Source organism: Battus philenor, unplaced genomic scaffold, assembly GCF_028537555.1.
Source record: "Battus philenor isolate CCGP_79_NKW_IND1 unplaced genomic scaffold, ilBatPhil1.0.hap1 SCAF_9, whole genome shotgun sequence".
Taxonomy (NCBI): Eukaryota; Metazoa; Arthropoda; class Insecta; order Lepidoptera; family Papilionidae; genus Battus; species Battus philenor.
The window spans coordinates 6,470,478-6,591,835 of record NW_027181759.1 but is presented as its reverse complement, the minus strand read 5'-3'; the positions used below and the strand labels follow the sequence as shown (position 1 = coordinate 6,591,835).

General features: G+C 32.0%; 4 protein-coding genes and 1 non-coding gene across 10 annotated transcripts; 2 read left to right on the top strand and 3 right to left on the bottom strand.

Moving 5' to 3' along the window:
• Nucleotides 1-5,220: 5,220 nt before the first annotated feature.
• Nucleotides 5,221-5,292, bottom strand: TRNAE-UUC (transfer RNA glutamic acid (anticodon UUC)). The gene has a single exon. It is a non-coding gene; the product is annotated as a tRNA-Glu (tRNA).
• Nucleotides 5,293-12,803: 7,511 nt separating this feature from the next.
• On the top strand, nt 12,804-14,914 carry LOC137932496 (dopaminechrome tautomerase-like). Its single transcript, XM_068776130.1, has one exon. It carries the CDS (start codon nt 12,819-12,821, stop codon nt 14,295-14,297), a length of 1,479 nt encoding a protein of 492 aa, XP_068632231.1. The 5' UTR covers nt 12,804-12,818; the 3' UTR covers nt 14,298-14,914.
• Nucleotides 14,915-43,619: 28,705 nt separating this feature from the next.
• step (cytohesin steppke) lies at nt 43,620-99,404 on the bottom strand. 5 transcript variants are annotated; one of them, XM_068775737.1, is made up of 9 exons: nt 99,253-99,404; nt 99,075-99,148; nt 63,432-63,564; nt 53,857-54,055; nt 49,577-49,838; nt 47,630-47,748; nt 47,220-47,331; nt 46,873-47,003; nt 43,620-45,978 (listed from the first exon to the last, which is right to left on the bottom strand). In XM_068775737.1, the coding sequence occupies exons 1-9, from the start codon at nt 99,329-99,331 to the stop codon at nt 45,840-45,842; spliced, it is 1,248 nt and encodes a 415-aa protein (XP_068631838.1). In that variant the 5' UTR covers nt 99,332-99,404; the 3' UTR covers nt 43,620-45,839. The 5 variants fall into 5 exon arrangements, with proteins under 5 accessions (XP_068631838.1, XP_068631836.1, XP_068631837.1 ...); XM_068775735.1 differs by lacking the exons at nt 99,075-99,148; nt 99,253-99,404 and adding exons at nt 94,944-95,247; nt 96,742-96,974; XM_068775736.1 differs by lacking the exons at nt 99,075-99,148; nt 99,253-99,404 and adding exons at nt 94,944-95,274; nt 96,804-96,974.
• Nucleotides 99,405-99,946: 542 nt separating this feature from the next.
• On the top strand, nt 99,947-108,922 carry not (non-stop). Its single transcript, XM_068775601.1, has 8 exons — nt 99,947-100,336; nt 100,464-100,644; nt 101,144-101,379; nt 101,986-102,151; nt 103,636-103,746; nt 104,372-104,511; nt 105,124-105,762; nt 106,909-108,922. The coding sequence occupies exons 2-8, from the start codon at nt 100,525-100,527 to the stop codon at nt 106,961-106,963; spliced, it is 1,467 nt and encodes a 488-aa protein (XP_068631702.1). The 5' UTR covers nt 99,947-100,336; nt 100,464-100,524; the 3' UTR covers nt 106,964-108,922.
• A 2,452-nt stretch (nt 108,923-111,374) lies between these two features.
• Nucleotides 111,375-121,145, bottom strand: LOC137931985 (spermatogenesis-associated protein 20). 2 transcript variants are annotated; one of them, XM_068775516.1, is made up of 6 exons: nt 120,930-121,145; nt 117,856-119,481; nt 116,237-116,445; nt 114,208-114,428; nt 113,091-113,226; nt 111,375-111,610 (listed from the first exon to the last, which is right to left on the bottom strand). In XM_068775516.1, the coding sequence occupies exons 1-6, from the start codon at nt 121,073-121,075 to the stop codon at nt 111,462-111,464; spliced, it is 2,487 nt and encodes an 828-aa protein (XP_068631617.1). In that variant the 5' UTR covers nt 121,076-121,145; the 3' UTR covers nt 111,375-111,461. The 2 variants fall into 2 exon arrangements, with proteins under 2 accessions (XP_068631617.1, XP_068631618.1); XM_068775517.1 differs by having other exon boundaries at nt 113,106-113,226.
• Between the last annotated feature and the right edge of the window lie 213 nt (nt 121,146-121,358).

The window sequence follows — 121,358 nt, the reverse complement described above, 5'->3', positions numbered from 1 at the left end:
TTTGATCCACACAGTACTAACAAACCGTGGCAAAAGCATCGCGTTAGCAAACCTCGAGATCCAGTGTAAATATTATGACACAAAATGTCGTTAATCAGTGCTTGAATTAACAGATTTATTCAAATCAATACAATGTGCTTCTAATGATTTTCAAAAGGAGTGACTTAATTAGTAAACTTTTCTAGAACGTTTGTAGACGCATTATATCTCAAAATTATTCATCGATGAAAACTATGTAGTATATGTAGTCTACGTGTTTATATAGTCAGTTTAAACAGGTATGTTTGCAACTGGTTTTAAAAGTATCTAAAAACAGAAAATACAAAAGAGATTGAATGTCAATTTTAGAAAGACCGGCCATCTATAATATCTACATCTGCTGTTATGACTGCATAAAAAAACTACGCTTCTAAAATATACGAAGTAAATGTTTGCACGATAAGAAAAGGAATAGACTTTTATACATTTTTTTAAACTTATACAATATTATTGAAGTTGTGACTAAAATTTAAGTTTAAAAAGAAATATTACAATAAAATATATTATTATTCAATATATAAATAAAATATATTAATATACAGAAATATTATAATATAATATAAAATATATTTATGGAACGGTTCGTTCTAACTCCCGGAAAGTTTCGCTTTGTGTGTTAGTGAAGTCTAAAATAATGTTGAATAATAAATATATATTATAATTGTGGTTAATATTTTGATAATCATAATTGTTGCAGATCTTTTTCGATCTAATAACGGTTCTGTACATTTTCATCTGCGAGGTTTAAACAAATCTTAATCCTTTATTTTGTTTACTTATAACACGCGGTGAACATCTAAAAATACTTTTTAATGCTAAAGTTGTAAAACTTTACGCATTTACTCCGATTTGTGTTGTGCATTGATGAATCAATGTATGTAAATAAACCATAGCGACACATGTACTTGGCCTCATTATTTTATTTAAGACGATCTCCCACTTGGAAACAGGCGTTACACTTTTTATATAGTAAAAAGTTCAAAGTTTTCCATTAACGGATTATAAAATTACTTACAATTGCTTTTTCCTCTATAAGATTACATTAAACTGTTTTAATTATTGTAAAAACTTTAAAGGGGTAATGTACTATATTTCGTACTGATCACTTTATACGGGGTGAAAGGAAATAGGTGTAAAAGCTTAAAAGCTTTTTGCTGACTAATGTGCTATACATTCACCAATTTAAAGCTTATACCATAAGCGATTTCTTATGTACACAAGAGTTATGATTTATGCAGAGTGATTACTCTGTATAAATCATAACTCTCGGGTTTCCTAAAGCAAACAGTCTTTACGATAATTTATAACAAAAAGTCATAAATGCCTCGTTGGCCTTTTTATGGCTGAATAAAAATGATGAGCAACATTTGTTGTTGTGACTAGAAGTGTTCGGGAATTTTGAACTTCTTGAAAGTCGAAGAATTATCAAATTATAAATAGAGGCATAAAGAATGGTGCATGTTTTTTTCCAGAAAGAGAACGATTAAAAAATTATGTAATACTGAAAAAGTCTATATATTTACAAAAAGTAATTTGTTTCTATTTTTCATAAACTTCAAAACAACGAGCTGAACAAAATCTTGTAAATTAAATTGAGTATATTCTGTGTTAATAATATTATTATTATGACTTTCATTGCTACTATTTCTGAAATAAAGATATAATTCTTATTCTTTTACAGGGAAAACCTCTAAAGATTTTATTTAATTGAATTATTCAATTGAAATCTTCTCAAAAATGTTAAAGACGACATCTAGAGGCGAGTGGCGACATTTGAATGTACGTTATATTTATGTCAAAAAGAATGTAAATTTATAATGAAATTATTAATTTAGTAATTAATTAGAGCAGTATAAAATATCCCTAAACCCTGAAAAGGTAATCAAATTTATCTGAATGCTAATAAACTTACTCTATTATATTGTCAGTGTTATATCCCATACTCATGTTTCGTTTTAAATTTTTATTGATTAGCATTGCCAAATTCTATAAAGGTAAAGTTCGACCCTTGTTACGTTTCAGCTACCGTGTTCATATTAACGATAATAACTGTAAAAGAACAAAATTGGCAGTAGGTATATAAGTAAATCAAATAATTTTTTTTAACCAGGCCCATTTACGCATACAACAGAAGTATTAATGTCATTCTTTAAACTCCTCAATCTAAAATTAATTATATTATTTTATAATTATAATTAGAATGAAAATTTAAACTAAAAATTTTCCAACGACTAATTAAAACGTAGTAGTTAAGCATAAATAATTAATAAGTTCGAAAATACCAGCCATCGAAATTACGCAATCACTCCTTTGTAAAATTTAGAAGAAATTCATTATTACATGCAGTTTTCTTTACAATATTCTTTTAACATTGTTAAAGTATTCTTCGATTACGAAAAAATTGCTCATATTTATTTAGATCCACTAATGATAGTTACAAAAAACTGTGCTGAAACAAAATATAACATTAACCAAGAACTGCACGTAATATATTGTAAATATGTTGACCCATACAATAATTTCGTCATAAATCAATAACAACATTAATCGAATTATAATAGAGAGAAATGTTATTAAATCAAAATTTCATATGCAATGCAAATACAATTTAAATTAATAATGTCACAATGTCTGAAACTAAGAATTTATTAATTCTTAATTACGTAAGTTTAAATTTTTAATTATGCAATTTAATATTAACGAATTATTTCGACATAAAAAATAAAGTTATATTCTCAGTTGCGTGTTCGTCCAGATCTCAAAATATTTCCTATGTTTGCAATTTTGCTCTATTCGTAAATATAATTCGCTTTGTGATAAGTTTTACAGAAAAACGACTCCGTATAATCAAACTAATAAATATATATCGATTTATTCTTGATCGTTCTTAGTACCGTACAGTTCCTTGTAATCGGAGCCTTACGCATTGTTTAACGATCACGAAGGTTTCTAGAACACATTATATATAAATTGTCTGTGAAGACCTGAGAAATAAAGGACGCAAGTTTTATAAAATTATTTTATTAATTAAACTTTACTGTAACCTGAAAATCAGAACAACTTAATCCATGTGTATGACAGATTTACAGCCAAGTAATGACTCATCATGATATCTGTGAAATCATAAAGTTTAGAGATTTGAAATTCCGTAGGGATATACCCTTCGTCCGGTAGACGTTAGTTAAGATTTTGCGAAATTCTTTATCTTCTTTAGTAAAACTAGATCTCTTATTAGTACTTAGCGAGAATATTTAAACTAAATTATTTTGCAAAAACTTTACATAATTACACCCACAGAAGGCAGTGTGGGCCAATTATTCTTTTTAATACAAAGGTAATTATTCAAGAATTAGTTGAAGAACTTTTTTATCTTCTTTCTTATATTTCTTATAAAACGACACTAGGTTTTTATATTATTATACACTACACTTTGTGCAATTCAACAACACTACAATTTGTACACTTTGTGGTAATATTATATTAATCAAAATATCTTTTAAAGTTATAAACGACAGTGAAACAAATATTTATTCTTTCCAATACGTTTTGTTATGTACATTTGAAAAGTCACGTTATTGATAATTAATGTACATTCCAATATGTATTTATTCATAGTATCATTTCCAATTTCACCCACGTACTACGGTCAAATTCAAAATGTCGATTCTTTTAAAAAAAACCTGTAATATCTAATTTTTTAAGGCCAATTTTTTTCTGGTTTCACGTTCCATTTGTTACGTGAAAATTAGTTTAATGTAAAAATTTTAATTAATCAATATTGATTATGTTGAACAAATTAATTGATAACAAATTAATTGATTATACTCAACATAAATGAATTACGAACCGTGATAAAAATGTATAAAACCTTGATACTGAATATACATATATTTCTACATGCAGTGTGTGCACAGCTTTACATTTAGGATTTATCAGTCTACTCCATTGCTGTAATTATAAGAAGGCATGTTTATTGTTAGCTGGAGCACTGCAGAATGCACGCAGCGTTTCGTCCACCTGACCGTCCCACACTTGTCACCGCAGTTCCAATAATCTTTCACCTTACAAGCATACCAATGAGGCTTTGTCTTATGCCTTTAAAATCTAACACTTAATACTTTATGATTGTTTAATTTAAATTTTCATGACATGTTTTTTTTAGCCGGAGGAATGCTCCTAAGATTTTAAGGACCTTTACTTTCAAACATGTAGATAAAAGTAATCTCTTGTTAATTTGTTTTCATTTAAAACTAGCTCTTCTCTAGGTTAAATTATGATAGGTGTTGTTTACTTATATCAACATCAATTAATGGCACTACAAACCGATGGAGTGTCCTTGAATTTTTATTTATTTATTACTCATTTGTTTAGACACACCGGCATTACACGTATGTTTAAAACAGTAGTAAAATCCTTAATGGTGTAAATGTATATAGATAGCTCTTTGATAAACAATCAATCTAAAAGTCAATGGTTTAAGAGATAATAAATAACGTAATATTCATCTAGTAAGAAAAAGTGCCTTCGAAATTAGGATTACTCCCTCTGAATATTTATTTATTATTCGTTATAATATTTAGTTCAGTGCACCAGCAGTACACGTAAGTTTAAAATACCGTACAAGTCACTGCATTACACAGAGTTATAGGAGTAAAATCTTTAATGGTTAAAATATATTGCTCTTTTCCTTTCAATCAATTAAGGTATGGTGCACCCTATCCAAAAATCGCTGATTTAAGCAATAAAAAATAACGTAGTGATCTGTACATCAGTAAGAAAAAGTGTTTTCGAAATACGGATTACTCCTATTGCATATTACAGATCGTTATTGTCTAATATTTGTTCCTGTAGACTTTCAGACTGCCAGAAGTTATTGACCGGCCGCATTCCAATAGAAAAATAAATTAATGTAATTTATTTCAGAATAATCGTGTAACGGATTTTTACAATTCATTTACCGCTTCAAAGCTTTTACAGATATAACCACAAGGCGACATAAATCTATTATTCACGTAATAATCTACTCAACAAAACAATATTAGTTTATTTACCTTTAAATAAAAAAACTACTAAAACTACTTTTATTCGAAAAAATATAATTGCCTGTGAATAGTAGTAAAATAAAAGTATAATGAAATATTAAATAATAAGTAAAACAAAGAAAGCATATTAAAAAAGTTATTCCCGTACCGGGAATCGAACCCGAGCCTCCTGGGTGAAAGCCAGGTATCCTAGCCACTAGACCATACGGGATATAGGCAAAGAATTAAATTTTTTTTAGTTCTTACAAAATAAACTTGACATAGATTTAATTATATAAAATATTTTATATAAAAACCAATGACTTAACAACAACAGTTATTTTTTTAATATTTATTATTCTGGTTGTTTTAATTTTGCTATATGTAACAAATGTAATATTAGCTGATTATAACAGATAAACGATAGATGTCACTTTAAACATTTATACATTAATGACATTAGTAATCTGTAACAGCGACATCTGTAATTGACCTACCAAAACTTATGAATCGTGCTGTTTTATTAATGATTTTATGTCACGAGAGATGGCAAAAATGGCCATGAGGCCCGACTGAAGAAATTTAATTAAAGTTTCGAAAGGTAACATCGATTTTTTAGCTTATGTAGCTGTCACACTTGGAGTTGCATAGATATGTTAACATGCGCACCTCAATCGACGGTCCAAGAATCGCCTACTTCTTAAAACTGGCATCGATTCATTACTTTGATTCTACCACTCAATACACAAACTCGTTGATTGTAGATGCCAACGCTTAAAAACAGTTACACCTGGCACATACAGAGACCGAGACATGTGCTTGAGTTTCCAAAATATAGGATGACCTTAGACATTGTACAAAACATTTCACGTTCAAAAACCAATTGACCTTGGCAGTGTCGAGGTCGGTTCCAGTATCACAGCGGTTGACAACCTTCGATCGTTCTAAATAGAAGAGTTGCTGGATTTCTTCTTTCTGAGATTCTTCCACCTCTTATTCACTAAGCGCTAACGCTCTTAGTGGGGGTAATATTAGCAGAGTAGTAACAACAGACCAAGTGAGGTTCGGTTTTCTCGAGTGCCCTTGTTGATGCTAAACAGATATTATTCAAATATCATATTATACAAGCCAAGTTCTTGATACTTCCACGGAGCATCCGCCTAAGCGATCTAAGAGGCGAGGTTTCCCAGGGAGCAATCGATCTTCGCTACCTTAAAAGCCCTCTGACCTGTCCCTTAGCACTGGCGTATTCTGAAAATGCCATTGGACAGCCGTTTAATCCAGGTAAAAAAAAAACAACTGATCGACGTAATAAGCGCAGAGAAAACAGACTTGTTAGTCATGCGACTCGCCTTTATGAACGACGACGCAACGAACGACGCATTTAACCGTCACAACAGGACACTTGACAGGAGTCCTTTGTAATATTATTCCCGCAAGTGTATAAATTGCCATGCAATTATGTCAATATAAGAATTGCGTAATATCAATCCTTATGGAACAGTCTAAGGTTCTCGACATTTAAGCTTTATCTTTACATGTAGAAATAAGGAGTTTATTAAATAAAATGAACTTCTTGTGCTATTTCGTTTTTAATGTTATTGTTTTCAATTTAACTTGTATGTCAATTTATAAATAACAGTAAGCTAATGACCGTCCACTAAAAATTATGAAATATATTAATTAAACTATATAAATGAATGTAATAATTGAATTTTGGCTTGGAATTAATGAAAAATGAAACTATTTTTTTATCTTACAAAGTTCCAGCAGACATGTTTCCTTTCGACAAAGAAAGCTAAGAAAACAAAATGTCACACTGTAATGAATGGCATAGTTTTTTCGACGAATAACAATAACATAATATTCGTTTTATTAACTTTCGGAATCCAACGCAACACTTGGGGTATGCGTGTTAACATGATGTTATAAATTGTTAAGAGCAAAAAAGAAACACTTCCGATTACCGTCATTGCCGCTACATTAAATTTATATACGAGCACAATTCGCTTACCTTTCGACTGGAGTGCTATGCTATGTTACGGCACCGCATACAGGTTTTTTATAATTATTAAGATATCAATGGTTAAATCAAAATCTTGCTTCAAGAAAAAAATCTTATTAAAAACGATCAAATGTGATGATCTTTTGTAGAAAGAATGTTTTTAAGCGAGTACAACAATAAGTGAGCAGTAGTAGCCCAGTGGTAAGGACTAAGAATTTCGATCGCAGGTCACGGGTTCGATTCCCGAGATGCAATATTATGTAATTTACGTTTTTTGCATTAATTATAAAGATTTGCCATTGCTCATAAACAAGTTTCCAGAGGATGGACAGCAGCGTCTTTTGCATACTATAATACCACAGCGCAATCGCCAAGTCAAGCCAGCCAGTCAAGTCTGCCAGACGTGGCGATTATAGTATATCCCCCAAGAGATAGCTCTGTGGGAGGCCGACGCCTTGCAGGGAGAGTCTATGGGCTATAACGAAATAATACTAATAGTCACGAAACAGACTTTATTTTACGAATTTCGCATGTATTACGACCGAAACCACTGTACCGCGCCTTGGGAAAGCGCGACGTGGTGGATGTGCGACTTAAGAAGATTATCCATGTAAGATTATTTACAGAAATCACTTCAGAACACCATAAGAAAAGAACTGGAACAGACAAAATTGATTGAAAGTGGAATCAGGTGGAAGCCCCCTTATAAAGTAATCCTCTTACTTAAACAATACCTACAGAAATTACTAGATCCAATAGATATATAAGATGCTATGGTAAAGAAGCGTCAGCGTTTTGTTTTCTTGTCAAACAAATGTTTATCCATTAGTTTACAGCTTTACGAGATTTGTAACAATGTACTTTTAAAGAGTCAAACGTAACTAACTTCGATAGTATAGATAGTAATTGTATGTATTTTAACTTATATTCTTGATATATACCACCGATTTTTATACATAAACGCCACGCGACGAACGTGTAAATTGTGTAATATATCGTATGTGGCTATTACACATTATATATAATTTACATAAATTATAATCTACTCTGTACCATTTATATAACTAAACTATTGAAAACTCAGTTTGTGATTGCATTGTATAGATAATAGTTACATATTTATATATTTTGTAATACAGATATAAAGAGGTATAAAAAATGTGGCCTGTGGTCCTTTAGCTCAAGAGAGAGCTACCTATAACAAAGTGTAGTGTTCACACAAGAACGTTCTGTGTTATATTGTTATCCACTATGACAACAACACATTATAAAGTTAAATTATATTACAAATTCGAATTTAAATTTGAAACGCCGGTTAGAGTTTGAACGCCAGCAATGAGATAGTTGCTGCCATTGTGTTTAGGTCAAACCTTTTTTTTTTGTTAATAATCACTGTTTGCATTTGTCTTTTATTTTCCTTGCCATGAAGAAGGAACAAATATGTGGCCACCCGCGGAAATAACAAAATCCATATGTGCAGCAGTGATATTTCAGTGAAGCTAAAAGTATTTTACCTTTAGAGCCTAATGGCGATTGTTAAGCCTTACATAACGTGCATTATTTGCCTATATAATCTTCACAGTCCTTCGCCATTTGTGTTGCTTATGCAAATTGCAATATTTTTCCCATTACCTCTAATATTATATGATACAAATTATTTATATATTCTTTTACATCTACAAGGCTATAGGAATCAAAGGGAAAACGTTATTTAAATCTAAATGCAGTCAGAACAAGCTTGCATGTCATGTCTACGGAAGATCCTCTTGTTTGGAGGTCACGATTTGCTTTTGAATTTATTAAGCCGATTGTTTGTCGTAATGTAGCTTTTATTACCGTGTATTAGAGATCAAATTATATATTTGCGGAATTTGTTTTGTAATGTTGTTGTATATTTTAGGTGTATGAGGGTCGTGGAACGAAATCTATTTCAAAAGTAATATAATGTGAAATCCGTGACTGTTCGTCTGTTGATTTAACATTCCTACAAAAAAGTCCTTTGAAAAGTACTTCTCTTAAATACTCATTAATCAAATCTTTATTATATAAAAAAAATAAAATTAAAGAAGGTATTGTATTTAATGTGATATCTTAGATTGATTACAATGTACACATCAATATCGACGTCCACAGTTGGACAAAGGGTTTCCCATAGATTTTCAGTAGAACCGCTTGAAGACGACCAGCGTCCAGCGTCTAGCGCAGGACGTCCATCTTCTACGGACGGAGGACATCCTACGCAGAGCTTGCCAAGCCGGCGTCTACACTCCAGAACCTTAAGGGATTAACTGCCATCTATTCCACTCGCTATGACTGCTGCTGATTCTTCCAACTGCCTAAATCTAATTTTGATTTGAGATATTGTCAAATTCCGTGTACAAATAATTAGATACATTGTCCGCAATCAATACGATTAGATATGATTACTAATATATATGACTAATATATATCGTATTTAGTATTCAGTTCATAATGTACAACAATGCTATGGCATCAATATGTATATCAATGTGTTTGCTGGCTACGAAGGTTTTACTGACACATACCTAGTGCTACAGTAACTCTGTTATTTATTGCTAACACAAACAAATTAAAACATTGCAATAATGTTTTATTTTATATTTAATAATATCGTTTCACAACAATATGTTACAAAAGGTAACTTATTATAATAGCATGTTATTCATGTTCTAAGCATTTGTAATTGTGCAAATAGAACGATAAAAAATATTATTGCGGTTGTCTTTGGAAGTGGACAGAGAGGGAAAAGAGGGAGAGAGAAATACAGATTGTTTAATAACTGGTGTTATTAGCCTTTTTTTAATTACTTTACTACATATTATTAAGTTATTTGTATACTCGTATTAACTATTATTTTGTCAGAAAAAAGATCACTTCTTTCCGGTCGTAATGGAAATTATTGGGTGTAATATTCACTATGTCTTGGCCACTTCAACCTGAGTCTTGCAAAGGTGATAATATATCCAGTGATCTGAGCAAGCAGTACCCAAAAAACTACTTAAAAGTGGTCAAAAGGAAAGAATTAAAAGATATGCAGTTACGCGTATTGTACTTGCTCTCTGTTGTTTTGATTCCTCTGCCACAGTTTGCAATAACGTTGTTAAAGGCTATAACATATTGAAGGTGGGAGAGGAAAGGTAAATATGTTAGAACATTTCAGAAAGGCGTCTAGAAGATCTTTCGAAGACGCCGTACATCACCCGGAATCTGGTGGCCAATGCGGCCGAGTACATACCAGACTACACAACGTACCAAAATAAAGCGTAAGCCACGTCACGCAGTACCCGATAAAGAGGCACCAATCCCGCCAGGGATCAGAAGACGTTCACAAGATTAAGGAGGTAGGCCACCAAAACCTAGTCGTAACAAAGACGCGGATTAGACACACCCAAGCATGACTGTTAACTAAAAAAAATTCTCAAGAAAAAATACGAAGAAGAATCCTTCAAGAACTCCAAAAGAAGTGATGACGGGGATAGTAGAAGCGATGAACCAAGGTTCCCTCAACAACACAAGAGGGAACAATGTACCACTCACAGACGTCACATAACACCCAAATGGCACAAGAGAGGTAAAAAACGTCATAACACACTGGTAGTAGAAACGCTCTTTTTCAGGACGTAGGTTTTCGTCTCGCAAACTCTGAGGTGATAAAGCTGTCATAGCCTCACAAGGCTAACAGCGTCAATATTATCCTAAAAACTGATGATCTATAGGCCCCCGTACATTAAATGAGGTATGCATGTGGATTAAAGATAAAATTATTTTTACCTTTTAATTGCTTATTACTTATAACTTTATAAACGTACCTTATTTATTTGACAAACCCTCATGTACATGCGCAAAGGAACGCAATAGCCACACTAACAATTTTACAGTACTTAAATCACATTTATCTTTTTATTAATTATTATTATTTATTCACAGAAGACACTCTTATGATTGTCGGAAGACGCTGGGATACAGACCGCTTCCAACTTGTCCTTTTAGAAGTCTACGCAATTGTCCTACAGTGGAGGTCCTATTAAAATGATAATGATATAATTAAAAATTCGATAGTTTTATTTTAGTTGCAATGCTTTTTTTATGAATATTTAGTCACTTAAAAAAATATTTTAAAAAATCCTCGACTGCATTAAAAGTTGTTTAAGGAAGTAAAATTAAAATTCCCAAAGTTCATTACGCAGTCACTGATCTTCTATGACAGACGTCAGCAAAATTATCACTCGGAAGAGCCGAAAAATTTAATTTCATTAAAACAACAAAATTTTATTAAAAAGCATTTTTTTAAAAGATTGTACTCATTTTATTAATTTTTTGATGTAAAGAATTGGTCCGCATGGCGATTTTTGGGGAAGGCCTATGCCTTGCAGCGGGATTCAGCTGAAAAAGAAGAAGTATTGGGATTATATGTATTTATTAAATATGTTTGATCTCATATCTAATATTAATATGAACTTATATCACATTCATATAACATGAAGACTATTTTTGAACGGCGCACTTTAGTAAATAAAATACCCGGGTTAATAGGTAGAGAATGCATATAAAGCCTGCATTCCATGTGTAAAAAGAAAATATATTATTAATGTGAATGGTGTCCTCCCAACTCTTTGGAAAATAGAGGTAGTATCAAAACTGTGTACATTTTACTAATTAATTAATAATTATCTTTTAAATTATATACCTACGAGTTTTCAAAAATAACATGTTGCTCGCTAGCCACGGTTATATCTGATTTAATGTAATTTATCGCGAATACATTGAGTTACAAAAAATCGTATGCTTTTGTTTCAAATTAATGGCTAAACACCAGAGTCGGACTTAATAATTATATTTGTCAAGATATCATTAATGAAAAAAAAGGTTAGAAAGATTTAACTTAGTTATTTATAATCTGATTTATCAATAATTATTCGTAAAATGTATTTTTGGAATGGCTTCACATACAATGACATGTTCGGACTTTAGTATCAGACCGTTATCGAATACAAATGTGTACTCGTGACTCAAGGGTCCAAAAACCAGTTTCCATAATGACTAACTGTGCAGTGAATACATTATTTTAATTGTTGTTATAATACCAACACAGATAATATGTTAAGTAAACAGTAATCAGGTAGTTTGAACTATAAAACAAATCCGTGACATGTCTATTGTAGGGCTGATGAGGATAATACAAGTTAGAGTAAATAATGAACCGACAGCAATGTAAGAAATGTAAAATTTTCTTTCAATTATCTAAACAAATATCTAATATCTTCATATGAAATAGTGTTATTAATTATTTACATTCCAATGGCTGTAATGAAAAATAAAATGATAAATAAATTAAAGCCGTTTTTATGTTATGAAGATATTATTTAACTTTTAGAAAATAATGATCAGACAAATTACATCAAAAGAGGAAGCAGTTAGCATATAGTTTTTGGAATTATATAAAGCGAGAAGTTAACCACGTTGCGTGTGGTAGTTTGCGTGTATGTGTAACATTAGTACTTATATGTTCTTACGTTCACACGCGGAACTTTGCAACTTAGACCTGATCGATTCAATGCACCCCTTACGAAGCGAGCAGACTGCCGGTCCCTCTGTCTGGGCGGGGTGAGGTGTGACCTTGATTCACCCTTGCCGCGTACGGGATTGGATTGTATGTATCTCAATAAAGATACACTATAAATATGTTAAAAGTGTGATAATTTTAACGCATAACATTGCTGTTCTTTTTATTGATGTATAAACATGTGATAAGCGGGGCGTCGGGCGCGTATCGACGGCGGGCTGGTAGTGGTGGCGAAGTGCACGGCATGCTCCGGCGTCAGTCGCATCGCAAGCGCCGCTCGCGCCGCACGCTGTCTCGAACCATGCTCCCGCTGGTGTTACTCGCCGTCGTCGCCGCCGCGGCCGCACAAGACGCAACCCAACCCGCTCGCGCCCCTGCCGCGCGTCGCGAACAGTTTCGAGTGATATACGAATGGACCGCTATCGACTTCCAATGGGCCTCCCCGGCAGACCGCGAAGCTTACCTAAATACGAGCCGATACATACCCCGCAACGTTCTTATTTCTGGAATAAATTTCTACGGAGAAAATCTGTTCCTGACGTTGCCGAGGATGCTGGACGGCGTGCCGGCGACGCTGGCTACAATACCGGTGCAACAAGTAGACACGGCGCCGAAGCTTAAGCCGTTCCCCAGCTGGAGTGCCAACGCTCTTGGCGATTGTGCCGCTTTGCAATTCGTGCAAAATGTCGAAATCGATCGTAATGGGATTATGTGGATATTGGACAATGGACGAATTGGTACGCTCACTCAAAAACCCGATACGAAGTGCCCACCCTCGATTGTTTTGATAGATTTGAAAACTGGTAAAAATGAACTGGAGCGTATACCGCTGCCACCGGAAACAGTTAACGCAACGACGTCATACCTAAATGATCTCGTCGTGGACAATCGTGATGGTGATTATGCCTATATTACAGATAACAGTGCTGTTGACCCGGGTGTCATCGTTTTCCGTAGAAGCGACAAAAAATCTTGGAAGATTCGGGACAGCAAAACAATGTTGTCAGTGCCTGAGGCAGCGATTTTCCGCATTAATGGCACAACAATTAACCTTCCAGTAAACATCGACGGCATTGCTCTCGGTCCTCAATTTTTAACTGAAGAAGGCTATGTAGATAGAACCGTGTATTACACACCCTTATCGAGTTACCATTTATATGCAATCAATGCTTCTATTTTACGAAATGAATCGCTCTCGGCAAAAAGCGATGGAGCGATACGACCGTACATCAGAGATCTTGGTACAAAGCCGTCACAAACAGACGGCATGAAGATGGATTCGGCAGGTACATTATTTTTCGGCCTCATTGGAAATTCGACTATTGCGGAATGGAACACTACAACTGACTTCCGCGTCGGTCAACGTACAATTGCCAGAGATCCTAATTATATCCAATGGGTCGACCGTTTCACATTCGACGACAGCGGTAATATATACGTTGTGATTAACAGGCTGTACAATTTTATTAAAAACCAAGTGTCTCCTGATGAAGTTAACTACAGGATCTTAAAGTCGCACACCGGTACTAAGAGCTACATATTCAGCCCTGATGTGACGCCACTGACGCCGCCGCAGAACAGGGCGGCCACCGCGCCTGCTGTGGGCGCTTCGCTGATGTTGCTGGCCTTCGCGCATCTACTAGCCTAGTCCTCACTACAGTTATCGTAGCCTCGTCACGGACGAACAGACTTCGCTACGACAGGACTGATGACTAACATTACCAAATATTCAAGTTACCTTGACCTCGAGGTCTTCCCAGTGAACACGCGCAATGTAGATAGCTTTATACATTTTTAGTTTATGTTTAAGAGTATTTGAATGATGTAGTGATTACGCGAGCTTTTTGCAACACGACGAGCCATAGGCGTGCCGGAGAAGCACCGCGTCGCCGAGTACCGCACGACGAAAGGTCGAGGACTGGTTGCTAAACACCGCATCCGCTGCACAATGTTAACATTCCAATCTATTGTTTAAGTTAACTACCATATAAACATCCAAAAATATTTATTTTAGTTTTTTTCCCACTGGACAAGAACAATCGCGGCAAAACTTAAACAAACGATGGATCTGTCCAATGATATTTAAATAAGTCCGAAAATTTTGTTTAGTGGAGCCAAATACTAATTGTTACACTGTAAGAATATATTTAAAGGTAATGATACAATATTATGTTAGATTAGACTTTATATATAAAAATGAAATGTACGCATGTTGAATGAACGTGACTGAAACTTTGATTGAAATAAACGAGTAATTCCGCGTAATGTGTTTGTTTTTTTTTTCCAATTTGTGCCATCTGTATTGCAAATTCAATAAAAAGTTAAACTATGAAATCATCCACAAATTAAGTTTATTGGTATGCAAATAAACATATAATATGATATGTGCAATCTAGGTTAATTAAAATATATTCGCTTTGTTACAAAGATATAAAAAGGGTTTACAAATACATTTAAGAATAATTTTATGTATCATTCGTAATTTGAAAATCATTTCTTCTCTCTTTCATGCACACTTTAGAAAGTTCGTTTTAAATCATTTAACAAGTAGTTTAAATTAATCGTAATGGTAGCCTATTTGAATGTAGGCTTGGAATTAACTGATTTAGTAAAACAGTTATAATTCTTATAGTATCTATTATTCAATAAGGGTTTTTAATAACAACTTATTATCAATGCTATAATTATTTTTAATTACATATTTAATAACCCTTTGAGAACATTGTGACAGCCGCCGTTAAGACATTAATAAATTGGAAAAATTATAAATGGTAACAACTTAATGTGAACCAATTATAACAAAAAAGTAACAGATAAAAAACGAAGTGATATGAATTAATTTCTCTGTAAATTGATTTCACTTTGTGATAGTTTGATATTTGAAAAAATGTCATGTGTCGAAGTCGGAACCAGTTTTATAATCATCAATCGTACATAACGTGTTAGGCTATTTTCACCTAATACTTTTTGCACTAACTTAGAGGGGACATTATAATTAGAAAGTGAACGAATGGCTTTAATGAAAGTAATGTAAGCATTTGCTTTTGTTTTTTACATGACTTAATATCAGTGTACCTATATCCTCCGGATATAGCATGTTACGTATATTACCCTTTTTATACAAATTAAATCTAACGAAGTATTGTTGAAATTAAACATTTATTCATGAATTTAAAAAGTTCTTTACAAGTGTTATTGTTGTAAAACTGAAAAGAACGAATATTTTAAGTTTTATGATTGTAAAAGCATACATTACGAATTCTCTTTTGTGTCTTATATAAATAAAATGGAAATAGTATAACAAATTTATTCGCTATAGAAAGGTAATAGGGTACTAAAGTACTTCATGATGTACATGTATGTTTGTTGTTCTTTTTAACCGGTCTATCGGCGTATACACAAAATTTTCATTTATTACCTCTGTTTTAAGAGAGTTAAATGGCTTAAAAATAAATCCATCATAATAAATCACTAACCTTTCCACACGATTTCTGCATAAATCAAAACTACTAGCAATACTTAGTATATACCACATAATAAATATAACTAAGACAGATGACTTTATTAAGGTCGATGGAATACTGTTCTAAGAGAAAATCTGTGATGGAGGCCTATGTTCAGCATCGGTGAACGTCAAGCAGCCGAAATGATAAAAAATAATTTGCGTGTAATGTTCATTAAATTTTAACTACCGTTAAGTCCATGTATTCGAAGCTAATAAATACACAAAAGTGGTTTATCGTTGAGGCTTTTTCATATTAGATGCCGTTTGGATGTTCTACAGCTTTGTGAAAGAAGATACTTATGAAAAATAAAAAAGGAAAAATTGTGATAAAAACATTGTTTTTCTTTTTCTTTTAAAATTTCATAGTAAATTAAAACACTTGACCCTGGCTGCCAAACATTCGACGACAATGAAACCCAAAAAAAAAGGCGCGTAATGATGTTATCAAACAAAAAAATAGCGTGTACCATAAAGGAACACAATGATAATATAATCACATTATTATTAAAGTCTTTCTGTGTGATAAAGAAAACTTATTTTAGTGAGTAATCGTTGTTTTTGTATTACGACATTAAACTTATATATAATGTGATCACTGTGAAATATGTAAGTCATACTTTTTCATATTTGTCTGTTAAACTTCAAAAGGCCAATGACTAGTACGAAGTCTATTGGAGAAACAAATAATTTATATAATTTTGATGGTAAACTGGTGGGAACCGAAAAGACTCCGTAATGAGTAACAAAAAATAAATTAAAAACATATGCTATTAACAACATATGCGTAACGAATATTCCGTCTGTATTTGTCGTAGTTCTTAATACAAGGAGAACAAAGGCATGATCGAACCCCGAGTGGACTACCAGACAGATCATCGCTGCTGTCGGGTAACATGTATACATTTCAATAGCGAATGAGTCGATGATGCCGTTTATTAATCAGCTAGGAAATCATGACATCAACGTTATTTTAAACTACTGTTCGCGTCATGGCGGTAATGCTGGTACTTATTTTTTATGTATCATCTGTGCTCACTGAGTGGTAAGTTCCCGGAGAGTCTTTCGACGTCAGTTTTTGATTCGATTCTCATTTTTTCCTCATCATAAAATAGTGTGTTAAATATATAAATATATATATATGTGTATATATAAATGTATATACTATGAATGAAGAGATTCATAGACGATTGAAAATAATCGATCAATTATTACTCTACGACTTGGCCAGTTGAAATGGATAGGCCATCGCTGTGACTTTAAGGTTCTGGAGTGGAAACCGGTCCAGCGAGGGCAGTGTTAGACGCCAACCTACAAAGTATTATTGGAGGGCGGAGCTTTGTCCAGCAGAGGAGGTATTACACCTGAAATATTGATATTGATTAATCATAGTTATTTGGCTTTGTTTCTGTGGTCTCTGTTACCTTAACTTTACGTTTATGAACGCCACAGCTGTGATACAAATTGACTGCGCAAGAAGTTGTACTGTTAGACAGTAAATAATAAGTAGTGTTATTTGATTCCATAACTTATTTAAATTATTACATTTATCTCAATAAAAATTCTATCAACGATTACATATAATTAAATCAAAAGTATTATTTATTAGGTTTGTCTTATATACATACACACGCACATTTTCATTTACGTTTAACACAAAGGCATAATGATAGAGGTTTGTTCTGTTTGTCGCCATGGATTATCCTTGTAAAAATATTACTTAAGACAGTAAATTCTAACTAAATATTGTTTTCAATTTTTTTTTTAATTACTTTTCTCGACTGTGTCAGTAATCGTCTATGATAAAGCATCACAAAGATAACTAATCCTTGCTGAAGTCGAAGCATTGTGTTCATACAAATAGATTTACTCCGAGAAAAAAAGTTAATGACTTGTTAAAACTTGTGTAAAAAATATTTTTGTTAGCCACCTAAACCAGTTGAAATTGCGTAGATAAACTGTAATTGAACGTACATTCTCCACACAATCGAGATTCGAGAAAGCTTTGTTGTTTTTGGTTGCGTCGCCAGGTGAAATCGTTATGTGACTCAGTTTAAGGGCGCAGTTTCTTTCAAACTGCAGCCATTGTTAATGTTTAAATAATGTTATTAATAGATTTAATATATAAAAATATTACTAATCGTGTGTTAGAACAAATAAAACATTCATTTGACTCTTCTAGTGTATAAATAAAACTCTCGTAAATTCGCACAAACGTCTGGAAAATTTTGAACTGAGATCTACAACTACAATAGGAAAATCATTTCTCATTGTTCTTTGTTATCCTCAATTTTTCTTTTTATATTTATATATTTCAAGGATATATAAGTTTTCTGATGATGTTTTTCCTCTGAACTCTATATATATATATTTGGCGTTGTCTATATATCGCTCAGGGCGCTGGCGTTATAATACGAAACGTAACACTGACTCATCAACACAAATGTAGAAATCTTTTTATGTATTCTGTATATTATCATTTTTATGATTACACTCTGTCATTTATTACTTTACATTGTTTTAAACAACCTTGTTTTGTCTATAAGAGAAATTAACTTCGTCGTTATAACACTTCGTACTAAAACTAAACACGTTACATTGTTGTAATATGTGACTCTCAAGTACAAATGCACATTTTTGTAATATAACTTGTATAAATTAAACCAGTTTAGCTATGTATCGCTGTCCAGGAAAACACATTAACCTTCTAAGAAAAGGTAACAAGATACGAATACGTAGATGCCAGTATATTAAATGCTATTGTAAGTAAAGAAGATGAACGCTTGTGTGCTTAATAATTTTGTTTGTCCATGATATTGATGAGATTATTACATGATTTAGGAGTAATTTTACATTTGTTATCGTTTATTTTCTAATGAGTGAATTTATTTTTGCAGCATTCCAGAACCACTGAAAAGTAGACAATTGAAAAAATGATGCACAAGATTTTGTAATTAAACATGATTTTTAATACAAGTTAATTAATTGGTTTTAAATGTATGCATATTATATTAAAATAAATTAATATATATTATATGTAGTAAAGAAGGTTCAAATATTATCGTAATGAAGCAACTATATAAAGATTTAAGTCGCACTATTTCCGAATGAAAGGCTTAAAAATTATAAATATATAGGCAATAGAAACTGGTTACGAATTCTTCGTAATTAATAATATTATTAATAATAATTAGAGTTTGTGATGGTTTTATAATCAAATGCAAAGAAACCTACGACTTAGTTTCGACTTCGTATTGACCGCAATTTCACTAGTTATCTTTCTTTCTATTTCAAATAAGCCATTTGCCAATCGTTGATTTAACTCACGTAAAAAGGTATTTGGCTATCTTAGTCCCCTTTATCAATGAAAGTTTAAAAAGGTCAAATTCTAGAGGTTTAGATGCTAAAATATCCTATTTCAGTGATACAGATATAAAATTATTTGATATTGATAACTTTATCCAAGAACTTTCATATGGAGAGCAACCTAAAGCCAAAATATGTGTACAAACATTAACCTCGCGGTAATATAGCCCGCGTACTTGAAATAATTGACTTGGAGGCCAAACTGCATTCTCATCATGATCTTAGTTACCCCGGATTAACATATATCAGTTCAAAAAAACCAACGTAGCTTTCATTACATAAAAAGCATTACAAAAATGCATATTTCCTATAGTTTTTTTTTCAAAAAACTTAAATGTTTTTAATTATAACTGTATTTATTGTTAAATAAAATGTTCAAGTCGTTTATATAAGCAAGAAAAGGATGCAAACGATTTTATAAAGTTCTGCGTTTATATGTAAAAACCGGTTACATTAATGATTTGTTTAAATTATTTATAAATACATTGTATTTATTGTGTGTAATTATTGTCAACAATCTTGAAAATTCCGTTGTATAGTCTATATGACTGAAATGGATAAATATGGAAATTAAATAAAGCACAATTGCTATATATTTGCTCAAATAATATGTACTAACGGTAGCAAGATCTAAATATTTAATAAAGTATAAATGTGTTGCATATTTCATTTCAATATATCATAAGTAATTTATAAATAGGTAAATATTTACGTCCTTCATGAAGACGTAAATTACTAATGTACTGACTAGCCCTTAAAAAACTCGTAAGCAAGCATTGCGGATATTTTTAAATAACTAGCTGCCTAGATGGATGTCGTATCGCGACATATTTCTAGTCTATTTCAGTCCAAAAGAAAATTGGAATAAAACTTAAAAGTGATCTTTTTATTTCTTAACTTAATACCTTAATAATGAACGAGAAGTTACAATTTTTTTTCTATTTCATAAACTGGAAGATGTTACAAGTAACCATTCTCATGATTATCGAGTCATATGTTTGACAGATATTTGTGTATTAATTTAGTCTGTGGTTTATACAAGAAAAAAGAAATTTGCCTCTTGCCCTTTTCCTTACAGTTTTTCCATTTTTTCTCCTTATAATTTTCGCGTACGAAAATATGGGAATAATAATTGTCGGTATGGTTCGATCCGTTATTTTATTTGTGCGTAGAATAAGTATATTTTATATAGTATTCGTTGCCTGTATGCTTAAGCAGTTTATATACTTATATATTTACCTAAACAAATAGTTGAAACTTCTATTGCTTCTAGAAGAAATCGTGAGATGATAATTGTTACATTATGAATGCTAATTTATTGAATTATCGTCATAACGTCAGTAAAACGCGTTACACGAGTTTGTGCCGCTTGTATTTACTTAGCTTACCATAAGGCCATTTAATGACACTGTACACGTTGTCCATGGAGAATACATTATCTACGTGGCATAAATAATGCAATATATTTAATGAGATTCCACTAACAACGGAACAACTCAATTGAATTATTTTTAGAAATTTTTAACTACAGCAACTTAAGCTGTTTGGGAAGAACTGGCTAACAAAGTTATCAATGTGACGATTTCACTGCTCTACTTCGAGAAATATATCAATGCACAGAACTTACGATAAATGGGGAAAATAAGTAATGAAATGGCTCGAGACCACAGAAGACCCTGAAGTGGCCATCTCAAATTAGTTATTATAAAGAGAATCTATATCTTGTAAAGAGATATCTATATGTCTATATATATGCCATTTTAAGATAACTACAAAATATTAAAACTAGGCGCTTGTTTTTAAGTTATAATTTCGACCTATTTATTCATTTTTATACTCACATTATTTTCGTGTTTGAATTCACGTACGTCAATAAAAGAATGTCAGAGCCCAACTTAATAAAAACTTATAATATAATACGAGTACCCCTGTAGTCACATCGTTCAACTTAACATACGACTACGAGGGTTCCAAACGTGTTCTAATCTAAAGAGAACTTAATACAAACCCAGACGGTTATTTTTATAACTTAATGGAATTGTTTGAGGAATTTATTTGCATGCTGTATTATTACAAAAATCTTTTACGCTGTAGTTGCTTTTTACTAGTTTATGTTTTTTGACCTTTAAAATGTATTGCCTATTAATTTAATAGCTCTGTATGCATCATTATAACTATTTTATTATCTATATCACTATTTTATTATGTATATCACTATTTTTATATATATTCTAATACATTTTGCTCTAAGACAGTCTTTTGGCATTAAACAACTCTCTTCTGAAACAAAAATCTTATTGATATAAGCAGCATTGCCCCTTAGATGTATCTCGTAGTATATAATGATGTCAAAATAAACTAATCTCGCTATGATTAAAATTATAAATTGACATATTTTTCGACTGAGTATGTTTCGTAACTAAGCTTGGTCGTCAAACCACGAACAGAACATCAGGTTTTGATATTATATAAGGAAATTTATCTACGTCGATAGTAAAACGGTATAATATTGGTATAATCGGATTTAACTGAAAAGTAGGTATGACTTCTCCAGAAGCCAATTGTTATTTCAATGTCGTTTAATTGCATAATTTGTTTGAGGTATGAGTTGCGGTCAGATTTTTATTTTTTAATATATTCCCTCTGTTTTTCCTCATTACAAAATTTACGCAGTTCATCACGTAACAGTTTTGTACGATCAAGTACTAAGTAATTTGATAATATAACAGCCATGGCTTAAAAGGAAAAAAATGTATATTAAATGTGGTGTACTCATTTCGTTTAATTAATAAAAAAATTGCAAAGTAACTCATTTTAAGTCCCATGTATAATGATATGACTAAGGAAACATGTAATGTAAAATAAATGGAACGTATAAGAAAACACCAAAAAATTACAAGTTGAGCAACATTTAATAGTTTTTGTGACAAGCAGTTGATGAACCGTGGTAACCTTCACGCGAAGCGACTCGCAGTCTCATTGCAGTAGACGTTTGTCGTAAGCAATTGTGTAATTTATTTGGAGAACCATCATTTCAATTTGTACACCGACTCGACAAGAGTTAGATAATATTATAAAAACACATAACAGACACTAGAAATTTTGTAAATTAATATTCACACGAAATTACTTTTTATCAAAATGGTATAGTTTTTTTATGCTGATATTTTATTTACGTGATTGACATATATTTTGCTGTAGATATTAAACATTCGAACGAAGAGCGTCTATAAAAACGTTCCCTACGCGCATTTTAAAATAATTGCGTCTTTTTTATGGAAATGTTCAGCACATGGTAAAATAGTATAATGCATGCATGAAGAAGTAGCATTCCAGAAAAAAAAAAGAGCCGGATATTCGATAAAAAAATATAAAGTGTACTGTAGTCAAATCATAAACATTAAAACATTGATATTAGCATCCAAATTATGTGATATTTGTGTTTTTAATAAAACATTGTATAGTTTAGTAATCCGATATTTATAAGAGATCATACCATATTCTCAATTTAATTTAGTTTCGTAGATTTCTTTGTAAATATCTACTTTTAAAAAATTATTTAGTTTCATTTAGTTTAAATGTAATTTAAAGATACATATCATAACCCTTTATGAATCACTAAAAAAAATAATGACACCTTACAGTAAATTTTAGCAGCTTGTTTCATTAAATAATAAAAAAATAAAACTTGGCTTTATTAAACGATTAGTACTTTATTTAGTTTGGGTATATATAAATATATTAACATTTTTTTTGTGGAGCTTCTGCTTTCTGCTCCAAGGTTGTACATTTCAAACCGGATTAACACGCAACCTGATTGTGGTGCATTCGTTTAGACGTTTTTGTGATGTTTTATGATTTAAAATAATTGTTGATTGGTGGAAAATTTCTGTATTATTTGTAAATACTTTACAATTCTTTAATGTCCACAAAAGTATATCATGTCAAAAACATTTATTATTTTAATTTTTCACAGAATAAAGTAACCCAAAAAGTAGAAATCTCTTAGTTATACATAGAATTCAAAGTGGTCGCTTCAGATCCAATTTAAATCGTCCTGATGACATCAACCACTGTCATAAACAACTATGGCGAACCTTCTCGAAGGACTGAAAATTTGTAGACAACTGTATACATAACATAGACAATCACCGAGAGTAATAAAATAATAAATAAATGACACAAGAGCATTGTTTCGTTATAACAATGAGAGCGTGAAATAAACAGCTGATTATATGTGCGCTGTTAATGTTGCTATCATAACATATTAACAGATAAGCTTAACAACCAAAAAAATAATAATTGGTTAAAATATTATATCGAAGACTATTTTAAATACACGATTTGTGTATACACCATCATTTCAGCCATATGTCATCCACTGATGGACCAGAATCCTCCATCAATTCAGTTGATGTCACTTCTCAGTGATCTTACGCCTGTATATAAGGTAACAACTGAATTGTTCATATTGTATAAGAAAATGATTTGTTTATTATTAATTTACGGTTACCATTCCACTATCATCTCCAATAGTCACAAGCGTAACAACATCACATTGTGCTGGGAGGAAAAAAACCGGACAGATCACATCCGAATGCCTAAAAATGGTTAAGGCGGTCTTATGGCTACGGGAATTTCTTCCGGATAACCACTATCGACCGATATCAAGACATAGATGTTGAAATTGGATTACTTATAATACATTTATCATTAAAAAAAACTACATACTATTATAATAAGTAAACTATATTCAAATACGTTATACAAAGTCATTGGTTCTGTGTTAAAGTGCTGATATATGTATAAAGTGGTCATTCTGCCAAATTTCTTGTATCTATTGGAATAAAACTAATAACTTCAGACAAGATTTGCAGGTACTGATAGTAAACAATATTTAATTTTAAAATATATTAGGTCGTCTGTCTAAGGTAGTGCAGCGTACGATGTCCCCATACAAAGCTGTGGATGTCCTACACTGAAGTTTCGTGGTCTCCACACTAGAACCTTAAGGCTCCAACGGCTATCTGTTCTAAGACGGCTTCCACCACATTTTCGTCACGCCTGTTCGCTAGGTTATGTCGTTTAATTTCATTAGTCTACGGGAATTCCATGACTCGTGGAGCGACTATGAAGTAGGTCTCCGTATGCCATAAAAAAACTAAAAAATTCCATTACATATTTATTTAATTAATTAAAAACAATCTATCCAAAGTTAGTAAGTAGTTTCTAAATGCATCCAATAAGATAATGAAAGTTAAAAACTAAACCGATTTCTTTAATTTAGCAACGTCTGCTCCGAGCAAAATTTAAAAATAAAATTAAACAACAAGTTTGCGTCACCATCTTTTTATGTTTAAATGGTGATAAATTGAATGTTACCTTAGTGCAGTTTATTGTTTTTGTTGAATTGACGAACGACTAGGAGAAATCTTCTCCCTCAAAAAAGAAGGTAAAACAACATAACTAACATTTTGAAAAACATAATCTTTTACTTTCCTTAATGATCGTACTGCAAAGTAAATTATACAGTGGTTTATTTTAAGTGTAAAAGCTTTAAAGGAGTGACTGTTTAGCTCATTTACCGTAGGTTAATGTATGTACACCCTTTTCATAAAATTAATAGTTTCAGAAATAATAAATAGCCTAATGACTAGTAAGGGACGCGTTTTTAAATCGGAATACTACGTCTTAAAATTATTTATTGGTGATTGCCGGATTTCTGATTGGGGGAACTATGGCGGACATTAATGATGAAATCCGTCTCTACAGACTTTGTACTGCCAGAAGTTATTAGCTTGTCGCATTCCAATAGACAAAATAAATTAATATTACATACTTCATAGTTATCATTTTATCGGTGATTGGAAATAAGTTTAAATGTTTTCGCTAACAAATGAGCTTTATGTTCACCATATTAAAGCTATATACCCTATATAGGAGGGTTATACTGTGATGCCTTTCTATTGTATATTAGTAACAAATGGCACAAGGCAGCCTCGCTCCGCCATAACAGTTTTTTTGCAACGGATGGTCACTATTGCCCATGGCGCATTATAAACAATACTTCTAAAGTTTACTGTGTTATATATATATTCTTACTTCGGGCCTTGTTGCTGAGCTCATAGTACAACAAGCGAATGAGAGAGTTATGCTCGAGATTTGTCTACGAAAACGAAGTGATTAGGGCAAACGTAGACGAACGAAAGTAAACGATAAAGTCCAGCCGATGGCAAATTGAATTGAAGCGTCGTCATATTTTAACGCACGTAGACTCGTGTTTGTAACACTAAATGCTTGTTAATTTGAGTAAGATAAAATTATTTGATTTCTGTCTCCTGCACCTCCTTTACTAATCATAACCGTCTAGTTGAATACAAACTTTTAGATAATTCAATATAAAATATAAAACTGTCAAAAAGTAAAAGTTTGTAGATCAATCGTGTCATTAACTGGGGATCTATAATAAAGGAAAATAATTTATATGTAATATTATTTTTTGTAAAAGTGTTGGTGTTGCATACGTTAATCATTCTTCATAAATTATTAATTAATTACAAACAAATACAGTGTTTTACATTATTATTGTAATGGTTTTTTAGTTGATCATGGAACCCCAAATTTTGGAAGATTAGCACGACTAAAATAATATTAGCCTCAGCATATTATAATTATGTGTATATAAATATAATTATGTGTATAGTGCATATTATAAAATAGAAGCCACCAATTACTCCACGTTCTTGAGAACATAACGGGTTCCAAAAAAAGGTCTATAATATCAAGGAATATTTTTAATGTGGTTAAAAAACAACCTTACGTAAGCATTTACATTGTTTTATTGCTTTTCCTGAAGAAACGGTTAATTGTTCCAAAGACAATGTCAGTCATCAAACCTTTGGTTTCAATTGTAATTATAGATAATAAAAACCAATTACATTCTTTAAGTCTTAGAGGATGCATAATTAATTCTTTTAATGACTTCACGGAATTAAGTAAGTCGTAGTAAGAGTAGCAGGTATTAACACAAAACGATCGTTAAGCTGCGTCCTTTATAATACTGTAAAACTTCATTCATCATCATCTTCACCATCAAGTCAGCTCATAGACGCCTTTTGCAATTAAATGAGAAGTTGACTCAAAGGCTATAAAAGCTTATACTGAAATTATTTTAACGCTGTGTTGTGTCGCTGAAAAAGAAATGAGCAAATTCTAGCAAACCTATTATTGTTAATATATTATTTTTTTTATGTATTTGCCGAAAATAAATCACAAATATATAAGTCAAATTAAACTTTGACATTAAAGCGAAAATACTAGAAGTATCTGACTTTTATAAAAAAATAAGTATAAAGGTTCTGTTTTTATGTATTTGTAAATATGACGTGAATAATAAAAATAAATGAAAGAATTAAATTACCTTCATGATTGAATCAACTAATACAACGTGGAATCAAACAAAAAATGGGCATTTCTGTAAAACTAGCTGACAGACATCATGTCTTAGCAATGCATGATTTAAATCTTTAAAAATAAACATCAAAGCCAGTGAGAAAAGCACGGTACGATTATTGGTACACAATATTATTAATTCTTTTTTCTGGTGTGTAAATAAATAAAGTTGATGGTTTTTTTTTTAACTTGACAATATCACCATCATTAATACATCATTGGGTTCACCGAAACATTGCCACACTGATTGCTCTTGCGCGGTCCGCATCAAGGAGACATACAATTGTCCCTGTGAATAAAACAGTTTTTCAAGATTGAAGCCACAAGCACTTAACAACTGACCTTTCCATTTATTTTTAAGGATTTTTTAAAGAAATGTGAATGAAATCGATAGCGTCGTTCTCTAATTATGGAGTGTCCAAGGCCAATAAGGATTAATTTTCATATACAAGGTGATGGATGGTTGCATGGTTACAGATGTATAAGTTATAAATGGGGTGAATATACATACATGTTATATATTTCAGAGTGATCGCTTTATACAGGTTGATTGGAAATATACTTAAAAGCTTTAAAGATTTTTGCTGACAAATGAGCTTACACCTTTTTAAAGCCTTTATAAGAAAAAAATATTTTTCAAAAATAAATTTATTCCGATTATTTTTTTATGGTAACACTAAACAGAGGCTTTAAAATGTGGTTCAGACGTCAACAAAGTCATTTCAAAGTTGGTTATTGACACTATTACGTGAAGTTAAAGAGAAAACACACGGAGTTTATTGTTCAGTCGACAAGCGCCAGAGCATGCAATCCAAGCGCGGTTGCAACCTATGCAGCAATAGTTATTATAATTTGCACAACTTTGCCATCGACCCGGTCCGTTTCAGTAAAAATTAAATAACGCTGCAATGTATTTTCATAATGTTATTTAAACGAAAAGAAATAAACATTTCTTAAATAGTATAAATATGTAATATTAACACTTGAATAAAATTTGTGTATATTTGTTATATTATGACTTTTGTATGGTTTGTTTGTTTTTTTACTAGATATATTTACAACAAATTCGTTACACATAATATTCAATAAATAACATAAGTTAGTTTCAATATCATGTATAAATAAATAAACATAACTAATAGAAATAGCTTTATTTGGAAATGAGTTTTTAAACATTATTGAACATTAAAAACGAATTATACTTACACTTGAATAAAATAAACAAACGAAGTATATTACATTATAAGGAGGGATATTTTGTTACTATTGTGTCTTGGTGTCTTATTGGTAAATATTGGTATATATCTTATTGGTATATACTTCTATTAACAACGAACTTTTAAATTAGGAATACGGAGCAAACAAATACCTAGTCTAGTCATAAATTCTGTTACTGGTTGTTTAGACATTTATAAATATATTAATTTGAATTTCGAAATTTAGCGTCTACGATAAAAAAATAGACTTCTTTCTAGTTTATTCTTTAAATTTTTGGTTTTGAAATTATTTGTTTTGTAAATGGAGTGAGGCACTAAAGAGAATAGGATTGTTGTAACTGAACTGTATGTAACAAAATAGGTAAGGAGCCAGCCGACATTTTTGAATAATGAAAAAATTTGAGGATTAGCCGAATGTTTGTGTATTGTATCAATCAAGGGTACACTGAAACCATGTTGATAACCGTGAGAGATCCGGTCGACCGCGATCTACTCGAACAAACCAGGCTGTTAATGCAGTCAAGGCTAGAATTCGTCAAAATCCTATAAGGAAGCAAAAAATCCTTTCCGGAGAAATGAAAATCCCATCGAGGACACTCTCTCGGATTATCAAACAAGACTTAGGTACACTGGACATATCTTAACTCAGGCACTAAAACAAAAGAGAGTTGAAAGAAAAAAACGAGTGTTACTTTGCAAAACAACAGAAAAAAATGTTTTTACTGATAAAAAAATAATACAACCGAGGAGCACTACAACAAACAAAATAATCAAGTGTATACACACAGCTCTAAAGAAGCTTCCGAGGTAGTGGCCAAAGTTCAGCGACGCCATCATCCAGAATATGTCAAGGTTTGGTGGGGTATCTCTTACCGTGGGGTTACAAAACTTCATTTTTGCGAAAAAGGAGTGAACTTCAGCCCAAGTATATTAGAATACCGCGTTAGAAGCGATAGTTAAACCTCTCAATACCTTATTCAAAAACTAAGAGTAAACATTCTAACAGGATTCAGTCCCGGGTCATAAGGCGCGGACTTAAACCCATTGGATGTGGACAGTACTAGAGGACATAGCCTGCCCTAAGCGTTACTTAAATATTGAGTAGCTCAATTAATCTTTGAAGGCAGCAGTAACCAAGTTTCCAATGGAAACCGTTCGTAAATCCATCGATGAATGGCCTGACCGTTTAAAAGCATGCGTTAAAGCTAAGGGTAGACAATTTGAATTACTAGTTTAGTTCTTTAACATATCTTTTTCACTCTACATAATCACATGTAAAATTTGAAAATAAAATTATTTTTTAAGAAATTATTGGATATTTTCTTTGTAACAGAACTTATGACTAGACTAGGTATACTGTAAAAGTTAGCACCGGTGTCTAAACTAGACCTGGCTTGTGTTTTTAACACCAGTTCTTCCCATGGCGCATTGTTTCATAATGTCAAACAATAGTCATTCTTGTTACTTCATTTAAAAAAAATAACGTTGTTCTATATGTAATTTATGGATCACTGACATTATATACCTATGAGCATAGATTAACTAACATTTCTTTTAATGTAAAAAACAGAAAGTGTAAGTGTAGACGACTTTGTTAAGGTTGACAGACGCCGAGTGCAGGCCGCTTCCGAAAGAAATCAATTCATTACAATACAGGTCATGGGATAAATAGTAACATTCGAGATTATTCTTACCCGCACCGTGGAAATGAAAGAATTGTAAACCAATCCCTGGCTCGTTATGTATAGACAATGAAATAAATAGTGAATTTTCTAGTATTATCTCTCTGTCGGATTTAGTATAGACTAGATGACACTATAATATTAACACAAATTTTTCGTTATTCGTCATCATCATCTTCATAACTGAGACATACACTATTGGTCATATTCCACCCGATAATTTTTCAATACGATCGGTTAGAAGCAGTTTGATTTCGGAGTTTTCTGACGACCTTAGCAACGAGAACCGTAAAAAAATGTTATTGTTGTAAATATTATAAAAAATTTCCCTCTAAGTTTTTCTGTTGGAACTATCCTTGAAAAATGATATCGTGTTGTCTAAAGAGGATGAGGAAAGTAAGTAACTGCGACGGAACAATTCTATGACGATGTCATATTATGACGAGGTCAGATTGCGTCCTCATCCGGGGCCGACAACCTACTTACTAGGATACTCACTATATAAAAACATAGCTATAAATTAATTTGCAATTGAATAATAATCAATAAAAACTCTTGAAGTCGATAAACATAAGTTATTAATCAATTGTTTGAGATCGTAACAGAAAATGAACCATTTATTACAACATATTTCACCGCGTCGTCTATTTCAACAATCGAACACGAGTATTTAAATACTTTTTGTATTTCAAGATGGCAAGGGATTGAAAAACGATAAAATATACTCAAGTATTTCTGCGGTGGATAGGGACCACATAAAAGGAAACGCATTTAAAAAGCAAAAAAAAAAATGCACCTAAAACGACTGAACAAAAACCGTGCAATATTAATCTACCTATATTTAAAAAATTTCAGCCTTTTGAAAACAGAATAATTTTATATTTATTTGTTTTTAATAAAGTCCGCATTATTTGGTCCTTACTATACCCTGTTATTACGCAAAGAAACTAACATCGATCGAGTTTACCGGTGCTAAACCGACATAACCTGTCCTTGCTTTTGTAAGGAAGGATGCGCGAACACTTCAAAGGAAAAAAACTTTTATTACGAGATGTTTTCGAGGCATTTTATCAAATAATAATACAATATGTACAATTACAGTCACACCGGTTATATGTAGTAAAACAAACAAAATTAACAAAACTATGAACTACGGAATCCATGTATTTTTGCAGATACAAATATAATGAACTGTTTAATATTTATAGATTAATCAATAAACTAAAATTTTCATTAAGACCTTTAAAACTTGTATTAACCTTTAGGCTCACGTCGAGTTAACATTTTTTGAATAAATTTACAATTATTCACATGCCTAGGTAAAGAAAAAGTTGTGGTAAAACTAAATTGATTTTGTCACCATATAAATTACGATTAGTCTTGTGAATGTTTCTTTGATTTCTACGTTTTACTGAAAATGAATTACTTTTGGGACAGAATAAAGAGAGTATGGAAGCGATCTTTATCAGCTCTTGACGTTATAAATCTAGATTGAAAAAACGGGATTTAGTATAAATAAAATAAGTTGAATTTCCATCATAATCATACTAGCACATAGGCACCAACTGCAAGGTACATACTACTCCAAACATCGCCACAATGACCGGAGTTGTACAGCCCGCATTTAGCGATTTCTCGCGACTTCAACTAAGTCGTCGGTCCTGCTAGCCGAATTTTAATGCTACCTACCAAGATAAGTAAATGATTTTTCTTTTATAGGACTTAAATAGATGTCTGTTCTTTATGTTAAACGCTCGTCTTTATATTTTCGATCTATTACTACGTTTATCTATGCAGTTATTCTTGGCAGCGGTTCTGCTATGAGCCAATTTGACTTTTGTACAACTCGAGACGTCACTTGAGAAAATCGATGTCATTTTTATATTTATTTTCACTGTTTCGGCCTTTAACCTAATTAATTTTTTAATTACGTTCTAACTAATCTTCCACATTTTAAAGGATTTTGCATAGTATTTTCACTTAAAAAAAGTAAGGACATAGGAATATTATTGTTTTGCTTTCAAGGCATATCTAATGGCATTATTATATTAGAGAGACATGTTATCTTTTAACTCAAAAAAGCGATTGAAAATTCTTTAAATACTTTAACTAAGTGCTTAAATATATGTTGGTTAGTCTTTAAATGTATTAATTTTTGTGTAGTGATAATTTTTATGAAATTAAATTTGTATATTCTTTTCAATAAATTATCATTTTACATTATTACATAAAATTTCTTTTATTGTTTCTAGTAAGGTTTAGTGACTACATTAATGCAGGACAGACTGACGTCATGTGACAAACGTCCTAGTAGTATTTATTTAAAGGTTCACTGAATAATTTCAAGAACGTTTAGACCATTGCCGATTCTTTTTTTAATTAGCATTTACCGGTTGTCGAGGCGGCGTTTTCATGCTTCACGGTCGATGATGTCCAATGTTATATGCGGGGTAATTGGACGAAACGATCTGTCACCGCCTTTGTTCGGTATTTTACGATGGAACTATTTTCGTCTCGTATTACTTGTATCTTATTCTCAAGTCACGTGTTTAAGATATTTTAATGTACTTTATTTATGTTAGTTTTCCTCAAATAGCATATACTATTATGCTTTCGATGCCGAATATACTAAAAAAATACAAGAAAATTTCGGCATTTCTTGTGCATTTGTTTACTACCAATTTCTACCCAAAATTTTCCTAGCTAAGATAAATTATTTCCACAGAAGACGAATTGAAGGTTATTTGTTTAAAGAAAACTTTCGCCGTTGAAATAAAGGATGAATTTCTTGTTTTGTACAACATACATATAAGAAAAAATGGTATTACACGTTTGACAAGTTTTTTTTATTAACTCTAACTTGTATCGCTAGTGTTTTGTTTACAATATTTATTTTTTTCGCTTTTACTAAGCACAGGCAGTTGGGAGAGGGTTGCCGCTATTTGATAGGGATCTTTCTTCTCCCAGCTGCGAGTTACAACTGCGTTTTATGTTTATTTACAATTTTTCTTATTGTAAATGTAGATAAAATTTATATATACATAAACAATACAATTTGGAAGTTTTAATCAATTATACATTAGTTGGTACATTATTTCATTTAAAGTCGCTGACCAGACCGTTAAATGCCTTGAGGTTTAGGACAATGTGCAGGGTCAACTCATTAAAAGATTCTGCCGTAGATTTTATCCTGAGAAGGTCCGGTAAGTTGAACAGAGGTATATTAAGGTTTTCACATAAGGTCACGTGGTCACGTTTTTTGGATTCGAATCAGGAGCGGTGTCTGAGTAAGTGATGAAAAGTCTGTACTGCGGAGCCGTCACTTGGGCAAGTATCATTGTCGTTTATTTTAAAACAGTGCAGGTATTGCTTGCAGTACCCGTGCCCGTTAGGTAGTAGTTGTGTGAGACGGAAAGATGTCTTGATGAGTTTTCCGCAGTTTGTTTATGTCTGAGAGTTTCGGAAGGTGTCGTATAGTGTGTCGACTCTAAGTCAAGCTCAGGTATCTAGCCTACATTTGACGAGTTACAGTGAGACACCATCCGGGCACGAACATATTTGCTAATTCTTCGATGGTGCGGAAAATGAAAGCCAAATATGATTTATAAGGAGTATAATATTTTTTACTAATATCTTGGATCCAATGGCTGCGATTATCTTACTATCGAATTTATTTTCCAAAGCGTAATAATATTTTAGGGCTAAAAAGTATCGTGATCGCAGTGGCCAGTAAAGCGGAGAGATTAGATTAGATAGATTTTGTATATGTATTTGAAGGCACTCAAACATAAGATACACATGTGTATATATATATTTGTCGCTAGAACCATCAATGGGACAGCGAGGTTTGTTCATTTTTAAACGAAGAACTCCAAAATTTTTAGAACAATGAAAAGTTAATATTAGTTCTACTGAAGCGACTGATTCTACAGATAACTGTCATGTACAAGCGTAGTTTCGTTCCGACTAGATCCCTAAAGGCAATGAAATTATTAATTTACACGTAAACACTCACTGGTAGTAAGTAGCAGTCTTTTAAAAGAATTATGACTACGTTTATCAAAACAATATTACTAATATTTTAATACTTAGTAACACATTTTTATGGGAATGGTTTATAATTTATCACCAGAAAATTTTTTTTTTAAATTTGTCATTCGATAATGCACTAACGGTATTTGAATTTAAAAAGTGGCAATTCTTAAAGTGGTTGAGAATTTTTTTCAAAACTTCAAAAAAGCCGAAGGATTTTTGCCGGTTGGAAGGGGCTTATATCCAGTCTTCTAAAGACCTTGAAGTTTAAAATTCTACGCTATGATTGCCGATTCGTGGTCTCAATAGGTTCTTATTCGCATCATATGAAATATCCTAATCGGCTCTCGATTCAGCCTACGTGTGTGACCAATTAATTTCAGATTTTTTATTATCTTTTTCATCTAATGTGTTTGTGTTTCATTCCTTTTTCTTGAGGAAAGTAACTACCACATCAAGAACGCTACATGAAATATCAATTAGATTTTAAACTAATGCAAGGGTTGTTAAGATCCTTTACCGGTTCACATCCGTCTGATGAACGTACGGTAAATAAGTTTTAACCCAGAAAGAATTATTTTTCTTAGATCTAGCCTACGTGCATTGATTTTATAATATATTTGCAACAACGCATTTCAAATAGAAGCAAATATTATTTTTGTTAAGTTACTTTTAAAAACGGAAGTAGCCTTTGTATATCATAACCACTTAGTTAATTGTAATTGGCTCTTTGTTATCTTCAAACACTTCTCATGTATGACATGTTTTCTCATAATGATTATTAAACGCATAGCACACAGTAAACATGCTAATGCTAGTATATATTACCATAGTTTAAATACTTTCCTATACAATAATTTCCGCTATACGATTGCATTTCCAGGTGGTGTTTATATATTAGCATAATAATCTTTACGAATGCCATACACGTAACGATCAATTTGTCAATTTAATTTACTAAGGCTGCCATCATTTGCGTAGATCCAAAATACAGATTAATATCAACCCTAAAATTAAAATTATTTGGAACACTTGTGAAAATTATAAATCTCTAATAGTTGCGTGAATGGCTTTCATTATTGAGTCTTAAAATAGTGTTACATAGGGCGCCTCTTATGGCTAATGAGCAAAAAGATAATTGTTTAGAATGAGTTATCTTACCACGTGAAGTAATTAGTTATTTACCCTTCTGTAAACGACTGACGTCTGTCATGCAATTCTAACGAGCAGGCACTGTCATCACGATGTTATGTTGTAGACGATCGCGCAATCAAGCCCGGAGCGCTTATATGTCATGACACTGGGTATACTTTGGATTCTAGCCGTGGATAATAGAGATTCAGTTACATTTTTCGTTTCTTTTGTTTGTTCGATCGTTCACAATATAAAATTTAAGTGATTTTTTATATGCGTGATCGATTTCGATGTGTGCGTTAAGGTTTTAAAAATTATGTACACAAAAGTAAATGCTGCTGAGCATCATCTGGAAATTTATTTATGATTAGTGGCAACCCCATACATTAATTAAAATTACTGTATCCCGAGAATCGGTCCCGCGACCTACGATAAGTCAGAGTCCTCAACCTCTGGATACCACTGCTATGTGGCCTTAAAGTTATGGAATGGAAGACGTCAACTGCTGGATATAACTCTCCGGAAAGGCCGGTTGGGAGCGGTCAGCATTCAGCATGTACCCTCAAAAATAACCAGAAAAGTATACTTTTATTAATAATCGGACTCGCAATCAATAATTTAAAGATGGTCTTAAATAACAAAGTTACTACTGATCTAAAACAACCACTGTCAGCCTAACTCTTTTTAAATAAAAAGATTCTAATACATATGGTATGAAATGTACATTAAAAACTTTTCATTATATGATTATATGACATGGTATTTAGAATTACTCTAATTAGATATTTAAAAAAAAAACTAAAAACACTTTTGCTTCGACAGGGTAGCGGCTTAAACCGCAAAAGCGTTTATTTTTTTCAACTTTCAAAAAACCTTTGAAACAATCACCTTTATTAACCAATCACCGGTAAATCTCATCTCATTCACAATAATTTATATTAATGTTTATGTTATCAATAAAAGTAATTAATTTAAAAAGATCTTATAATATAGCATTCTGAATATTGCTTTTTCTGTTAAATATTATAAATGGAATTTTTCCATGAGTCATATACATTTCATATGAAAATTTTTGTTCGTTAGTACAGTTGTTTCATTCGCCTCATTATGTTTAAATGTATGACGTAAACTAGCGTGAAATTATTCTTGTCTGTTAATTAACGTAAAAACTTTTTGTTACATTTTAAAAATATTCTTTCTCGTTTAAATACCACCATATTAGGTAACAATGTATAATATATTGCCGAATTAAAAAAGTTATTATTAATATAATTCTTGATCCTACAACACTCATCACTTATCGTTGAAGCAAACACTTTATCCACATTACCTTATTTCGTATTTAACAATAGAATTGTAACGATGGAAGTAAAAAGTATAACAGCGAAATCTCTATAACCCTTTGAAGGATTTAGGCCTGTCTAGAAAGAACATCGGCTTATTTCTGAGACATATCTTCTACAGCATGTCTTTAAAGCAGCATTTATAGGATTATTTAAAATTTGCTTAGGTACGGAGAGGAATCTGGTCAGTTAAGGTGAACGCCAAATCATTGTAAGGAATCTTTTTAAACCTGATACCCAGGTCGTCAGCACTGAGCAACGTACCCTCTCTCTCATGCGCACGGTGAATCAATGGAATGCTGAAAAGTATAAAAAAAACAAATCAACACAACGAATGCCCCTGTGCTATATATTTTAATTTGCATTAATTGCAAGCAGAAAAACATAGTATAAAATACATATATATAAATTTGTGATAACGAAAGGAAGCTTAAAAGTAACTATGCATTAAGGTCGTATAAATATTTCTTGAACAATTTGCATTCTGTCCTTGAGTTTAAAACCAGCTAAGGCTTAGGCGACCTCAACGTTTGTGACGAAAGTAGCTGGACTATTATATTTTCAGTATTTTATGTATTACCCTTAACCTTGTTTTCTTTTATTCAACGGTCTAACTATGGTATTAAGAAAAATACCATATTTATTACAAAGGGTTTCGTTTCCCATATACAAGGACAACTTATTGCACAGTTGAAGAATATGGTATATTAAATTTGCATAAGATATTCTTTAAGTTATTTCAAGTTAGTCGTCTTTATGCGCTTACCAATTAACATATAATACATGTAACTTTGTTTTTACAAATGTAAAAATAACTGCTCAATTTGAATTATATTCGTTGTTTCGAAGTTATAAATATTTAGGCGCATTATTAAAAAAATGATGTGAGTGAAATTTTAAGTAACAGGTCACGTGTTTTAATTTTATACAAGTGCGAATTATGTATATGCTAATAAATTAATACTCACTAGGGATTTAAATTGTATAATTTGATTAATATTATTCATTATTCATTATAATTCATGAAAAAAATTGTACTTATACTTTTTAAAATACTCCAATATAATTACCTATCCGTGTGTATTATTTATTGACATAAATTAAAAAAAAATGTTAGTCAAAATAATTCAAACAAAATATTATCAAATTATTAATATAAAGTTTTTATTATTAGTAATTTTATATTTACGAAATTAATAAAACGTGCAATTTATTTTATATATTTAAAAAGATAATTGAGAGGGAAATTAAAATCAAACATCACATTAAAATATTGTTTTTAGTATTTATTTCATTATAAATAACTATTTGCATGCAATTAAAAACAACTTACATGATGCCAAATAAGAATAACTTCTCACGCGCGTATATAAGTACACGCAACAATTTTGTTATTTGTTAAAAGTGTCAAACTTAAAAAAGGACGTTATTAGATGCTTATTTATAAAATTGTACATTCTAAACACTGGTAACTATGAACTCATCTTATCATTGGCTTTGAATTCGAAATTCAAATTTATTTCAGAATAAAGCTATTAGAGTTCAGTTCAAAAGACGCTTTACATTGCTTCATGAGACGCTCTATTCTTCATTATTTCTAGCTCTTCTCCTTACTTAAGACTAAAATATCAAAGCGTGATTAACATAATAATATCCATTGTTCCAATTGCCACCAACATGTCAGTTGTTCATTTACAGGACCATGTTAGAAAATGTTGCCAACATTCACACATATTACATGTCGCACTAACGCCTTGATCTGAAAAAACTGGCCAGGCGTGAATTATTCTTATACCTATGAGGAAGCGTGGGAACTACTTTATTGGGTTGAACGTTTATTTATTTATTTTATATTCTTTATTATACTCGTTAGGATATATTTAAATAGATTCACAAAAATATAAAAAAGTACAAAAGGCGGTCTTACAGCACAAGGCAATCTCTTAAAAACAACCTTACTATTGTGTATTATTATACAAATATTTGTCTTTGTAACAATAAACAATATAGTATATAATAATTGTATTCATTTAAATGCCTTTTCTTTGACCTTGGATTGAAATTTTTGACATTGACAGTCGTGGTATGTTAATTATAGATTAAGCATGTCATGTGTAAACATTATTTTTCTAAACAGATGGCAAACATTAAATAAATTTAAATACATATATCTACATCATACATATATGTATATACATCTCTGTTGTCTCTTTATTTCTGGACGTCGTATTCATTTTGAAACGGCTGGACAGAATCCACGACGAGCTCTTACCATATTATATTATTCTCTGCTATCCTCAGGGTAATAGCATTGAGCAGTTCAATTATTGATTCGACTTGACCAGACCAACGATTAGGCGAAAACTTACGAGTCCTTTTCCGTTAATATGCATACATATATTAATAAAAACATTATCAAATTTGTAGTTATAAAATTAATTTTAGATTTCGTAACCATACTTGCTTTTACCTTCATTTAACGTCAAGCATTATTTATACACGTGTGTTTCATATTCACATAAATATAGAAATAGCAATACCACTTTAATCATTACGGGCATAGAAATGTAACTTTAATAAATACGTTTTTATAATTAAGATCGCAATTTGAATCTTTGGAAAGGGGTTAGTCATCTTTTTGATTTTAAATCAAGATTTCAACTCGCGTAGTTGATAATACTGTTGTTTCCATTGTTTCGTGGCAGCGTTGGCAGATGTCTAAAAACTTTCAAATTACTCTTTAAAGGCTTGTCGGTAAAAATTCCAAATTTTTATTCAATATTAACTGTAAACAACTTATTTCGCGAAACTACACCCTCTTAGTTTCTACATCACTTTATTTATTTATTAAGATACATTTATCTACTGGAATCTTTAGTTACACTCGTTTAAAAGGCAACGGTGCGTTGATCCGTAGTTAACTGCTCTGATAGTTATAATTGACTTATTGTTTTCAAACCTATAAACACATTGTGGAATAATGATATTCACATAAATAATAAAAATACGATTAAATCATGCCATATTATAAAAGTTATAACCAATATAAATTGTATTTAATTATGCAATAAAGCCACCCCCTATAAAATTACAATGTATGCAATAATATCATTTAAATTACAGTACTATATGCATATTGATTTTAATTAAATAATGCAATTTAAAAGACGTTTCATTTTTTTTTCTTTAAGTTGTGTTAACACGTCTGATAACGAGGTTTATTTACAAACAATATATTATATCGATTTATTAATTCATATTGCCCGCCTGATTATAAGCTACCTCTCTTTGGATGGTTCGAAGTGGTCTCTTAAATTTAGAACAAGCAATGTTTAAACTGAAACAGTTATAAAAACAGTCTGTCTAATAACACGTACAAAACTTAGTTTTAAAAAATTTGACAAAACGAACTTCTAAGAACTAAAAGAATTTTAAAATATTAATAAGATATACTTTACATGTTATTAAAAGATTTATTTTTGTTTTGATAAGAAAGTCCTAAAACTCTTTGCTTGTCGGTCCCATTTAGCTTACTATGTTCTACAATGCAATAACTGTTTACAATGAAAAGATGATAGCGAAATTTGTAGGCCAAACTTGTGCCAAAAATTTTTTTTTTTCACTTTTTGTAAAACACTTCGTAGCCTTTTCTAAATTTATGTGGTGTGAGTTTTTACTTGGAACAGGCTACACTAACTCGTCTGTTATAACAGTTATACATCATTCAATAAAGATTTGTTTTATTTTTAAAAAATATATACAGTCGCTTTCGAAATGTAATTCTTCTCAGCACTGTTTTAATGATTCTTAAATTGAAACAGAATGACAAATGATTTTACTAATTACTGTGCCTCTGAATCGGCTCACAAAAATGCAAGAGTATTTATTTAATGAAATAATTTGGCACCGCAGCGGTTTACATCTAAACGATCTTTCCAAGTTAATTTAACACCAACCGACTGTTCTTTTGAAGATCATTACAATAAATAACACTTCTTATACGTGTAATTTAATTTTATCATTAGTCTATTTCTGACGGTAAAGCAATCCAGCCGCTGTGACTTCCAATTGTGACAGATTGGTTTGTGGAAAGTGTCCCTGCAATTAATTTGACCTTCGTCCACTGGACCTTGTCAACTGTCAGTACGATAAAATAACTAATTTTATGGTTTTAGTTTAGGTATATATATAGCCATGTTTAGACCGTACATTATATAGTTTATTCGCATGATTATAATTAATCGTTAGGAAGATCAACATGTTCTACAAAACTTAAAGAATATAGAAAAATTTGGGACACAAAATAATTAATTATTTTAGTTAAATAAATAAGTTTTTGGTTTCACACAAAAGTATAACACAAAAGCAGATTATTATATTATAAAATAAAAATTACCCGCGGATCTTTATCGGGTATTCTTTCATTATAGATTACTAGCTGATCCCGCAAACGTTGTTTTGCAAAAAAAAATGATATTTTAATTTACGATTAAAAATTAGGGGTAATCGTAGAGGGGTGAAAATTTATGGTTGTATGTATTCTTGTATGCTGTATCATAAAAAAATAAAAACAAAAAATTTCATTAAAAAAATAAAAAAAATTTATAAGTGTGAACAACCTTTATCACTTAGGGGTATAGAAAATAGATAGTAGCCGATTCTCAGACCTACTGAATACGCATATTAAATTTGGTAAAAATCAGTCAAGCCGTTTCAGAGGAGTTCAAGTTCGAACACCGTGACACGAGAATTTTATATATTAGATAAAACAACATCAGATGTTCTGTTTTCTCAACAGATAGAGACATTATTTCTTCTTATCAATGTAAACCTATCTTTACGTCGTTAGTAGTCACCAATGGGAAAATTCGAATGTTTTCTGGTTTTAACTCTGTCCAACGAATACGGTGTCTTTCTTTTATAGAATAAATCTTTTATAGTTTCATATAAAACTTATCAATATTGTAAATATATTTTTAGCTCGCGGACCTCCCAATTCCGTCAGATCGATATCGATGAAGCTGCTCAAAGCTCAAGCCGGTTAGCAGCTTAACATCCATTACATAACCTAGATATGGTTCTATTAGGGGGACCGGAAATTAATGTCGCTTTCTTAAGTTAAATCCACACGACTACACTTTTAACATGTTTTTATATCTGATCAACAATATATTCACCTTCGTTATCAAGAACCTTTTGCCATATAATATAGAAATTTTCAATGGCGGAGAGGTAAAAATCAATCGGTTTTTCTGTAAAATAAGTCGACAGAAACGACATTACTTTCCGGTCCCCCTAACATATAAACCCTGAAAGAAAATCAAATGAGTAAGTATTGGTTTTTTAAAAGTTGACGTGTGTTTTAAACTGTTTACGTAAGTATGTAGTTAATAAGGTACTCATTTTTCTAGTACCATGAGTATATAATTTAGTATGTGTAAACTGTAAACAATTGGCGTTCGAAGTGAATATTTACGCAATAAAAACGTTTCACCGACGTCGGAAAAGGAAGCCAGCGCGGCCGCGTCACGCTCGGGCGGATTAACTAAAAGTTCTAGAAAATATACGTAACTGCCTATTTAGAATATGGATCATCAATTGTTATTGTAACACCATATATATATTTTAGCTAAAATTTTAAACCAATGGTGACTTACACAAATATACATACTCAAGTCAGGAAATTTCCAATATTTTAGGGATATACTTTATATATGTGGTTCATGAAAATATAGGTTTTTTGGGTAATAAACTACGAAATTTGAAGAGAAATTTATTATTTTAATTGAAAATATTGGCCTTCAGCTTCTATAAATTTCGCTAATCTTTCAGTTAAATGAACCTAAATAACATGCCATAAAAACTGCTTTACTTTTGCGGGAAACTATTAATTAAACCGTTTTGTAACTTCCTCGCAATAGTTGAAGTGCTGCTTTATTGATTGTGACTCATTAATGCGAAGATGTGGCACTTAGATGTAGCCAGGTCTGGAGAATACAAACATTTAGCACAAGTTCATTAGAATATAGTTAAGATATCTACTGGAAGACGTAAAAGTAAACTTAAAGGAGCGTCGGGTTCGCAGACGCTAGGAGTAGAAGCCTTCATCGTCGACTCAAAGCGGACTCGAGGGGGCAGCAACGATTTTCCTACTTCCCTTATGCACCTGCGAGTTCCGTAAAAGATCCAGCGGTCACTTCAAAATTACGGCGGAGTAATCTATTCCTTCTCCCTGGTATCAGGGTATCTTGTGCCCACCCAAATTTCTCAACTGATACACAAGAAAAAAAAACAAGTCTAGGGACTACAGCGGTTACAATAGGATGACCCATCCAAGCAATTTCAAGATGTCATTGGTAAGTTTTCTTTGTAAGACAGAGAATTGTCGAGTAAATAAATAAATTTGCCATGTCTTTTGACCCAATCCGGTCGACTTTCAAACACTGTGTAGTTTAAATTAATGATTTATTGAAGACAGCGTTGTGTATTAATGGTTTCGACATAAACGTGTTCACCACCAGTGCAAAAACGAGACAATGTGCGCAAATGTAAAGTTCGTAAGCGTTTACGGCCTATTACTTTTGATTTGCAACAGAAAACCGATATTTGACTCAAATTTGGATTTTTGCAGCTTAGTTATCTTTAGGAATTCATGTCCTGGCTAGCAGTGGAATTGCTAGAGAACGAAATGAAACTAGAAAACCTTTCAGGGTTTGTAATACTTTCTTACGGGGTCGGTACTTCTATTGCTGTTATACCGTGCTTAGCATAAAGCTCTACAGTATCTAATCCTGATGACTCTATCGGTAACCTCAACTACCAAGAATATTAGTCTCTTTTTAATTTTAATTATCATATAAATCTTCCGATGTACACATATTTCATAGGTCAGCGGATCTACGTTTTTTTAACATTTATAACGAAACAAAATTAATAATTAATCATGAGAATGGACTTAAAAATTTAACAGCCATTTTTCAGTCAAATCATTCAATTTAGTCGTAAGACATCTATAGCTAAACGAAAAAGGTTTCTCCTATCTATTTCAACTGGATTAGTCCATTGGAAGTGTTCTGCATCCAGCGTCTTGTTAAGGTCATCTGCCCTTGTTGGTGGATGTGGGTGTCACTGACACTTCAACTTGACAATTACCTGGGATATCTTATTTAAATTTAAAAACTATATTCAAAATACAAAACACAAGGCGATAAATAAAGATATTAATGTATTTCTTTTCCTTACAAAATTATTTACAACTCCATCATTATGCACATATCATATAAATCAATTAAATTATTATAATATGGTGCAAATTTACATAAACACGCCAGTCGCAATAAACTAAACTTAATTATAATAACAGATCGTTATTTTTCACCGCCTATTCAAATTTTTGTTTTACACCAGAGAAAAAAAATAGAAAGAAAGCTGAACTTCATTTATCATATTATAAAGATGATACCACTAATTATAGTTACGAATTAAATTAAATTTTATTGTTTATTGTCTCATCTTTATACCAATTGAAGACATGAATATGTGACGAACTAAATAATATACGTATTTTTAATTAACAAAATTTTCAGCATGCATCAGTAATTGATGAACTTAGGTCCCTAAATTCCATTCAATAATTATTAAATATCGTAATATTTATTGATTTAATCCATTTTTATAATTTATACTTAATCACTTACATATTCGTACCGTTACTTCTATTGCTCTGACATACGTTTGAAAATAAAAAGAAATATTAAAATTATAAACTAATTTTCCTGCAATTATGCAACAAATCACAAGAAATTCAATTATTAATCTTTATATTAACAAAACTCATTCTTGCTTCTAATATTTCGTTGATAATAAAATTAATATGGCGAAAGCATTAACTCGGTTCAGTGCGGTATATAAATTACAAAACGATACATGGGTCTCATCATGCCTATATATATTGCATAGTTTATATAAAAACGTATTTTAGCGAACATTTATCATATTAATTATAATTTTTATATTTTAAATGAAAATTTTGAAAATAGAGGCCCTACAATACAGGTTATGGTCCATTTGTCTAAAAAACTGAGAGGATGGTATAAATGATATTTGTTTAAAAGACTTTTATTTTAAATTTTCCTAAAGTAAATTTTACACCAAAAGTAAATTAATATCTATATAATTAAAGACAGACCATGTGACATGTTGAAATAAAAGGTATAGAGAAACAAAAAAAACTTATCATAGAAAATAATTATATGATCTACACTCAAAATTTATATAATAGAAATAAATATATGAAATTATATGGCTGCATTCGTCAAATTTTAAATTCTCAACCCAACTACTATTTAGGCGTATTTACATTAACCGAATATGTAAAAAGCCTATATTACACTATATAATTATTACTATTCTATTTATGTTACATTAAAAAGTAATACTTTTGAGTAATACATATTTTAGGCTAAATTTACTGTACATTATTTAACTCATACGACAAAGGTTAGGCCAACAAAGCCGGCAAACCATATAAATAAATTATTGTCAATGAGATGCAATCATTAACTTTAACATTTTCACTTAAAAACATCTCCAAAAAAAGGCAATCTAAAACATTAATCACTGAATACAGCAAAAATCATTAATTTGTAAACGGTACACGCAAATTTACATTCTTATTCACATGGGATCCTCATCGCAGAGACTTTTAAGGAATTCTCGAAAATATTTAAAAATTATTTTAACCTTTAAAAAGAAACGTTAATGTTTAAAATAATAAATGACATCAAAGTCATATTAATCCTTTCAAGCTTAACAATGAGGACTGCATGTACAAATACTATACAATATAATGTGTTTAAATGATGATATAAAAACATACTTCTACAACATTATTTTGCTATTAATTTTAAATTGAATTTATAATTATGGTATAATCAGGCACTTTTTTACAAGTCAAGGTAGTAATTATTTCTTGTGGTTCTGTTTTTACATTTGCTGCATTCTTTTTAATACAAACATTCAATACCAAAACATGATTTTAATTTTAATACATTAAAATAATTTTCATAACGATATTATTAATGTAATCATTTTGGAATGAACACAGTCCTTTATAAATTGTTAATTTTTTTTAATAAGATCAAAGTTTTGAGAAAGTAATATTAGTTTTTGTGCACTTTATTGTTGGACCTTCATTTGCCCTTATTTTCGATAAGAGCTCGATATTACCGTTCACCGATTACATATCTAAATTCACTGTACAAAATATTTATAAGGACGAATGCCATTTTGGAGTATTTATCACAAACCATCTCCGATGAAGGTGGAAATTGACTCACATTTCACTCGCACCTACTAAACTATGTCTGTCTTTATTATGTCGGACGTATTCGGTGATGTTCAGGCGTACCAAACGCGAACAAACACATCCGTATTATCAAGATAGTTCTGTAACATCACGTATTAGTGTGAGTTCGAGTGTACATTGTGCTGTGCTTTCTTCTTGCGTTGCGCCAACATGTCGTAGAACGGGTTGTGACTGATTGAGCGACGGAGACATTCGATCCATTCGTCTCGCTCTTCCGCCGTTGCCGCTGACATTCTATGAAATGTAAATAATTGTATACATTCAATATGATAAAGCATTAATATAGCCCATAGAACCCCAGAGCTTAGCTACTGCAAAGAGATTAAGGTTTAGTGCCTACATCGCTTTGTCACTTCAAATCCCACGAAGTTATTAATATCTTATGAAGATGTGTAATTTGCAATTCACAAATATTTCTTATACAATAGTATATATATATGTATATGTAATTCTACGCTAGTTTAACCATGTTTAGTTTTTCGAAACCGCTGTACCGCGCCATAAGCAGGCGCGCAGGGAGACTGGGGCGTATCAGCCGCTCCCTTTTGTCAGTCCGCAATCAACGTCCACCACTGCGGCGCACATTCTCGTTTTCTCTTAATCCCTATCTCTTGGCGCTTTCTGAAGGCGCAGTACAGCGGTTTCAGTAGTACTTTAGTAAAATGCAAGCAATCCACACAAATTCACTTTTTTGTTTAGTGTAAAAAACACGGAATCCATATTGGTTGATTCAAACTTCTATGACTGTTTTTTATGTCACCTACATTCGTAAATAATGTACTAAATATTATCATTGTATCAGCTGATAGACGCCCACTGCATGGCCATAGGCCTAATCCGTCTAGCGCTGACCTTATGTAGCAACTCCTCGCAATTTTGATTTAAATTAAAACCAATTATAAATTGCTTGTTACTGCAAAAGCACAATATCGGCCGCTCCATTTCATTAGTTCTTTGATAACGTTTGCGGCGGCGATGGTCATGTTATTCTTTTCTCGGCCCCCTCCTGGCCGGCAGGTACAGGGGTTTACATCATAACTAAGCGCGAGAGTGTCGTTCAGTCGCGCCAGATTTAAAACGTTTTTTTAGGTTTTTAAAAGTTAAAGTCATAGTGTAAACAATAGGTACCTGTAAACAGTATGTTTTCCCTCGACCACTTTGCCTTCAGAGTCCGTTTTACACGCTTTGATGAGGTCCGCTCCGCCGCTGGCGTACAGTTCTAAGCAGTGTGGCCGTTGCCGGTCGCTCGCTGGACGGACCTGCAAACAATTATTCCAGCTTTTAAGTATTTTTCTTGAAAACACTTTTACGAGCGAAGAACTAAGAAGACATCCTTTATTCCTAATTTTGTTTTCCTCTTATTTGCAAAAGGTGATAAATTAAATTAACTATGAAATCTGTGGGGGAATATGGGATAATATCAAAACATATATATGTAATAAATTGTGGTTATACTTCAAGGATGGTTTACTCACTGATATATTTTCTAGTGGAATGATGCCTCTAGGCTCTTTATCCGTAGTATATTCGAAGTAGTATAGGCAGTTATCGTTCAATATGAACCAGCGTCTTTTCCATGACTTGTATCTGTGAATTAAAACAAATGATGTTTTGAGAATACATAGCTACACCGCACCTTTGTAAAGCGCGGCTAGTTGGAGGCCAAGGAATGAGAAGCATGGACCAAGTTTAGTTGCAGGTGGCCTAACGGTACGGCACGGAGCGGCTAATATTCCCCCGTCTCGCCACGCGCTTACCTAAAGCGCGGTATAGCGGTTTCGGTAGAAATTCAATGTGTATATTTAGAATAACTTATCGTTTATGTGTTATTCTCGGCAAATATTTATTGTATACTTTCTTATAATGTAAAAGTATTGATACATACCTTCCTCCTTGCTTCCACAACCAACCCTCTTTATCCGGATTGAAGAAAGTATGCATGAGATCATTACCGTCGTCCTCAGGGATCTTGAACGGCTCCGTTTTTATAGACTCGTATAATGACTGCAATGCAATTAAATAAACATTTGTACACCACGAGACGACTTGACACGCACCGCCAGGCCCGCTATATGTCACACTTGCTCCTTATCAACAGCAGTTAGTGCAGATAAGGCGCCACTCACCGAAGCAACGACTGTTTGCTTTATTTAAATTGTACGATTGACGTCAAACCAGTTGAAAAGTTCAAAACGGAAGGGGTCAATGTTATGGATTCAAAACTATTTAACAATAACATAATAGATTACAACTACACACTACATTACAGATTAAATTTATTACAACTAATTAGCATAACAAATTAGAAGATATGTAGACAACTTATTTCAAGTCGTATTTACAACTTTTGTGAGGAATAGTAGCGATAAATTTTGCTATTTATATATTGTACTATTAAAAGTTGATTTTTCTAGTTTAAATGTATAAACAAACACCATAGTTATTTCAGAGTAATAATTTTACATTGTATATTAATTGAATGGTTTAAAATCATAATATACAATGATAACACATAAAAAAATTCTATTCCGTAATATAAAACACTAATAAAAATTAAAGACGAAATTTTTAGTTTAATTACATCTTAAATCGCCCCTTGTGTTCATTTACGTGAAATGTGTTATAGTTGAATACCTACGAGTATTTGTACAATTTACTGTAGGCGTGTGGTACGCCTAAACGTAGAATAGAGAAAGTGATGGTTTTTCTCTCTCCACATGAACTTTCCTAATGTCAAAATTGACATGAAAAATCATCCGTATTCCGTATTAATTGGCGAGTTTTGAACTAAGCAATATTTTAAACGATTAATTGTTATCTATATTGATTGGTTTTAATCTCACTTTATAACAATTTAAGAATTTTCTTTTCATGAAATAACAGTCTACAAATCTGACGGTTCGTTTTTTTTTATTTCACACAAGTAATTAGGAATATAGCAGTGATACAATAAAACAGAGCAAATGTTGCTGATAAATTCGCACACAAATGCATTTCTTCATACGCACATTCATTGTCTACTGTGCCACAAATACATTATTTGTCATTTATTCTTGTCGACACGAATCTATTTTATAAGAGCATTTTAATTGACTATTAAAATTCAATTTGCGATTGGTGCCGGAAGATGTGTTTAAGTTATGTGATAAGTTCAGAGTTCATTCCCTAAATGATAACAGAATATCCTTGGAATATGATATCAGTTTGTCTATTCTGAATAAGAATATTAAATCCTGATATTTTATAACTTTTTGACGAAATGTAGCTATTAAAGTGTATTTTAAAACGATATCCTTTGTATGTGTATTTTTTTTAAACATTTTTAAAATACATCTTTATACATTGTTAATTTGTAAAATAAAATTTTCTAAAGACATGTTGCTCTGCACCAAACCTCATTTTTTATGCAAATATTTTAATTTTTTATTGGTTACACATAAATTTAATTTAAAATACCATGTTATTTTTGGTGTCTATATCACATTAGTTGCGGCCATCTTACAAGGAATTATTTAAGACGTTCACCACTAAGGTTCACACTGAGTGATATTGGTATTATAAATATATAAAGATCATCATCATCAGCCTAATTTCATCTACTTCTGGACAAAAGGCTTCTACAATTACCTCCGTCTTATGCGGACTTATACTCTGTCCGCAGATATCTAGTCGCTATTCTATGTTCTTACTTCATTTCGTGTCATATGCGACTTCCACCCTAGGACTCTCTGTCGGCACTTACTACGAACGTAGCTGGCTCATTGACACTTCCAGTTTACGCGTTGTAAAATCTATATCGATAAAGATAAACAATTTTTAGAAAAGTACGTACCAAGAGCAATTCCTGAGGCAGATCCCCCCCGTTGTTGATGCCGCGATTCATAGCGACAAACTGCTCGGGCGACGGCTTGTCCTTCACGCTGGGGTTGTGCAGCGACGTGTTGAGCATTATAATCGCGAAGCTCAACACGTAGCAAGTGTCCGCGTTCGTGAATATGTCGGGGTTGAGCTGGCAGTAGCGCTGCGCGAAGCATTCCATCATGCGGTCGATTTTCTGTGCTTCGCCCGGTAACCGAAAACTCCAGAGGAATTGTCTGCAATTCGAGAACAGATAATCTTAGTTTGAAAGAATAAAATTCTTTTTTTTAAAAAAAATTACAGCCAAAAAAATTGTGGACAGGTATTTTACTACTACAAATAATGATATTGACGATTGACTTTCGATTGCTTTTTTACTTTTAACCATAATATATTCTTCAACTAATATTAATGTCCGATAAAATAATTTACTTCAGTTAGTCACAATGACCTAAGGATGGGTTGTCATGCATATCTTGCGGGGTATGCGGGGTGTGAACGTGTTCTGTTGCTTATGTTTTCATTGTTGCTTTTTATTCTACGTCTCAGAATGTAACGGAACTGACTTCTTTTAACCCGTTATTTAGCGTGTTCTCGTTAACACTAGTTTAATCTGTGTGTTGCGTTTACCAAGTATTTCTGGGACAACGAAGGCAAGTGCATGAGTAAAATAAAAAAAATATAAATTGTCATTGGCAACTTTTATTTATAATGTAATAGCATGGAACGTATTTAATAACAACGCTTTTGATTACCGACAAACTGCGTAAGAATTATATATATATATATATATATATATATATATATATATACACACGTAAATTCACCAAATCGTACACGCAGTTTGTTATACAGCAGCTGTTAGTTATGTATGTAAATTAAAAATAATAAAGATATTAATTATTATTTTTAATTTCTTTACAACTGTAATTAATTATCTCAACTCTCTCTTTCACTTGTTTACAGAAGTGTGTTCGAAAAAGCACTACATTAAATCAATGCGGCGAATAAAATTTCGTAGAATGTTGCTAAACGCTATATGCTATCGATATAGGATATTTGCGTAAAGATCAAAATTTTTAGTGACAATATTCATTCACACATGTGTTATCAATTCGTCACTCTGCAACCGTGGGAGAAGCGTTTCCGAACATGACTCAGCTTCATGACGTGCGCCTCTTTTAAACCGCAATTATTATTTGTTACTGATAACTACATTATGCGTTGTACACAGCAAAGCTTCACAATCACATTGACCCTTAGAATTTGTAAGTCATTAGTAAATTAGTTAATGAATAATTAACAAAGTGACATGATAAAGTTTGACTCACAAAAATTAATGACTTATTTTTTAAAAGTTATTTAGAGTAATAAGTGGAAATTGTATCCAAAGTCATTAAAAAGTATAAGTAGTAACGTAAGAGAAGAATTACTATAACTTGAGGGTGAAAATAGAAGTTACAGTATGTATGTTATGTAATTAAATTTTCATACAATTTTCCTAGAAATTTAATGTATAAAATATAAAAATAAAACATTATTAAAACTTAAACATTTATGCAAATAAAGTAAGAATTTATATCAATACATATTAAAATTTGTGCACCTTTTAAATTTGATATTACGTAAGTAGAAAATATAAACAAAGAATCTAGGGTGTACTCCAAAAATTATGGAAAATTAATTTTTTTAACCCAAAAATATAATGGTGTGCATTGTTATTGTTAAAAGAATTAACGTCATCAAAAAAGGAAACGTCAACTTAGGTTGATATTAATCAACAATAATTGAATGTAATTATACGCTAATCAGGACTGCTCATAGATCATCTATTATTTGATTGATATTGTTGAGGGTTTTAATAATAAGTCAGAAACGTGCTTTAAAAACTCTGTACAACCAATAAACATACTGGTGTTTAATCGAGTAAATTCGTTTTAATTAAATTTTCTACACTTTTGAACGTATGTATATTTAATCATAAATGTACAACGTTCAAAAACACAGTCGTTCATTTTTGTGACTAAAGCGGGAAAAACCCATAAACAAAGCGATTGTATATATTATCATCTGTTAGTGTATTCAATACAGGATATGTCCATACATTTTAAAATATTTTAAATAATTTCTGCTGCATTAAAAAAAATTGTTACGCAACTATATAAATCAACTATTCTTTGATTAACGACAATTTTAAATTACTTATTGATGTTAAAAAAGCAAGTTATGCATATCAACAATAAAAAGGTATAACTTGCTCGTCTAACGTTCCATTGTTTAAAATCTTGATATTACTCAATACTATTATAATCCGTCGTTACTATATATACCCAGGTCCAAAATATATATTTATATCAACGTGCTGTACTATAAAAAGAAAATTACAAGTTTTCCTATAAGGAAAAAAATCATCTCAAAGCTTTGCTTGCCAATGAAGCTCAAAGTCACTCTAACTCTGGGCTTCATTAGCAAGCAAAGCTCAGAGTTATGTGTCAACGTGCCATGGAGAGGGATATGCTCGGGTTTTACCTACGAGATCTAATGGATGATAATATCCGTAGACAAAAAAAATAATCGAAATATCATAACAGTCGGCCGGACACATAGGAAGCAGAACAGAAGGCAGCTGGTGGCTTAAGGGTCTAGTGGACACCACGGACCGGCAAATACACCCTAGAAGCTTCATCCACAAAGTGGAGAGATACCTGGTTTACGTCGTTGGATAACGCTGGATACATGCAGCTTACCACCGGTTTTATCAAAAATCTTTCAGGCAGACTTATATCCAGCAGTGGGCTACGATTAATATTATGATGATATTAAAATACTATTAAGTCGGAAAAAAGTTTTTTTTTCTTGCATCTATCAGAAATGACCCTAAAATGGCATCTTAGATTTGTAACTGTCATTGACCCAGAATAATGTTGTAATTAAAAAATACGGCTGGATCGATTTTCGGTATCATTACGGTCATATAGTTGTATGAAGGTAATGTAATATATTACAGCATTATAATGTTTACATTCCCAGGACACAATCCTGTTAGGGAGTGAGTATAGATCACGGGTGCCTGGTGAAGATGGGTAAATGTCATAAAACCTACAGGTTTTTGGTCTTAGGAAATGCCTGTTAAGTCAAATCTTTTTCATTCAGCGCTTGTAAATAGTGTTGCTTTATACAATTCACGGAAAGTCTACCGTGTCTGAGAAACGAACATGTCTCCTATGACAGTAAGTCGAAGCGCTTAAGCATTTTGCAACCACTTCATTATTAAATTTACGTAACAAACTTGAAATTTTGGAATACCTTCATAATTGATATCTTGCATCGCAAATATAGCGGACTTATGCTCGTCCTATTCCATTTTCCTTATTAATGATCAACAAATAATAACACGTGTTTAAAGATTTAATTATCAAGCTTATTCTTCACAGTGTAAACTGACAATTTATATTTTGATAAATAGAAAAACGTGTTGTAATCTAAAACATATTTATTCAAATAATCTCATTCTCGGAAAAGCAATACCACTCCGCAAAAAATAAACAGTGGCCAGCGAGCGGGAACAACGGCAGATAAGTAGTTATATACTGACACAAAAAATAACACCATTAACTATGGCAAACATTAGCAACAAACAAGATTTAGATAAAGCCAATATTTGCTACGATTACATGCTTAAAAAACGGTTTTGATAGAGTTACAAAAACGTGTTACTGTTATATAAACTAAGGTTATATATATTCATAAAATAACGTTAATTTAGACTGTAAAGTACCTAAAAATAAATTATAAATGGGATTTTTTTATATAGCTTATGAACACGGAGCCGACAAGCACAGCATAGGACGTCAATTCACAAGGTAAATATATGACCTTGTTAGGATCGTCGGTAAAATCTAGAAGCAGAGCGCAATTTTAACTGATCTCATTGAAAATCTATGGAAAAGGCCTATAAGTAGCAGTATTGCACGTCTAACGCTGCAATGATGATCAACTAATGAAATAACGATATCTAGGACATTTACCCACGACTGTGAAAGAAAGTATTCAAAAGGCCTTCGTCATATCAAAGTATTGTAGTAACCGTGTACCTAATTAATTTGAAGAGAATCAAAATCACGATGATGTACTTTTACTGATAAGATATAAAAACGTATATTTTTAATACTTTTAGAAACCCCGAAATAAATTTGTTAAATTGTAAATATATAATGTGGTTTTAATGTCATTATAGATTTAATTTTAACGCACCTTAACGCTTGTACTAATATCAAGTCCGTGAAATCGTGCAATTCAACAAAAGCCCGCAGGACGGCTTCATTAAACTCCGACCGCTCGCCCAAGTAGTCGCCTATCGCGGTTTTGCTTAACCCTTCGCCCTTGTGAAGAAACTGCGCGACGTCCTCCGGTGTCCTTTGCAGCAATCCATTTTCATACAGGTATTCTATACCTAAAAAAGGAAAAAATACCTTTAAAGATTGTATGTCTAAAAATATGCAGAATAATAAACTCTTAATGCCTGTCTTGCGTTCGTGAACAAAAGACCAACCACACATGTATCAATGAAATCAAACGTTTTAATATCAAATTGTATATTCATCGATACCTTAAATTGTGATTGAAGCTTTTCCGATCATACTTACAGGTGTGAATATATAGCTCATTTGCTGTCAATTAATGTATGCTTTTACAAACATCAATATTTTCAAAAATACTAAATAACGTGATAATATTATAGAAAAAAATCGTTTTAAAAGTTCGAATTCTTACATATTAAAACTAATTATTACTTATTATTTTTCTTTGCAAATTTTTCTTTGTACTGCCAGAAGTTAGTAGCCTGTCGCATTCCATGAGAAAAAATAAATTAACATAACATATTTCAGAGTGATTACTTGATTCAAGATAATTTAAAATAAGTGAATAAATTAAAAGTGTTTACTGACAACTGAGCTATTAATTCATCCAAACTTCATATACTTAAGCAGTGCGTAACCAATATCACCGATCAATTTGGCTACAACGTACATATGTTTAGTGCGGTATTGTCAAAGCATACTGATTCTGATTACATTATCAACGAAAACCGCAAACGCTGTTGTGCAGTACTTGTATATTTCATGTGACACATAGGTGAATTATAACAAGAAAAAATTGTAAAATAGGCGTAAAAAAGTAACTATCGACTTTTTGGCCACATTCTTTTTCCTAATATAATTATAATTCAAATTACGAACTTAGCAATAGTAGTATTTGAAGACAATAGGGACCAATATTTATTTTATAATTTATTGTACACCATAGACAATAACTACAAAAAAAAAGAAAAAAAAATATATACAGATACAAGAGACGGTGTTATTACTCAAGGCGATTTCACAACCTTTGGATGGAGATGAGAGACATGAAGGTGAAGGCAATAACACTGGGCATAAATACATATTTAAATGTCGTCGTTTCCACTAACACCCACTGGAAAGCATAAGTCGCCTCCCGAAGATATCTTTGGGGGGGATATACCATAATCGCCACGCTTGAAAGCGAATTGGCGACTCGTGTGGTGTTATGGTGCTAAGAGGACGCTGCTGCACATTTTCCAGAAATGTGTTTGCAGAGACAATCCTAAATAATGAATGCACAAAGTTTCAATTATATAAGACTGTGTCCCGGGAATCGAAATCGCTACGATTGCGAGTGTCCTTGACCTTTAGCTTTTAAATGTACATTATGTCAGTATATAGATCATTCGAAAGTGCCAAGCAAAGCCTATTTGAAAAAATATTTATTTGTTTCATAATATTGATAAAAGCCATAGCGTACTCATATCAAAAAATAACATCACAATTTTGCACAAGTTGCTTTTACTAAGAGGTATTACATTACAAGAAGGGATAAAAGGCTTCTTTACTGTGTAGGATGGTCGTAAAATACGCTTCCCAGTGACGTCAACGAATTCGGAACATTTTCCGAGCTCGAACGGAGCCAAAAAAGCGTAGGCCGTTAAGCGATACGAGATTATATCTATAAAATTTCCTTTTTAATACCTAACTACAACTTTATCTTTACATTAGGATATGTACAGAATGATTAATGTTCAGTAAAAAATAAATCATTGTAAGATAATCTTCTCAAGTCGACATGTAGTATAATAGTTGCAAGAAACGTCATTTAGCGCCGGCAACTAATGTACGGAAGGTAAGAAAGCGTCGTCGCATTAGCCTTCTTGTACGTCTGCGATCTCTGAGCGTGCCGAATTGTAGATAGCGTAATGACAAATTGCCGTGAACAGGGAAAAAGAATGGAACGGGTACATGCGGGCGTGCGGCGACGTGTACCGCAATAACAATAACAAGCTGGCTTGTTAGACGTCCTTTTCTGCAAACTTGAACTACTCATCTAGAAATAGGAAGTAACACCTCAATGAAAGCCTCGTTTAAACATTTAATATGTACCATCATACTACGCTAATAGCAAATAATTGCAAGTTATTTGCTTATTGCGAAGTTGTTTAACATATAAAGCTTGGATAAATTTATGTCGTTATAGGAATCTCATTTCAAATTGCAAGTAAAATTTGAATTATGCATGACTGCATGTGTGAGGCTCAAGTTTGATTATGCAATATATTCCAGCACGTTGGTAGGCGCTCTATTACCGATATATTACGAATGCCTATGAAACTACGAATGGAGAAATGCATTAATAATCACATACAAATATATGTGACGATACGTGTCTACGATATATCTATTAAGTAATATTTCTTTTTCATAATTTTTTTCCTTGCTCAGGGCTTTTTATCACACGTGTGTTTTGAACTCAATTTTTCAAAGCTATTACACAGGCCTATTTGTAAACTATTGTGTAAGTTATTCAATCGTAAATTATGACGTGCGTATATATTTTAAATTATTATTATAAAATTTTAATTAAGACTTAATTTATAAGGAACATGTTCAATTATTATCATCCTCATCTTAAAACGTCCTCTGCTGGATATAGGCCTTCCCCTTAGATATACAATACGGCCGGTTAGAAGAGGCCCGTGTTCGAATCAGTTTCTACGACCGTACCGAGATTTTAAGGTCATCCGTCCTTGAAACCCTTAAATATCCTATGTGGCCTACCGAAGATTTTTACAGTTTAATAAACCATTTGATTACCTTTTAGATTATTTAATAAAATGTTGTAAAAAGTATAACGAACCAATAAAAAAATGGATAGTTCAAAACAAAGACAAACGGAAAGTTTTTTTTTTTTTAAAGTTGGAGATAAAGACGAATATTTATAACAAATGTCACTAAAACAGCTAAAAATATACCGCGTGTCATCTATTAGTAGCAGGTAAACAATGCAGGTGCTAAAGTATTGACAGACTGTTTATATTATAAACTTATTATATCATGACATGAACATCCGCATCAAGATGCAAATAATATCACGTCATAACGCTTAAGGTACTTTGATTCGAGATAATGTCAATACATTTGAAATAAAGAAAACCTGATCGTAATTTTTACAATTTTAAGAATTTTCATCCACCTGTTATGATGGTAAATATATTTCATATGTATAAAACAGCAGGGAGGTAGTCGGCGATCAGCTTTCGTTTCTTGTTCGGTAAATTTTAATAAGGACAAACACATGATTATATACATAAATTCCTTGACTGCAAAAAATCGTAATCATAATATATATGATACTACCGAAACTGCTGTACTGCTGCACATTGAAGGAGCGCAGCGAGGTGAGGGAGGAAAAAACCGCAGACTGAGGGATCGGAACGACCGATATTCTCCTCCGTATCGTTGCGTTCATATCTAAGGCACGGTGTAGCCGTTTCGGTAGCACTATAACTAGAATTTACGAAAATAATTGACATAGATTTGCTGTTAGTAAAAAAATCACCGTTACTTTACATTCAGGTCAACACTATAACATGAAGTTAAGTTGTAAACTAAATTTCTAATAATTATTACAAAGAAAAAAGTTTTGTTAAATGAATATAATAGTTAATACGAACATTTCAAAGTAAAAAAGGATAGAGATATGTTAACAATTAATCGTCTCGCATGTCACGCAAAGTACATTGTCCGCCAAAAACCAGGACGCCGGTATTGTCTACCCACGCGTTGTTACAAACGGGAGCAGAGCTTGCGAAGGGAATTCACAAGTTTTCAAAAGTGACACACCTTGGATCCACTTGTTCTCTGCTAATTGACTTCCGCGTGTCAAACACGACCTAATTAAACGGGATCTACTTTTGATTGCGATGTCAACTTCATCTTCGAGTGAGGCTAGACAGATTCTATCTAAAACTTGTAGCTATACACAAACAAAAATTGCTATTAACTCAAACTAAAGTGAATATGGAATAATAAAAAGAATATAAAAAGTAAGCCAGTGATATTTTGAAATTTTGCGTGTCTTTGCATCGTTGCAAAAGATACTAAAGTAAATGGATAAAATATAAAATACGCGACTTTAAAAGCCATGTTACCAAAATATCAATGTCATCGGTAAAATACTTTCTGTATTTTCTAAAACGAACGCAATTTAAAAATGTTTATTGTAGTTAACCTTGTAATATTGCCACCGATGAACCACTAGACTCTTCTCAAAGAGTAATCTGCGCATGGTCCGATAAGTAAGTAATCCAATCGTAGTCCACCACGCAAACCCAATGCAGATTGGTGAATGTCATATTACTTTTAGTTCTAGGATATTCTTATTTCTTTACGATATTTATATTTACTCTTTGTGACGTCTACCGTCGTACATTATAAAATATATAAATCGTGTAAAATGGAGGTACGTCGCTAGGTACGCCATCACCTTATCATGCTAGATAGAACCGTTGCTGGAGTTTCTTCCGCTACATCTTCACTCAGCGCTAAGCTAACGCTTTTTGAAGTAGTAGTAGTGTTTATTGGCCAGGCAATATCAACCGACACGACACGACGAAGTCGAGGTACGGACTTTTCAGGTCACCTTGTGACGCAATGCCAAGTGAGTGTTAAGAGTAACATGCAGTGACCCGAACTAAGGCACCCCGGGTGCCCTCGAACCTTACCTTAAAAGGAGTCTTAAGTTAGGCGCCTTCAGCGCCCTGCACCCTTGAACCCTCGAAATGCCATTTGGGCAGCAGTGAGAATCCGTTAAAAAAATTATTCTTATTGTGTGTCCTCACAGTAACTGTTCACTGGAGTCTTTCTTTAAGCATTAGTAATGCTTTAAGCTAACGCAGTCTCCAAAAAGCGTATTAGGAAATTCTTTTCTCAATCTCAATTCTATTTTAACGTTTTAAACAATTTTGACGGTTTTATATTATATATCTTTAATATTTGTTACAATGTAACTATGCCATGTTTATTGACTAATGCTTATGTGTTTAGGTGTGTAATGTTTGTAACATTAGATGACAAAACCTGTATACTACAGGACATAAATTTGTGTTTTTAGTAAAAAGTTTAACTTTGTAGCGGCAACATTGTAATGTCAGTTTCCGTTTGATGTTTATTATCATACATCCTCTCTTTCATTTTCTCTTTGTTGTAAGGTGCATTTTTTGAATTCAATAAATCCATTACTTTAAATATTTAATTTGCTTTTAACGTGCTGTTGAAACCATCACCACTGTTACCAACTATAATATAACGTTACATAAGTTGTATTAAATCGCGTAACAATATACAGAATTAAATATAGTAAGCAGTTAAGTGTCATTAAATTTCTACTCTTGTGGGGTAATAAATCATAGCTGCTATGCCATTTTTCTTAAGAACATCTCTTTTATAACTGCCATTGACGTTAATAGATGTATGGAAAAGCGGTCCATGTTGTTGAAAAATTGTTTTTGCATTTTTCTCCGTTCGTGACCTAATGTTTCGGTGCATCGCATTTGTTAATTGTAATTATTGATTTATTTGACTATGATTAAACCCTTAGAACTGGATGGTGAAAACATTACTTATGTATACATCAACTGCCCTTTTACCGATGTATCCTATTTCAAACATAAATATGAATAACTAGAAGTTGTTTATTTTCCTGCTTTAGAAAAATCGTGATGCGGTACTGTCTACTGTTCGTTGTTTATTATTCTTTGCTTATTTATACACATTCTTTACCCAGTGCATTATAAATACCTCCACAACCGGTCTGTATGACATCGGCGTTCAATGCGTAATTAGTTACGGAGCAGTGATTGCAGACGCGGCGTAGATCGCATCTAGTGTATTATATTAATGTTGCACAATGTTAGATGCAGTAGATTGCTTGTACAAATAAGTCACAATTAATGTGATCTTAACAATAATTTAAGATAACACGTAAAATACAAATTCATGTATGGTACATTCAAAATATAACATATTTCGGCTTGTTATGCTATTTCGTATAAAAATGTGTCAAAATAATAATCAATATGTGGAAAAAACCTACAAATAAATGTTTTCAATGAGAAAATCTAACCCAAAGTAAGCCTTTTTTCATACCGAAAGTAGATCTTTATTCTAAAAAAGTCTAGTCCCAGAAATTTATCAAGCTTTAATTAATAGAAAAATGGTTTTGTAAATGTTTAGGCCAATATAAAAAACTTTAATAGTTTTCAGGAAAAAGTTATCAAAAGGACTTTAGATATCGCTAATCGTTTAAACGAGAATATTTAATTATTGTTTAATAGTCAGGATAAGTTTCTAAATAAAGAAGTAACTTTAAAACAAGTTCAAGCATATATCTGCAATTACGTTTACAGTATATTTTTTTAAATAACTGATAAGGTAAAATTATTTTTAAGCTTCTTTACAAGTTACTGACGTCAACGACTTGCAGCGACTAAAAGATTAAACCTTTAAAAATGCGTCTAGGCCGAACCTACATTTTCAGTGCAAGGGCGGCATTTTGTAAGAAACATTCTGCGTACCTGACCCACTTTCGTCTTTTAAGAATCGTATATTAGCTGCGTAGAAGTCTTTAATGATTGTCGCAAATAGCTCGGAAAATCTAAACTTTTGCACATTCATTTAAATTTCTGTAAATCCACGTAATAAATTGTGTCTTGTTGAACAGTAGAGCGATTAATAATTATAGGATTGTCAATGCTCACAAACAAATTTTTAGAGAATGAGCAGCAGCGTCCTAAGCGTTTCATAATACCACACTGCAATTGCCAACCCACCTTTATCTGCCAAGCGTGGTGAAAATGGTATATCATCCTATAAATATTTTTATGGGAGGACGATGCCTTGCATGCCGTGTGCCTCTATGGGCTTAAACGAATACGTCGACGAAATTATGTCTGAGATAAAATAAAAACAAATTACAAAATACAGAAATTGAGTGCGGACGATGGCAAATGAAAATAAAAATAAAAGCGAAGAGAAAGTTTTAAGCGTGAAGTACCTTCGGATATAAGCGCAATGACAAAATGAAAAACTGAAATGAACTGCTTTATATTAAAAGCCTTTAACTTAGGTAATATTTACTTGCACATGATGTACAGAACATTTTTTTTGGTCAAAAACGTATAATCGTCTCTTATTTTACTAACTACAGCATTATGCAAAACGTCAAGGTCTATAAACTTTAATGTTTTTCCACTTTTAACAATCACCTACTTCAACAACCCATCGCAAAGGAGACCTTTTATTTTTTAATAATATCTATTGTTTACTTGAAATACATATCTGTGAACAAAAGCATATTGTGCTTACCTGTTTAATGTTCCAGGAATAAGGAGGTTTGTGAAACCCAAAGAATTAACAAAGGAGGCCGTTGTTAAGTTAAAAGAATGACAAATGCTTATATACTTTTAATTGTTTCATTTGAAAAAACGTTATACACTTTATTTTCTTCAGTTATTATATAATATGGCTTTAAAGTGACTTTAATATCAGCTTTAATTCAATTATAGTGGTTTTTTATCTGTTCTTAATTAAAGAAAACCTTATCAAATAGAAACTCCTTTCCTTCACTGCTTTTATGTTACTATGTTGCGGTTGGTAACGGCCTTAACTACTGAAATTAACGGAGTAATGACACGTGCCAACAATAATAAGGTGCTGAGCAAAGATGATTGAATTATAAAATTCTGGGTAAAATTACATTGTCGTGTCGATATTTTCGATTTTAAATATTTTTTTCTCTGTATGTAATTACAAATGATTTAAAAATATACCCCTATTTTTAGTGGGGAAAAAAAAAATGCTTTTTTACATATGGTGTATACAAGGGGGGGGGGGGGGAAGTAGTGTCGCTTTTTTTGTTAAATTCACACAACTACATTTTTAATAACTTTTATTTCTAATCAACAATATATTCACCTTCGCTACAACTCAATAACCATTTGCCATCTAGTATACAAAATTTTCAATGCCGGAGCGGTAAAAAAATCAATCGGTTTTTCTGTAAAATATGTCAACAGAAACGACATTACTTTCCGGTCCCCCTAATATATATATATATATATATATATATATATATATATATATATATATATATATATTTACAGGCCCCTTATGCCACTGGTTCATCACGATATGTCTGGAACCATAAGACTTAGAGATTTGAAATTTGGTTTGCAATATTGCTTTTGTTGAGTAGAAGTATGCCAAGAATGGTTTTTGAAAACTCCACGTGCAATTAGGGCGAAGCGAGCGGCCAGCATTACATAAAAATAAACCTTCCGTCTAATAGTTTTCTTTAAAAAAAATAAAAAAATAAACAGAAACAAACGATATCAAAAATAATTAACTATTTAGCCCTTAATTTAAATATAAATAGATGGTGTGATTCGTATCTCTGAATGCTCTTAATCAAATTCATATTTATTACCGTACAAATTACACCTAATTGAATTTCCTCATCAATTAATCTCTACCGGAATTCAAAATATTTTTTATATTATAAATTATAACTTTATATGCTTTAGATTAAATATTTAGTTAAAATAATTTTCTAATTTAAATTCAAAAGACATAAAATACATAAATATAGAATTAGATGAAGTTAATTTAGAAGCACCTGGCTACAGTCGACACAGGCGTGGGAATGCAACACCTGTCATAGAGGAGCGATAGCACACCAACAAGTTAGCTCAGTATGGGATCAACGACGTCTGCGAGTTTTTAATTGATGAAACACAACTGTTATTTCCCAGTACAGACTTGGAAAGTAGAGTATTGCAGCTCCCGACGTGTCATTTGAAAGTCGTACGTTACTTGTGTGGTGGCCATCGATCACGAAAGGTGAAATTAGAAAAGCAACTACTCTAACTTGAAAACTGCACGGTAATTAATTTTATATTACTGATGAAACATAAATAATCGAGATCGAAGAATACTATACCATGGTAGTTTAACTAAATCGTATGAAATATACAAAGTGATTGGTCGTGAAAGCTTCAAAGGGGTTAAGACTTTTCGTCAGCAAAAGGCTTTAAAGTTTTTGATCAGCCAGTATAAGGGGATCACTTTAAAATATATACACATATAACAACTTTTTTTTTATTAAAACAAACCAATAACTTCTAACAGTACAAAGTGTACAGAACATAGCAAGCAATAATTGAAACGCTTTTTCTTACTTGATCTTTACTATTTCTGAAACCATTTGTTTTTGGATAAGGTATGCCATACATTAATTGACAGTAAGTAAGCTGTACATTCACCCCTTAAAAAGCATTTATTACATCGCGAACCTTCCGCCAGTTGTTTAATGGGTGTTGTTGAATACCATTGTTTTTTTATATTTTTCATTAAATTTTCACCCAAATGAATACCATATAACATCGATTAATAATTTATAGTGTGCAAAATTATTCTTACCCTTTTTTGGGTCCATGTTGAATTTTTTCCTGCCTATGCTCATCTGTTTGGCTTTACTGTTCTGTTTGCACTCCTCCTGTCCATCCAGAGCTTCGAGCTCCGCAACCACCTCGCCCAGTTCATCTTTGAGTTGCTGTAAAAGAAAAGAAAAATAAATGTTTATAGATCTGTATCAAAGTGAAGCCGATGGAGCCAAAAGGTCCTAGAGTGACAAGTATAAGCCGGAAGAGGCGGCATAGGCAAGCACCACATTAGGTAGACTGACAGCATAGTCAAGGACACGAGGAGTCACTGGATGCGAGCAGCGCAAAACCGGTCACCGCGATCTTTGGGAGGAGGCTTATGCTTCGTAGTGGTCGTCTATCGCTTGACATGATGACGATGGTGATGATTTTGATAATGATAATAATATTGATGGGCAAAGTGAATTTAAACTAAATATCTAAATCGATAGTAAATCTTCTAATAGTTGTCTTGATACCTTTTTTCGGCTCTCTAGGTAAATTAAATGAGAAAACCATCAGCATGTTATATCAGACAAAGGTAACATATTATGATGCAGAAATAATACTCAGAACCTAGAGTTGAATCATTTTATTGTTTTAAAGTTGTTGCAGGTGACAATGATAATATTTGCATATGTTTGTTTATTATTTTGAAAGTTGTTAGCAACAACATTACAGACTACATACTTATATTAGACTTGTCTTCTGGAAACTGTAATCATGTTTTAAACAACAATGTATACACTAACAACTGACTTATTAATTACAAACATGTTTTTGTGCGTTCTTTTTTAAGCAATTTCTTTTCGTGTTTTATTTAAAGTGATTTTTTATGCGGTTTATAAAAATTTAATTAAATTGAAACATAATTGACTTTACTTCTCTATAAAAAGGGGGAGTGTTTGTTAGGCCATTTAGATTTTTGATATGTACATATATGTGATCACATTACAGACGTGTGTCCCGTTAGGTCGATATATTGAGTTATTGAGCAAAAAGTTATTATTTTTATTTGTCTCTGATTTCTTTATAAGCTGATACAGTTTTGAGCTATTTTCTACGAGACTTTTTTACATGGTCACTTTTTATCGCATTCATTTTTTTTCATTCGATTGCAAAAACTATTTTTTTTAGCAACTCGTGATATTTTTTTTCGATTTATGCGTGTACATTACAGTACATTTTCGGTAAAAAAACTTATTTACAGATAAAACCGATATGACAATTATTAAAGGACCGGTCTACGGGGCCAAATCCTGTGCAGGTACAAATTGCAGTAAACATTCCTTCGCCGCACTATGCGACAGGACCGCAGTAGCGGCAAGGTAAACCGCAAAGGCCGGCCATGTTCACGATTAGAATATTTCGAATCGTATTTACTTTCCCATCGACGTGGCAAACCAAAGCGCATTCGAATCGAATTAAAATAATCCACATTTTAATAATTACGTTCGGTAGTGGAATGCGTTACCGGTTAATATAAGAAGTACGAAATCGCAATTAGTTTTTAAAAAAATTATTGAGAATTATTTTATTGACAATGTATTATAAATTAAGTATTTTTTTCACATTTTCTTTAAGACAAGTGCGATCTTATCCAAGTTAATGTAATATTTTTAATTGGTGTAATATTTATAGTTATGTATTGCATAAATTAAAGTATGTATTATATAAATTAAAATAAATATGGTATGTACGACGTGTTCGTCGACTACCTGCCGCTTGTCCTTGGATTTCCATCCGTCTGTAGAGAAGAAAATAGCCTCGAGTATTCTTTTTTTTACCGCTGTTGTACTTTTTTTTAAGTTATGCATCTATGTTTTTTGATGTGTATTTAAATAAATACATAAGTCATGAAAAAATTGTAAGTTTTTTAAGATATTATCTTTGTCGCATTAAAACTTAAGCTATAGGATATGTACTATAAGAATAAAACACGCTCTATTAGTCATGTTTGACCGCTGATTCATTTAACATTCCCCTTCATTTTAATTAAGATTCTTATAAATTGTCTGTACTTTAAGTTTATTTAACAAGGAAGAATAAAACGAAAAACTTTTAAGAAAGAGTCATCTTTTGAAACTCATTCGGAAATACGTTTTTAAACTTATGTAAATGTACATGAAAACTTCCTTAACTTTAATTATCTCTTGCAAAAAGATAAATCATATTGTTCTGCAATTTTCCGTCGATAAGACCTTCAGGAGTTTACCAGATTTGTTAATGACTTTACAAATGATTATACCAAGTGAACTATTATTATATGCAAATTTCTTTCATCGTTTCACTTTATCACAAAAATTTAAATAGATATATGTTATAATTAAACTTAATTTCCCTCAGTACGATAAGTAATTTTAATGTTTCCAGTACCAATCTAAGTTGATTAATAATTTAAGTTTTAATTTGAATCAGAAACAATAAACGCACATACACGAGGAGTAATATAACTGAATTAACCAACAACCTTCATACGAACAGGTCGCAGCTAAAGAACATGTGCATTTTAATATCGATTATGATAATTATATTTACCTAGAACTAAGCTTCGGTTTGAATAAAAATATAATTAACTAATGCTGTGAACCAAGAAGATTAATAAGTAGCGTATAAAATTTACTTTACATTACCTAGTTCTGTTTCTAATGTATTCGTTAAAAATTATTTCTATCTTGTGTCATCGACTAATTTAGTGGTCCCTATTATAAAAATTACTAGTTTGACACAAACAAGTAATTTAACCAACAACTTTTAATCTTGAAAACATATTACAAATAAATAAACAGTTCTTAAATGTACATATCTAATATGCTAAACCCTATAAATCTTTATTAATTCATATAAATAATTTTCATTGTTTGGTCGGCGGAAGACGCTGGATAGAAATCGATTCCAACTGGTCTTTTTGGTAAACTATGGGAAAGACCTATGTTCACAGCAGTGGACGTTATGCGGAAACAAGGATGATGATAGTTAAAAAAAAATTGAAGAGTAGCAAGGAAGAATTGAAGAATAAAAATTTTAGAAGGTGACACATGAAATAAATAATAACAATTTCAAACAAACAATACACTTTCGTTCCCACCACAAAGCGCTACGCTCCGACTAGGACGCGCTAACATAATTTGCGGTCGGCAACCCATTCCTCTAAGAGACACACGGCCCTTGCTAGTCTAGACGATGAAGTAACAATGAAAATGCTAACGCTATGCTATATCAATACTACTTCTAAATAGGTAATCAGTAAAAAGGAAAATATCTATTAATCTATCAAAACCGTAACAAAGTATCCGACAATTTGAAACGCAGCTTTAGTTACGAACACAATTCGTTTTAATTACTGAAATTATGTTACTGGTTTAACTATTTTTTATGCTCCGAGTCGATTAATTATTATTACATATATACCATGATTTTTTGATAGTTTGAAGTAGATATGTGCAGTAAAATTATTGAGGACCTCTTCTTTCTTAGGGATCGAAGGAAGACAATCAGACACTTCGTAGTTAATCACATACTGATTAAATGGTTTTTATAATAATTAAAAAAAATTAGATGTTGGTTATAATTATATCTATTCTTTAAGTCTAAAATAATTCAAAAATTATTTAAAATTTTTAAGGAGATATTATTATTATAGTTATATAGGAGCAACTTCCTAAAAGAGGATTAAATTAAAAATTAACAGACGCATTAGAAAATTATCAAATATTTATTGAATGAGTAGTTACTAAGCAAACCATCCGATAATATAATATTAATATGATATTGGCTTTTAAAATAATATTGATTGGTACACTAATTTGCCTCTCAAGGACATTTAAGAAAATATTTAAAAAGCATCGATTCACGAGGCTATTTAATAGCGAGCTACTTGCACAGTTGACAATAACTTGGATATTGCACTACCATCGACTACGTGCATTTGTGCAGGCCTATTAGAGCTGTGTTTATTATCCCTGTCTAGACGGGTTTTTGCCAGAGCAGCATCAGGTGCATGGATGAAAAGTGGTTTAGAAATCACTTCTTGTTACAAAGAGGGACGACAAGTATAATTAGGTTTACTTAGAAATTCAAAGGCAATGGAACCGATGCTATTATATTATCCATACTACCACCTGATAATGGAAAGCAAAATAAAAATGAGTATTTTATTTATTCAGGGGTCCTTTAGGAAAGCCTATGCCATGTATTGGGTCATGTCTTTTCTATCCACCGGATAAATGATTCTGGGGTCTTTCACAGCTGATAGTTCATACATAACAGAATTTAAACATTAATATTTAAACTACGGCAATTAGAAACGCACACATCATTATTATTAATCAAACAATTTAAGATAGTTGATTTAAAAGAAATAAAAAAGACAGAACAAAAGAGAGGATAGTGTATTATGAGAGTGTGTACAAAATGTGTACGTCGAGTGTGTTGTGTAAAGGTTTTATTAAAGATTTCATCACAGTCTAAATTATACAGTACATATTACAAAGAATATATCGTATATAATTTATAGGCGGTATATAAATATATTATACTTTTATTGAGCGGTGGTAGCCTACTAGTGTAGAGGACTGAGACCTGTGATCGAAGTTCGCAGGTTCGATTTCCGGAATAGAATCTTATGTAATTCACACTGTGCATTAATTGCATGGGATTGTCACTGCTCACAAACAAGTTTCTAGAGGATAGGCAGCAGCGTCCTTTGCGTACTATAACACCACACCGCGATCGCTAGCCTGCCCGCCAAGAGGCGATTATGGTATATTCCCCTTAAAATGGTGACAAAGCTTACAATTATACAAATTATTGCGCAATTGCGTTCTAATAATTATAGATTTATAGATTATATATTGATTTATATATTATTTATAGTTTTAATACCTTGTAGTGGGCGACAATGGGATAAAACGATGTTCCTTTTATTTATTTTTAATTTTGCTTTTAAATTTACTAATTGTCAAAAAAATAAAAAAATCAAAAAGATTCATTTGCTTAACAAATCCAATAGCTCTTAAATAAAAACAGTGATTTTATTTTATTTATGGGCAATAAAACCTTTCACCGATAAAAGTGAACGTGTGTAATCGGCATCACAGAGAGTCGTATCGTGTCTCGTGGATCTCAAATGTGAACGTTTTACATTTATTCCAATTAATTAATGACTGTCTATCTATTTATCTATTTATTTTTTTGAGTTTGCTTATTCCCCCTCTTCATATTAGATTTAAGTATAATAACTTTTTATAGCATTTTAATACTTATGTTAAAATTATTTTATTGTTAACATTGTTTCCTAAAAAATTTAAAATGTTATACTTCATCGAATGTAAAGAATGAATGAAAAGTTTTGGCATATTGAAGAATAGATAGCTAATACTTCATGCCAAGAAATGTTGGATGTGAAATTGGATTCAGCCTTTATTCGAAACATTTTATTTTATTACCTTGCAAATTTATATCACATTGCAAATCAACATTCTGTATGTTTTAATAGTTGTATAATGTTGTGGTGAATAGTTTTCATATTTTATCGCGTGTTAACATTATTAGTCTTAATATTATTTTTCGATATTTTCATGTTAAGGTGATTTTATAACAAAACTAGATCTCCCCACGCTTCGCATATTTAATGAACGTTCTCTCAATTCCTGTTGTGGGTGGAATTTTTCAACTTCTATTTGGCAAAAGTAATATACTTACTAAATTTTTACTCTCCAAGCCTCAAGGTTCCAGAGATAACGTAATGAGTTAGTACATGGGTGGAAATCTCATATATATTTGAGATGAGAGAGATTGAGTAGGTATTATTCCAACATATAACAAAAAACAAAACATGTAATATATAGACCAACGCGTATTAATGTTAGTGTACATGGTCGGTCGTCGTATCCTTTTTTCGTTTTAAAACAGAGCCGCACATTGTATTGCGGGGTGAGTAATTTTACTGTACAGCTTACATCCGGTCGGCGGCGCCTCCATCTGACTTTCAATTAAGAGTGAAATTACTAAGTTCGCACACGTCTCGCACTTGATGTGCGCTATCGGAGAAGTGCGATGAGAGTGTAGCGTCAACAACGGGGACATTAATCATAAGCCGCGTTCGATGAAAGGCTTTATCTTGTCTAGACGAGTGGAGGGGACTTACTTATTGTCTAGTTCGGTAATTGCATTGGTCAGAAATAACATTTTGTTTTCGTTTCTCTTTAATTTTTAGCAAATATTACTCATGAAATGAAGTAATTTTTACAGATTATCTCATTTTATTTGTTTTATATTAAAAAAAATAAACGTATCTCGGTATAACTGTGACAAATTGACTTTCAACATCTTAGTCACACCAGTTAAAAAGCATTCGAAACATCGAAAACCATAAAATAAACAGCAATATTATTGGTCAAAATGTTATTTTATTACCATATAAGATTTTAGAGAAAACTATGTAATGAAGCATTCACAAAATTACATTATCAAAAACTTAAGTTAGATATATTTTCAGTTTTAAAGTTGTCAAGTTATAAAAAATATACGTGCATACAATTATACTGTAATTCGTTAAAAGAACCTATCAAAATTGATTTTATTAATGATTTACTGAACACACAAAGATATATTGTGTGTTCGATTTAATTTATCGGGTATGTTGTATGAAATTAGAGAAAGAAAAGTTCGTAAATATGTAGCTGTTATATAAGTACTTATCGGATTCATCTAAAGTACTGGTAAGAAGATCAATGGTAAAAATTACCATAGATCTTGGCAACACCGCAGTCTAATAGTCAGAAATTATGACACTTCACGAAAACTCTAGATGTCTACACTTTAAGATTTATAAATCGTAGGTGAACTTTATAATCTCATAATTGACTCATATATTTCTACCATTAGACAAAAGTATAGTATTGGAAATCAAATAGATTGAACGAAACTAAGTTTAACCTATGTTCAAATAAGTAAAATAATATTTTTTTTATATGACGATTTTTGATTTTGAAAGTGCTAATATGTACAATTCTCTCTCGTCGCTGTTGACCCTTCTGGACGGCGAGGCTTGTCTTATATTAGCGCATAAAATAATGTGAAAATAATAGCGGTCCTGTGACGACGGACGCCGCCGCATCCGTTATTAAGAACAATTGAATTGCAGTAAAAGTGTGACCCGAGAATTAGGGTATTGTTATGTAATAATTTAGCAACACTTTCGTTGTTGTGTTTTTGCCACGGAAATTATCAAAATAAGCTTGAAAACTTTTACCGTTTTCGTTACATTGGTAATTACGACTCTTATATAAAAGTCATCGTTGTAAATTCCAGTACTAGAAAGACGATTCGTACAAATCTTTTAACAAAAAAAAATCGTAATTTAAAAATATACAGAATTTTTTAAAATTATTCATTATTTTCAAAAGAAAAACACTTATTTGTCTATTGTACACAAAACATAATAACACTTAATTCATTCACTAATTTAACACAAAAAATGTTGAAAGGTACTTCTGTGCTCATTTAACATGCACAATTAATTTTAAACTTATAAATTAAGACCCATCAATGATACCACAGATTGTGTAGCCGAAGGTCCGTAGAAACTGTTACCATATTTAAATAACAAATATGCCCGACAAGGTTTTAGAAATATTAGATAATACTACCACATAAACATAAAGAACATTGTTTTTATAGGAAGTAAAATTTGAAATATTTTGTAGTTACAGCTGGAGAGTATTCAATAAAAACATGTATTTTTGTTTTATCAATTCATCTTGAAGCCCATGACCATATTAATGAATGTTTATGACATTATAGTTAAGACCATTTAAAAATATTTGAGTAACTGCTATTAGAAAACATCAATAAGAATCGTTGCAGTTCTGAAACGAATTGAAACAACCCGCAAGAAATTGATTTTGTAACGATGAAATCAAAAATAGACGGAAATCGCAAGCTGTCGTTTCATGATAATCAACTAGCAGAGGTGATTGTTACCTATATGAGGTGGAACAGATTTTTATTGATATGATAATAAAATTTTGATACTAACATATCACACAACCATTCCATTTATTTTCTATTAATGATTTTCATTTTTTTTAGAGTTATGTAACTCTTCCAGCAGTGCTTTCTCCCGATAGTAATACAGACATAACAGTGCTATTCTGCCCAAGCCTTTTGGATATAAAATATTACACATTACGGACGTTTTAGTGTTTTTTTTTTTAAATTACATCGTGAAGTATGTTGTAATATCATGGGTTTTAAGCACATTTAAGTCGGAATAGCAAATTTTATTATTATATTCCCGTATAGGCAGCAAAAATAACCACTTCAATTCTAACAGTAAAGATGAGATGAGTAAACAAGACAAATCATTACTGATATATACATATATATATATATATATATATATATATATATATATATATATATATATATATATATATATATATATATATAATTGCTTACTATATATGTAACTATAACAAAAACCCTCGACCATTACAATTGTTACATTTTTTTACATTTCTAGTATATAAATAAACTACTGTAAAACTTCTAAAAAACAGAGGTTTCTTAACTCATCGGATTAAAAATAATCTTACTCCTTAAAGTAGAAAACATTTTAGCCTAACACGATTTGCAAGATGAAAAGCCAAACCACAATTGCAAAGGTCCATAAAGAAAAATATCTGCCGGTGAATAATAGCGCGCCATCAATCTATATCAAGTGTCATGATGCAACGACGGCAAGTTGGGTCGTTTGCAATATTATATGGCACTGTAAGTTTATTGGTTAACAACTTTAAACTTGTTATGTAGTTAAGATATGATTTGTAAGTGTAGGAATGCTTCGATCATGACTTTGTTATCGAATCTGACTAGGAATACATAACACCAATAAACACGTAAAAGCATTCCTCTCGTTATTAATTAAAGGATTTATTAAGCTATTACTAAAGCGTTGACAAAATAAAATAAATGTAAATACGCCGAGACATCGCTTTCAACGAGCAAGCATTCGCATCCTTACACTTTCCCCTATTAATTCACTTTCCCTATGTTTAGCGATTTCCAAAGCCGGATACACACGGAGCATCGATGGGGTTGTATACATTATAAAAACCTGGTCAACGTGATAACGAAAATATATTTTTAAACCAGTGACTAGACCTGTTACTCCATAAAAATTAGATAAAAAGAAAAACATTAGACGCTAAGAAGTATGCAATATAATATTTCGACTGATATGACATCTTTCATCACATTAATCCATAAGATACTCATCATTACAATAGTCAAAGGTCGCCACGATGACCGGTATCGTGCTGCCAGCATCCAGCGACTTCCCGCGACCTTGACTATATCCTCGGTCCACCTAGTACTACGTCTGAATAGGTCTCTAGCTATGAAGTCTGCTCTTCACGGAAAAAAATTATAATGGCTTACAACTGTTAAGCGTAGGATAAACGAGTCACGGTATTATCTAAATGAAGTAAATTACATATAAGAATAAAAATATTTTTATTACTTTTCATAATCATCGTCATCGCTGCCTTGATAGAGACCTTCCCGAAGATCGCTACGATGGCCGGCCTTCGCTGCCCGCATTCTTTAATTCCCCATAACCTTGAATATGCCATATGTCTACCAGTGTGGGCCTGTCCAAGCCGCGTCTACCGGCTCGTGCTTGCCACTCAAAAACATTTCGACCTCAGTGGTCGACGGATGCAGGAAATTACACTAATATTAAAAAATATATATTCACTGAAAATACTGGAATTAATCCTACGTCTCAAAGTGACTTTAGTATTAACGCCTTTTTGTATTTCAATATCCTCGATAGCTCCGTATCGTTACAGTAACGGCGTAACACTTTACGATCGAGTGAGCGCTCGGGATGTCTTGTCTGGTTATGAAAAACTAATTCAGGTCACTGAACATTGTAATCGTTTCAAAAACTAAAGGGTATGCAAAACGATTTCGTTGAGTAATAAGATTAATTTTAGTCTGATGGTAAAAATACGTCTTACATATGGTATGCAGTGATACCAAAAACCTTCGTTTGTTTAATGTATTTCAAAATAACATTATGTATAATCATCATTATTACAGGTTTAAGACATTTACCACCTTGGGAGTGGACGACTTACGTAACGCTAGTCGGTCCGTGGTTTACACTCCAAAACCTTAAGGCCCCAGCGGCCCTCTGTAACGCTATTTATAGAAGTTATTAGACCTAGAAGTACGGAAAACATAACTAATTTAAGAGACCAATATGACACCTTGATATAATAAGGCGATATAAAAATTAAATGTTCAAACATAATAAAGGATATTCGACATAATACAGCCACAACGGTTTACTTTCCAAGATAATTAATCGAGTAAAAAGTCCAAGAATAACTAGCCGTATGTGTTAAGTAATTAATTTTATATGGCCGCGCGGCGGCGGGGGTCGACCGACCGCCTCTGAAGTTTAGCTGCCTATAGATAACGAGGGGAAGTCTTAATGAGCGCGCATTAGATTCAGTTACAAAGGTACATCGTCCACGTGAGCAAACAGAAGCGGCGGTTAACCATTAACGAAACGTAATCTATTATCCTCAACACTGGCAATCGTTTCCTATGGAATTAAAGTAGAGGAAGGGTTCCGCTTTCTGCTCCTAATTAAAGTTAATTATCCCTATGATAATCAATTTATCTCTTTAGTTTTTTAAATTTTTTTAACAAAACGCCACATTAAAATTACTTGATTTAAAGTAAAATGGTCAACCGACTTCTTGTAAATATATACAGGTTATCGGTTATAGGTATACAAGTTTTAAAGGAGTAAATATATAGCTTATTAGTCAGTAAACATATTTCCACTAATCCTGTATACGGTGATAACTCTGAAATATGTGACATTAATTTATTTTTTCTATTAGAATGATTATTTTTAATACGTAGTAAATAGAATTTTGGAAACGCTTTTTGCGCATTACTTTAATGATCATTTTTATTTTTTTTATTTTAGGGTGAACGGTACATTATCACAATGGCGAGCACATAACTGTTACAAAATAAAGTACAACAATAGCACATATTTATAGCTATTAGTCAACGTTTAACGACAATCGCCGGGGCTAATGGGCTGGCTAATGTATGCCAGTCTATTAATATTGTAACCTATTTCTTTACGGTCATTTTCCGATAATTGGTATTATTAACATCGGTCCCTTATAACCAACTGATAAAATATTTAGTTGTTAATTATGGATGAAAAGTTATATATTGTCTAAAGTAATAGAAATTTCGACTGCACTGATATATTTATTATTTTTATTATGCAAAAGATGCCTACAATGTAAAAGTTTAGTTTAATGTTAGAAGTTTTGGAATAACCTTTAGATACGCGTCTCCATAAATAATATAAATTGCCTATAACTGAATATAATAGCGGTGTTGTAAAAGGAATTTAATATTTATCATATGGTTAACATTTTTATCATGTACACATGTTATGTTAATTAAAACTGGCGTCATAAGCTATGACGTCATTTTGAGATCATCGCGGAAGATGCCATAAAACCTTATAGAGATAAAATCATCAGAAAAATGTTATTAATGCTCGTGTTTTTAAGTTTCAGCTACTCGAAAAATTATTTTGAGCTTTCCCCGCTTAAAGCCGGTTACGTGAGTGCGATATTTGCTTCCGGCATGTACACTAAGATGTGCAATAGACAAATATCGGTACCTAAATCAATTCAATAACTAATTATTTTAATTATAATATGATCCTCACATTTCTTTTATACTTGCCTGATCTAAAATTGTTTTACGCAGAAACTCTAAACCATCCTCGTTGTTATGGGACATTATTTTTCCTTTAGTGACTTGTTTGGGCAGCATTTGTAATAAATCACTTTCGGACAAAATGCTTCGTAATTCAAGTGTACCAGGGCTTATGTATTACTCCAATATTGTATAACTACGATATAAATTCATGGAATGTGAAGTAATAAATATGGGAAAATTTACACATATATTTTGAACATTGTGTACAAGAGAAAATATAGCGAATTTAATTTATTCGATATACATTTGTATCTAAAGAACAAAATTAAGTTCTTCGTTGTCGTTTCAGTCTTAGATGCCCTCTGCAAGGCATAGATCTTCCCGAAATATATCTACAGGGGAATATACCATAATCGCCTCGTTTGGCAGGCGTGTTAGCGATCGCGGTATGGTATTATGGTGCGCAGAGGACGCTGGTGCCTATCCTCTGTTAACATGTTTGTATTTAGTGGCAATTCAATGTAATTAATGCACAAAATGTGAAGTATATAAGATTTATGTCCGGAATCGAACCTGCGATATAGCAATTGATTTAGTATCGATACATTGAACATTTTAACTGTCGATTAAGATTTTAGTATTTAAACACTTTGTAATTTATGTGTTAAAAGAGTACTAACTTCAGGTTTCATTATTATACTTATATGTAATAGACATTGGACAAAAGTTTCAATCTCCCAAGGTCCATATTTTCGGTAGACACTTTCGATTGGCCCACTGATATTTCGAACGCGACGCCGGTATTTGCACCTTACTGCCAACTCTAATATTATCCCATCGACCATTTTAGGCTGAACTGTGATATTAACAGGAAAATTATTGTAAGGTACACTCTTTCTTCGTTCTCTAGCATTATATGACCCCATACGTTATATATTTTATTGCAATAACCAAAATACAAATCAACAAATTAGTTTATCCAGAAATGTGTTATAAACTAGAACAAGTTTTTCTGTACATCACCAATCATTGTCGATCATCCATTGTTGGTACATAACAAAATTATTACTAGTATACAAATTTCAAATTTGAGAAATTTACGTTAATATATACACACCTAAAGCACATTTCCAAATTAATAAATTAAATGCAAAATGTATAGATAAAATTCGCAATTATCCTCCGAGAAGGAGGTCAAGAACAATTGATATAGAATATTATGCAAGCCGCATAGTGAAAGGAAGAACGTGAATGCCGCAATCTACTTCCCTGAATATAACTAGAATGTAACGAGTCTAACTAATGAATACCATGGTTTTGACTGCCTTTTGTTGGAATTTCAGCATTATTATCATTACAGCGACAGGATGTTCGCTGCTGGACATAGGCCATAGATCCAATAGATCTGCTTGCAAACATCAACTTCTAGCGACGTTAAAAAAGTCGTCTGTCCATTGTGTTGTGGGAAAACGTCCATCCTACTCTGCGCTTGCGAGTTTGTGGTCTCAACTCCAGAACCTTAAGGCCTCTGCGACTATCTTTTAAGCGCGCTGTTTCTGCCCGCTGCGATATAAACTTGCCAATCCTTTTAACAACCTGGTTGTTACTTTCGTTCATCTACGAATCTCTTCACATCCGAATAATTCTCGTAGAAAAAATCCGAGAATAGCCCTCTCCATGGTCCGTTGAGCGTTCTAAACAATTCTAATTTATTACGCAATAATAATATGTAACACGTAGTCAATTCATTGCACTCTTTTTACTGTCATCAAGAGCTTCGAGCGAACGTTCTAATGAGAACAGCAACGATAGATAAACAACCTACTGCATAACGGTGCTCATCAAGTCTACACAACAATGAAGGCCTTTTCAATAACATCCGAGTTACATGATACAACAACACAGTATAAATTGCCTAGCCATAAACACCCATTGCATCTACTAAGTACACGTTCATTGGTTATAGTTGTAAAAGATTCAAAACTTTTTGCTGGCACATACGTACTCATACACAACTTTAAGCTATTTATTTAATTCATCTATATTCAACCACCCGGTATTTTATTTGCTATCGAAAAGGATAGACAGCTATAACGTCAATAATTACAAAGATAATATTCATTTAATAATAAATACTATGTTAATTAATACATGTCCTTCACACATCACAATAAACCTTTTGCGTGCTTAGTGACCGGAATGTATGGTGGACCGACAGAGAAACTTAATCAGGAAGTTGACTCGTAAGAACAGCTTCGATTGTATCTTTTGTATAATAACTTTGACGATATTAACTAGCAACTGTCGAACTTTAATTAAATACACAGACCATGTCAGTGCGAAACAAAGACTTATTGAGAACTATTCGACACGTGAAAGTTTGAATACTTAACTCAGCTGTTAGCTTAACTTTCATATCTTCGAAGACATCTGCATAATGCATGATTTACACGGAGTAGAGAATGTTAAGAACAATATTATAATCACTTTTAAACAATATTGGCTGCAGATACACTAATTGCCTCTTATTATTTAAAAATAATAACGAAATTAATTATTAAACAAAACGTTTAACAACGCCTACACGCAAAAAGTTGACCGGACGGACGATTAACAACAAGTATTTATACTGTATTGATTTCTGACCAAATTCTTTAATAACAAAAATTGCCTCGTAAAGAATTAGGATCTACTAAATAAAAATAATAATTATACTATTATAGAAACGACAAAAACATTATTGGTAAAGTTGGAGTACATATAAGGAGGACCGTAAAGTAAGGCCGCTCTTTTAAATTAAATTCACAGAACTGTATTTTTAACTAGTATTTATTTCTAATTAACAATATATTCACCTTCGTCATCAACAACCTTTAGCCATCTAGTATACAAATTTTTAACGCCGGAGTGGTAAAAATCAATCGGTTTTTCTGTAAAATATGTCGACAGAAACGACGTTACTTTCCAGCACTCCTAATATTTAAGGCACTCTAACGAACATAAGGCCGTCAAGCATATAGCCGAAATATTTGGCGACAAGCTATTAATAATTTTTTATTTTTTGATCAACACTAAAAGCATAATTATGATTTTTTTTTAAATAAAAAGACAATTTATTATCCGTTATGTTGTTCCGTTGCAAAAAATTTCACTTTACTAATGTATACACATCAGTCCACCAAATATCTGTCGCTCAAAAGGTCAATTTTATGCCAGACACAAAATTTAACAACGCATTGCAATAAACAGAAAAAGTCGAGTAATATATATACACACTACTTTAATAGTCTCGACATTATTTTCCAGCGACAATAAAACAAGCTGGCACTGCGTTATAAGAAAACTTTATAAAAATAGTATCTGTACAACTATCTCCAGCGTTGTGCCAGTTTTCTAAAAAGATTTTTAACTTCATTTTTACATCATATTTTTCTTTCAATTAATATAAAACTACATATTTACCTGTTGTTTATCTATCGTGTATCACATTTCAAGTTTTATAAATATTAATTCCTTCACAATTTTCGGTGTTATTGTGCCATATTCCGTTATACTGGGTAACGGAACTTTTTACACGTATTTCGTACAAAAATTTTCCAAGATTATTGACATTAATGATAACTGCCGTTTGTAATATAAAACTAGACACCAGTTAGTACTTGATTATTTATATATTGCGCACACGATGAACTAATCGTTTAAGAATTTTCAAAGACAAGCATGTCCAAGTGACAACAACTAGCCTGACCTTCAAGTGACATTCGCGGCGAGAATAGGATTGTTGATTGAAAATTCTCTAACGAGTTATTAAAGGGATTGAGACATACTTAAATAATGAATGTTATCCTTTTTTTACGGTAAAATACACAAAAACCACAGATTCTTGCTAATTAAAAAATAAAAGTCGTTAATAAACGTCAGTTTAAACAATCTATTGGTGCATGGCACTATAAAAATTACGATGATCGATAAATATTTTTAAACGTTTTTGAATAAAATCGATACCTAAAAGGAATTTTATACAGACAAGCGGTAGTCAAGTTTTCGGTATACCACGTGGTACAATGCTTAACATTTATAACAGTATTTTGCTCGTCGCACACTTGTTTTCTACTTCAATAGAACCAGACTTGAATATTTACCACTTCTTTCTGAATCAATAGCATTACATTACCATAGAAGAGAAATCTATAAATTACCTGCGTCTACTGCGAACTGCGGACACGTTGAAAAGAGGGGGACAATGGACCTTTCTTGAACAAAGACAACATGCCTACCTACCCGGTCACTCGACCCAAGTATCACGGTTAGTATTCATATTTAACTCAATAGCAATGAATATAACAATATGAGGGTTTTGAAATAAATCTAAATCTAAATATATATATATATATATAATAAAAATAAATATATATAAATATATATATATCTAAATATATATATATATATATATATATATGTATATATATATATAATAAACAAATGGTTATATTAGGGGGAAAAAATTAAATTCACAGAACTGCATTTTTAACAGGTTTTTATTTCTTATTAACAATATATTCACCTTCGTTATCGACAACCATTTGCCAAGTAGTACACGAATTTTCAATACCAGAGCGTAAAAAATCAATCGGTTTACATATATATATATATACACACATACGTACATATATTATGCTAAATATTACATTAATATGAATGGACATTTCTTATCATGCCATTTATCCTGTTTACCAACAACAATAACAAAACATACTGCGATATATTAAGCAACAAGTGGCTAAATAACAAGAATCGATTTCATATTTGAGTATAATTTTAAATAACATTTTTTTTTATTTAAATACATAAAAACACATTTAGCATATCATAATGAATGCAAACCTTAAGCGCCCCAGACAAAATTCCACCGCGAAATATGTATTTAAAATTCCGACTACAGGTTCCGTTTGAATAGTGGCAAACAGTATGGTACAGGTGACTCAGAATAATAAAGAAACCTACTTACAATATAAACATTTGCATCAACACAAATAAAATATATAGTACGTCAATTTAAACGTTGCACAAGCGACTGTTGAAGTAGATGTCTTTTTATATTGATAATAAAAGTACATAAGGGGTTATGAGGTATATGTCATACATTTATAAATTAAATTACATATACTTTTTAATTCACAACCGAGATGTTTGCGTAAGTTTCTATAAATCAAAAACAACGATTATAAAATGGGGAGTACAATTTAAAATCTTTCATATGTATAAAGCTATTCCTCGCTATAGTTAGTATGTAGTGTGAACCATCTTTAAGTTATGCGACAATTGCTTTTCTCTCCTTATGTTATATTTTTTTCATAATAAATTTCCAAAAATATTATTAATAGTCTTAATTCTCTTTATGAAAGTATAGCTAACTTATGCGACAAGTGCTTTTCTCTTTTTATGTTAATTTTTTTTTTAAATAAATTTCCAAAAATATTAGAAATAGTCTTAATTCTCTTTATGAAAGTAAAGTTACATTTGTAGTTTGTTTAACTCGTTGAATGCACTAGATGCAACTGTATATCACAAAAAACATTTTTTTGTCAGTCAAGTAAACGCTTTTGGAAATATTAAACAAGATAAAGCTACTGAAGCGAAAAACATGAAACTAATCCTAAAGTCAAGCATAGTTATAATAAACACTCGTCAGTGATAATGTCTTCCCCTGCATTTCTCTTATTGTCTGCATGTTCTTTGAAATCATGAAAACAAAGTTAAATAGACGTTATAATGAAAAAAAAAATCGAACCAGCAGCGCGGACTGTGGGCATACAAAAAGACAAGACGGCGTACAATGGGTTCATATTTCCGGTCCGCGGTCACGGAGCGAACACCGCGAGCTCCAGATTTTCGCTTCATTCAGCCTTTCACAATGCGGTTAATTTAAGACTTTATTAAACTGGCAATATGCCCGAAAACAAAGCTCTATCCATTTCCAAACCTAATGTTTAAGTTCCGTATATGCCACTCAATTCTGTATAATCTACGTTTAGTTATTTAAACTATACGTAGGTTAGATAACAGTTTTAAAACTTACAACTACATCAACAACTTACTTATTAAATTAACTGCAAGGCAACTGCAACCTACCCCAAAAATATCTAAGAGGAGATAAACATTAATTGCCACGCTTGGCAGGCGGGTTGCCTATCACAGTGGAACCTTTATTTGTGAGCAGTGGCAATCTCTTTTAATTAATGCACAAAGTGTGAATTATGTATGATTTTATCATGGGAATCAAACCCGCGAGCTGCGATTGCAAAGTCTCAGTTCTCTTCCGCTGGGCTGCCAGTGCTCGTTGCATTTATGCATTTAAATTACAAATATACGTCTAAATTTCGTCATTCAAAACAAACTACTGTCTAACAAACACTTAATGGATACGAATATGAGTATTTATAATAAAGTTCCAAAAGATCTTTTAGACATTCCTTTTCTTAGTTTTAAATTAAAAAGTATACTATTTATTAATAAACTTACTATAGCATTGAAGGATTTTGGTTTATACAAATGTTTGAAACTTGATTTGTTGACACGTTTACACGGTTAATATTTTAATGCATCATATATTGTTAAATTTCATTTAAAAAGAGCAACTGTCAAGTTTCTAGCCGCTATATTAAACACACTTAAATAATGTTAAAATAATTGACAATTCAAAAGTGTGGGTAAATGCTAACTTGAATAAAGATATTTTGGACTTGAATTTATCTTTTTGCAAGGTTTTGTAATGTACGGTCTATGCGTACATAATTATTAGATTATAACCTAATTTTCTTATGTATTTGCTGTTGTATATCACAAATATTATGAATGAGCAGGTGCATATAAAATTTTAATAGTTACAAAGCTTAATTGTACCATTTTTAAGCGTCAGAGCTTCTGGTGTAGTTTTAATTTTTAATAAAAATTAAATATTGCGTGCCGATTTTTCATTTGAACGCCTTAACTGGTTTCTTAATGAAAAAATAAATGCTAAACCATATTTTGGCCCTAAAACATTGTTTGTAATCGAACAGTGAATACTTTTGTCCGAGCAACGCTAATACGTTCAACGCGTTCATGCTCATTGAACAAGGGCGAAAACGATGCAAAGCGAGCAAAAACATTTGTAGGGGACTAATGAGATAGCAGAACGCGAACGAAGCCTCGCGACACATGCGAACTGGGCGGCCAACGCCCCCACAAAATTTAAAATGCACCATTCGAGCCCCGCCGTAATGAAATTCGAAACTCTAATAAAACTAAACTTGTACCGGACCAGTTTCATCGAAAGCTTATTAATTTCTTTCCGTGTTGCTATATGATTAACGTAAAAAAACCCAAAGATTACTTATAAAGATTATTATTATAAAAGAGATTTCTATGTGAACTTACCACGAAATTCAAAACGATATTTTACTACAAATTTTATTACAATCATATATACAATTACGCAAAACTTTCCCGGCCTAATATACGAGTATAATAGATGTCCATCTATGTACTGAATTATCACAATATCTCTGAAGTCACAAGACTTAGAGACTTGACATTTGGTAGGATTATTTGTTTCGCCAAGAAGAGGTTTATAAAAATCCACCTGTACGGATGGTCCAGAGCGAGTCAATTAAAAAAATTTTCAACTATAGCTGTTATAGGTATAAAACTTGGTGGAATTTTTTTTGGCATATAAAAAACTTTTGGCACAAAAGGCAGAGGCGGCCACGGGGAAGGGAGAGATATTTGAAAATAAATTAAATTATCTTTATTTAACAAAGCATTTACACGCACTTTTGTAACGTTAATTATTATTAAAATTATAATAAGGTCCAGTCAATCTGTGAGTAAGCTATGGCACTGGCTGATCTGCTAAGCTGAGCCGGCTAGAAGCTCACAGTTTCTCTTTTATAATGCAATTTGACTATGTTATAAATAATACATTGAATCCAAAAATATTAATAATGGTATTGTTTGTAAACTATTTATGTAGGATAATCGTAACTAATATCTACAAACAGCATAATAAATGAAAAGATAACAAATTCCAAAACCATTATGAACAAGATAATACTTCACAGATAAGATCTCGTCATACGAAATGTTTACACAAAGCATTAATGTACTAACAAAATGTAAAATGAGCACGATTATTTAGAAACAATAGGCTATAGAAAATATAAAAAAGAGGAACATGATAATTGTAACAAATTATTAACCAAACTTGCCGATGTTGCATAAGACATGAAATCCAACCCGCTGTTAAGCTGCAATACATCCCGCCGGTATGTATAGCAAGAAAATTAATTCTGGCATAAACAGTACATTTGTTACACTTCTCACAGTTGGCCTTCGTGAGAACTCTGCAACTGTATTATGACATTGCAGAGATTTGCAACTGCATACATGTTTACGCAATCTATAGTTCTTAACATTGAATTTGCGCAAATGTTTCTACATCGCGAAATTAATGACTCATGAACTGTTTTTGTGAATTCTTAAAACAATTTTCCAAACTTCTTCTTACGGTTGCTGTAAGAGAAGCCAGAGAAGTTTGTTCTTGGCATCGAGTTTTAAGTTAACTTTATCAAAAAAAAAATGTCAATCATTCGAAATAAGTTCAATTTTTCGTAAAATGTTAGCAGCAAACAAACAGTTGTTTCCTACGTTTATTATCTACAGTAACTTTCTGCCAATAGGAAGAACATTCAAGTACCGAAGTTACTCATTCTAATATAAGACTATTACTAAGAAAAATATTAAAAATTGTAGACTTTAAAATTTTTGAATTAGTTTATAACAAATCTATACAGCTTGAAACAGCGTTTGCTGTTTTGAAGTGATGTCGAAAAGAAACCACATGGCCGGGCATATGTTGTATAACAATGTAGCGCTTACGGCAACCGTGACCCTGAACCTTGATCTGCAGCTTCGGTACACCAAACCCAACAATTTAAGAAATATTGAACACACACAGATAGTAATTATACTAAAAAAGAACGAATGTCATAAACATCATTTTACAGGCAGTACATTTTCGTTACACAAGCCTATTCAAAATAATACATCCATAACATTTTAACTTCTTTAAAGAATTAATATACAAATAAAAATAAAAACATACGAAGAATAACTTCAGCGGAAATGATTAAAGACAAAGTTAATTGTTTACTTACATTTAAATGTTGCATGTTATTTTTATTAACAATTTTTTTTGTTATCATTACGGTAAGAATGAACAATGAAAACATGTTTGTATGTTGATGTATATGTTGATGATATATATATGTATGTATATATATATATATATATATAGTGCCCATTCCCTTCATTTCCATATTTAGAATTTAAAAAAATATATGATCGTGTCCTCTTGCACGAACGAGGTTTTTCTAAAAATATAATTTTTTAAAACAAGCAGAATGATTCATACTAACAAACGATCTGATATGTTACCTAACGCAAATAACACAATAGTACTTGTGATGTACAGTAAAATTAATTGACTTTGTTCATTCGGAGTTAATTAATTATATTTCGCAAATGAACTGTTTCAAGTTAAATAATGTATACCTTCAATTCTGTGCGCAGAATTTCTTAAATTAGAGTTAAACTCTGAATAACAGTCGAGAGTTTTTTTTAATTTTTTGGCATATATTTTTACTCCAACGCAATATGAGCGCAATGTAGCTTAGTTGCGGAAACTAGCCCGTTGAAACAAAGCAAGATATATGTTGTTACTACAAAAATATACAAATGTAGTAATGTAAAAATTTTACAAAACTTAATTCATTATTTATTTTCCTTATTTATATACAGTCCATAAAATTACTGGCTGTCGTCCGCCCGCTCCGCGGACATAATTAACGCCTCGTCAACCCCCTTGGGAGTGGAATTTCGTAAAATCTGATTTAGTCTGACCACTATTCGACAAAAGGAATAATTCTACCAAATTTCAAGTCACTCCGGCTTATGGTTGATGGCTGATATATCGTCATGTGGCTGTATGTAGGTAAAAATACCTTTTAGATTGATAAAGAAATTAATTCTAGATGAAATCTTTTAACAGTTAATCAAACAACAATGGTGAATACGACACAACATCGATATACACTAGAGAATTACATTACAACATTTAATGTGTATGTATCGCTACAATAAATTTCGTAAATAAAAACATAAATGAAGAATCAATTAGTTCTTACAACTTGTTTCACATTGAAATATACATGGCCTCTCACAGCGCTATAATTTATTTCGAACATTCGAATTAAAACTAAAAATTTGTTTTTTCTAAAATATTAAAATACAAACGTGAAGCACGAAGAAAAAATTTTTCGTCTTTCGAATGCTTATACGGAAAAAAACTTGATTCATTAAAACCCTTCAAAAGGAGGTTTGACGAAATCTGCAGATTGAAACGCGGAGTTTCTGGGTATTCTTTACTAGCATCTTAGCGTAGAATTATCTTGCGCTGGTAATCCCCACAGCTTCTAGTCGCCCGCATACTCCGCGATCAAGATGTGACGTAACGTTATTACATTTGCCTTAATACATTTTTATCACCAGAAGATGGATTCATTGCGTTAAACGCTATTGAAGAGACTGCTTTAAAATATGGTACCGACGAATGAACTTCCTATAGACGTTAGAGAGTTCTTTGAAACGATTTAAAAAAAATGTTAACTAAAGCACGTTTAATTTTTTGTACATAATAAAATCTTTTATACTTTGGCATTATATATTTTAAAATGTTATTTTTCTGTAGGCTCGAATCCTTTAGAATAGTGAACATTCACAAAACTTACAAAATGCAGGTTCCTAGTTTCCTTTTCAAATAAAATCACTGTTGTTACTATTTTTGCTTTCCATTGTGTTCAACAATAGAGACAAAATGAGAAATGCACGAATAGGACACTGCTTGCACTTTGATTCGCATTCTTGCATTATTACAAACTGCGTACGATCTCTAAGTAAAATAAATAATCATAAATAAAAAACGATTTATAATATGAAATGATAAAAACAACCATCTCTTAGGAAATTTACTCGGATTAGGGTGATAATAACAAGGTTTATGTTAGATTAAATATTTATCGATAGAAGAGTCAGAGCAAGTTCGAAGATGTATTTTAAATAACTTCATTAAGCAGTGTCATAGAGAGAAGGTATTTTTAAACGAATAATAAATAAGTTTATTTTAATTTTCATCTTTTCTTTATTAGTCGGAATCAAGAATAATAACAGAAAACCGAAGTTTAGTATTTTTTTTATCCGACCGTGAGAAATTATTATTATATGTATATGTAAGGGTCACCAAAACTACAAGGTAGTACGGACGACTTTGCTAACGTCGTCTGTCTTAATGGAAATCTATGGGCAAGGCCCTTTTCTATATTGACATATTAAAACACCGAGATATAAAAAAGGTTGTTGAAAATAGGCCCACGATATATAAAACACGTGACTCAGTCTCATTCAGGAGCTGTAAAAACAAAAAAATAACTAACGAGAACTCGTAACATTTTTATATTATCGTATGTAGGTTACAGAGTAATACAAACTGGCTAAGTATTATTTTTATTTTCATTCTTTTCATAAACTTTTGAGTCCGTGCACGTTCATGCAACATGTAATGGCTATGGATATCTGTGTGTACAAAAGATTATGGAATTTTGAAATTTAGAAGATGAGAAAACTTAAAATAGATTATAAGCAATATAATTAACACACTAGCTTAATTATTATGAAAGTACTTAATAATATAAAAAAAATAAACATGTACACTAAAACTTATTTTATATACTATGATACATTTTTAGTTAAACACTGCCAATATTATTCAGTTAATAAATTAAATTCTAATGGGTCGATGCCCAACACAAATGGTAAGGGTATGACCATTTATAATGTGGCCACAATGTAAGCCATTGTTTTATGACCAAAGAATGAGTCTTTACGATTTACTTACAACAAAAATAGTTCATAAAAAGTAGCATTTGCTTGAAAAAATATTAAGAACGGTCGGACGGCTTAAGGGTAATTGTCTTTGCCTGGTTTCGACGCCGTTAAGTGCCTCTTGGGACTATTACTTACCGCAGCATTCAAGCCTGGACGAAAATACCAACAGTGAGGTGGTAACCTATTTATTTTAGTATATTTCGGATTAATATAAATTTGTATTTAATATAATACTAACGACGTAAAAATTCACTGAAATATTACGTAAAATTGAGACATAGGGAAAGTGTAAAAATATGTAAGTCGTTCAATAAACTAGCCCAAATTTCGGAGTAGTTGAAAAGAAGTCCATTTTGAGAACACATCTATTTAAACTTCGTAAAATGAAAGCGAGAAGGATTCCAAGGAGTTGACAATAAGAATCACAGAAATTAAACATTTTTTTAATAAATCTCTATCATTTATAATTGAAGACAACACTTAACATATTTAACAGAATTTTACGAATATAAGAATTACGTTTACATCCCACCATGCCTTACAATAATTATAGACACGACAACCACTGCTTTCAAGTGCAATTGACTCAGACATACGCACGTAATTTTTTATATGTCAACGTTATTATTTATTTCTATAAAATTCACATGTATATTTAACGCGTCAATGAGTTATTTTCAGATGTAATTAAAAATAAAGTTAGGTACAAATTAATATAATTTAGTTATTATAGCCGATAAATAACGTTACTGGCTATCTATGAATAAAGATAAGAAAATGCAAAAACAAAAATTTTAATAACATTTTTAAATATTCGTAAGTATCGTAAATATTTTATCTCCGAATAGCTTAATATTTGTGTTTAATTTACAAATGCAAGAAACTAAATATTGCTTTTATAAATAAATAATTATTAATTAATAATAGATTAATATATAGTTCGTTTACTGTAAATGTATATAAATATATGTATATAACGTAATGGAAATACAGAAAGAAAAATAGATTTTAAAATTTGTATTATCACATATTAAAATTAATTGTTGTTTACTATCAGTCCCTGCAGACTTCTGCCAGAACATGTTGGCCTGTCGCATTCTAATAAAAATTAAATTAATGTGTACATATTTGAGTGAAAGTGATCACGTAGAAATATGTGTAAAAGCTTTAAATATTTTCGCGCACAATGAGCGATTCATGCACTACTTTCAAGCCTTTACATCTACAGCCAATCACTCTGTATAGGAATCAAATAGTTTCCCCTAAAATTACTGCATACACAGAAAGTATAGGTCAAAAAGTAAGCGGATTTGTATTTTTTATAACACAATTAACAAACAAAAGATTTGAATATATGTTTATTATTTTTGAGCCAAATTTGTTTGCCCCAGTGACAGGAAATTCGTGTCACGTACAAACGGAATCGGCTGGACGACACTGAAAGCTGACATTGTGTCACGTAACCATGGCAACGCGGCGTTGATCACACGCCCGATGCACTTTCAAACTTAATTTCGAATTTACAAACGAAATTATTTCGACGTCATAAACTTATACATGTTAAACGTCAGGTTTTATATACATTAAACATTATTTTCTGTCTATAAATATACGTCTCATAATCAACATTGATTGTAGTTTAAGTATTGCGAAACATTGCGTTTACACAATTATTAAAATGTAATCTTTATTTAACTATTAGATAAATTTATAATAAATTATTTTTTGAAAAATATACACTATATATCATTGTGGGTACCACAAACTTACTACAATATTATCGCTAACTAAACTCAACCAAACTTTTCTAAACTATTAAAATTAAGGTATGGAACAAATGCAAACATTCCCAGAAATTACCAAACTAGGCAGAGCCTGTATCTTGGGGATCGTCTACTAAACTAAATATTCTTTAAGATTATATTTATTTCATCGTAAAACATATTCCTTGTCATAAAGGAAAGAATATAAAATTACATAAAGAGTGTCAATAACTTATTTCAACAGTACATTTCCAACTAATTATAAATACATTTAATGAAGATAAACTATCTGAAACTGCCAAATAGCAATGCTAATGCGTCACGAGATAACGCCTAACTGTGCCGTAGAATGTAAGACACTGCAAACCAGTCGGACGAGTCGGTGACCGAGCGAGTTGCAGCGCGTTCCCCACCACCCCTGGCAAGGTCAAGGCACCTCCCCTCCAGCAGGGCTATTCTGGGCTCCCGCAACAATGACGGTTATGCTCAATAAGAAAATACGCTGCCTCGTCGGCGGAGTGCAATTTAATATAACCGTTTCGAGATGAAACGGACGTCTGCGTTCATATTTGCAAACTCATAATGCACGGCTCACGGCGACCTTTTTCAAAGAGCCAAATTTATTAAAATTTTTAAACTATAAATGCAAAGATTTTTTTTTATATTTCAGTGTCAACTGACCTTTTTGACGGAATGCATCTAACGAGCTTTAAAGTTTTTTGCGCTCAAGGATTTACCAATTAGTAAATTGGAACTAGAGCAGTTAGCACTAGTGCGACAATCATAAAAATTAACATTACTGTCACTGTACTACTTACAAATGACAGAGAAGGACCGGTGTAACAATACCTACTACTAACTGTCGAAATACTATTGTAATTTTAGTTCAAAGTTTTATTTCATATAATATTAAATGCTTTCCTATAGGACGGCAACAACAGATTACGTGGGACTTGCTTTGATCAAAATCCCCACAATATTCCTTCATCAATGTTTCTATGGTTGCATTGCATCCAGAGGTCACAGGAACGTTTTTGAACATCCGCAGCCCCGTCAACAAAGGCCAGCTCAGTGGCCCCGACTCGGAAGAGAAAAATTCTCCCTTTTTCCTCCCTAGTATAGGCAGAGAATATATAGCACCTCACATCTCGAGCTAACGCGCGCAACGGACTCTTCAGAGCCGGTCATCATAGCAATTTGGCTCCGCCGCCAAGCACGGATCGGCCGTGGAGGATGATAAAATATAATATTCCCAGACTTATAAATTGAAATTAATTGAACCGTATTATTACATAACGTAAATTAAACTAATAAGTTCAAACTTTAGATAAGATGTGAAAATAGCGAGAAATTAACCACTGCGACAATTTTCAGTCGCGATATATTTCGAAAAATTCAATAATTATTTTTTCCTGTAAAAACATGTATGGCCATAAAGATTGTAGATGCAAAATTTTATTTATATTATTATTATATCAACTACAACGAGAATTGAGACATACGAAAGCAAGATAATAAGTTTGAAAATTTGGCAACAAAAATGTATTTGGCGTCCAAGTGGTAACGCACTGCGGCTAATAAAACCATGGATAAGCAAAAGGCGGTATGACTCTGCTGATTTTCTAACAGCTAGACTTTTTGATTTTAACAAAATGTATCCTAAGTTTATAACACGATGTCATTATCACAGATACTTCAAAAATTTGTTTGTCATTTCTTGCTAATTTGAGATGTTATTTAGATTATGTATTGTAGATAAACTAAAATGATATTGCGAGAAAGGAAAATGTAGTCTTAGCCATTGTATGAAACAGTTGTATGATTAGAATATTAGCAGAGATACAACATATGGTTTCCTTTATTTAAACTGTGATACGCAAAACAACACACATCTCAATCGCTAAATTCCTTGATAAGGTGGCGGGAACGCGTTAAAATGAATGTAAAGCAATCATACGAGAGCGCTACATAATCAAGTACGCGAGCCGACAACTTTGCTCGAAGCGAATCAAAAGCAACCAGACAGCACATTGTGCATTGACACGTCATTTTATGCACGGTCGAGCCCTTTTATGTAAACAGGCTTTGTGTTGAGAAAACGATTTTCGTACCCTGTAACTACCTGCGATGAAAATTACCGAATTGTGAGAGAATTACCTATTTTATTTATTCTTTATCTATATTATTTAATTCTTCAGAATAGGCGGCTTTGCTGAACACCTTCCATATGTATATATTTATACATAGTATTATTGGTAACTATTCTCTTCGTATACTACTGAAAGGTTCGGAATGTTGATTCTATCGAAAAGAACCTGACGGGAAGCTCGATAGGTATAGATATATTTATAGATACATTTAACGACAATTTTTCAATGTCATTAACCTTCTATTTGTTGCCTAAAAATCAGCAGTAAACTCATCTTAAGCAAGTTTTGTTCTTACATATAATCTTTTTTTGTCAATCTTTCTATATAATATAAGCTTTGATTTTTTTTGCGGATAAATGTAAAATAGCTCTAAGGATTTAATTATAGACACGTATACCTTATCCCAAAAGGACGAATCAATTTTATGTTAATGAATATATTAATATAAATAATCGTTTACATGATCTTAAATTGTTCAGGCTAAGTAAAATTTCAGTGCACTACCGGTTTAAACTTGTAACTTTTTCATGATCTTAAGTTCTTCGATGCGTCAATACAGTTCGAGGTAACAGATATCCGCATACAAAACGAAAGTCTGACTCACAGTTAGCGTCAACTGACTGCTACAAGCAGCCTTCATACGAAAACAAAATGATATATCGAAACGTTTCTCCAATATTGAAACATATATAAAACAATTTATTTTAAAAATATCGCGAAACGTAGATTTGTTATACACGAGTACTTTTAATTTCTACGAGTATTATCGTAATAAATCTTTTAATTGATAAATTCAACTTAACATTTTTTTTGGTAATTTAAAAACCCGAAATGTGCTTATTCATTTACTATTAGGCGGAAAGAACTTCGCCGAATCAGTTATTGTTTAAATAAAGATAATGAATATAAACTTAATACTGTACGACTATATATTTTTTTCTAATATTATAAGTAATATAATAAAATAACATATCGTTAAATATCCTATTTATATTCATTAATTATTTCAGCTGTTAGAATGTAGGTAGTATTGAAGGTTAAAGTCTCAAATGCTAATTATATTTCCTTGGCATTGTCGACTATTTAAATACAAGCGATTTGCATATAAAAACACGGGTCCAGTCTACATATAAATAAAGGGCGCCACTCGCTAAGTTCGACTAGGCGAAACACGAACTGAATTTTAACAGATATACTATTCCAAACTTAAAGAAGAATGTGTACATTTGATTTCGTAAATTGATAAAAAAAGTAGTACGGTAGCATTATCATAACTCCAGGGTGCTACGATAATATACTACCTGTTAAATTGAGTTGTAGAACCGTTTTTAACAATTTTGTAAGAAAAATGGCCCAATTAATGGCCATATAATTTTACAAATAAACATGACGATAAAAAATATAAAAAAATAAAATATCTCAAAATAACACCCTCGGATAATAAATAGCGAGCTATGTGAGCCCAGCTGTAGAAGACTGAAATTCGTGACCACAAGTCGCAAGTTCGATTGTGCAAAGATATCTATGGGGGATATACCATAATCGCTATATCGCCATGCTTGGTGGGCGGGTTAGCGATCAATGTGGTATTATAGTACGCAAAGAACGCTGCTGCCCATTACCTGGGAATCATCTTATCATAGATATCTTTTGGGGGACGCCTGTGTTGTATTGGGCGTCTATGAGCTAAAACGACAAATAAATATTACCGTTAATCCTCTGTAATCAATAAAAAAGGTTTAAATAGCAAAGGTTCACATTACCAATAATCTTGTGCCCAATAGATGCAAATCAAAAAATAAATGAAAATCGAAAATGCATAATCTTCCGTTTTACTACTTTCCAATCATCCTGTAGTAAATGATCATACTTAAACTTTATTGCAATGCGACTGCCCATTGCCTTCTTGCAATGCAAAATCTGCACGTCTGAAGATAGTAACCTATCATTAAAAGAAATATTAAGGCATTAAGTCCGCAATTAGAAACATGATAACATGACAAAAAGGGTGAAAAAATAAATAATCTTAATTTTAAAAATGCTTTTTGCTGACTATATGATGATTTCGTTATTCACTATATTTAAAACTTTTTAATAGGCTGTACTATACATTAATTGGCAGATATTTCTCCTTTCCATTAAATATATATATTACTACGATTTCTATAACAACTTAGAAAAAAATCGAATAGATATAAAACTTGAAAGTCATCTTTCTTTAACCTCAATTAAATTTTCTATAGTAAGTAAAACATTTAAAAATCAAAAAAGTTTCAGTTTGGACTAGAAAGGCCTTTGCGACATACTCTCTAAAGTCGAAAGTTTAAAACTGCTAACAAAATAAGTCAATTCCTGAATTTGAAATAAAGTATGAAGTTGTTCTCATATAGTAATGTTTAATACGTAATCGTCATCATATGACGATGATATTAGTATTAATAGGAGACTGTTTTAATTTTGAATAAAAAAAATATTTGCAGTTCAATCATAAAAGACCAGATTTGCCTACGAATAACAAGGAAAATAATACAACTTCCTAAAGGTCGTTACATGAATGTGTACGTTTTGTGAATGAAGGTTATTGCTGCTAATGGATCTATGGAATTTTCCTGATAATTATTGCAAGTTCCCGTCCAGACAGAATCATAAAAATGTTACCAATATTACTGATGTTTCATGTTTTGAATTAAACGATGATTATAAAAATTTTTCATTATGTATATCTACATAAATTTATATATCAAAATCCTGAGTTACACGTGTCTTTATTAGTATAGTGTGTATTTTCTCTGGAGAAAAACATATTCGTTTCCTTTTTCACACTAGACCTTCAGTCTCCATAAAAGTTTTCTTTTATTACGGAAATAACTAATTATAGGGAGTATTAAATTGGAAATTATTTAATAAAATAAAATAACTTAAATATGTACAATCATATCTTGTGAATTTTACATTGGTTTATCTATTTACACGTTCTCATCAATTTTTGTTATTCAACAAATATATTTAAATTCGTTTTCTGCAGGTTAATATTAAATTAGCAAGAATAATTAATTTTATGATTCTTGCTGTTTTGTGTAAGTTTTTCGAACCCTTACAAATGTAAACAAGCGTATATGTTTGCTCTGTTCTATTTTAATATTTTATAGATATTTTAGTAATTGTCCTTGTTAATTTTCGTTTCTCGCTAAGGTTGTTTTTAATGGCTAATATTCAAACGTATCTCACAATTGCAACCGCCATACTTTATATGTATTATAACAAAACAAACAATGACATATACACCAATAATACTATTATCTCATTTCTAGAGTAACTGATAAGTAAAATATAAACTAGGTAAGTAGGTGTATAAACTTTTGTATTACATTTGTTCTTATAATAAACTTTACGAAAATAAAACAGTGTATGAAATGTAGTAATAGATGATAGTGCAAACTCAAACTATTAGATTTTATGTTTAAAATTGACAATTTATAATAATTAAACAATAATGCACCCTCCTTTATTTAAATATTAATATAGCCACGCCGTAACAAATACAGCAATTGGCCGCGGGGCCAATGCCTTTTTAATTACGAGACAATGATGTACTCGTCGTCGTTTTGTTGACTACCCTGCAATTGCAAGATTTTTAAATATAAATCACACTAGCTTTAAACGTTGTACATAGAGTCCTTGTTCTATAAATGTATTAAACTTGTATAGTCACGATTTTACTTTAATATTCAAAATCGTCATCGATTTAGCGCATTTGGACAACTGCCAAGAGAAATATCTCCAGAAAAATAATGGTCAGGGATTTATTCTCGGTGAAAGCGGTAGCAGTGAAATACAAACCAGTCTTGTGACGGTGGTAAGATCCCAAGCGGATCTTGTCTTCCCGCGAGATTGGGTCCCATCTTTTCTCCGTCCAAGAGAACCGTAGCCGGTGGGAACAGTTGTATCTTCACGTCTTCTTCGTCCGCCCCGTCTCAAAGATGAAAACCAATTGGATACGGAACCACGACGCTCTTCTTCGACGGCCCCGGGCCCGGCCTTGATAAACATTACTCCTATCGAGCGCTAACGCACGCTGCACATCACACACTCGCTACAGGTAAGCACTACCTCACGATATTAGTGAAGCTTCAAACCGCAAAACCTATAAAGCTCACACATATAAACAAAACTACGACACAATAAAGCGAGTAAGTGAAAAACGCGTCAGATTTTTGCCAAGGTGAAGCTATACGACATGGTATTTAGTTTCGTTATGCTTATACTAGAAGCAGTTTCGTGGACACACCTGATCGTAGTCGTCGTCATAGCTTCGAGCTGCGCGAGCGCACCTCATCAGCACCGGCCACCAAAGAGCACCGCATAACAGCCGAACATGCAAACACATCGCGCGCCATACACTTCCCTCTAAGGAACGCAACTGACTGAAGACAGTTGCGAACGTCGACGCAGTTTGGCACCGTGACAACTATATCACCTATACGTAGTTACATGTCTCTTATCGCTTCACGCGGTGTCTACGACACTCTTTGTATTGACATTTACAGCGAAACGTACAATTATTGTACTACCGCCATTGGTTGCTACAAACAAACTTATAACGGCTAATTTTAAATAAAAAAATATATATTACATAAACATATTTATACTGAAGAACCTTATATAACTCTTTAAATTATAATAATTTGCATAAACACCCGTAAAAACAGTACACTCTATACAGTTAAATCGGATGTTATCAATGTCGCTACGGAAGCGAGAAAGGAAACGTAATGAGATATAACTGAATCGTCACCATTGTCAGGGAATGTTTGTCCAGTAGGGGGAATTACTCAAAAAATATTAAAAACGTTAACTCTGCTAACTCGGAAAAATACTACCTTCATTACATAACAATTAAAGTATAAAGTTTGTATATGTATTAAATTTTAGTCCTTTGCTTTGTTTATTAACTAATTTGCAATTACAATAGTAATTGAGAGCTACTATGTTATTTTTATATGTTCGCATATGCATCGTCTATTTTTTGATGCAAAAAAATTCTTATCAGTTCACCCACAAAGCAATATGCAAACAAATCTTTTTGAATACTGTTTCGTGGCAGAATAAAGGTCAGTAGTGGCATAAATTCTTTACGATCTCCTGGAACGGAGGAATTATGAACTAGTACTTGCTTCAAACGTTCGGCGATTTAAAATTAACATAACCACAAATCCTGGTACTAATTACGTGAATAGAGTTTACATTGTTACATTTGAGATAAACCTAGTAACATTCATCAATAATGTTTGTTCAATCTTTAAACAAAGTATGAATCAGGGACGTGACAAATAACTCAATGATTTGCTAGTACTGACAGAAGCTGAAGTTTAAATCTAAATATATTAAATAATAATTATGTTAGAAAGTTATATTTTGAAATTTTAAAATCTGTTTAGAATTCTCATACTTTACATATGCGCTGTTTATGAACCAGTTTTACTACAAACATTTTAAAAAATAATATAAAATGATAAAAATTAAATGATCAAGTAATTAAATCAACATTTTTAACGTAATTAATCATGATGATTCCATAAAACTTTCATTGTTTGTATTTCTAACGAAACTAAATTACATTTAACATCGTCAACTTCACCTTAAATTAATCGAGACTAGAAAATACATTATCGGCATCTAACAAGCCAAATTTTCACTCACTGCTTTATTGTGATTTAAAACTATTAACTTTATCACGGCACTGACACTTCAACTAGATAATTGTTAATTATACACTTCACATAATTTTGTTTTAATCACTAGTAGCGGGAAGCGACAATAAATGACCGGTATTGAGATGTAGCTCCAAACAATACGTCACGACACGACCGCGTTCTGACAGCAACTGACATTGCTCGATGCGATTTACCGCGTTGTATCATGAAGTACATGCCTCTCGCTCGGGCGTAGTAAGCAGAGCATTGACGGCACACGTCAGACCTAACCAGACCACAGATTTGAATGAAACGTGGTATGCGTCTTGATTTTAAAAAATACCCTTTTTCCAATATCATCGTGTGTTAAAATTTCCAAATCAGAAACATTAAATAATTCACATTTGAACTACTACCAATTATACACAGGTGATTGGTTATAGGTCAATCGTAAATCATTATCAATTTTATTTTTAAATTTTACACCTGTTTCCAATCAATCTGGTTAAAGTGATCTCTCTGTAATATATTAAAGAATTTTTCCAATTGTAATGTGTTGGGCCTATAATTTCTGTTAGTACTGCAACTATGGGGATAGATAGTAAATAGTGATTAATTTTAATAAGCAGTAATCCGAATTTTAAAAATGTGATCATCACATTATTTGTTTCATCTGAAACTATTAATTTTGGGATAGTGTGTCCTTTAGAGACAGCGAATAAACTATACATTAACCCAGTTAAAACTTTTACATCTACAACCAATCACCTGTATAAAGAATTATTTCAATTTAATAAGTATAAATTTCTTACTTTTAGCAACTTTATGTGAGTTCCATCAATTTAGAAATCTATTGATCTTTATGATGTAGCTCCTAATAAACTGAAGCTTTAGTATTAACTCTTTGTTAATGAAAGTGCTGTATTGTCTAAGTATTGGAGGAAAGTAATTGATTAGTATATATATATATATATATATATATATATACATATATATATATATACTATTTAAGGAACTCATTTATTCATCCTAAAAGGATGAAAAAATACATAATATCTATTTTTCCTTCCTAAAATAACATGAAGATAAGGTATTTGTGTTATGTGAAATAATGCTTATTAATAAAATGACCAACTTTTAAATAATGAATAGGTTATTAGTAAACAATAATGCTAAAATGATAGTAGATATGCCTAAGTTCAATAATCCTCTAAAATGTAACAACTGCAAAAGCCTATTGCATGGAGCATATATACCTATTATGTAAAAGGTGTAAAAAGTCAATAAAAGTAATCAAGGGTGTAGAGAAATCTTAGTTTTACACTGGCCCCTATAACTCAGTAAGCTAACTCTTTCAGAACTTTTGCAATAGGGTATTTGAAACTGCTATAAGTAATCTCTAATTTAGAAGATTGCTACTACTTCTTTGAGGGTTTCAATTGCACCCTCATATGAGAAGAGCCCAACAAACAACAAACTCGTGGATTTTGTTGTTTATGGAGCTCTCTCAGTGGATCCTGTAGTTATTCATTCTCAAGCATTTATGCTTTAAACGCCTTATACAGTTGGAGATTATAATGTTTATTCCTAAAACTGTAAATGAATCTTTCACAAAAATATATTACCTATATGTGTGAATATTATTTACAACATGTAACATGTGTTAAAATAATTTCAGTTCATCGGATCTTTAGTTTTACTTCTACAACAGAATACAAATATTTAAAAAAGGGCAATTATGAAATATAAACCAATTAAAATTAAGACAGACATGAATCAAGTTTATCCAATTTTCTTATTAATAATAATTCAAAGTTAAGCGCCTTTTACTAAAATAAAAATTAAGTCCATTACTACCTTAACAATCAACATTGAGGAGTAAGAAGTCATTTCTCAATAAGTTTTGTGTTCAACAAACAACATTACAATGGAAAGTTTAAAATAAAACACCAAATACTAGACACATTATTGTGATTTCTTTTAAAGTTTTTCTTAGATCTTTAACTAGGAGGATATTGGTTCAAAATATTTTGACTAACACAGTTTGTTTTCAAATTAAGTTTTACTTTGTTAGTTTCAAGGCTAAAGGAATAACTACAAACAAATTATTAAATGTCCAGAAAATATAACATACTTTGACTAAAAAAAAGTATTCACTTCTTCAAATTTACTACTATTTAATTTGCTTTCTAAAAGTAAATACTCTTAGTATTTTATTGGTGGAAACTTACATATGATACTGTTCTGGTGAACTTTATAGACTGGAAGCTCCACTTACCTGGATTTCCAACAGCAATTCTGTTTTCCTCCGTCTTATATCTATTAATGTTTTTTGTTGCTCAGGGGTCAGCTCTGAAAAAACATTCACCGATACAGTAATCATTTTAAACATACAGGCTGGGCATTGGGGTCATATTCAAAGAGTAACGCATTATTAAAACAAATATTAACGTTACCGGCGTGAGTAAAAGGATCTGCATGATTACTAGCAGTATTGTTTCCTCCAAGAGACAAATTTTCAAATTCACTTATCATGTCTTAGAATTAGTAAAAACAGTAAACAATAGTTTACATCGTTATTATTTGACTGACGGCCATATTTATTTACTACTCTGACTACTCATCAGCAGTCAGTTAAGGGTGCGTTCTGTATTTCAAAAAAATTTCCACCTATCTGGTTACAATTTTTGTCAACATGCATTATTACAGAGAAAATAAATGAAAGTAAATAGTCGTTATTTTCGTTGTAACTGAATTAATATCTGGACTGCGATTATTAAACTTTGTTAAAAATAACTTGGCTTACATTAATAAATAATTATGAAACACGTTATAATTATGAATATATATTTTTATTAGCTATAAAAATAGAGAAAATCTTACCCACGGTTTTATGTTCATATTTTTCACGCCCTCTACTGTAAATTCTATATCAGCAAAATAATAAATTTGATTTTATTTCTAAAAATTATAACAAATTAAAAAGAATTATAGTATAAATAGATTTACTAAAGTTATTAAAATAATCTTCATTATCAATTTGTCAAACACAAATTGAACGAATTTTTCTTCTGAGGAAGCTCATGTATTGATTTGAATGACAATGAACGACCCATAAACCATCGGAATAAGCTGAGGATGGTCAATATAGTTATCTTTCCATTTATCATACAATATATTACATAGCCAGCATATGTCTGTATGCGTTCTTAACTGTGCTCTAAATTATGAAGTCTCTCATAAAATCATTTGCTTAAATGAACTACGTTATGTATTTAAAATACCATTCTTTTAAATGGTAGTAGATAAATGTGTTAAATTCTGTTTATAAAATTTCCAGAGACCATATTATACATAGACATTTGTGTATGCATAGGTAGTCCCAAGCCTTCCCAGGCCGGCAAACGTTTGCATTCACAGTGCACACAGTTGTGAGGGGCGACTGAAGAGTGAAGTTGGATTAAAACCATTCGTCTCGTTGCTTACAGATTACTCGCTGCAGTAATTGAGGAAAGAAGCATTACGAGCTTGTCTTTGAGGGTGAGAAAAGAACACGCCCTATAACGTGTTAATTTAGTACGCAATAATTTCACTTTAAAATATATTGTGATGAAATAAAATACTTTGTTATCTATGTTTGTAGTCTAAGTAATCCTTTTTTTTCTAGATACTTGGCTAGAATACGAACGACGTAATTGAACCGGCACTAGTATTTTACAAACAAAATAATGAATGACGGCGGGTGCATTCATTTGAGTAACTTTAAGGCAGCAAAAGGAATAAATCCTTACAAAATAGTACATGCATTTTTTGTGGCATGCACTTCATTTGAAGCTAGACGATACAAGGTAACTACGATCCTGCATTATCAATACACATGAATTTCATTAACCAAGATTTTTACAGTTAAATATCGCACAGTTGATAATGGAATAATGTCTTTATTCCACTATCAACTGTGCATTTTACCAATCAGCTGACTACTAGTAATCTTTGACCTCAAACAGCTGTTTTCAGCCATTGTTATCTCTTTGTTGTGTTATGCTTTATTTTTGTTTTCGTTAATTGATTCAATAAATAGAAATATAACTATTACGTTTTGTTTGTAAATTTTTTATTAAATTAACAATTTCAGTGTCTTGAATTAGTATAATTTTTTTTAATAAAATTGTACATGTTTTAATTAGTTATGTTTTAAAATTTTGTTAATATTATTTTTCAGGGTATAACATTGAAATTCCTATATTTTTTGGAATATTTATTTTTTTGATAACTATTGCAAAATTTGTTTTAATAAGTGGATATTTTTATTTCCTACAGTAAACTGATTAATTACCTTTGTCATAGGCTACAACATGCATGTGCTTCGTTTGTGGTAAACCTGGACCGCGAATGCATTCCTGTTTGCACTGCATATTCTTTGCTTGTTATGCTGGCCATATTCAAGAGCATTCAAGAACAAAAAAACACTTTCTCTGTGTTGACCTCAACTATGGGAATATTTTCTGTGCTCAATGCAAAGATTACATTTATGATAGAGAACTGACTGAAATTGCTACGTCCCACCGACTTAAGGAAGCTAAGTGAGTATAACTTTGTGCGAATGTTGATAAAACCATATAAATTAAAAATATTATTTCAGTAGATTACCATATTTATTATTGATAATTTTACTACAACATTATGATTGGTCATACTTTGGTTATTTTTTATTTTATCATAGAAATTTATTGTACACCTATCACCTTCAAAGACCTTCATATTAATTGCAGTTATGGAAATGATAATTAATCATATTGTATTTTGTACCTTCCTTCTTTTCATACTTTCAATAATCATGTTTATTTATTGTTTTTGTTGTGCAAAATTTCAAAAATTATAGCTATAAGCTTATGAAATTGTACACTGTGTAGGTTTAAAATTCTACAGGTAATTTATTAATGGTCTCCAAAAATTAGTTCAACACAGTTTTGTCAGAAGTGTGAACCTTTTTTTGGATAATATTATATAGTTATCTAAGGCTTTATGATAGGGTTATTTATCCTGCAATGAATATGGGGATAGTTTTCATTCAAGCAGGAATAGCATTAGGTTTTTATAATTGTTTTACTTGGTCAAGGATCTGATGTATCCTTTATATTTCGCTTGCTAACAAAATAATTGTTAATAAAATGATGTATCTTATAAAGGTCACTTGGAATCAATGTGCCATTTACACCGTGGTTGCCTAACAACAATGAGGCAATGGCGCTTCGTCGCCTTCGGAAACGACGACTTATTAGCCCTCATACAACAATTGGTCTTAGAGGCCTGCAGAATCTCGGCTCCACATGCTTCATGAACTGCATTGTTCAGGTATTATGAATTATCCTTGTGAAACCTATTGTATATGCAATTCTATATATTTTTATGTAATAAAATTTATAAATATGTTCATAGAATAATTATAATTATTATTATTGACACTGGTAAAATATAATTTGCTTGTAATACTTAATAACTGTTATTCTCTCAAATAAATCAAAATTACACAAATAGTTTAAATATAAAAAAAATTCAGTCAACATAAATAAGTTCAAAGCACTAACAGAAAAAATAGTCTAGTGTTTTACTTTCTGAAATATTTAATAAATACAATTTACTTCCATTGATTTCTTTTTTTATGGAATAGATGTCTTGTTTTTTGTTTTTATTTTTATTAACACTGATATATCTCTGTAAAAAACAATTTTAATGTCTTTTATAACTCATTGACCAATAATTACGATTAGGGCAATAGTTATGTAGCCCCCACGACATCTCGGAGTTAATATCCCTTCAAAAATTTATCCTACTTATTTCATATTTAAAATTTATTGTAAAAAACAGTCTTATTTTATTGATAATTCTTATTGTGAAAAATGAGATTTTGAAAAGTGTTTTAAATACAATTTATAGAATACATGATAACAATGCGAAGTATTGCTTTCAGTGTATATAATCGAATGTAAAACTGTAGATTATTTATTATCTATATTATATAAAATAATTTAAATATTAGGCAAAATTATGAATTCGTAAACAACTTTCAAAATGGTGGAAATATTTCATATTGCAATGACAATAAGTTTTCAGAGCGACCGCGTGCGTCAGCACTACGTTAAAATCAATACTTATAAAATTGCTGGGACTTTCGACCTTTAAAATATTAACGACGCAACAGCGCATTCGTGAGAGACTGGATCGATTACATGAAACTGTTTTCCATTTAGATGCGATGTTGTCGTTATTCTCTTTCATGAATATATTTTTTTCAGAACTTGGACTCATGGCTGACTTTATTGCGCCACTCCTTTATTGTTTGACATTAGATTGCTTACGGAAGCCATTTTGACTGCTTTTTAATTCCAACTGGAAAAACCATTATGTATAATAATATAATATATTCACGCAATTTCTTACATATTTTGTATTTTTAATATTTACCATTAACTTGTTATATGAATGTAATAAATATAAAAAAATACTTCTTTATGCATTGCACACATTTTGACTGTTTTTGATATTCTAAGTGTATATTAAGTTTCAGCCATTCTAGCTTAAGATTAATCTTTACAGGTGACGTGGATTACGTCTATTGAAAAATTTATAAAGAAATAGATCTAGTGTATAACTTAGTTTATAAAAAGATATAAAGCAACTATTGAGTTTAGGATTAATTTAAATTCAATATGCAATTACAATTAATGAACAATATAAGTTTGCTTACAAGATATTGATATTAATAACCTTATTTACATAGATTGCATCTACGTAACATTTATAGTGAATAAAATTTCACCAAAACATTTTTGTCCTAGGCGCTTATACATACGCCGCTATTGCGCGATTACTTTTTGGGTGAAAAGCACAAATGCAAGGCGCAGGGCTCCGGCAAATGTCTCGTTTGCGAGGTGTCTAAATTATTCCAGGTAACATTGCTAATTGTAAAATACATTTTCTTATATTATCTATCCATTCATAATTAATGAGCTAATTTGAAATATAGCCGAAATGTTTATGCATAAATTATAGGTTATATTAAAACAGAGAGTTTCATGCATTTTCTCATAATAAACTTTCAAGATTCAACTGATTCCAGATGACCACCTCCGCGATCTTGCAGTTCCAATTGCAATTCCAAGTTCCAATCAAATTTAAATGTCTAGAACAGCGAGTAAAATTAATTGTTGCTCAATGGTGCGCGCGTTTCAAGATTTGGAATCTAAATATTACACTTAATATTAAGGACAATATTATATTTCGGAATGTGGAATATGCAAGATTTAACAACAGTCGCAGTGCTTAAATATCGAAATTAGATAAATTTTCTTCGCTTACGAATACGAAAGTCCTATTTTTTTGTCACGGCAACGGAGTCTACTGTCGATTCTCCTAGAGTGGACTCCCAACACAAATCAAAAATCGCTTGACGTTTTCTAAAAAGCTGTTAAATAATTCTTTAATTACATTATTTAGTTTGGAAGAAAAAAGACGTTATAAAAAGAAAATAACTAGATTATTTCAATTGGTATTTTTATTTGTGTGTTGCTTCAGGAGTTCTACTCCGGGGCTAAGACCCCTCTAACGCTGCACAGACTACTGCACTTGATCTGGACTCACGCTCGTCATCTCGCCGGCTACGAGCAACAGGATGCTCATGAGTTCTTTATCGCCACACTCGATGTTCTACACAGGTCATAATCTGCTTTTTGTATGAATTTATAAAATAGGGCATATAGTTGCAAAAGTTTTAAGGGGGTGAATATATATACTTTTAGTTACCAGTGCTCTGTATTCTTCTAGTTTATTTATATTTTTGTATGTTGATAAACTAACTTTATATTTACAATACATATAGGTGTAAAAGCTATAAAGGGGTGAATGTATAACTCATTTTCAAAAAGCTTTAAAGCTTTTACGTGTATATGATGGAATCACTGTATGTAAAGTAACCACCCTGATAAATGGTACATTAATTTAAATAATCTATTATTACTATAAAGTTTTTTATTATTTCTGAAAAAATAGATTTTTGGGTAGCTATACACCTCTGTAAAGATTTTACACTTAAACAATCAGCCTGTATGTTATTGGTTTGTTTACCGGTTTTTACTTACATTTCTTCAAGAAAAACATATATATTACTTTTAACAATAAATATGTGTGATACATATCATTTCAGCCTTATGACATCCATTGTTGGAAATACTCCGCCCCCCACTAAAGACTTGATTAAAGCAGCTTGCATCCAGTGTTTTCTTGAAACGGTAGCAGTAATAGTAAATTAATTAGTGGTTTGTTCTTAGGCACTGCATGAACGGAGTGGATGTCGTCGAAAAAAAAGAGAATGGTCGGTGCAACTGCATCATAGATCAGATCTTCACGGGCGGTCTACAGAGCGACGTGGTTTGTACGTCCTGCTCGGGTGTGTCCACCACAATCGACCCGTTCTGGGACATCAGTCTGGACGTCGCAGGGCCCGGATCCCTTCAGGCCTGCCTCGAGCGGTTCACGCGCGCCGAGCATCTTGGCTCCGGCGCCAAGATAAAGTGCTCCAACTGCCGCGCCTACCGCGAGTCCACCAAGCAGCTGACGCTTGAAACTCTGCCCATAGTTGCCAGCTTCCACCTCAAGCGCTTCGAACATTCCTCGCAGATTGACAGGAAGATCTCCGCCTTCATTTCCTTTCCTGCCGAGCTGGATATGACGCCCTTCATGTCATCCCACCGCCGCGCTGTCGACGTAGGCGCAGCTGATAATAACAATGCCCCCGATGGCATTTTTGAGGATAACCGCTACTCACTGTTCGCTGTGGTCAACCACCTGGGCTCGCTGGACGCGGGACACTACACCGCATACGTACGGCAGATGAAGGGCAGCTGGTTCAAGTGTGACGATCACATGATTACAAGGGCATCATTACGTGAGGTCTTGGACAGTGAGGGGTATGTACTAACATCAAATTTTACCACAAATTTTCAAATTGAAATTTTAAATATTTTTATTCAAGCAATCGTCGAGTTGAATCGTCGAGTATTTCAACGTTATAAGTAGTAAGCTCGAAATAGTGATATATTAAGAAGAACGAGCCAGAAATTCAACCGTTGTTCTAAATAAAATTTGACAATGTTTCAAGTATTCACTATAATATCAACTATGTAAATGGAGTCAAGAAACAGTTCCCTACATTTTAATCAACTAAAAACTCTTGAATGCTTAAAAAAGATTCACTTTAATAGTATTAATTTTGGATTTAATACTAAGAAAAGGAATGGATAAGGTGTATTGTGGAACTTTTTTATTATATACATACACTTTGACCCATGGACTTTTAATTTTTTTTGACGAAATTTAGGCATTACTCGTTTATTTTAATTTCGTGTATCACATGTCCCTCAATATTTATTAATCAAAAATTCAAGTTTTGGAGCATAAATCAACATTATGTCTAGATTTATTGAGAAGTAACCATCTAAATACTATACATGCATAGTGGCAGGGTCATTTGAATAGTTTTTCATCAAACCTTTTTATTTGTTGTAACTTTTTGACTTTTCTTTAATAATGGTGCTTACAAATCGTCCTGGTGCTAAAACTACCGGGGGTATCTCTACAGTGCAATTGCAATGGTATGGTTATAGTTCGTGTTTAACCTAATTTATATAAGAATAAGATCAGCCTTCTTCGAGTATTAATCATGTCTACAGAATGTATAGATGAAGAGGATTTGGGTTTTTTGCCAACATTGAGCTCATACGAGTATATGACTGTTACTAATTTACTTCATTTATTAATTCTATTGTGCAACAAGATAAAATGGGAGATTACATGTAAAAGTACAAAAAGGTATAAAAGGCGGGTCTTAGTGCAGTGTTTTTTCTTCAGACAACCATATGCATTTATTTTATATTTGAATTTAAAAATTACCCATTCCACTTGTTACCACACTGTGCTCAAGAAATTTCTTTTGTTCATTTTTAATTTATTGATTTTTTGATTAAAGATTAGTTGATATAAATTGATTTTTGGTGAATTTTATTTATATTACAATGTTTTAATGTCGTTAACAAAGTAAATTTTTTATTTTACAGATATCTTCTTTTCTACCACAAGACTGTCCTGGAGTATGAATGCGACGTTTCTTAAATTGGTTCACCTCTACCAGGCCACTGTCCCCTATGTCTTGGTGTCGTATGTAATAGGTGTTTACGTCGTCGTATTTGGATTTTGCTTTATTTCATATCGACCCTCAAAGCGTTTACTTCAAGATAAATAAAAAGTCATTTTTCTCTCGTGATATTAGTGTGTAGATTTGAAAGTAAATCTCGTTCAACAAACGCACCGCGTTGGTGATTATTCGTGAATTTCTTAGTTTTAAGCTTTAACGTGAACTTATGTTTTGACTAAATTATATTATTTGACTGAAAGGATTCTCAAATCCTTTTTTTATATTTTCCTGCTACGTTTTAACAATAGTGTAAATCAATTCCATATTATTTTTACTACCGTAAATTTATTACGTGTTGAGATTTTACTTTGTCATGTTGCAAACGTTATTTTATTTGTAAAATTGTATATTTTATGACATAATTAAGATTAAAATAAAAAAAAAATCTAGTTGATAGTGTATACATAATTAAATATTTGATGTGGCATGTTTTAAATTTAATCGGGTATCCTACATCCTACAGAACAAACTTCAATCTACCTCGCTGGGTATCTCTTTTGCATTTGACTTTGTAGATTTGTATAACAAATGGTTAAATGATTTGTGAATATTGTTTCATAGAAGCGCATTTTTGATCCTGAAGTACTTTATATTTTTTCGGATACCTTATGAACTTGAAAATTAAGATTCACTCAAATTCAAGTTGATAGATTTTTTATTTTTAAATCATAAAAACAATGTTACAGTTAGTAGCGTTGCGCTAATTTGCGTTGGTCTGTTTTTAAATAGTTCATAAAGTATGACTGAACTGATTTAGCTTAATGTGATATTTAATATTTATAACATTTGTTTTAAATGTAGTTAGTATTAATAATTTTACCTTCCTGATATTAGTTATAGTATGGTTGAATTTTGATTTTTAATACAATTTACCCGTCAATATTTTTATCGCAATTATTTGAATTTTATAATGGACTCCGATTTTAAAAAAAATTATGAAATTATTACAATGAATTCAATGTTACTTCTAAGTTATAAAATACTGTTACTTTAGCGTTAGCCGGGCGCGCAAGTTTCTCTAGTAATGAACCAAATGCGTGGGAAACTTTTGCTTCTTTCCGTTTATAATAAGCATTTTTGGCTCAAACTGTTTTGTTTATTAGTATTTGTCTCTATAACCTAACCAAATTATTCTAATTCAATGTTTCTCTCTTAGCCAATATACTTTTTTTTCTCTTAAAAAAGGAGACAATTTCTTCAATTCTTTTTCATCTATAAAAAATGGTATATAAAATTGTACTAATGAATGTATTAATGAATTCGGAAAATGGCGAACATGTCTCAAAACAAAGAGGGTATGTCTGTTTTATTAGCAATTTGGAGGAATTACATATTATTTATCCATTTTTGTTTACGTCCTCTAACGGTAAAGTACCATCATAATTTATTATGCGATTAATGAGGCTAAATGAATTAGTCTTCTCAAGAACTCTACGCTAGTAAATCTAAAGTATCGATTTTATTTTGACACTTTATTAATCTAAAATTATTCTTTCTTCCAATGTGCTGATGTATCTGAGGTTTACTTTGCATTTACTTCTAATTTAGCAACCTAGATCCGAGCCTATTCATTAAGTCTCATAGATGCCGTTATTGTGAGAGTATGATATTTTTGGTAATTATAATTTTCATAGATATAATCACTCGGTGTTAGAATCAACATGTACTACCGTTCTAAGTATACTTATAGAGAAACGACGCGCATATGTGCAGATATATTTCAAAATGTCATTAATAGATTTAATATCCAATATCGTAATTACAATATATGAATAAGAATAATCGTGTATCTCGGTGTTTGTATTTCCATATCATATATAGTGATTGCTGTAATAAATGTTCACTGTTTCAATTTATCCCTCTAAAATGTCATACATGTCTTGTATCAAACCTTAATAATAGAAATAAATATAATTAAAATAACAAAACTGTTTTATTTCTAAAACTCTTTATTATTGCTATCCAATATAACATATCACAAATAATTTAACTAGTAAAAACTAAAAAGCTGTACATAAAAACAAAATTAAAATCTTAAATTTGCTTGGATACAATTTTATAGAATACAGTAACTAAATGTTGCCACTATAATATAATGTTAGTAGTAAAAGCTATTTGATTTAAGTACGAAATATTTATATTTTTAATGCATACCATTTGTGTAGGCTTCTAAATGTTTTTTTGTTCATATATGTAAACGTAAAACTTTTATATAGCAACGTCAACAATGTCTACATTAAAAACAACAAAATATATGTATTTGAGTATTGCTTCGCATTACATTTCTAATCTTTTTGCAAAACACAGTTAATTGTTATTTATCTCGTTTTGTCTATCACATTATAATCAGACTAAAAAATTTTATGACCACTTAGTGGAGCACATTTATAAGCTTAAATAATTGCTTGAGTGGTATACTTTATAGTAAAGTAGGGTATAGTGATATTAGTGACTTGATTTATATATTACTGACTAAAGGAAGGAAAGTCGAAGCTTGTAACAATAAATAAACTCTATAATTGAGAAATTATTTAACATAGGTCTTCACATGTCAAAGCAAACAGATGTAATCAGTATCGTACATATAATAAAATAAATATTGGCGTGCGTTTAAGATCTGTAATAATGGCTAAACTATAAGCATATTTACCAAGATCCGTTATGTATTATTTCTAAAAGAGAGAACGAGAATTTAATTGTATACTACTAACCTACGAGATTACAAGGCATACTAAGGCGTTCTACTACAAATTTGTTTCGAATACAACTACATAGTAAAAATTGCTGGTAAGAGAATAGTAATATGAACTTTCTAAAATAATAAGTTAGTAATGATTTTCTTTAGAGGTCAAGCTCAATTCAATTATAAAATAAATAATTTTAAATTGAAACAAGTTTTGTAAGGTCTCTTTTTAGGTTCTTTATGCGGTTTGAATTTCATCCAAAACTTACACGGACAAACATATGCTTGTTAGAAGCCCACATATAGACAGTCTTCAAAAATCGAGAAACGCCTAGAGCTCACTCCGACTCCTCCTCTTGTTTTACCGACATTTAACGTTTGCGAATGTAAAGAACAGCTAGATCTTCCTTAACTCTTCACTTTCAGATGATTTATGTTTACGTTTTATTTATTTTCAACGATTTATTTTTAGCATTTACAATTTGGGTAGTCCCCGTATACCATAGACAAGTCTGTTACAACATTCTAAGTTTCGCATTGAAAAGTATAAACTGTTTTATAATCAGATTTATTTTTTGCGGTGTTTAGTTTATTTTTATAATAAGTTTAAAATATCCCGGTGATGAAAGTCGGTGCAAACCATTATCAGATATCGATAATGGTTAAAAAATGTAAAACTATATTATTATTTCAATGAATTAAAATGTTTAAATACAAGTTTTTATTAGAATTTCTCTCGAACTTTTAAAGTAAAGTTAAACAGCACTTCAAAGTATTTATGCGGTTTTTAATTAATTTTCACTCATTGTTTGTTTTATATAGTTACAGAAAATTACGTGGCGTATCCTTGCTCTTTAAGGCAGTCTTTTTTGCGAATTTTTTATATGTGCTTTTTTTAAACTATGTCCACGCACATAAAACGAGACCTTACAGTACCAAACATATTTCATTATTGTTTCACTTCACATAATTGCTGCGAAATCCTTTATGCTTATAGGAATTAGTCATTATCGTGTTAAATAGTAAAAATGAAATATTTCGTCAAAACTATCACAATGCGTTGTCTCGGTGTTTTACTTCAATTGTCAATACAGTATGTTAAGTTTGATAATAATAGGTTACTCGGAGTAATATACTTGTAATATCTACTAGACCAAAGCTTTCCTAAATAACTCTGTTAAATTACATAATTGTTATTGCAAATAAACATTCGGGACTACAGTAATAGTGTAAGTTTTTAAACATAAATGTTAATAGCATATTTGTTATTGTGTTTCAAAGAATAGTCGTAAGATATTGTATATTACTCGGCGGTTGATTTGGCACATCAGAAAAGACAGGTAGAGTTTGGTTTTGTACAGCGTTATCTTAACGCACGGTGCTCCAACAGTTTTATATATATTAGCAAAATCCGGTATGCCAAATCAAACGTCAGATATTGAAATAGTTTAATCATCAGGGATGTAAGGTGTACGGACAACCAAACCAATATATGGACCGACGACATAATCAACATCGTTGGATGTGGGCAGCTGACATGATGATGATCAGCCGACACGATGATGATGCGCTCACATGACGATGATCAACCGACACGTCGACGATGATCAGCTGAAATGATGATGATGAGCAGCCAACACGATGATGATGATCAGCTAACATGGTGATGTTTCAGCTGACATGATAATGACGATCAGCTGACATGATGATGGGTCAACCTGTTAAGGTATGATTCACGAGGAATTCTCCTGTGGCGGGGGTTTGGCTGGCTCGTCGAGCAGGCTCTCGAGTTGCTTGACGTCGGTGACGGGCAACGAGCAAGCATAGCGCCGGCAAACGTAAGCCGTGGGCACGTCGCCTGATGACCGAATCCAGCTTAGCACTGTGGTAAGACGAGAAGCAAATTAATCATCTAAATAAAATTTAAAAAATGGGATAAAGTTGTTGAAATATTAAGTGATGAAATGGCTATAAGCAGTCCACATAATTTTCAGAAGAGATATTCACTGAAGTCTTAAAGTTCTGGTGTGAACGCCGCGGACCGGTAAGCGTAGTGAGAGCCGTCCATATTCAAGACAGACTACATTTTTAAGATCGCGTCAGAAGACGCTGAGTGCTATGCTATTTAAGCTGATAACATTCAACTGTATTTCACTCTTTCATGTTATGATTGATATAATAAAATGCTTACCGGAGAAGTCCACTTTTCAACTTTAATTTGACAATAAAGATTAATAAATAAATAATATGTACATAAACCTGTAAAAATTCATAAAATTACTGTACATCTTTTCGAAATTTTTGAAAAGTATTTTCCTCATGTCGTTGATAATTTACAAATTAAACAATTATCTGACTGACTTAAATAAATAGATAACTGAGTTTTAACTTTAATTTCTAATAGTAAAGAAATTGGTAGAGCAATATACAGGGTACTTGGAAATAGGTGTATACTTTAAAATAGTGCATGAATCGCATACATCATTTGACATCAAATATGAGCTATATTTGATTTCAAATAATGTATGTTACACCATGTTAAAAAATCAAAATAAAAATAATATATTGATAATATAATAAGAAAAAGCGTCTTCAAAATTCGAATTTACATTCTGCCCCTGCAGACTTCATACTGCCAAAAGTCACACCAATACCTCACTTTGCGTCGTGGTTACGTTTCAAAAAACACGATGCAAAGTGAATTAAGATTTTCTATAGCAAACCATGTAAAGAACGAAGGTAGGTTCTAGGGTTTAGAAAATACTACTTTTTAAAAAGAAAATTGGACAAAGTAAATATTTAAAAAACAAACTAAAATAAAATTGTATTATCCACATACAAAAAAAAACATAAAAACGTATTCAATTAAAATAAAATAAAACTATTAAATATATAGAATATACAAGAAGGGAATCCCCGAGTTTTGGTGCTATAGCGCGATTAGAAACAAAACTGTTGACCTCTGAGAAAATTATAAAAAAAACTCGCAAAGCGCGGCATTGACTAGTCTACATTCTACAACAAAATATAAATTAGTGTAATATTTCAGAGTGATCGTTTTATACTAGGTGATTGGAAAAAGGTGTAAAAGCTTTAAGGAGGTATATTTATAGCTTATTTGTCACTAAACAAGCTATACACGTTTGACCTAAGTCCAGCCGACGACTTTTTATGTTAAAAATCATGATAATGATTATGTTTGTTTGGACCTCACACTGCTCACGTGCGCGGGAGCAGAGTGCGCTCTAAAACCTCTTTTAAAGTGGGGAAGCTTCTTGGAACCGCTTCATACTACAATTTGACCGAATCGAGCGATGAGATGATGATATGAGACATAAAAAACGAGACATGAGCGAACTCACGTATATCGGACATACCGGCGGGCGAGTCAGCGGCGGGATCGGCCACGGCCAACACGCGGCCCGCCACCAGCCGCGTGCGCACCGCACGCACCAGCTCCAACGTGCGCGGGTCGGCGCACCCGCCTGATATCAGCACCTGTGCACACGCAACATTCCAAACCTTAACACTTATATACAACGTAACATTACAAAGTTATCACTTATTAATCCGGCATACGGAACGACATAATACGAGCCAACATCTGTGATTTATCGGTCAGCCGTCACTCCTACTACTTTGACCTCGTCCAAGAACTGAAAAGAGCTTTGTTTTTCGGTTAAACGAATTCCCAGTTCACACGTGCTGGAGCCACACCCATAAGCAATTGTTTTTCTGAAATAGCACTGCCACGAAAAAACATTCTACATTCGTCAGTGAATATGACCGTGTGCCATTGGTCGATGCTCCAATGGAGACTCTTCGGAGCGAATGGAAGTCAAGCTTGCCAGTGTCTTTTCGCCAATTCAGGGCCTTTTGCTGCCCGTTTTGGTGGGAGGTTCGCTTCTCTCAAGCCTCTTTTTACTATACACATGCTAACTTGTTGAAGCTCCTGTTGCACATCAACGCCGGTCAAATGGTGATTTCATAGAAACGCAAATACAATAAATCTATCATCAACGGCAAATGTGCAACAATTACATTTAGTTCTTGGTCTCCGAGTAAAGCCGCCAGTACCTTGAGACAGTCTGTGTACTTTAATGCAGCAGATTGCAACAAGCGGAGCTGTTAAGCTACTGCACGCAAATCGTAGGAATTACGACGAGCACAATTCGCGATACTTTAAATCGGAAAAAATTTTAAATAAAAATTTTGTACATTTTGGTGATTTTTATGAAAAGCTAAGTTTTTAAGCTTTAAGAAAGCAAAAAATACATCTGTGTTTCCAAATGTAGCAGCTTTGAATAGGCGCATGAAGGTTCGACATAACGGAGCGGTGGGTACACCCCTCCTCCAACACTCGTTTTACCGGATACACAACGCATGGTACAGCTGTTTCAGTAGCGCTATTACCCTTTGAAAACAGCACTGGCGATAGATAATTCCACAATCTAGTTATACTTTGGTCATGAGACAAACCTGTGTAGGTGAGTCGTTATAGAACATGAGGGCGGACATCATCGCGGGTAGGGCTGTCGGCGAGTCTTCAAGGCGGCGGGCGAAGGCGAGCAGCAAACGTTTAGCCAGGTCTCTCTCCAGCTCCCCGCCTTCTGGTGCCGCGCTTTTGTCGGCGTAGGCTGCCAACCGCTGCAGGTTATGACATGCGACGCTGTTGCCAGAAGGCTCGGCCCCATCTTGATCTACCAAAATATAATTATAAAACCTTTAGCTTATGACCTTTCCATACTAAATTGGGAGTCTGAAAAGCTACAATGGTGTGCCTCGACCTGAGACCTCCACACCCGTTTGGGCAGTTTGGTATGGAATTCTCCTGCCTGGAGGAAGGTGTGGAAGCCGCTCGGAGGGGAATGAGAGATCGAATCTATTGGCTAAGGACGCGGCCCTGAAGTGTAAAAGAAGATCAGATTAAGAGGAATGCCCCATCTCATTCGTCAAGCGACAGTTTAGACTGAGAACGCTTGACGAATGGAATAGGAAGTATGTGGAAGGTACGGACGCCTTCGCAGTCTATTGTGTGCTCCGCAGCATCAGGGTGGACGCGGTCTTGGTCCAGCTCTTCTTCACGGGGCACGGGGGTTCTCTGAGTACCTTCACCGGTTCAAGCTCAGGGAAAACCCCTTGTGCTTCTGTAAACCAGGTGTGAGCGCGATCGTGATCCACCTGGTTGCTGACTGTCCCGCATTCGGGGAGGGCTCGAATCGAGACCGAATGGCGAGTTGGTATAAAAATTGAGGAGGCGAGAATTGCCTCCATAATAGCAGATGAAGAAAGCAGGAAACCCTTCCTCAGTTTCTGCTGGTCGTAGAAAATATTATGAAGAAATAAAACCTAGATTAAAACGGTGGGCTACTAGTAAATAATAATAATAATCATTAATAATGTATATGTGAATACATATTAAACTAAGAAAATATAAATAAAACAAAATGTATGTAAAATAACAAACAAAAGAAACTGAAGTTAAAACTGTAGATATATAAATAATCTAAGTAAAAATGTAATACACTGTAACAATAAAATAGACCTAGACTGTAGTGACTGAGGATAGGATGGAAGGTGAAGAATAAAAGGAATAAAGATAAATGAAAAATGTAATAGAGCAAATGTTAAAGAGCGAAAGAAGAGTTAAGAAACTGTATTATTATTAGATATGTATTAAATATTATTGCCCTGCCAAAACTCTGTTCCCAACAAAATAGAGGGTGGAACAAGATGTCCCCAATAGCGGGGGCCAAAAAGAAAATGGTTTGCGATGATGTAAGGTCATTTGTGATGAAACTGGTCCTTGTGAAGAATTCCAGGTCCTAACATCTCCGGGTAAATCAGTCCAGCCAAACTGATTAAAATAGAGCTTCATAAATATATACTCAAGAGAAACAAGTCTGCTTCTAGATTAAATAAACATTAGGTTTTTAGATTTAGTTGAATTTATTATCACCGAAAACTTGAGTCATAGAAATATAATACATTACTTAAATTATTCAAAGAAAAAAAATTAAGAATTGTGTAAATTTAGGAGGAAAGTTATGATGCAAACCATTAGTTGACTTGATATGCTGGCGTGTCATAAATTATCGTAATTATTAATGTCAACTTTTTTTTCCACCTAACAACACTTGTTTTCTGTTAAAATATATATGCCCTAACCTTCCACATAGATCAAGTGTAAATTAGTAGATACCAGTTTATTCTTTTTAACATCTTATATGGCAAGTGAATGGTTTACTCATCCCATTACTTAATAGTATTTATTTACACATTATACCAGTTACATCTAATAATTATGATAAAAATACTATTAAATATGTGCAAACTTAAACATTGCTAAAATCATAAATTTGACACATTATAAAATAGATACCTTATCTAATACAATATGTGAAAATGTTTTTTTAAAAACCTACTGGGATTCTGAGATTAATCCTATTATCTCAACAAGTTATCTCTCTTTACCTACAATAAATGAAACATTTATTTTAATATTTACCTTCTTTAAGCCTTAAGACAACTGTATTGTCTTCAGTAGAGCAAGTGAAATAGCCTCCCTTTTCATTATCCCAGAAAAGTTCGTTTTGCTTGTACTGCAATTCACGCGCCCAGTTTAGCCATTGTAAATCAAGTGAGGCTTCATACAAATCTAGCAAGCCTTTTATTAAGAAAGCATAGTCATCCAGGAATCCCTTTATAGGCTCTGTACTGAAATGTTACAATAATAAAACAAAGTTTATCAACATGTTTAAAATTTCAACTAGTTTTTGTACAAGGTAATTTAATCTCAGTTGAGTTTCGATTAACATTAATGCATATTTGCATATTTCTATTTCAGCTTGTGGATCTGGATTCCAAAAAGAGATTAAAGCACTATTAAACAACACAGAAAATTGAAGAGATGAAAAAGTGAAAGAGAGAATAGAGGAGATCTGTAGAAAAAACAGATTTACCAATATAACTCAAAGAATTGCTCAACTGAAATGGCTATGGGTGTAGTGCATCAACATGGAGGAATAAGAAAAGAAGATCTAAATTATAATTGACTGAAACGATCTAGAATCTAGAGTCTAGAGATTTAAATACTTCTGAACTCCTATATCAGACACTATTATTAGAGATATCTAAACTTACAAAAATTGCACAGTTAATTAGTTTTTTTTTAATATTATTAATAGTTTTACAGTTTACAAACAAAGTAAAATGGTTAAAAAATAAAATTAAATATAATCAAATACCTAAGAATTATATTTCTAGAACACGTAATAAATAATTTATTTATACATATAAATTGGCAGACCATTAAAAAAATATTACGACATTGATGTTAAAAATAAAGTTGAATTTACATTTTTAGGAAACTTTTGTGCAAAAACGTTGTTATTTAGCGACTTTAAAAGATACAATATTCCTGCGACAAGAGACACGCAGGGAAACCCTGAAAAGTTCACTTGTGGACTCTAATAACATAATTGATATTTTGAAACCCAAAAAAAAACGTTAATAATTTAAGTTACTATTTAGAAAATTGCGAAGGGTTCATGTTAATTCTTAACCCCCCCCCCCCCCCGTTGGGCCGTACGCTCTATTTTGGGAAACACTAATCTAGACTGTTTAAATAGCATCATGATACTAAGGACACATTCCTCCTAGTAATTGAAAAAGCAAAACAGCTCATCATGCAGTGATTACAATAAAACTTGCAGAGAATTATATTCAATGATATTCTGTTACATTCATTCGCCACATTACATAGAATTTACATAGAACAGGATTTGAAGATTCAAATATGCAAAAAGATAAAATAAAAATGATATTTCATTAGGAGACAAATTATCTATTGATTCTTTTAGTTTTGTTAATTTTTTAATCAATGTTGTGTTCTGTAAACTTCTGGATAATAATATTATCAGAGCCAACAAAACTAAGACATACACAAGTTTAAAGATTTTAATTAAACATGCTTGTAAAAATTTAAGTCTCATCATAATAATACATTTTTTTATATATTAATCATATTCCAATAAATTCCGCAATAAATGAACTATACCGCTTTATGTTAAGTAAAAGAGATTATTGATCCAAAATAAAGCTAATTTTAATAACAATATTTCTTACATTTGTGCAACAGATCCATCTTCTGCCCTGTAACATGAATGAATAAGTGTCTTATTAGATGAATCATAGAGGTGTGTCTTTATAAAGTTAGCAGTTTTGATGGCATCATCCACAAAGCTCTTCTCACCCAACCCTTGTCCTGCTTGTGCCAATCCAGCAATAATCAGCCCATTCCAAGAACAAAGCATCTTAGTGTCTAAGTGTGGGCGTGGTCTCTTTTGACGCTCTTCATACAGTATGTTAATGCAATATGTAATAACTTCATCAAATTGTTCAGAGGAGATACTGAACTTAGACATAGTATCTTCTTTACTGCCATAAATAATTAAAACATTCTTGTTAGTCAATTCACCATGAGGATCACTTTCAGGTGAAATATTACCACCTTCTTCTACACTGAAGTAGTCACAAAATATGTCAAAGTAAGATATTTCATTGATTTTTTTATCATCAAGAAGACATTTCAGTTCATCATATTCCCACACACAGAATGCACCTTCTTTCTTATGTGAAGCATCTTTATGGGGATAGGAATCAGCGTCCTCTGCACTGTAATATCCACCAGACTCATGTCTTAGATCTCTGTTAACATACTTGATTATGTCATGTACTACATCTGCATAAAATTCTTCTTTAGTTGCTAGGTATGCATCAGTGTATGCAACAATTAACTGTGCTTGATCATAGAGCATTTTCTCAAAATGTGGCACATGCCAGTCATTATCAACAGAATATCGAGCAAATCCACTTGAGACATGATCATGAATACCACCTTTAGCTATTTTAGTCAGGGTATAAAGACACATGTCTAGACATTTCTTTCCTTCAGGGTCTGATTTATCACGAGCATAATAATGAAATAGGAAGTTAAATATTGATGCCTGTGGAAATTTTGGAGCTAGACCAAATCCTCCAAAATGTGGTTCATAAAGAGAAATATATCTGCGGACACATTTGTTCCAAGTAGTCTCACCAGGCACTAATGGAGTGGAATCTGAATCGGTTGAGATAGATATTTTTTGCAATGCCTCCATAATATTTTGACTGGCCTCAACAAATTGAGAATTATTTTCTCTCCATTTTTTAGCTAATGACAGTAGAATATTTTTAAATCCTGGACGTCCCCATCGATCTTCTGGAGGGAAATATGTTCCTCCAGTAACAGGTTTTAAATCTGGTGTGAGAAAAACAGACATCGGCCAACCGCCACTACCAGTAGTCGCCATTACAAACAGCATGTAAACACGATCTATATCAGGACGCTCTTCTCTGTCTACTTTAATGTTAATGTAATACTCATTCATTACCTTAGCCACATCTTCATTCTCAAATGATTCTTTTTCCATCACATGACACCAATGACAAGTGGAGTACCCAACAGAGAGAAATATGAGTTTATTTTCTTTCTTAGCCTTTTGTATGGCTTCCTCACACCAAGGATACCACTGTACAGGATTATGTGCATGTTGAAGCAAATATGGTGACTTTTCAGTTATGAGTTTATTAGAGTGTTTTGGCATCTCAGCTTTATTACAATCAATATTTGAATTAGATATTCTTATAATGTTTTCACTATAGCTTCTAGTCAATTTAACAGCACCCAAATTATTTCCAAATGTAGTTAATCTGAAAATAGAAATGTTATTGCCTTATTGGATTTGTAGTAAAAGCAAAGAGAACTTTAAATATCTCTTAGATATAGGCTTCTCAAACTTTTGTTTACTTTGATACACTCCTTTAAGCCTTTCTCTTTCCATGCAATATGTTTTCTGGGGCTAAAAATATGTGTTGTGGGTAGGACTCTCAATAGGTGGACCTACAATGTGATTAAGTTTGTGGGAAATCGCTGGATGCGGGCAGCACAAAATCGGTGATTATTGCAATCTTTGGGCAGGGTTTATGCCTTGCAGTGGGCGTCCTTTAGTTGAAAAGGTGAAGTGTGAAATGTGAAGGATGTGCTTGCTTTTCTGTGAACTATTCCTTAAAATAGAGTTTTAGTTTGGCAATTGCTACTCTTCTCTTTCTCTAGAGTAGTTTGTATGCAGTGCTTCCATGGTTTCACAACTTGGTTGTGTTATCAATGGTAGGCAATCTTTATACATAAATTTTTGTTGGTATAACAGTGTCCTAAGTGCGATATGACAAACCTTGCCTTAAATTTCCTAATATATACATGTTTTAGGACAATTATTGTTGTAATAAAAGATATGATCATTTTTAAGGAGTTTGAAAATCCAACCAACATTGCATTAGACTATCAATATTCCCTGTTTTACAATATTGCTAATACTTTTTTAGCTATAACTGGTTAACTATTAGATATTAATACTAAATTTGTAGAACAGTCCCTACAAATATGAGACAGAGGCCAAAGATTGACATAGTTGCCTATACAGCTTGATATGTATAAAGAATAGTTAAAATGATTTGTGTTCATAAAAAAGTGTTATTTGTGTCTAATCAAAGGCATTTTGTATATCTGTATGTTAAAATTACTAACACTTATTTAGTCTTAACCTCCCTTACCCTTTGATTAAATATGGATTGAAAATAGCATGTCTGTGAAGCAGTACAAGGGAGAAAGGAGGTAGCGGCAAATGAAAGCTGTTGCCTTCTAAATGACACTGAATTGTGTAGGATCACATCTATTAATATTTTTTAGAACGCTATATGTAAAAATGAAGTACAAATGAAGTTATAACATTGTGTAGGAACACAATGTTAATACTAGGAAGTATTTTATAGTTTTAGAAATTTAGGTTACTATTATTATACATAATAAATATATTCTATTTAAATATCCATAAGAGTTATTATGTTAGGTAACATCATGGTTCAAATAATCCAATTCATTTTACTCCATTATAGTCCTTAAACCATTAATAAAAATATTTACTTCCGCATTAGTTTGTATAAATAAACAATAACTGATATCAAAACAAGGTCACGAGACTGCAGACAAATCAATTATTGTTTGTTTCCTAATAAATCCGATCTTAAAAATAGCTGATAATAATTTATATTTATCTATAAAAATTCATTTATCCAAAAAAATTGATCATAGGTAATCTTACCTTTTACTTGTGTTGAAATCTTTATTTAGACAAACCGGGTTTGTCACTGTTTCCTTATTCGCACTTTGATTTATATTTAGATTCTTTAATTTACTATCGCCCGTCGACAAACGACGTAACAACAAAACCGCTCGACCATTAGGCATAATAAAATGTATTTTAAAAATATAATGCTGGTTTTGTAATTGATTTATAACATTTATTTACGCCATAAGCAAATTTGTCAAAAAGTAAAACCAAAATAAATGACCGAGATTGACAGATAAAAAACTTTAGGACTACAGATAAATAAAACTCATACAATAGGAAATCCTCATGTTTTTAGTAATCATTTTGACAATGATTCAAAAGAATAAATTTATTATACATATTAATTATATAAATTTTAAATTACTATATGTTATGCGGCATTATTGATCCAATTTAAAC

What these genes read in the sequence shown, in the direction of transcription:
- LOC137932496 (XM_068776130.1), top strand. Translation starts at nt 12,819, where the DNA reads ATGTATAAACATGTGATAAGCGGGGCGTCGGGCGCGTATCGACGGCGG.
- step (XM_068775735.1), bottom strand. Translation starts at nt 95,153, where the DNA reads ATGTTTATCAAGGCCGGGCCCGGGGCCGTCGAAGAAGAGCGTCGTGGT. An exon ending in ATATTAGTACAAGCGTTAAG is followed by an intron (nt 49,839 to 53,856) that starts GTGCGTTAAAAT and finishes CTCGAATTGCAG; the next exon opens with ACAATTCCTCTGGAGTTTTC. An exon ending in TTCCACTAGAAAATATATCA is followed by an intron (nt 47,004 to 47,219) that starts GTGAGTAAACCA and finishes AATTGTTTGCAG; the next exon opens with GTCCGTCCAGCGAGCGACCG.
- not (XM_068775601.1), top strand. Translation starts at nt 100,525, where the DNA reads ATGAATGACGGCGGGTGCATTCATTTGAGTAACTTTAAGGCAGCAAAA. An exon ending in CACCGACTTAAGGAAGCTAA is followed by an intron (nt 101,380 to 101,985) that starts GTGAGTATAACT and finishes TATCTTATAAAG; the next exon opens with GTCACTTGGAATCAATGTGC. An exon ending in AGGTGTCTAAATTATTCCAG is followed by an intron (nt 103,747 to 104,371) that starts GTAACATTGCTA and finishes GTGTTGCTTCAG; the next exon opens with GAGTTCTACTCCGGGGCTAA.
- LOC137931985 (XM_068775516.1), bottom strand. Translation starts at nt 121,075, where the DNA reads ATGCCTAATGGTCGAGCGGTTTTGTTGTTACGTCGTTTGTCGACGGGC. An exon ending in GATTTCAACACAAGTAAAAG is followed by an intron (nt 119,482 to 120,929) that starts GTAAGATTACCT and finishes TTCTATTTTCAG; the next exon opens with ATTAACTACATTTGGAAATA. An exon ending in GATGGATCTGTTGCACAAAT is followed by an intron (nt 116,446 to 117,855) that starts GTAAGAAATATT and finishes GTAACATTTCAG; the next exon opens with TACAGAGCCTATAAAGGGAT.